Source organism: Acanthochromis polyacanthus, chromosome 6, assembly GCF_021347895.1.
Source record: "Acanthochromis polyacanthus isolate Apoly-LR-REF ecotype Palm Island chromosome 6, KAUST_Apoly_ChrSc, whole genome shotgun sequence".
In the NCBI taxonomy this organism is placed as follows: Eukaryota; Metazoa; Chordata; class Actinopteri; family Pomacentridae; genus Acanthochromis; species Acanthochromis polyacanthus.
In genome coordinates, this window is record NC_067118.1 from 37181964 (window position 1) to 37298026 (window position 116063).

At 41.6% G+C, this 116063-nt stretch overlaps 5 protein-coding genes across 9 annotated transcripts; 3 read left to right on the top strand and 2 right to left on the bottom strand.

Moving 5' to 3' along the window:
* The first annotated feature begins 9725 nt into the window (after positions 1-9725).
* tmem9 (transmembrane protein 9) lies at positions 9726-15480 on the top strand. Of its 2 annotated transcripts, none has more exons than XM_051949789.1 (6): positions 9726-9898; positions 10038-10173; positions 11468-11559; positions 11660-11768; positions 13240-13370; positions 13470-15480. In XM_051949789.1, exons 2-6 carry the CDS (start codon positions 10081-10083, stop codon positions 13615-13617), a joined length of 573 nt encoding a protein of 190 aa, XP_051805749.1. In that variant the 5' UTR covers positions 9726-9898; positions 10038-10080; the 3' UTR covers positions 13618-15480. The 2 variants fall into 2 exon arrangements, with proteins under 2 accessions (XP_051805749.1, XP_022054956.1); XM_022199264.2 differs by having other exon boundaries at positions 9728-9898; positions 13240-13371; positions 13477-15480.
* Positions 15481-17652: 2172 nt separating this feature from the next.
* On the top strand, positions 17653-50833 carry LOC110954644 (dihydropyridine-sensitive L-type skeletal muscle calcium channel subunit alpha-1). Of its 2 annotated transcripts, XM_051949787.1 has the most exons (45): positions 17653-19783; positions 21181-21286; positions 23702-23841; positions 24037-24170; positions 24673-24825; positions 24918-25123; positions 25241-25344; positions 25451-25596; positions 25674-25755; positions 25845-26005; positions 26109-26334; positions 26413-26620; positions 26713-26833; positions 26927-27041; positions 27130-27229; positions 27332-27401; positions 27738-27870; positions 27995-28124; positions 28217-28276; positions 29517-29623; positions 29742-29829; positions 30450-30557; positions 30695-30747; positions 30838-30984; positions 31195-31396; positions 31501-31659; positions 32299-32409; positions 32495-32578; positions 33175-33222; positions 33773-33799; positions 33893-34018; positions 34100-34165; positions 34295-34386; positions 35571-35730; positions 35845-35972; positions 36055-36151; positions 36260-36362; positions 37229-37330; positions 37429-37562; positions 37708-37833; positions 38143-38351; positions 38443-38507; positions 48771-48817; positions 48901-48975; positions 49285-50833. In XM_051949787.1, the coding sequence occupies exons 1-45, from the start codon at positions 19599-19601 to the stop codon at positions 49594-49596; spliced, it is 5556 nt and encodes a 1851-aa protein (XP_051805747.1). In that variant the 5' UTR covers positions 17653-19598; the 3' UTR covers positions 49597-50833. The 2 variants fall into 2 exon arrangements, with proteins under 2 accessions (XP_051805747.1, XP_051805748.1); XM_051949788.1 differs by lacking the exon at positions 33175-33222 and having other exon boundaries at positions 17654-19783.
* Positions 50834-51823: 990 nt separating this feature from the next.
* On the bottom strand, positions 51824-63475 carry smc1a (structural maintenance of chromosomes 1A). Its single transcript, XM_022199261.2, has 26 exons — positions 63082-63475; positions 62338-62526; positions 61534-61646; positions 60964-61167; positions 59654-59892; positions 59284-59542; positions 58834-58974; positions 58669-58751; positions 58460-58559; positions 58021-58128; positions 57722-57907; positions 57178-57357; positions 56928-57074; positions 56658-56795; positions 56452-56568; positions 56262-56368; positions 56023-56164; positions 55785-55930; positions 55527-55680; positions 55329-55436; positions 54176-54332; positions 53890-54044; positions 53523-53674; positions 53344-53413; positions 53134-53244; positions 51824-52737 (listed from the first exon to the last, which is right to left on the bottom strand). The coding sequence occupies exons 1-26, from the start codon at positions 63188-63190 to the stop codon at positions 52657-52659; spliced, it is 3696 nt and encodes a 1231-aa protein (XP_022054953.1). The 5' UTR covers positions 63191-63475; the 3' UTR covers positions 51824-52656.
* Positions 63476-63548: 73 nt separating this feature from the next.
* On the top strand, positions 63549-69395 carry ribc1 (RIB43A domain with coiled-coils 1). The gene is made up of 8 exons (XM_022199259.2): positions 63549-63802; positions 64733-64953; positions 66239-66456; positions 66580-66694; positions 67006-67124; positions 67735-67971; positions 68847-69013; positions 69146-69395. Exons 2-8 carry the CDS (start codon positions 64755-64757, stop codon positions 69225-69227), a joined length of 1137 nt encoding a protein of 378 aa, XP_022054951.2. The 5' UTR covers positions 63549-63802; positions 64733-64754; the 3' UTR covers positions 69228-69395.
* Positions 69396-69397: 2 nt separating this feature from the next.
* Positions 69398-112570, bottom strand: l1cama (L1 cell adhesion molecule, paralog a). 3 transcript variants are annotated; one of them, XM_022199258.2, is made up of 29 exons: positions 112377-112569; positions 91290-91648; positions 89799-89813; positions 88151-88253; positions 87457-87659; positions 85839-85961; positions 85217-85387; positions 83563-83677; positions 83138-83322; positions 81600-81731; positions 81375-81521; positions 81175-81286; positions 80723-80883; positions 80449-80608; positions 80085-80209; positions 79458-79559; positions 77661-77858; positions 77504-77574; positions 77189-77414; positions 76990-77105; positions 76389-76608; positions 75527-75649; positions 75076-75252; positions 74846-74959; positions 74577-74726; positions 74034-74165; positions 73062-73134; positions 72888-72899; positions 69398-72313 (listed from the first exon to the last, which is right to left on the bottom strand). In XM_022199258.2, exons 2-29 carry the CDS (start codon positions 91417-91419, stop codon positions 72052-72054), a joined length of 3858 nt encoding a protein of 1285 aa, XP_022054950.1. In that variant the 5' UTR covers positions 91420-91648; positions 112377-112569; the 3' UTR covers positions 69398-72051. The 3 variants fall into 3 exon arrangements, with proteins under 3 accessions (XP_022054950.1, XP_051804945.1, XP_051804944.1); XM_051948985.1 differs by lacking the exon at positions 89799-89813 and having other exon boundaries at positions 112377-112570; XM_051948984.1 differs by lacking the exon at positions 72888-72899.
* Positions 112571-116063: the final 3493 nt, after the last annotated feature.

Genomic DNA, 116063 nt, shown 5'->3' on the forward strand with positions numbered 1-116063 from the left:
CTTGTTATCGTAAATATAAAATGAAAATCAAGGCATTTTTAAAATTTCATTAGCAAGTTATGTTATACTGTGAATAACAAACTTTCAGTCAACAGTGCAGTAATTACTCTTTATTCATGAGGATTAGATATCTGTGAACACTAACTTGCTTGATATTTGATGTTGCAAAAAACGACATTGTGATGTTTAAAGAATAGTGTTGGAGATTAGCCCTGTAACTGATGTTCTCATATTTGTGAAATTTAAGTTGTGATGGAACTGTTTCCTTGTAGAGGAAAAAGAGATGATCGTGTTATTAGAAAGCACAGCACCTTTTATTTATTTATTTTTTTAAATGTAATATTTTTATTTCTTCTTTTATTTCATTTTTAAGGTTTGGATATCCTTGAACACTTATTTGAACAGAATATAGATTCTGATATTGTTGTAAAGAATAATGTTGGAGATGTGCACTCATGTTGGAATAAATCCTCAATGTGAAGCAACCCTTACTGCACTGAATTGGAAATATTTTAGAAAAACACACTGAATTACAAGACAGGGCTAGAATTGCATGATTTTAATAGTAATAGGTCGTGATCTAAAGTGGGCCAGTCTGAGGCATGAAAGTCCAGGGCTGAAAATGAGTCCCACTCCGGCCCTGAGTGGTGCTGCTGTATTTAGTCAATCCACAGGACTAACATCAGCAGATCTAGGTCACATTAAGCTAGCAGCTCGGCTAGCGAAAAGTATGGGGCAGCTGGCCCCCCTGCGTCAAGTCCGATAGCTCGTGCCAAAGCCGGTGTTTCGCGATTTAATGTGGAGGTTTTCGTTCACTTCTCATCTCTAGTATGTTGTGGGACACTCATTGAGACTATCTGAGCCGGTCAGTGTGGGGCAAAAGCACGTTAGGGTGGATTTTGACGCGGGGGGGCCATCTGCCCCATACTTTTCGCTAGCCGAGCTGCTAGCTGAGCTGCTAAGCTGCCTGCCTGGCTAAATACTGGAGCTATGTCGAAAATTCATTTCTCTATCACTCACATGTATGAAATGACATATGAAAACAGACCCCAGGTTGAAAAAAACCGAAGTTCCCCTTTAACACTTCAGCCTCCATCAAGAAGACATCTTAATGACGCTGCTTGTTTCATCACAGCGCCCTCCCTGGTCATCCGTACACTCAGGTCCAGTTTGAGAATGAACAGCCTGCACGCTAGACCCATTGATCTACATGTTAAAAGAAAAAAAAGAGGGAGGGAAGAGGAAAAGGGGATGTGCAGGGAGGATGTGTCCAGTTCAGGTCCCTGGTGGAGGTTTTCAAGTGGCTGGGCGCTCTGTCTGTCCTGTCAGCCCTGAGCAAACACCCCATCCTAAAAGGGAAGGAGGGGAAAAAAACTCCCAGATAGCATCACACACGGCTGGCCAGGGCCTCACTAGCAGTCCACTTGTCTGCTCTCCCCTCCGCAGAGCCTTCACAAGAGATGGGAGGAATACTAAGAGAGCAGGCATAGATTTTCTGCTGGGGGTGGAGGAAGCGAGGGAAGGCTGTTGGAGGGTGGTGGGCTTGACTGCCCACATCAAACTCCCCTCCTTTTCTCTCACCCCTCTCCCTTTCTCCTCCTCTCCTTCTCATCTGCCTGGCTCTGGAGGGACCCTCTGTTTGTCAGCCAGCCAGTGGAGCGTCTCCCTCTAACCCCACCTCCTCCTGGTTCTCTGTCTTTTCCCTTTTCTTTCTCAGCTTCTCTCTCTCTCTCTCTTAAACCTCCAGCCCTCTCTTGCTCTGATTCCTTATCTTTTCACAATCCCTGTTTTTTTGTTTTCTCCAGCTCTGTTTAACAGCTTCTCTACTCCTCTTTTAACAGAGAACCGACTGATAAAGCCAATAAAGAGTAGAGATGGAGCTATGACAGGGGCTGTTAAACAGGGTGGGGTAACTGTGATCTACCTATAGGTGCAAAGCAGAGAATGAGGTGATGGGAAATGATTTAGTGCAAAGAAATCCTGTCAGTAAAGGCGGTTAAAAAACATTCAATTACCGATAGCAAGTTGGAGATAACAAACAATAAGAGTAGCTACATAATAAAGCATTTTTAGGTCTATGTGGCAAGATTTAAATGTTCTTTGTTGCCTTACTAATATGCTGCACTGCCTGTCTCTGCAGGTGTGGTGCACTGGCTGCAAATTAAGTCCCACTTAAAGGGGAATGTCAACTATCAATTTCATATCTAATATTTGTTAACTCTGCTCTTTAAGTAGTAGATTAAGTAGAATTTAAAGCTTTTAATGCTTCCAACAAGACCCACGAAACTGGAAATCTTAGAAACCGCTTCAAGAGATGAGTCAGTTGGATGTGAAGGCTACAAGTTTGATAGTAAAAACAAAATAAAAAATGAAGACATAAGAAATGAGCCTAAAAAATATCTGTAACCCGTTTCTCACTCTATTTGAGGCAGGGTGCTCGAGGTAGCCACGACAAGAATAATCTACAAACAAAGGTTTTCTCAAAGAGGAAGAAGATGTAGAAGATGTGGTTCTAATGGGATACATTTGGTTTTATTTACTCTAGTTTTGAGACATTTGTCGGATTTTGTTTGTGATGCTCACAAAAAAAACAACAACACAAAAACCAGTGGTGTCTCTGTTGGTCTGGATCAGCCACAGACATCACTGTCAACAGGTTTTACTAGAACGGTTTCTTCAATACAAATTCTAGTGAAAAATGTTAACAGTGAGGATTGTGGTTCAATATGAAGAGCATTTCTTGAAGAACACATCACTAATCAGTTTTCTTAATGCTGTTTTTGAATGTGTCAAGCAGCTCAATCAACATTCAGTCAACCTTCACTGTACTTATGTGGAGGCAAAAATCTCTAAAACAAACATAAAATCTTGGACAAATTAATGAAAAACAAGAAATGACACTTTTAACATCACTCTGTAATTTCCTAATCTGAATTAGTCCCTCAGTTTCTCTCTTTCTTTCCTCCATCCTCACATCTTTTCCTCTCCACCAGCCTCATTTTCTCCTCTCTCTTTCCCCATCTCCATTTCAGGGTCGGTCAGAACAAGCTTTCTCCACATGTGTGCTGAGATTGGAGGGGGAACATGGTGTTCTATTGATTTCTGAAACTCAAAGTTAGTCCCAGATCTCCCTGTTTACATCTGATTTGTTGCAAGTCACAAGCAAATATGGACTCAGAGAGAAAATACAGACAGTTGCTCTGTCATGCTACACATGCAGGCATTTTTACTCCATATCATCTATGTCTTAAGAATAGTTTTGTTTAGGTCTGTGTTTGTGGAAATAACAAAATGCCAGGGGCAGTCCATCGTGGCGCACCGCTGAGCTGCCAGGTCAGATTCCAGCAAATGCCGAAACAGAGGAAGATGAGTCCCACTGGCATTCGGTGAAGGAGGCCCCCGCGGACGAAATCCATCACGCCTGCAGATGTGGCCTGCAGCTGGGGCAGGTGGATCACAGCCTGCCACAACAAGGGAATTGGATTGACTAGATCACAGCGACTGAACACCACCCCACAAAGAGAAAGCTCCCGTATCGCTTTAATAATAATAAAAAAAGCCCAACCCATCTCGCCATCAGACGATAGAAGGGGATCTGAAAGTGGGGTCTCCCTTCGGAAGGATTAAAGATGACAACGTTTTCTGATCTGTCACTGCTTTGTCAGACAAACCCCTGACGCTGTGTGACTTTTGCCCGCTCGGCCTGCTTATGCTTGGAGGCAGCTGACAAAGAATTGAGTGTCACATATGATTCCTATACGGGTCCGTTTTGCTGAGACACACTTGATAAATGTGTGTGATTCGTTTTGCTCACTGACTTGATCATCCAGGTGTCCAGCATTTTTATCCTAAAGGATTCTATTCATCACTGGATGTATAAATCAGTCCAAGGGGCTGGTGTCACTTTAAATGTGGACATTAATGGTTGACAGTCTATTGACCGGCCTGCCAAGCCTTGTTAAACCAACAGGCAGCTTATCCGAGACTGAAGCCTACATTGCATCCTTTTATACCAACAACAAACTTCCTTCCTCCCCTGCAGCTATTTATCTACCTTTCAATTTATGTCACCTTTCATTTCTTGATATTGTTTTCAGCTGTCTTCTTGTCTGACCCCCTGGTCTCCCTTGAAAGATGCATGTGGATTTCTGTCAGCTTGCTGTTATCGTTTTTTTTTTTCCTACCAATTTTATGATTGGCCTATGAAGCTCTCTTTTGAAGTTTCCCTGAAAACCTTTAAACATCCTGGGCAACATCAAAGATCACACATTACAAGGGGCCAGAGTTCAACCGAGAGCCGCTGCGATTCAAGCGGCATCTCTTCTTTTCCCTATTTCCTCTCTTCTTCGGGGGGTTTGTGTTTCTCTGCCGCTCTGCTGAAGGAGAGGAATAGCGGTGGAGAGGTGGGTGGGGGTGTGTGGTGGAGGAGGAGGGGTGGGGACAGCTCCTCTTCCTGCGTTTGTGTCCATCATGTGTCATGGCCGCTCTTGGCTTTCATGTTCTGTCTGGCTGAGTCTCCTGCTCCAGCAGTCTCTGTTTCCTCGCTGAAAATCGGTGTCCCTCAGAGGCAGGAGACGCTCTCTCCTCTGCATCCATTTCAGCTCAGCTCAGCGTAGCTCGGCTCTGCTCTCACCTTGCTGACACCAGCTCCTCAGCAGACACCTTCTCCCCCTGCATGGGCTCAGCTGGCTGACAGGCAGCTGTCCGTACAGATAAAGCAGAACAGGACACACACTGTACGCTCAGACACCATCGCTGCTTACTGTCCTAACACCTTCACTATTACCCTTTGGTTAAGACACTGTCACGCTACTTACAGAGAAGAAATTCAAACTAGTTTTAGCTGAGGCTGAAGGTTATATTTCCATGCATCGAGTAGTTTCATTCTTGCTTTCTCTCTTTCGTTTAGAACAAACACAAAATGCTCATTTCACAAGCTGAAGTTGCTGCTTGTTTTCTTGCAAAATGCAGATTAGTTTTACTTTTGGCGTTTTACTTGTGGCTAATTGCTGAGCCTAATATATAGAACTCAAACACTTGTGAAGTAGTCCTTGTTTGATTACCATGGGAAAGGAAAATCCAGTCGCAGGGGCCCAAAACAAGCCAGTGGCTGATGAAGACAAATGTGCAAACACATGTTGGCAGAATTGCTTTTTGGTTGAGCGTGATCGGCTACGCTCAGGAGGGCGGAACCAGGAGTTGTGATTTATAGTTTTGCGCTGTCCCTGGACCACCACTGTCTGCTGCCTCCCACTACTGTAATTACCATGTGTGTCTATTAGAATAGTCCTGCTGCCCACAATGCATCACCTCAGAGGAGAGGAGAGGAGAGGGAGAGGAGAGGAGAGGAGAGGAGAGGAGAGGAGAGGAGAGGAGAGGAGAGGAGAGGAGAGGGAGAGGAGAGGAGAGGAGAGGAGAGGAGAGGAGAGGAGAGGAGAGGAGAGGAGAGGAGAGGAGAGGAGAGGAGAGGAGAGGAGAGGAGAGGAGAGGAGAGGAGAGGAGAGGAGAGGAGAGGAGAGGAGAGGAGAGGAGAGGAGAGGAGAGGAGAGGAGGTCTTGTTATTCCAACAGTGTCCTCTCCAATAGCATGATACAGAGGATGAGTAGAGAGCAAAAAGACACTGCAGATGATGCGATAAAGGTCAAAAGAAACATGCTGAAAGGTTGAGAGGTGCATCGAAAATGGGAGATTAAGAACACACACCAGTATCATCCAACAGTAGGTCATGTAAGGTGAAGCGTGTGAGAGCAATAGCCCTCAGAAAAGTCTTTGAAACAGTTTATATCTATGGTCACATGAAGTCACAGACCTGCAATTATTGTAATTTAGCTCATCATTCACTGCATCAGTGTTTTATTTCTGTGCTTTTTAGAACATTTTACCACAATATATTCTTTTGTCCTTTATGACATGTTCTACGTCTTTTCTGCATCGCTCCTGACCACTCCAAAGTCTGCTTCGACCGCTGTCTGGTGCTCGGGATTCAGTTTGCTTTGCCTTGGGCCTTATAGCATCTCCTAGTGGGCGAACTGCCTGCTGCTCCCAGGTCCCTGGAAAATTAATACTTTGAATAATGCGATTCAGTCAATACCTTCAGGTACCTTGATAAATAAGAGAACTTGACACCTTCTGAAGTTGTTTATGAGGTGAATTTCTCTGCAGTGTTTCCATTATGGATAATTTTCCCTCGCTGTTTTGCAGTCAGAGCGCGTGCTCAGTCGACTGCCCACAGACTTTGTCAAAATATTTGTATCTGTCTGCATTCATTACGTTTTTCAGGCTTAGTGCTAATAGACTATTTTACATAAAATGACTAGAATTATTTTCTTTCTCAAATGAATGATTTTTGCCCAGAAATGGGACTGAACCACCTTTTTTCTTCCTCTTTGAGAGCTCTGAAGTGATAATGAGAGCTGGCACTGAGCTCTGGTCAGTGTCATTTATGCTGTAATTGGCCTAAGGGTGTAAAGGTCAGCCATGCATCAGAGAAGACAGAGAACTAAGTGGCTTACAATGACAGCAGAGGAAGAACAAAATTTATTGTAGGTGGAGAACTTGCACAAATCACCAAATGAGGAGAGTTCATGAGGCGAATTATGATCTTCAGCGACTGAGATTATCGCACAAATGAATAAATACACGCGCAAATGAATGGAGGTGATTAATTCATGTCATATCAAAATTCTGCTGTACAAGGGACACACTAAACTCTACGATACACCTTAAGCACTCACATTCCAAAGAAACACAATAAATTAATCACAATCAAGGCGATACTCGCAGAGAATATCAACTGCACACAATAACTGATAAATCAATCTATGCAGCATGTTTTTCTAATTAATGTTAATGTGAGTTTATTCTCTAAATAAACTGAAAGCAAAAGACAAAAATAATTGAAATCGCAAAGTTTTCTGCAAGCAATTAAGCGATCTGAACCTAATTTTTCTTACTGATATAAAAATTTCTTAACAAAGATCCAAAATATTACAATCAAATTCAAAATGCAACTAACTATGGAGTTTTTTTTATACCTTCTGTAAAATATGACTGAGATCTAATTCTAATTTGACTTTTAAAACGTTACCTTTAAAGAGTTAGAGATACAATTTGTTATTTTCCATATAAAATCTGGCATACTGCCAAAAAAGAAACATCTGTCATGATTATAAAACAATTTTTGAATAAGCTCATTTTATTATTGTTTAGCTAATTAGAAGGTGGCTGTTTTTACATTTGGACGGTTATTTGGTTGACACCTTAGTGATATCCAGTCATTTTTATTGATAAGAGATTGCTTCCATAATGAATAATTATAGAATTTGTAAAGACGTGATCAGAAAAAAGTTTATGATTGCATACGTTTAATAAAAATGTATGCAAGATATATACCCTAAACTCCAAAAGTCCCTCACAGTCATTTAGATCTGGTAAAATCAGTTAACAGTATAGAATGTGAATGTGGAGTGATTTGTGGTCCAGAATGTGTTTTACTTTATTGAGTACTGAAATTCTTCTTGATATTTTGTTTTGAATGCGCTTTATGTGAGATTTCCAGTTTATTTTATCATCAATTGTAACAAGAAACTTACTTTCATGAACTCTCTCAATTCCCACACATCTACCTCTATCTAAGCAAAAATACAAAAAAGCATAATTTTATTTCTTTAAATGCCCAGTTTATCAGAAAAAACAGATTTAAGATGTGACCGCAAAATCCTGAACTCAACATTAGCTATTTATTGATATTTTCTTTGAATATAATCTTTTCTCCACCGCTTTTCTTCTGATTATGAATATAATCTGGTTTAGACCTGCTTGTGTTTGTGTCCCACATGAGCAGCTTCTCACTCAGTCTCCCATCACTCATGTTCATTAATTTATTCCTCTGTGAACTCATACAAACAGCTAAACATGCCCGCTTCAAGCAACAGTCAACAACAAATATCTTACAGACGTAATGTGAATCTGTCCGCATCCTTTGTAAACCTGAAACCCCATGAAATAAATCCACGGAATAAACAGGCCTGTGGCAGCATTGCAGTTGTTTTAAATGGTTGAATCCGGGGTCACAGGAATGATTGAGCTGAGAGGGAGGATGGTGTTGTGTTGTTCACACTGATATCATAGCTCATTAGAGAAATAACCACGGTCTCAATTGATCTATGTGACCACAAGCTCAAGTGGTTCAGGCTGAATTTGTGAGTCATCGATTTCTATGGCTTATTAAAGGTACGAGTATCTTACCATACGGAGAGACGTGGAAGCAGGATTACCAGGAAATAGAAGTATTGATCGGGTCAAGAAGCTGAGGCTTACATTTCAAATTCCAACAGGGAGACAGGATTTGACATGAAGAACAGCGTTGACTGAAAAATATGGGAAAATATTCTGATGAGTCACAAATGCGTTGGCTGTGAAAAAAAATATGGTAATGTTGAAATCTATAAATTGTTACACAAGTTTTTGCAAAGTGTTTATGTTGTACTATTGAAATATTGGCAACATGTAGGCAGTATTTAATGTTGTAGTTAGTAGAAATTGAACTCCTAATGTTGGATTGTTTATGCTGCAACAAACTGAAGCTGAACTGTGTTTTACGTGTTTTAAATCTTTAATTCTAGACTTTTTTTTTTAACCAGCATTGTTGAAGATCTGGACTTATGCAGCCTCCTCTAAATACTTTCATTGTTCCGCCTGTACAAATAATTAAATCGTAACAACCTGTAGCGGTTAATATTATCAGTGTGAGTACCCTTTATGACACATTTAAGAAAGTCCGCTCAATGAATCAACATATTTAAACCCTCTTCATGGCATGATTAGCTCTTGGCATAAAACAAAGATACTGCCACTGAAATCTGGCACCTCCACTCTGTTAGAGACTCTTAGCCATCCTGATCAGATGTGAATAAACCAGCAGCAACATCACAGAAATCTAATAAGACAGACTGACTTATTATTCAGCATCACCAATCTACCAGTTTAGTGTGAGAATGACAGGAGCTTCTTATTCTGTGTCTTCAGGTTAACACTGGGGCTACGTTTTTGAAAATCTGTGGAGTGCAAATTTGTAAACTTTATTATGCTGCTTTTGTTCCCCTCTCTTGTTGGAAACTGATTTCTCTCAAATCTGCAAATGAATCACAATTCCCCTTAAAAAATATTGTTGTTTGTATGAAATTACTAACATTGTTTAGAAACAAATAATACCAATAGCAATAAAGTGCTTTACAAAACATTAAGATATGCAAAAATCTTAAATAGCAACAATAAGATTGCTTTTAAAAAGTAAATGAACTGTAGTAGTAAAGATAGAAAAACATTAAAAGGGACACAAATAAAACATTAGCAAAGATGAATTATTACACTAAGCTGGCTGCGCAGGTGGACTTTGTTGTACTGAGGTACTGACTGCACTTTTTTGATAGTAAAGAGGAGCTTATTCCAGGGTTTTTAATAAGCAAAGCATGATCTTTGCTTCAAGCTGAGACCTTATTAACAACGTAAAACATTAATTTATTAGCTTTACTACGAGACCAATAACAATGCATGATTTTTTCTTGATGCTCGTATGCAAAATATCTAAATAAATTTTTTAACTTTAGCTACTAAATGGTCAATAAAATGCCCAATGTTTAACTGAAAATCTACCAAGTGGAAGTAGAGAGCAAGTGGTATCTGATGTGTCCAGTAGGGGGCGCTGCCGCATCATTTTTCACCTTTCTCCGTGTGTACCGACAAACCGGAATAAGGAAGGACCAAACGGACTGAGCCATAGATATATACATACATATATCTATGGACTGAGCGATCTTTCCTCTAAATGCAAAGAAGCGCCCAGTTGCCGCATCCTGAATGAACCACACAGCCCAGATATTATATTTACTGTTAAAACGTAAGTATGGCTGCCTGTGTTTCAACATGAGGCCGTTTTATCTGCGATGTTTCCGGTCTGATGAGACGTTTGTGTCGCTGTTTATCCTGCTAGCTAGCTAACCGCTACTTCTGCTAACCTTCCTGTTGTGTCTCTGCAGAGCTCGTTAATCCTGCAGCCGTCACACAGACTGTTTTGCGGAGATGTTGTCCATCAGAGGAGGATCCTGGGTGTTTACTGCAGCTGCTGTAGTGACTCTGTTCCTGCTGGACGCTGTTGTTTTTACTCAGGCGAAGGTAAAAAGCTGCAGATGTTGTTCCAAAAAGTGAACATCTGACAAAAACTGAGCGATAATCTGTTTGTTCATCTGTTTTGTGTCCTACAGTGGAACTAATCTAGTTGTTTTTACTGATTAAATAGCTTTAAAGGAGCAGTTCAACTCATATAATGGACTTTTCCACTTGACAAAAAGAGTTTGGAGCCCCTACAATGTGATTAAAATGTTAATTGTGCATTAAAATAACTTGGGGTTATATTTAGAAGAGTGTAGCCCATAAAAGAATTGCAAAAGAAGTCATTTATGTATTGTAAATGTAAAGCTTATCTGTAAATGATGTTGATTCCTGAGTGTGGGAAACAGTATGTACGAGAATATTGCCTATAATTTAATTTAAGGCTGCAACTATTGATTATTTTTATTTTCGATTAATCTGTTGAATATTAACTGGAATAACTGATTCATTGTTTTGTCTATAAACTGTCAAAAGCTGGTGAAAAATGTTGATTTGAAGCTATTCAGTTTTCTACCATAGAATAAGAAAGAAAACAGAAAATATTATCAATTAACCTCTTAAGACCTGCTGTCCACAATGTGGACATGTTTTTGTTTTTTGATATATTTTTTTTTACCCCAAAAGGGCATATTGTTAATGCTAATAATAATACTAATATTACTACTTCTACTACTACTACAAATAATAATAATAATAACAATGTAAATCTAGTTATATATATACATACATATATATATATATATATATATATATATATATATATATAATGTAAATGAAATAAACATAATAATCAGATATTATCCAGTTATTATATTTATTGGTTACTCCTTATCCCAAGTAAGTAGAAAAAACTAAAATGGAAACCAAACCAAAGCTTGGGTCTTAGAAGGTTAAAAAGCTGTAATCAGAAAATTTAGACTCTTTTTCTCTTTAAAAATTAGTCAGGCTGATGAAATCTATTTTTTTTAGCAGTGACATGAGCAATATGTTTCTCTGAGGTTTGTAGAGATGGTGTTTCTTCTGATCAGTTGCTTTACTAAAGCAAAGTAAATGTGTCTTTACAACTGGGCACATTACTAGTCTATTGGGGAATGTAATGGAAATGTGTAATAAAGTATATTGGCATTGTATTATATATTAAACAGTGAACAAACGGGTCAAACTGGAATGACTGGAACTTTATGCATCTGCCAGGGGGCTAATGCTGTGTGCAATATAGACGGATGATCACTTACCTTAAGAAAAGAGTTGGCAAGAATTTGAAGCCACTTTTGCCTAATTTTCTTGCCTATTTCAGAGCTTTGAGGATGTTCGCTGCAAGTGTATCTGCCCTCCGTACAGAAACATCACCGGACACATCTATAACAGAAATGTCTCCCAGAAAGATTGGTGAGAGCAACCCTTTACCCTCATGTTCTTCTGCTTCACAGAGCAGTGATGCTTAAATGGTTTTTATTTCACCGTGCTGCTGTGTTGATGCGTTTCACAGTAACTGCCTCCATGTAGTGGAGCCCATGCCTGTTCCTGGCCATGATGTGGAAGCTTACTGTCTGCTGTGTGAGTGCAAGTATGAGGAACGGAGCAGCAACACCATCAAGGTATCGCTGGTTCTCTTTAGGCTTTGGCAGCATATCTCATTCAGTCTTTAATCTTAAATGCTAACGAGGTTAAGCAGGTTTAGTGTGATTGTTTATCAGACAGCTCAGGCTGACTGTTACTTTTATTTCAGTGATTCTGATTCAGTTTCTGGTTATTGATTCAGATGATTCTTGAGTCTTTGAAGGGTAAATGGTTTGAGATGGTTAGGGTTACTACGACAGTAAAATCCTCCTTTTACATTGATGCATGAGAGAACATAATCTAAGGACATAATATACTGTATTTTAACAGTAACAGGAGAAGTTTTGCTTTTAATACCAAAAAACATTCTCTTGATTCTGTTCACATCCCTTTACTTTAACATCTTCACGACTTCCACTGCCTGATATTAGTTATTTTACTTACTAAAGGATGTGAGTGCTTCAGGTAGACAAACTCTTTCAATAATATAGAAAATATGCTTTTACTAAGTGAGGTCCGCCCACCCACAGCCTGACTGCACATCCCATTTCATGAAGGTGCATCTCATTGGGGCTAGAAAAGATATTTAAGTCAGATGTAACATGCTTAGATAAACATAAAAATTACGTAATGTCTGTGAGTCGTGTTTGCTGTCTCAGAAAAGAAGTAAAGAGTTACTATGGTACTTCCTGCATTCTTCACCGCAGATTTTTGCCCTGCAAATGCATAATTGTTTGCAGCGGACCCACGGCGCTAGATAACATGATCATAACCATAGCGACGGTGACGTCCTTTCTGGTAATTAATGTGTTTACTGTGGCTACTTTGCTGTAACGAGAGCAGAGTCAGATCCCGTCTTTGCATAGCATTTGCTAAATTAGGAGGATTGTTGAGAGACAACTTCAGCTGTTCGTCTGCTCGTCAAGAAAGTGAGCAACAGCTTAGTAGACTAACAGAGTAATGCAGGACTGGTGATTTATTAAGACGAATGTTTTAGAAGAAGAGAAGGCTCACATGCATTCAACTCTGATGACTGATGCACAGACAGATAGCTGTAAATATACAATGTCTGTTTGCTAGTACACAACATTTGTTTAGGAGCCTTATACACAATGTCATTTAACACATTAGGAAGCCTCTTTGGTTTGTCTGCTTTATCAAAAGAACAATAAGTTGTGAGAAAAATGTGCAGTAGTGTCCACGTTTATAGAGAACTGATTTAAGATTCATTTCTACTGGCATCACCTAGGAAGAAATAAGACAGTATAAACATTTAAATACACGGTGGTTACGGTATTTGATTACCAATAAAGATGAATTTGATACATGTGTTCTAGGGTATCTGAAACATAAAAAAATATACATTATACATTTGGAAACTTATGGCCCACCCTGCAGATACTAAAATTAAATTGCAATGTTCAGCTGAAGCAAGCAGGAAGCTGTGCTGTTGGAAGTTGATTCTGGCACCGTAACTTCAAATTTTCTCACTTTTACCAAATATCACAGGTAACCATCATCATTTACTTGTCTGTGGTGGGTGCGCTGCTGCTCTACATGCTGTTTCTGCTCCTGGTTGATCCCCTCATCCGCAAACACGACCCCTACACCCAGCCACTGCACAACGAGGAGGACTCTGAGGTAACTATCCACACACGCCGAACACAGTTCATGTGTTTTATTTCATTTGAGTGGAATGTGAGGTTCTTGATTTTAACTCTTCCTGGTTTGTGTTTGTGGGTCCAGGAGATGCGTCCGCAGGCAGACAGCAGTCAGGCCCGAGGAAACACAGTGCTGGAGAGGGTGGAGGGAGCTCAGCAACGCTGGAAGAAGCAGGTTCAGGAGCAGCGCAAGACTGTTTTTGATCGCCACAAGATGCTGAGTTAAACCCTTCGTCGAACCGGGTTTAGAGGAGGTAACCTTCCTGGGCTCAGCGCTAAAACACCGTCACCAGCTGCACTGTTACAAACCTCTTTGTCTTTGCTGTGCACTGCACCTCCTCAGTTAGTATTTCCACCAAGAAACATTTAAACACCCTGATCTAACAAGCAGATACTTCATATTTATTCATTTACTATATGTAACAACTTAAGCTGAGTTGCAGTTGTAGAAAAAACTGCATGTTTTGCTTAAATGCTGAAGATCTTCTCTGTCATGTTCAGCAATTTGTAACATAATGAATCTGGAATGTCTTATTACTTATGAACTTTTCTAATGTATTTTGCAGTGGCTGTTAATAGCTTCTAAGCTTCCTCATGATCATTTTTCAGCTACTTGTTATCATAAAGTAATCTTTCTTGTAGAGTAATTTAGAACCACAGAAACAGTAAATTAGCGTAATGTTCCCTACGCTATTGCCAAGCATTGCGTACTTCCTAGTTCAGCAGCAGTAATTTGTTGCTTTGTTTAATCTGGTCATATTCAGTTTTGGGTAATTAGCATTTGTTTGTTGTTGTTTTTCAAACTTTGACATCACAGCGGTCCCTCGTCGTATTTTTTTATTATATATTTATATATTTTAAGGCTTTATAAACCCTCCCCACACTCTTATAAACACTTCCTATGCTCTTACACACTTTCTTCACCCTTAAACCTGCATAATTTTAACAACATATAAAATCCTATATGGGTACTCACCAGTGAATCTACTACAGCTTGAATGATGATGATGATGATGAATTAGCTGTGCAGCACTGATGAGCATGAGATGAACGTACTGCACGGTGAGTATGGACGAGGTGAGATGCTGAATGCTGCTGTACACGGGAGACAAAGGAGACTGATGCTACGGTCGCTGAGCCAATCAGAGCCCAGCGCTGTACGCTACGCATTTAAGTTTGATTTAATATTCTTTTAGTGTGTTTTAGTTAGTATTTTTTGTATTGTTTTAGCAAAAGCTTATTTTACCGCAATAATAATTAAAATAATAAATGTATTTAAAAAAAACCTATGCGATACCAAATACAATTTAGAAATCTGTGATAGAGTGAAAAGTGATCCGCGATATGGCGAGGGGCCACTGTACTACCTTCTAGATCGCCCCAAGCTGTGCCTTTTTCTGTCTCTCTCTTTGTGTGGGGAAAACGAGTTTCACCAAACTAAAATGGCAAATGTGTCTCTTACAGGACAGCTGCATGTAAAACGGAACAGATTATGAATTGAATTTGTGTTAACCGAGTCTTTCATTGTGAATTTACCAGTGAAAATTTTACGACAATTGAAACATGGAAATGTAGACATGAGGCCACATTTACTTCCTCGATTTTACTGCACGGTTTAATGTGACATACTTTCCATGCAAAGAGAGAAACGAGGAACGGGGGCATGCAACAGAGCTTCAAAAACCATCCTTGGATGAATTTAATCTCTGCCATAGGAGAATGTCCTGAATCAGTAAAGCTGCTCATAATGTGCTTCAGGAAGCCTCGTGGCTGTGAAGAGCATCACTGTCTGTCTGTGGATTCCCCTCGTATCCGACTACTGAAGCTCCCTGTCAGGGAAAGCGTAATAGAAAAAGAAAGGTACTCTGACTCTCATTACCTCATGCACTTTGTGAACTGCTGGATTTTGTTCATCTGGAATTTTTGTTTGTCTTTGAAGTATTTTTTTTTGATTGGTAATTTAAGTGTTGTTTCATATCACTGCTGTCAGTGTTTTGTATGTATATTTATCTCCAGCCCGACTGGAGCGTTGCACTGCTCATGTCAGTACGTTTAGCTTGATGTGAAATAAAAAAGAAAATACTCTCGAGTTCAAGATTTTTGTTCATTCCTCCCAAATCCCCTGTGCTTACAGCAGCTTTGTTCCTGTTTGATTCATTTCTCCCGTTTGTGGGCACTAGGGGGCGACAGAGAACGCAACATGTGGGTCCTCTGTGCGTACGGCGCTGTGACAAGTAGGGTTCTGCTTTATCTTCTAATGAAGCTTCACATTTGGGATAATGTCAGCGTTTGGGGGAATTTTCAACAGTCACCTTTTGACATGTTTAAGATTATGTGAAGGAAATTCTTAAGTGGAATACTGTTTACTCAAAAGAATGCAGTCATCTCTCAAGTCAAAGCAAATGTTTAAGCAACATGAACAGAGCTCAGTCTGAACAAGTAACTGACAATGTGTGGAAACAGTATAGCTTTTATGCAGGCACAAAAGTCAAGTCAAATTTATTTATAAAGCACTTTAAACCAACTGGAGTTGTCCGAGATGCTGTACAGAAGAGTAAAAACATGATCAGACGATAAAAAATAATAGAAATAAAAACAAAATACACAATAAAAAGAACTATAAATAGACAAACTGGACTGTCCATCCTAGATACAATATACAGCGCCCTCCATAATTATTGGCACCCCTGGTTAAGATGTGTTCTTTAGCTTCTAATGAATTCTCTTTTTTTCTAAATACACACGTGGACAAAATTGTTGGTACCCCTCAGTTAAAGAAGGAAAAACCCACGATTCTCACTGAAATCACTTGAAACTCACAAAAGTAACAATAAATAAAAATTTATTGAAAATTAAATAATCAAAATCAGCCATCACTTTTGAATTGTTGATTAACATAATTATTTTTTTTTAAAAAACTAATGAAATAGGGCTGGACAAAAATGATGGTACCCATAACTTAATATTTTGTTGCACAACCTTTTGAGGCAATCACTGCAATTAAACGATTTCTGTATTTGTCAATGAGCATTCTGCAGCTGTCAACAGGTATTTTGGCCCACTCCTCATGAGCAAACAGCTCCAGTTGTCTCAGGTTTGATGGGTGTCTTCTCCAAATGGCATGTTTCAGCTCCTTCCACATATGTTCAATGGGATTCAGATCTGGGCTCATAGAAGGCCACTTTAGAATAGTCCAACGCTTTTCTCTCAGCCATTCTTGGGTGTTTTTGGCTGTGTGTTTTGGATCGTTGTCCTGTTGGAAGACCCATGACCTGCGACTGAGACCAAGCTTTCTGACACTAGGCAGCACATTTCTCTCCAGAATGCCTTGATAGTCTTCAGATTTCATCGTACCTTGCACACTTTCAAGACACCCTGTGCCAGATGCAGCAAAGCAGCCCCAAAACATTACTGAGCCTCCTCCATGTTTCACCGTAGGGACAGTGTTCTTTTCTTCGTATGCTTGGTTTTTGAGTCTATGAACATAGAGTTGATGTGCCTTACCAAAAAGCTCCAGTTTGGTCTCATCTGTCCAAAGGACATTCTCCCAGAAGCTTTGTGGCTTGTCAACATGCATTTTTGCAAATTCCAGTCTGGCTTTTTTATGAGTTTTTTTCAGCAGTGGTGTCCTCCTTGGTCGTCTCCCATGAAGTCCACTTTGGCTCAAACAACGACGAATGGTGCGATCTGACACTGATGTACCTTGGCCTTGGAGTTCACCTTTAATTTCTTTGGAGGTTGCTCTGGGCTCTTTGGATACAATTCGAACGATCCGTCTCTTCAATTTGTCATCAATTTTCCTCTTGCGGCCACGTCCAGGGAGGTTGGCTACTGTCCCGTGGGTCTTGAACTTCTGAATAATATGAGCCACTGTTGTCACAGGAACTTCAAGCTGTTTAGAGATGGTCTTATAGCCTTTACCTTTAAGATGTTTGTCTATAATTTTTTTTCGGATGTCCTGGGACAATTCTCTCCTTCGCTTTCTGTTGTCCATGTTCAGTGTGGTACACACCTTTTCACCAAACAGCAGGGTGACTACTTGTCTCCCTTTAAATAGGCAGACTGACTGATTATGAGTTTGGAAACACCTGTGATGTCAATTAAATGACACACCTGAGTTAATCATGTCACTCTGGTCAAATAGTTTTCAATCTTTTATAGAGGTACCATCATTTTTGTCCAGCCCTATTTCATTAGTTTGTTTTTTTAAATAATTATGTTAATCAACAATTCAAAAGTAATGGCTGTTTTTGATTATTTAATTTTCAATACATTTTTATTTATTGTTACTTTTGTGAGTTTCAAGTGATTTCAGTGAGAATTGTGGGTTTTTCCTTCTTTAACTGAGGGGTACCAACAATTTTGTCCACATGTGTAATATAGGACCACAATGAAAAAAAAGAGGAAAATCCAACCTTTAATTCAAGTGCATTTATTCAGTGGGGGAAAAAAAATCGCGTTAAGAAATAATTTTTTTACATGTGCCACAATAATTAGCGCCACTGATGTTAATACTTTGTACAGCTGCCTTTTGCCAGCAAAACAGCACCTAATCCTCTCCTATAATACATTTTTCTATAATTTTCAGTGTGAGAGTTTGCTTCTGCAATGAAAATTGAATTTATTTTAATGCCTTTAACACATCTTAACCAGGGATGCCAATAATTGTGGAGGGCACTGTACATGCACACAGAAACAACAAACCTACTTGACTTGAAAAGCCAAAGAAAAGAAGCCATAAGCAAGTTACATTACCATGAGTTACAGGATGTTTTTTTCACAGTGGTGTCATCAGTTTCTGAGCAACCAAGTTCAACCGGCTGCTTGAAAAACCAACTTATTACATTTTCATGGTCAAAGTTAATCATGGAAATTTACTGAGTACGCTGGGTAATATGAGTTCACAGCCACACAGTTATACAGTAGTTTTGAAATCATAAAGAGCATTTAATTTATATCAGTTAAGTATAACTGATTGTTTTTTATCCAGCATTTGTAATTCTAATACCGCATGTGAAACTGCTTTTATGAATTTCTTTCGAGCTTTGGGATGAGCGATGAGCTGATTGGTTTTCAATTAACAAACATATGAGCACATTTTACAGTCATTTAGTAAATTCTGTGGTTGAAATGAATAATTTGGAGCAAATATGACAAAGTTTTTTAAAGATTTAAGGTTACATAAATAAAAATCTGAAATAATCTGATTTAAACAGCACAACAGTTTATATTGTTGAACATGTCATTAACACTTTATTTTAATGGCTTCTTTATCATTTGTACACCCATATAAACATTTATTAAATGAGTTACAGCACTAGAATGTGGTTGTACTTAAACATCTTCAGGTGTTAATTAATTTACAGTATTTGTCAACAATTACAACCTTTACCATGAAGACTTGAAAGCATTTTTTAAATTATATCATCTTTATTATGTTCACATTCCTGCCTCCACTTTATCGATCAATACCCTCAGGTGGACAGTGTTTATACATGCGTTATAAATCTTTTCTTAAATGTCTACATACTGATAATAACTTCTAAATTAGGGAGGATTGAACTACATGTTGCTGACTTCATCACTCAGCTCTAAGTTCTTTGCATGACATGAGCTCTTAATCGTTCCTTTCTCTGCTCACTCTTTTTTTCCCCGTTTTGTTTACAGTTTAGGGTTCAGCTCCATTGAGTCCAGCAGCTGTTTTGAAAGGCAGTGCAGGTTCAGGCTAGCGCTGATCTTCTGCTGCAGGACCCTCCCTCCCCAAACAGTGTCTCTCTCCTTCTCCATGCTTTCATCTCCCTCTGCTGCCCTGCCCCAACCCCCTCTTGATCACATCTACTCCCGTCTTCCACCTTACACCCCCCTTACACCCACCCTCATACCCATCCCCAAGCATGGCCTGCTGCTGGTTCACAATCTAAATTTAAACTTTAGCAGGGCCAACTGCTCCTCCAGCCACTCTGGGCTCCTGTTTTTCCCCCTGCCGAGGTGGACTTTTTCTGTCAGAGGCCCTCAGCCAGGAGCAGAGGCCTGTAGGGGACGGAGTCAGAGGGAGAAGAGGGGAGAGAACGGGCGGCGGGGGACCCCACGCTGGATAACCAAGAGGCCTTCACAAAGCGGAGTTCTACTGCACCCGAGTTTGGGATTTTACGGTGAAACGTCACATTTCTGTGGGATTGGGAGCTCGTCTCAGGTGGAGGCATCACGATGGCGGCCAACGCAGATGCGGCCAAGCCGGTCATCATGAACGAAGAGGAGCTGAAGAGGAAGCAGAGGGAGAAGCTGAAGAAGTTACAGGCCACGGGAGGAAACCCTCGACCCGCAAGATCCCTCTTCCTCTTCACCCTCAAAAACCCCTTCCGCAAGGCCTGCATCAACATTGTGGAGTGGAAGTATCCTTTAAATCTCATCTTCACACACACTCAGATTATTGTGTTTGTATTAGTCAGCAGGCTTAAGAATATGTACATTAAATAGGTTTTACTCTTGGATATTTAATATGTAAGATACCTCAGTTATTATACAGCTCTAGTTAACAACACTGACAGCTGGAATATACAGAAATTATGCATCTGCAGTGCAATGAATTATCAGTCATGTGGTCAACCTGTCGTAAGTATGCTCACGCTAAATCCCTTTTAAATCTGCGATAAGACGATCCCTGAAGTGTTAAGACTGTTGTTGTTTCTGGCTTGTGTCAAAGTCAAGTTTGTAGCTGTCAGATTTTCACCTGAAGCCAGTCTGAGATAATCCATTCACCTCTGGCAGACAGAAGCATTTCAAGATATTGCCTCTTTTTTATTTTATTTCTTTAAATGTGGAAATAGTTGCTCTGAGAAACAGGGAGTCCATGAGCACACAACACAGGCTGCTGAGTGAAGTTATGGCTCCTATAGGGGGTTTCCTGCTTTTAGCCTGATGTCCATTCCTGGATCCAACATATTTTCCATCCAGAATAGAATGAGTCGATCATATCTATGCAGTGACAACACCTCTACGCTTGCAGCACCACATATGTGGAATTTAAATTTTTACAATGACGCTGGTATTTTAAAACATGTGTGTAAATAGTACAGTTAAATGGCTTAATTGGCATTTATATTCATATGTTAAGGTGGGTCATGAGCCGTTTACTGCAGCAGTTTAACCACTTTGCTATGTGAGTTCACAACCCAGGTGTTGACTGCTGTAAAAAGAGCAGAATAGTAGAAATATACTAAAACTCCTTAAGTACTTTCACAAAACATAAAACTATCGACATGATCAGATTTCAGAATAAGTATACATGTAATAGAATGTCCAACCATTTTTTCCCCAGATGAATAGTTTGTGTTTAAATGGTTTGGTCATATTCTGGGGCTGTGCAGCTGTCCCACGGCATCACACACACAGACATGATGCTGACCTGGCAGGGGAATTCTCTTGCGGAGCCCCCTATGGACGAGAATGAAGCAGCGCAGCAGACAAGATTACATTAGCTGTGACCGTTTTGCTGGCTGTCCGATGGGCTGTTTTAGGGATGATGTTTCAGGCAGCATTTAGAGACACTGAGCAGTGTTCACAGGGTTGCAGAGCTGCTGGATTTGTTTGGTTACATGACATTATAAAATGCATAAAATGACTCTGAGATAAAGAAACTGACTATTTACTCTGTCCTAACAGTATTTATCTCCCTTCCATTGTCACTTACTTTAATTATGAATTATTTAAGGTAAATTATATGTTGTAAGACTCTTTTTTTTATTGGGTCTCCTGCTGTATTGTTTTGATCCTGAGCTTCTCCGTTCAGAACCTTTGAAATCATCATCTTATTAACCATCTTTGCAAACTGTGTGGCTTTGGCTGTGTTCCTGCCGATGCCTGAAGAAGACAGCAATAACACCAACGCGAGTTTGGTAAGAATGAGTGTAAACACAAGCCCTTTCTCAGATGTAGGACACAAGTCTCTGTGAGAAACCTGGTGGTCTGGTGGATGAAGATAATGCTGATATTTGTGTCTAGTTTATGAAGGTTCGACATTTCACTACAGCCAATAGATGAGTGCGTAGCTGGATTTAGAAAATTAATATAGTCGTATTAATTTACTGACACAGCTTCAGCTTTGAGCCAGTAAAGTCAGTAACTTCATGACTAAGAGTATCAGCTGCTCACAGGTATGAGCGCCAAGTCCCATTTAAATGCCTCCAGACACAACTCAGTGCTTTGTTTGGAGCCCCATGTGTGTCAGCAGAGGGATATGCCATTAGACAATTTGTTTGTCCTTCACCTGGGATCTTTTTAATCCTTCTCTAATCAGAAACTTAGCGACCACGACAGTGGTAGCTAATGGGGATCCGAATAAAGAATAAAGAATAAAGAAACTGGCTTTTAAAGAAGACAGTAGTTCAGAATCCCAATTATGGAATCATTTGATAAGTGTTGTGCCAGAAAATTTGAGTAGGAAATGGTTGCATGGCTGATTCAGTGTCTCATTTTAAAGTAGTGTAAACAAGTAGATGACAGACGTTTGAGCCCTGGTTGCTACTGATGCGTGTCCAAAAAATATTAGATTTCAACATCACAGTGCTGTGAGGCTGAGTAGATTATTACAAGTCAGAGGCTAAAAAGATGATCAAGGTGTGTCAGTGGATTGATAAAGTATCTATGTATCTAGCTAGCTAGCAAGCAAAAGATACTTTTTGGATCTTTGACGGTCCGTACGTCTTGTCAGTGCCCATATATTGGACTGTCTCTGAGAGGCTTGACATTCATCAAAATGTTAATATAAAGCACCTGTTATAGTCTTACATTCAGTAAATGAATGTTACACATCGCCAGGTTAAAGCTTATGTCAGTCTTGTTGATATACGCTCATTTTACCTCCACCTCAGCCAAGTTCATCAGATTCCCAACTCTGACCCTACATCTCTTCAGTTTCGTTGCTTTGGCCCTCTCCCCATCCTTGTCCCAAGTCCGTCTTACTTCTTACAGTGCCATTCCTCAGAGGTGAAAAATGTAAGAAGAGATGGTTCACCCTCTCGTTGCTGCTAGAAGTAGGTCGGCCTGGGCGGCGTCACTCTACTGACGCAGGTGGATTCAGGAGAGTCCACAAATGTTGCCTCATGAAACCACAACTAGAACATCTAATAAGTATCAACACACTACAACATACAAATGCAACCATCCCTGTTGCTGTAATTTATTGAAGTCAGGTAACTTTGATGTAGTGGCCTTTTATTGTGGGCAGTCTTAGGCACACCTGTGCACTAATCATGGTGTCTAATCAGCATCTTGATATGGCACAGCTGTGAGGTGGGATGGATTATCTCAGCAAAGGAGAAGTGCTCACTATCACAGATTTAGACACATTTGTGAACAATATTTGAGAGAAATGGTGATATTGTGTATGTGGAAAAAGTTTTAGATCTTTGAGTTCATGTCATAAAAAAATGGGAGCAAAAACAAAAGTGTTGCGTTTATATTTTTGTTGAGTGTATTAATGTATGTGTTCTTGTCAGTGGCTGCAACTTTGGCCTTGGAGGTTCTAATTGGTTAGGGGCTTTGTGACCGCTGCTGGGATGTTCAGCTAAATGTTATTGATCGGATCTGTTTAAAAGAATCAAAGCGAAAGAAATAGCGTTTACAGTATGCCTCAGATGAAGTCAATAGTTCTGGTTTTAGCTGGATTCCCTTGGAGCTCTGTCAGATTGTGATATATTAGCATGTTGTCCTGACAGCCTGATACATGCTCAGTTCTTGTTCATCAGCTGTGTGTTGGTGCTGGTGATTAAAGCTCAGACACAGGACAGATGCTTTTATTCAGCCTTCCTTCCATCTGTTTGATCCTTTAAATGTTAGGCTGACATCTCTCTGACTTACTACTTTGCGACTTAAATTGTCTCAACAATCACCTGAGCCACTTATATGCTCAAAGTTTGTTAGATTATGTCTAGTTAGCATCAAAATTAGCAAACAGGCTACAAAGATGACTAGTTTATGTAATACCAGGAGCTTTTTTGCTTAATATCTTATGTTATTCCCCTAAACAAGTGCTTCACAGAGTAACTTCACCTCTTAAAATCTTATCTTTGCTGACCTCCAGTGGTGTAACTTCCCTTCTTGTTGTACATACAGCATGTGCAAATGTCCTCCAAGACCCAAAACATCCCTGCTAGATGCTGCTCAGCCAGAGAGAGCAGCAAAGCAATGCCTTTCAACCTGGTGTTAAGTTACTCTCAGTTAGAATTTACTCAAATCATTGAGTATTTAATTAGGGCATTGAATGTGAGTGGTGTGAACTTTAAAAAACTCAATTTTCTTTTTTATTGCAGGAAAGTCTGGAGTATATTTTCCTGATCATCTTCACGTTGGAGTGCTTCTTGAAGATAGTAGCGTATGGTTTCGTGTTCCATGAAGGAGCCTATTTACGGAACTGCTGGAACATATTGGACTTTGTCATCGTCTTCATGGGGTAAGATGAGCTGTGAGGTGCAGGTGGATATCTCTGTTGCCAAACGCCACAGTTTCCATTTGAACAGACTCTGATACTTTATTTTTTATAGTTAAACATACTGTAGCAAAACTGGAATACATATGTTACTATTTTGTATTAAAGCCGTACGTTTCTAGGGGGAGACACTCATGGCTGTGTCATTCTTCCCTGCAGTCTGTTCACCTTTGCTTTGGATACCATAAACAAGATAGCAGGAGTGCCCTTGGAGAAGGGTGGAGGGTTTGACATGAAGGCGCTGAGAGCCTTCAGAGTCCTGCGACCCCTTCGTCTTGTTTCTGGAGTCCCCAGTAAGAGCTTTAATCCACACGTGCTGCAGAGAAACACCGTTTCTGTGTAATCATGTTGATCCACTGGATGTCCTTTACATTATATGTTGGGCGGCTGTGGCTCAGGTGGTAGAGCGGGTCGTCCAATGATCAAAGGGTTGGCGGTGTGATTCCCGCTCTGACCTAGTCGTGTGCTGTTGTGTCCTTGGGCAAGACACTTAACCCACCTTGCCTCCAGTGCGGCTACTCACACTGGTGTGTGAATGTTGGTGGTGGTCAGATGGGCAGTAGGCGCGGATTGGCAGCCACACTTCCGTTAGTCTGCCCCAGGGCAGCTGTGGCTACAAGTGTAGCTTACCACCACCAGAGTGAGAATGTGTGAGTGAATGAATAATGGATCCATGGTATGTGCCTTGAGTATGCCTTAATAGAAAAGTGCTATATAAATGTAATCCATTATTGTTATTAAGAAGGACAGCACTGAGATTTTGTGATTTTGTTTGGTTTTACTGCTGCTTTTCAGGTCTACAGGTGGTGATGAACTCCATCCTCAAAGCCATGCTGCCTCTGCTGCACATCGCCCTGCTGGTCTTCTTACTGGTCACTATCTATGCCATCATGGGTCTGGAGCTGTTTAAGTGCAAAATGCATAAGACCTGCTATTACACTGACACAAGTGCGTATAGAAGTACACAATCGGACTTTCATTCTTGCATTTGGGCTTTTATGTGAAGTTGCATTATTTACCTGTTTCCTGTGGCCTTGCAGACATCTATGCCACTGCAGAAGGTGAGCTGCCAGCTCCCTGCGCTCAGGCTGGTAACGGACGCCGCTGCATAATCAACGGCTCTGAGTGCCGGCCTGGATGGGAAGGTCCAAACAACGGCATCACCCACTTTGATAACATCGGCTTTGCCATGCTGACCGTCTACCAGTGTATCACCATGGAGGGATGGACCAAAGTGCTCTACTGGGTCGGTAGCTGCTTGAATATTACACCAATATCTCTACAGTAGTCTACAGTTTTGACCTTAATTGTTCACAGCATGATAGTGTAAAGAAGAATTCATTGTTTTCTTTCTGTCTGTCAGGTTAATGATGCCATAGGAAATGAATGGCCGTGGCTCTATTTTGTACCTCTCATTCTGTTGGGCTCCTTCTTTGTGCTCAATCTGGTTCTTGGTGTGCTCAGTGGGTAAGACTGCTGTTATTCCTTCTGCTCTGTATAAGGTTCGTGTTTCTTCTTCACATAAATGAGCATGAAGTCCGATAATCACACTTGTACATGTCATTCCACACAGAGAGTTCACCAAAGAGCGAGAGAAGGCCAGGTCACGTGGAGAATACCAGAAGCTGCGAGAGCGTCAGCAGCTGGATGAGGACCTTCATGGCTACATGGAGTGGATCACTCACGCTGAAGTCCTGGATGCTGACAGAGAAGGCAAAGGTCTGCTAGATTAACCTCCTCAGCTCCTCACTCCATGTAGAGACATTGTCAGCTTATAATTGGTGTTTCCTTCCCAGGTCTCCTGCCTTTGACCAGTGGAGATTCAGACACAGACAGTCTTTATGACCTGGAAGGCAAAAGTCGAATTATCTACTACTAGTGAGTTTGCAGTTCTGGAAATGTATAAATGCTGACATGTAATATCGACAGCAGTTTGGATGGTAAGCCTGGGTTGTCTTTGTGTTTAGCCGCCTGGGCCGCCGCTGGAACCGTTTCTTTAGGATGAAGTGCCTGGTGTATGTGAAAACCAAGACCTTCTACTGGGTGGTGATGTTCCTCGTCTTCCTCAACACTCTGACCATAGCCACAGAGCACCACCACCAGTCTGTCCAGCTGACCGCCCTGCAAGGTGGATGGAACCACACATTCAAACATGAAGAATTCATTTTTTTGCATAAATCCCATTCCTTACAGTTTTAGTCATTTGTCTGTCTCCTCTCTCACTTCGACAGATGTGGCCAGTCGTGTGCTGCTGGTGCTGTTTGTCATCGAGATGTTTGTGAAGATGTATGCCCTGGGACCGAGAGCATATTTCATGTCTCTGTTTAACCGTTTCGACTTCTTTGTGGTGCTCTGCGGCATCCTGGAGATGATCCTGCTGTCTGCGGGGGCTGTGACTCCTTTAGGTTTCTCTGTTCTCAGGTGTATCCGGCTGCTGAGGATTCTCAAAGTCACCAAGTAAGTCTAGTCCCCATAAATTGTCATGCTGCATCAGTTTTAAAGGATTGTAGTGTCATTTTGTTTACTGTTTTGCAGGTACTGGAAGTCTCTAAGCAATCTTGTGGCCTCCCTCCTCAACTCCGTTCGCTCCATCGCCTCCCTGCTCCTCCTCCTCTTCCTCTTCATCGTCATCTTCTCACTCCTGGGCATGCAAGTGTTTGGGGGGAAATTCAACTTCGACGACCACCGACCCAGACGTAGCAACTTTGACAACTTCCCTCAAGCCTTGATTAGCGTGTTTCAGGTGAGGCAACAGTATTATCAACAGACACTCTGTTTTAAACTCTTAACAATGACCGATCAACAGTTGCATTTTAACCCTCAACTGTCTCCCAGATCCTCACAGGAGAGGACTGGACCAGCATCATGTATAATGGCATCATGGCCTACGGAGGGCCTGTGATCCCCGGCATCCTCGTTTCCATCTACTTTATTGTCCTGTTTGTTTGTGGAAACTGTATCCTTCATGCATCTTGGATTTAAAAAATTGTACTGATGGCAATAATGTTCACAACAACGGTTCTTGTTTTCCTGAGCTCAATGCAACCAGATATCCTCCTCAACGTATTCTTGGCCATCGCCGTTGACAACCTGGCAGAAGCTGAGAGTCTGACTTCAGCTCAGAAAGAAAAGGCAGAAGAGAAGATGAGGAGGAAGCTACTGAGGTGGATAAAAAACACCAAACTTTAACCCCAGGTGAGAGGATCTACTCTGTATATGCGTTGATAAATTTTATCTTCTCTTGCCCTTCAGGTCCAAAATGCCTGAGAAGACTGATGAGGAGAGAGAGAGGATAGCTAAGAAACTGGCAGAGCAGAGAGCCAAGATGGAGGGCATGCCCACCACAGCCAAGGTTAGTGTTGTTGCTAGTATCATATCACATCGACTCTTCACAATGATTTATTCACAAGGAGGGTTTATAATTCCCATGTATCTTTTTTTTTTTTTTTTCCAGCTTAAAATCGATGAATTTGAGTCCAATGTCAATGAAGTGAAAGATCCCTTTCCACCTGCTGACTTCCCCGGTAAACAAAAAAAGTGTTCTTTCATGCATCTTGGACTGCCACATATCTCAGCGGTGTAGTTGTAGCAGAAGGAGGTCACTAATTCCAGGCGTCTGTATTCATTACACCGTCTTGGCTAAGTTACAGCACAAGGATAGAAACCCCTCTTCACTGTTAGACTCAGCTGATTCCCTGAGCTGTGATTATAGCGGTCTAAAGCTATTTTCACACCCCTCTGGTGGCAACCATATAAAGCCCAGCACATGATTCAGCACTGGGAGATTTTTCCTGGGTCTTAGGTTTTTATTTTAATACCCATGGACTTTAAAGTTCTGAGCCATTTTTTCTGCATCATAGGTGATGATGAGGAGGAAGAGCCTGAAATCCCCATCAGCCCTCGGCCCCGACCGATGGCCGACCTGCAGCTGAAGGAAGAGGCAGTTCCTTTGCCTGAAGCCAGCTCCTTTTTCATTTTTGGTCCTCAGAACAAGTAGGAATCTGACAGTTACTGTGCAAAAACACAACCTAGAAATATATATATATATCGTAAGAAATCATGCAAGTTAATACTCATGCCTGTGTGCGCTCACATTCGGCTGGTAACTTTTGTACAGGTTCCGTAAGCTGTGCTACAAGATCATCAATGCTTCGTCCTTCACCAACTTAATCCTCCTGTTCATCCTGCTGTCCTCCATCTCACTGGCAGCTGAGGATCCCATTGATCCAAAATCCTACAGAAACCAGGTGACCACCAGGTTCAGGCCAACATATTAGACTGTCCCTGTTGACATAAGGCCACAACTGATAGCAGCCTGTTCTGTCTGTGCTCTTCTTAGATCTTGGCCTACGCTGACATTGTCTTCACCACCGTGTTCACCATTGAGATTGTGCTGAAGGTAGGTTCAATGACATGTAATCCACTGCGTATTTCATGTAATGTTTTGTTTTGAGGGGCACTGATTTGGTTCTTTGAGACGGATACTGGCTAATACTAAGTACTAGCTTAGACTGATGACAGGTATATTTTAGCTTTTTATTTTTCAAAGGTGACATTTTTCTGCCATAAAAAACAAGCATGTCCTTTGTTTATCTGATGTTATTCTTCAACATTATGAAAATCACAGGCCTCTAAAATGTTCTACGTGAGAGAGAAGCATCTAGGATCACAATGAGAATGGTTTTTTTTCAGGGTGCACATGTTTTCCACTCAGATTGATGAACTGAGATTACATATTCAATTATGAGAGACAGCTGAATGAGTCAATGACCTAACTCACAATGACAGTAGTTATTGTCCTGCTGAATTGTAAATCCAATATTTATTGATCTGACTGTAAATACTGATAGAAACTAGAAAGACATTCAGAGAGCACATCCGTCATCATGGCAGTTCCATATCTCACAATTTTAAGCCCCACTCCGGTCTTTGAGTAAACCCCTAAAAATCCAAAATGTCCACATATGAAAATGGCACATTTGTTTTTTTCCATAAAGTTAAACATTTTCTGCCTCAAATATAAACCTACATTATAGCTTTCTTTAGAATGTGCAGATCTATGAAGTTCCTGCCACCTTTACGATCCACCGCTAACATCCTTCCACACCAAAATGTAACGGGTGCTAATACTCCACTTTCACCTTAACCAGCTATCATGAAATTTGCCCGTATAGTTTTTGTGTAACCTTGGTGATACCTCCACTTCGGCTTTCACCGTGGTGGAAGAGTAAGTTTCTGGTATTTTCAGCATGGGGCCTGTAGCTAACAGTTTTCATCGTGATCGGTTAAGCAATCAGATATTTTCTGAAATAACTGACTTAGAATTTGGAGTTCAAGGTGATGTCTTCAGATGTGCTGGTTTGTCCAACCAATATCCCAAAGCCCAGAGATATTCAATTCAAGATTTTTTGAGATTGAAAAGCAGCAAATGCTCACATTTGAGAAGCTCTAACAGGGTATTTTATTTGAGAAAAACTCTATTTAATGTTTTAAACCTAAGCACAGTTCCTTCTGATTCACCAAGCATATGGGTTCTGCAAAGCATCTTGAGACAATTTGACTTGTAATTGGCGCTATGTTAATAAAATTGAATTGAACTGAATTATTCTGTGTATGACTGTGCTAAATTTTATTGGCAGATGACCGTGTACGGAGCATTTATGCACGAAGGCTCTTTCTGCCGTAACTCTTTTAACATCCTGGATCTGATTGTGGTCACAGTGTCTCTCCTGTCTATGGGGATGGAGTGAGTTTATATTTTATATTTTCACAAAATTAGATGTAAAATATTAGCATTATCATTAATTGTGCTATTTGCTTAGAATTGCACATCAAGGTTACTTTTTGTCATGTGATGTCTGCAGGTCCAGTGCCATTTCTGTGGTGAAGATTCTCAGGGTGTTGAGGGTGCTGAGGCCTCTCAGAGCCATCAACAGAGCCAAAGGCCTGAAGGTACAACATATGCATTAGTCATTTCCCTAGGATGGAGGTTTAGTATGTGATCCAAATATCACTAAAGCGTCATAGTTTAGCATGTCGTCCAAAATGTGTGAAAAAAAGTCCTAGTTTAGTTTGTCTAAACTTTGACGTTTTAGTGAACTGAGCAGCCCTGGTGGAGTACTGCACTCTCTAAGTGCTTTTCTAGTTGTTGTTGTTTCGTTGTTTCATAAATGTAACGCTGTAAAAAGTATAATATTATCTCCTAAAATGTAGTGAAATAGAAGTACAGTTGTGCTCATAGGGTTATATGCCGTGGCAAAATTTGTGAAATATTGTCATTTTTTTAGAAAATATGTTTGATCAAGGAAAAACTCTTCTTTCATTCAGGGTTAGTGGTCAGGCAAAGTTATTTATTCTCACACAAATGTCTTTGCTCTGATCGTTCATGTTTTCATTAAAGAATTAAACATATTTTACAAATTCAGCCCGGGTATGTAAAGTTATGAGCGCAACTGCACAAAGTAGCAGACAGTGGCTTAAGTACCACAGATCTGTTTTAAATACAGAACTTGTTTGATTCCACAAATCTGCACCTTTACTCAGTATTAATTAGTCATTATTTATGTTGACAGCATGTAGTTCAGTGCGTGTTTGTGGCCATCAAAACAATCGGCAACATCGTCCTGGTCACCATGCTGCTGAACTTCTTGTTCGCCTGCATCGGAGTCCAGCTCTTTAAGGTAAGTTTGTTAACATATCGCTTTATAGCCGCATGTGGTGTGATACCGTGAAGGTCGTATTTCCAGACTAAGCTTCAGTGAGGATAGAAGCCTTGCTGCTGGTGTACTAGATGCGTCACTAATCCTTTCCCTCCCAGGGTAAATTCTACAGCTGCACAGACCCGTCCAAAATGACTGAGGAGGAATGCCAGTAAGCCAAAGAACATTTGCACATCATAGATTTCATTTAGTAAAACCGTATTGCTATTTTAGAGCGACTATTCACTGTGTCTGCTCTCAGGGGATTCTTCTGGAAGCACATGGAAAATTCCCTACAAGACACAGTGCTGGCGAAAAGAGAATGGCTCAACAGCGACTTCAACTTTGACAACGTGCTCTATGGGATGTTGGCTCTGTTCACTGTTTCCACGTTTGAGGGCTGGCCAAAGTAAGCGCGGAATAAATTTGGATTTGAGAAATTGTATCTTCTAATAGGATGTTATCTGTTTGATTGAGTTAGACCTCAGGATATCAGGTTAGGTGGTTATTGCATTGGAAGTAATTCCATCCCCTGGAGTCTGTCCAAATTAGCCTTATTGTATTTGTGAGCTCTAATCTTTGCTCTGCCGATTTTCTCTCATTTCTCATTCTTCTCCAGGCTCCTGTACAGGGCCATAGATTCAGACGAAGAAGATATGGGTCCGGTGTTCAACAACCGAGTCGACGTGTCGATCTTCTTCATCATCTACATCATCCTCATAGCCTTCTTCATGATGAACATCTTTGTGGGCTTCGTGATTGTCACCTTCCAGGAGCAGGGCGAAGAGGAGTATAAGAACTGTGAGCTGGACAAGAACCAGGTACACATACAAAACTGAAAGTGCAGTCAGTCTTGGCACAAATCAGATTGATACTGTTGGATAAATTAACTAATTCTCATTGTGTCTGTTCTGGGTCCCCTCAGCGTCAGTGTGTGCAGTACGCTCTAAAGGCTCGTCCTCTGAGGTGCTACATCCCCAAAAATCCCTACCAGTACAGGGTCTGGTACATTGTCACCTCCTGCTACTTTGAGTACCTAATGTTCTTCCTAATTATGCTCAACACCTTGTGTCTGGGGATGCAGGTATGTAAATTAAGGTCACGTTGCAACCTGAAAACACTGAGATTGTACAGAGGGTCCTGACAGATAATATCGAGTGTCTTTGTGCAGTATCTTTAGATGCTGCTGTGAGCTGATTCTGTGCCCTGAATTACAAGGGTTTAGCAGCATTTAATAAAGTACTTTACAGTTTGAAACAGTATTTTAATAATGGGACATAACAACTTTACAGGACAGTTTACAGTACATTTTAGTCTTCACTGGGTATTTTGTATTTTGGTATTTTTTTCTTATTTATTTGTTTTGTGGTAGTGAAGCCTTCCAATATTTCTATTCTATTCTACTGCAAATCCCAGAATAATGAATTATGGGCCAAATTAGGAGACCATAAATGCCAGATGCCCTATCAATTTCTGTACATAAATCTTGCGTACTTGTTAAATGTCAGAAAAGCAATGATTTTTCAAATTTGGTGCCTGTTTTCTCTGTAACTACGGTCAGTTTGTGTAGGTTTTCTTCCTGTTTTTGGATGCTTTTCAGTATGTTGCTCTAATTTTAGTACCTTTGTCAAGATATTCATAGTTATCTTCACCGCAACAACATTGTGTAATTTTTCTATGTCAAATCAGTAGTTCTAACATGTTAATACAAATCTATTTTCAGCACTGTAAACAGTCGGACCATGTTACCAAGCTGTCGGACACTCTCAACTTGATCTTCACCGTGCTCTTCACTGTGGAGATGATTCTCAAGCTCATGGCCTTCAAAGCGAGGGTAAACGCTCTAATGTTTGTTGTCTAATGGCGACCCACCAAGTCACAGCTCCTAATCTGTCGGGATGCTTTCTCTTTTCCTGAAGGGCTACTTCGGAGACCCTTGGAATGTGTTTGACTTCATCATCGTCATTGGTAGCGTCGTTGATGTCATCCTGAGTGAAGTCGATGTGAGTACTTAAGACAAGTCCTCAGATTTCAGGTTCTCATTGCAGGTGGTGTGAATGGAAGTCTCTTGTGCTGTCTTAATGACAAACTCCCAGAAGTGATGAAGTGATTCAGGTTGGAATGTATTTATTCAGTAATCTGATCCAGAAGCTTATAATTGTGACCCAACAGCTGTTTCATGCCAGGAGAGCTATCTGACAGGATGTGGTCAGTGCTGTTGTTGTATATTTCCACTTCACCTCCTCCACTTTCTCCCTCCTCTGCGGCTTGTGCAGTCCATCACAAAGCTACCTGTTATTCACACAATTACACGTTACACTGTTTTAAGCGATTTAATGCCTTATGTGTGTTGTGTGAACACTTAGAAAGAGCACAATAGGGATTTACTGTTATTTTTTGGTCATAATGCCGTTTTTTTCTGTCACCGTTGCACTGCGTTGTCATCAAATTTCCATGCACAAGCTTGTCACAGTTCCACTTTTCTCCATCCACACCCTTTGTCACATCTTTTTCCTGTTCCACTTCTCCTTTTTTTCTCATCCCCATCAATCCTTCTGTCCTCCATGCACCTCACTCCTCATCTGTCTATCCTCCACAGACTGCCCTGGCCTCCAGTGGAGGACTGTACTGTCTCCATGGCTGTGCTGTAAATATCTGATCTGCACTGCACTGCTGCATGAGCCTTGCTGTGTGAGCACTCCACTATGTTCTCTACTAAACCGTAGCGCTACTCTAATGGATCGTGTGTTGCCCAACCTGCTGGTGAAACATCAGCATTTCTACCGTCAATCTCATCTTACAGTGCAAATGTAAGATAAGACCTCAAGGGTTTTGCTATATTGTGTTACAGTATGGTTCATACTGTTAATATAAACAGGGCTACATGTCGGTTCTATGTAGAAATTCACAGCAGGTATTAGTGACGGCTTGTCTGACTGAAAACAGTTAATATTTTGACAGTGAAGCGTGTGTTTTTTGTCTAGTCCGCATGAGATACAAGTTGCAACCGTTTTAGCTGCTCAGACCAGGAAGCTGCAACTCATCCAAAGTAGAAAAATGACTTTAATATTAACCCTTAAATCCTGTCTAACAGTTGATCATAACATAGCAGTCTATGTTTAAGTCCCTACTATTCATGATATTATTCCATTAAGTACAACTCATGCAACCACCTGTAATCTCTTCGTTTTGTGCAGGAAACGAATCCGATGCAACTCATTGCGGTAAGCTTCTAAACACTCCCAACATTTGAACCTGACTTCTCTGTGTTTTATTTAATGCTGTGCTTTCATTTAATTCTGTCTTTTTGTCCACAGGCCTCTGAAAACGCCTCGGTTTCCATCACGTTCTTCCGACTCTTCCGTGTTATGCGTCTGGTCAAACTGCTGAACCGCTCAGAGGGCATCCGTAATCTCCTGTGGACCTTCATCAAGTCTTTCCAGGTCAATATTTATTTAATTTTCGTTCTCCACTGTACATCCTAGTTGTCCCTTTTTTATGACCTGAATGTCTTCTGTCCACAGGCCCTCCCTCACGTAGCTCTGCTCATTGTGATGCTCTTCTTCATCTACGCTGTCATTGGGATGCAGGTGCAGTCGTCAATATTTATTTTATGAAGTTAAATACTCGATTCCTCAATAGATTGTCCTTGTGTTTCTACGTAAACATTGTTGTTGGTGAATGATACTAATTTGGACTTGTACTGTAACAACCTTCAGATTTTTGGAAAGATAGCCTTAGTGGACGGCACCCAAATCAACCGCAACAACAACTTCCAGACATTCCCTCAGGCTGTTCTGATGTTATTCCGGTGAGTTTCTAGTCCACAATTTAACTCTCTGGACCCTAAAACACTCTACAGTTTTAAAAAGTATGTTATCATAAAACATCTCCAAAATGACACAATGTATCAGAGCTGGAAGCTGTAAAAAATGCCAGATTTTCAGTTTACCAATCGTCTTTGAATTTATCATGTGTGATTTTTATTTTCTTAATATTATTTTTTGGGCATTTTTGCCTTCATTACATAGGACAGTGAGAGAGAGACAGGAAACATGGGTAGAAGATTGGGGGAATGACATGCAGTAAATTGCCATGAGCTGGACTCAAACCCATGACCGCTGCGTCGGGGTCTGTAGCCCCTGTTCATGGGTCGCCTGCCTAGCCAGCTGAGCTATCTGGGCGCCTTGTGATGTTTATTTTCATGTGGAAAATTAATCAAGTCGAAGCTCAAAGTTGTGATGTTTCTTCAAAATCACTTTATTTTACACGTCTTTGTTTAGACTGACTCAGATGGAACCAATAGACATATGACAAAAATTCAAAGAGATTCTGGCACACAGACAGTTTGCACAGACCGTAGCACGTAAACAAATTTAAAATGAGCGTAGGAAAATATCTTGTATGTTAAGTCCCTACTTTTGTAGTATCCAGTAACACCTGTGGACACTTGGGAAAATGTTAAACATGTTAATTACTCCGCCAAGGAATGCAGCATGGCGCCTCTGTAGCTATGACAACAAGTGAACGCTACATCAGCTGCCTGCTGACGATCACGTTTGCAATCCTACTACAAATTCCCGCTGCAGTCTTATCGGGATTTAACAGTCGGAGATGATGCAACGAATGAGCACCCGTGGCAGAGTACTGCGCTCTCTGAGTGCTTTTCTTCTTTTAATTTTTGTAAAATAAAGAATCTAAGACATTCTACTTCTTTTTTAAAAATGATTTGTGCCATTATAACTGTGTTTAACTGCACAAAAGACATTTTATAAATTCCCTATGCTTCTACCTATGGTGTTAGTCTTTCCATAGAAGAGCCTTATGGACTTTTTATTGCAGTAAAATTGAGCCCATAGTGAGTACAAATGTGACAGGAGCCAAAAAAAGGGCCCCGAAGTTTCTTCAGTTCCAGATGGTTAAAAGTAATATTGTATTTTAGCTTTAAAAACCCGAGCCAAGATCTTATTATTTGGTGCATGTTTCTGTACCCAGATGTGCTACTGGAGAGGCCTGGCAGGAGGTCATGATGGCTTCAATGTATGGGAAGAAGTGTGACCCCAAGTCAGACTTCCTGCCAGGAGAAGAGTACACCTGCGGGTCCAACTTCGCTGTCTTCTACTTCCTCAGCTTTTACTGTCTCTGTGCCTTCCTGGTAAGAAGTAGCCTCATGTTCAATGGTTCATTTTTTTGAAAGAAATTCTATTTCTCCAGAAATGCTGAAACATTTTTTGTGTTAATAAGCATATTTTTGTCCTTCCTAACTCAGATCCTCAACCTGTTTGTCGCTGTTATCATGGACAACTTTGACTATCTGACCCGTGATTGGTCTCTTCTTGGTCCACATCATCTGGATGAGTTTAAGAAGATCTGGGCTGAATATGACCCTGAAGCCACGTGAGTGTTAACCTTGGAATAAAGCCACATTTTTTGTGATTGTCACTCAAAGTTCATGTGAAATGTTTCTCTGATCTAACAGGGGGAGAATCAAACATCTGGATGTGGTGACGCTGCTGCGACGCATTCAGCCTCCACTGGGTTTTGGCAAATTCTGTCCTCATCGTGCTGCATGCAAGGTACATACAGCCATGAATGGTGACGATAGCAAACTGTAAAAACTGTTCAGAAATCACAAACAAAAACGCACAAAAAAAGTTTTGTTGCTCTGCTCTTCCTGTCTGTAGCGTTTGGTTGGTATGAACATGCCTCTCAACAGTGATGGCACCGTCACCTTCAACGCCACCCTGTTCGCTCTGGTCAGGACTGCACTGAAAATCAAAACTGAAGGTGCATGAAGTGCATCAAAACCTCTTTTATACCGTCATAGCATATGGGCCAATATATAACTGAGGGACTTTTGAAGTCCATGGGATATATCCTGCATGCATTTTCATTAAAAGTAAAAAAACTAATGTTTTTTTGTGTTCATTATGATCATGTCTCTACAAATTCCATAATTATTTATTATGGAAACAATCACTTATTAATAAAAATTGACTGGATATCACTAAAATGTTAACGAAATAACCGTCCCAATTTAACAATCACCTTCTAATTTGATAAATAATAATAAAATGAACAAATTAAAAAATAGCTTTTATTGTGTTCTTATAATTAAGCTGAGATAATCATGACAGATATTTCTTTTTTGTCAATATATTAAATTTTATATGGAAAATAACTAATTGTTTCTGTGTCCAAGAAATCACTTTCAACTAAGTTCCCCATTACAAAAACACCTCTCAAGGAAGTGTGTTGATTCCAGATCACATGACCTGCTCCACATGATGTCATTTCCTCCTGAAGAAAAGACTCCAAGGCTTTCTGATTTATTTAATATAAAGTAGTGTGTGAGTCAAGTGTGGATTTATGGCATGTCAACAGGTTTACTACAATATCTTTATAAATAACTTTCAATTTCAATTTTACTCAATTGTAATATAATATTTAGAAGAATCTTTCTGTAAAAATGCCATGTGGTGTTTGGTTATAGGCCTGAAAACAGCAAAGATGTCAACTGTGATACCCGTCAACTGTTACAAAAAGTCCTGCTATTATATATTGACCCATATATTGTATATAGTATATGCATTTTCTTCAACTCAATGAACTTGCTGTTATTCAGTGAAATGCTCTTAAACTGCTCCTCGTAGGTAACTTTGAGCAGGCCAACGAGGAGCTGAGAGCCATTATCAAGCAAATCTGGAAGCGCACCAGTATGAAGCTGCTGGACCAGGTCATCCCTCCAATAGGAGGTGAGACTATAGACGCAAATAGCCTGAGCTACATTTCAGCCTTCACAGAATAATGCAGCTTTTTACACACATCGTCACAACATCACTGTGACTTACAGATGATGAGGTGACTGTGGGGAAATTCTATGCCACCTTCCTGCTCCAAGACCATTTCCGCAAGTTCTTGAAGCGTCAGGAGGAGTACTACGGCTACCGGCCCACAAAGAAGAGCGCCTCAGGCCCGGAGATCCAGGTGAGTATTAGATATTAAATAAGAGAAATCAACAAAATGTTAAATTTAGTTTTGATTTATATCTTATCTCTTGTTTTTCTTTTCAACATGGTGCCACACATGTGCGTCTGCTCTTCATTTCTGCTCGTCCTTCATGTTTTTCTAGGCGGGGCTGAGGAGTATAGATGAAGAAGCAGCTCCAGAGATGCACAGAGCCATTTCAGGAGACCTGCAGAATGAGGAAGAGATGGACAGAGCTATGGAGGAGGCTGGAGAAGAGGCCATTTTCCAGGTCTGTGTGCAACAAAGCACAGTTCATTTGTTCACACATGCTGCGTTATCATTGTTGTGTTGTGGTTATTTTAATTTTTGGCGAGATGTTCAGTAGGTGGAGGAGATTTTCTTGGCTTTTGATTCACTGAAAACCTTTCAAAAACCTGAAAAATGCCCAATGAAATGGAGGTGGTGTGACATCAGCTGATAAATGCAGAAATGCGCAACGTTTCTAAAATCTGCTTTGACATTTTATTACTTATCTTTATTTGATTATTAGAATGGGATTACACCTGCGTGCATTCTTGTCTCGCTTCTGTATTTCTAGCGTTCCCATGGTCTGTTTGGTAACCGAGGGGACTCATTCGCCGCTGAGCCTGAAAACGCTCAGGCCCAGCAGATGGCCAGCCAGCGACCCCTTAAGTTCTCCGAGAGCCAACCTGAGTCTCCGCCAAACTCCTCTGCCTTGGTACCCACCACCGAATTCTTCCCCACAACTGCACCAAAGAACAACACAAACAACAATGCCTTTGCAGAGTGAGTACCAACACATGCTCCAAAGCAGACTGATAGCATAAGCTCACGGTCTTATTACGTCTAATGAGAGGCAATTTTTATCATCTTTCAGCTTTTCATGTGAGAGAGAAGGCAGCCCAGAAGAGTTTTACAATCCTTGTGAGGATGAATTGCCAGGTAAGGCACAGGATTAATGTAACTGGTCTGTGAAGAGTTCTTTAGAGGCACTTGAAGATTGCTCAAAATTATAGCTAGCCTTTTTATTTATTATCTGAAGAGAAAAACGTTTTTCACAGCTTGTACATATTATATTGTACATATTGCATGAAGTTACGCAAATTTTAAAAAAAACAACGTTTGACATATACACTACCAGTCAAAAGTTTGGACACACCTTCTCTTCAGTGTTTTTAATTTAATAATTTTCTACATTGTAGATTAATACTGAAGACATCTAAGCTATGAAAGAATACATATGGGATTGTGTTATAAACAAAAAGTCTGAATCTTCAGTATTAATCTACAATGTAGAAAATAATAAAAATAAATGAAAAGCACTGAATGAAAAGGTGCGTCCAAACTTTTGACTGGTAGTGTACTTACCTGCAGTGTGTGAACTGCAGCAGCTGTCATATTTTGGACCTCATACTAAACTATGACGTTTTTGTCATATTTTGGACGACATACTAAACTATGACGTTTTTGTCCACATTTTGGACGACATACTAAACCATGACGCTTTTGTCCACATTTTGGACGACATACTAAACCATGACGTTTTTGTCCATATTTTGGACGACATACTAAACCATGACGTTTTTGTCCACATTTTGGACCTCATACTAAACTATGACGCTTTTGTCCACATTTTGGACGACATACTAAACCATGACGTTTTTGTCCATATTTTGGACCTCATACTAAACTATGACGTTTTTGTCCACATTTTGGACCTCATACTAAACCATGACGTTTTTGTCATATTTTGGACCTCATACTAAACTATGACGTTTTTGTCATATTTTGGACCTCATACTAAACCATGACGTTTTTGTCATATTTTGGACCTCATACTAAACTATGACGTTTTTGTCCATATTTTGGACCTCATACTAAACTATGACGTTTTTGTCCACATTTTGGACCTCATACTAAACCATGACGTTTTTGTCATATTTTGGACCTCATACTAAACTATGACGTTTTTGTCATATTTTGGACCTCATACTAAACTATGACGTTTTGTCCACATTTTGGACCTCATACTAAACCATGACGTTTTTGTCCACATTTTGGACCTCATACTAAACTATGACGTTTTTGTCCACATTTTGGACCTCATACTAAACTATGACGTTTTTGTCCACATTTTGGACCACATACTAAACTATGACGTTTTTGTCCACATTTTGGACCTCATACTAAACTATGACGCTTTTGTCATATTTTGGACCACATACTAAACTATGACGTTTTTGTCATATTTTGGACCTCATACTAAACTATGACGTTTTTGTCCACATTTTGGACCTCATACTAAACTATGACGTTTTGTCCACATTTTGGACCTCATACTAAACTATGACGCTTTTGTCATATTTTGGACCTCATACTAAACTATGACGTTTTTGTCATATTTTGGACCTCATACTAAACTATGACGTTTTTGTCCACATTTTGGACCACATACTAAACTATGACGTTTTTGTCATATTTTGGACCTCATACTAAACTATGACGTTTTTGTCATATTTTGGACCTCATACTAAACTATGACGTTTTTGTCCACATTTTGGACCACATACTAAACTATGACGTTTTTGTCCACATACAAAACTATGACATTTTTTGAAAGAGTGTTCTGTTTTTGCTATTTACAGCTTTTTGTTTGGATAGTTGTAGTGAAGGCAGACAGGAAATGGGATTGAAGAGTAGGGGGAATACATGCAGCGATTGGCCGCGAGCAGGAATCGAACCCCGGCTGCTGCATCAGAGACCAGCCTCTGTAAATAGGTCGCCCTCTTAACCTGTTGAGCTATATGGGCGCTGAGACAGTGAAATTTTTGTCCACATTTTGGACGACATACTAAACTATGACGTTTTTGTCATATTTTGGACCACATACTAATCTATGACGTTTTTGTCCACATACAAAACTATGACATTTTTTGAAAGAGTGTTCTGTTTTTGCTATTTACAGCTTTTTGTTTGGATAGTTGTAGTGAAGGCAGACAGGAAATGGGATTGAAGAGTAGGGGGAATACATGCAGCGATTGGCCGCGAGCAGGTATCGAACCCCGGCTGCTGCATCAGAGACCAGCCTCTGTAAATAGGTCGCCCTCTTAACCTGTTGAGCAATATGGGCGCTGAGACAGTGAAATTTTTGTCCACATTTTGGACGACATACTAAACTATGACGTTTTTGTCATATTTTGGACGACATACTAAACTATGACGCTTTTGTCCACCTTTTGGACCTCATACTAAACTATGACGTTTTTGTCCACATTTTGGACGACATACTAAACTATGACGCTTTTGTCCACCTTTTGGACCTCATACTAAACTATGACGTTTGTTGTCCACCTTTTGGACCTCATACTAAACTATGACGTTTTTGTCCACATTTTGGACCACATACTAAACTATGACGTTTTTGTCCACATTTTGGACCTCATACTAAACTATGACGTTTTTTGTCCACCTTTTGGACCTCATACTAAACTATGACGTTTTTGTCCACATTTTGGACCTCATACTAAACTATGACGTTTTTGTCATATTTTGGACCTCATACAAAACTAAGACATTTTTTGAAAGAGTGTTCTGTTTTTGCTATTTACAGCTTTTTGTTTGGATAGTTGTAGTGAAGGCAGACAGGAAATGGGATTGAAGAGTAGCGGGAATACATGCAGCGATTGGCCGCGAGCAGGAATCGAACCCCGGCTGCTGCATCAGAGACCAGCCTCTGTATATAGGTCGCCCTCTTAACCTGTTGAGCTATATGGGCGCTTAGACAGTGAAATTTTTGTCCACATTTTGGACGACATACTAAACTATGACGTTTTTTGTCCACCTTTTGGACGACATACTAAACTATGACGTTTTTGTCCACATTTTGGACCTCATACTAAACTATGACGTTTTTGTCATATTTTGGACCACATACTAATCTATGACGTTTTTGTCCACATACAAAACTATGACATTTTTTGAAAGAGTGTTCTGTTTTTGCTATTTACAGCTTTTTGTTTGGATAGTTGTAGTGAAGGCAGACAGGAAATGGGATTGAAGAGTAGGGGGAATACATGCAGCGATTGGCCGCGAGCAGGAATCGAACCCCGGCTGCTGCATCAGAGACCAGCCTCTGTAAATAGGTCGCCCTCTTAACCTGTTGAGCAATATGGGCGCTGAGACAGTGAAATTTTTGTCCACATTTTGGACGACATACTAAACTATGACGTTTTTGTCATATTTTGGACGACATACTAAACTATGACGCTTTTGTCCACCTTTTGGACCTCATACTAAACTATGACGTTTTTGTCCACATTTTGGACGACATACTAAACTATGACGTTTTTTGTCCACCTTTTGGACCTCATACTAAACTATGACGTTTTTGTCCACATTTTGGACCACATACTAAACTATGACGTTTTTTGTCCACCTTTTGGACCTCATACTAAACTATGACGTTTTTGTCCACATTTTGGACCTCATACTAAACTATGACGTTTTTTGTCCACCTTTTGGACCTCATACTAAACTATGACGTTTTTGTCCACATTTTGGACCTCATACTAAACTATGACGTTTTTGTCATATTTTGGACCTCATACTAAACTATGACGTTTTTGTCCACATTTTGGACCACATACTAAACTATGACGTTTTTGTCCACATTTTGGACCACATACTAAACTATGACGTTTTTGTCATATTTTGGACCTCATACTAAACTATGACGTTTTTGTCCACATTTTGGACGACATACAAAACTAAGACATTTTTTGAAAGAGTGTTCTGTTTTTGCTATTTACAGCTTTTTGTTTGGATAGTTGTAGTGAAGGCAGACAGGAAATGGGATTGAAGAGTAGCGGGAATACATGCAGTGATTGGCCGCGAGCAGGAATCGAACCCCGGCTGCTGCATCAGAGACCAGCCTCTGTATATAGGTCGCCCTCTTAACCTGTTGAGCTATATGGGCGCTTAGACAGTGAAATTTTTGTCCACATTTAGGACGACATACTAAACTATGACGTTTTTTGTCCACATTTTGGACGACATACTAAACTATGACGTTTTTGTCCACATTTTGGACCACATACTAAACTATGACGCTTTTGTCCACATTTTGGACGACATACAAAACTATGACATTTTTTGAAAGAGTGTTCTGTTTTTGCTATTTTTAGCTTTTTTTTTGGATAGTTGTAGTGAAGGCAGACAGGAAATGGGATTGAAGAGTAGGGGGAATACATGCAGCGATTGGCCGCGAGCAGGAATCGAACCCCGGCTGCTGTATCAGAGACGAGCCTCTGTAAATAGGTCACCCTCTTAACCTGTTGAGCTATATGGGCGCTTAGACAGCGAAATTTTTGTCCACATTTTGGAAGACATACTAAACTATGACGTTTTTTGTCCACCTTTTGGACGACATGCTAAACTACGATGTTTTTGTCCACATTTTGGACGACATGCTAAACTACGACGTTTTTGTCCACATTTTGGACCACATACTAAACTATGACGTTTTTGTCCACATTTTGGACGACATGCTAAACTATGACGTTTTTGTCCACATTTTGGACGACATACTAAACTATGATGTTTTTGTCCACATTTTGGACCTCATACTAAACTATGATGTTTTTGTCCACATTTTGGACCACATACTAAACTATGACGTTTTTGTCCACATTTTGGACGACAGACTAAACTATGACACTTTTGTCCACATTTTGGACCACATACTAAACTATGATGTTTTTGTCCACATTTTGGACCACTGACTAAACTATGACGTTTTTGTCCACATTTTGGACGACATACAAAACTATGACATTTTTTGAAAGAGTGTTCTGTTTTTGCTATTTTCAGCTTTTTGTTTGGATAGTTGTAGTGAAGGCAGACAGGAAATGGGATTGAAGAGTAAGGGGAATCCATACAGCGATTGGCTGCGAGCAGGAATCGAACCCCGGCTGCTGCATCAGAGACCAGCCTCTGTAAATAGGTCGCCCTCTTAACCTGTTGAGCTATATGGGCGCTTAGACAGCGAAATTTTTGTCCACATTTTGGACGACATACTAAACTATGACGTTTTTGTCCACATTTTGGACCTCATACTAACTATGACGTTTTTGTCCACCTTTTGGATGACATGCTAAACTACGATGTTTTTGTCCACATTTTGGACGACATGCTAAACTATGACGTTTTTTGTCCACATTTTGGACGACATGCTAAACTCCGATGTTTTTGTCCACATTTTGGACCACATACTAAACTATGACGTTGTTGTCCACATTTTGGACCTCATACTAAACTATGATGTTTTTGTCCACATTTTGGACGACATACTAAACTATGATGTTTTTGTCCACATTTTGGACGACAGACTAAACTATGACGTTTTTGTCCACATTTTGGACGACAGACTAAACTATGACGCTTTTGTCCACATTTTGGACCACATACTAAACTATGATGTTTTTGTCCACATTTTGGACCACATACTAAACTATGACGCTTTTGTCCACATTTTGGACGACATACAAAACTGTGACATTTTTTGAAAGAGTGTTCTGTTTTTGCTATTTTCAGCTTTTTGTTTGGATAGTTGTAGTGAAGGCAGACAGGAAATGGGTTTGAAGAGTAGGGGGAATACATGCAGCGATTGGCCGCGAGCAGGAATCGAACCCCGGCTGCTGCATCAGAGACCAGCCTCTGTAAATAGGTCGCCCTCTTAACCTGTTGAGCTATATGGGCGCTTAGACAGCGAAATTTTTGTCCACATTTTGGACGACATACTAAACTATGACGTTTTTGTCCACATTTTGGACCACATACTAACTATGACGTTTTTGTCCACCTTTTGGATGACATGCTAAACTACGATGTTTTTGTCCACATTTTGGACGACATGCTAAACTATGACGTTTTTTGTCCACATTTTGGACCTCATACTAACTATGACGTTTTTGTCCACCTTTTGGATGACATGCTAAACTACGATGTTTTTGTCCACATTTTGGACGACATGCTAAACTATGACGTTTTTTGTCCACATTTTGGACGACATGCTAAACTACGATGTTTTTGTCCACATTTTGGACCACATACTAAACTATGACGTTGTTGTCCACATTTTGGACCTCATACTAAACTATGATGTTTTTGTCCACATTTTGGACGACATACTAAACTATGATGTTTTTGTCCACATTTTGGACGACAGACTAAACTATGACGTTTTTGTCCACATTTTGGACGACAGACTAAACTATGACGCTTTTGTCCACATTTTGGACCACATACTAAACTATGATGTTTTTGTCCACATTTTGGACCACATACTAAACTATGACGCTTTTGTCCACATTTTGGACGACATACAAAACTGTGACATTTTTTGAAAGAGTGTTCTGTTTTTGCTATTTTCAGCTTTTTGTTTGGATAGTTGTAGTGAAGGCAGACAGGAAATGGGTTTGAAGAGTAGGGGGAATACATGCAGCGATTGGCCGCGAGCAGGAATCGAACCCCGGCTGCTGCATCAGAGACCAGCCTCTGTAAATAGGTCGCCCTCTTAACCTGTTGAGCTATATGGGCGCTTAGACAGCGAAATTTTTGTCCACATTTTGGACGACATACTAAACTATGACGTTTTTGTCCACATTTTGGACCACATACTAAACTATGATGTTTTTGTCCACATTTTGGACCTCATACTAAACTATGACATTTTTGTCCACATTTTTTGAAAGAGTGTTCTGTTTTTGCTATTTTCAGCTTTTTGTTTGGATAGTTGTAGTGAAGGCAGACAGGAAATGGGTTTGAAGAGTAGGGGGAATACATGCAGCGATTGGCCGCGAGCAGGAATCGAACCCCGGCTGCTGCATCAGAGACCAGCCTCTGTAAATAGGTCGCCCTCTTAACCTGTTGAGCTATATGGGCGCTTAGACAGCGAAATTTTTGTCCACATTTTGGACGACATACTAAACTATGACGTTTTTGTCCACATTTTGGACCTCATACTAAACTATGACGTTTTTGTCCACCTTTTGGATGACATGCTAAACTACGATGTTTTTGTCCACATTTTGGATGACATGCTAAACTATGACGTTTTTTGTCCACATTTTGGACGACATGCTAAACTATGACGCTTTTGTCCACATTTTGGACCACATACTAAACTATGATGTTTTTGTCCACATTTTGGACCACATACTAAACTATGACGCTTTTGTCCACATTTTGGACGACATACAAAACTGTGACATTTTTTGAAAGAGTGTTCTGTTTTTGCTATTTTCAGCTTTTTGTTTGGATAGTTGTAGTGAAGGCAGACAGGAAATGGGTTTGAAGAGTAGGGGGAATACATGCAGCGATTGGCCGCGAGCAGGAATCGAACCCCGGCTGCTGCATCAGAGACCAGCCTCTGTAAATAGGTCGCCCTCTTAACCTGTTGAGCTATATGGGCGCTTAGACAGCGAAATTTTTGTCCACATTTTGGACGACATACTAAACTATGACGTTTTTGTCCACATTTTGGACCTCATACTAAACTATGACGTTTTTGTCCACCTTTTGGATGACATGCTAAACTACGATGTTTTTGTCCACATTTTGGATGACATGCTAAACTATGACGTTTTTTGTCCACATTTTGGACGACATGCTAAACTACGATGTTTTTGTCCACATTTTGGATGACATGCTAAACTATGACGTTTTTTGTCCACATTTTGGATGACATGCTAAACTACGATGTTTTTGTCCACATTTTGGACCACATACTAAACTATGACATTGTTGTCCACATTTTGGACCTCATACTAAACTATGATGTTTTTGTCCACATTTTGGACGACATACTAAACTATGATGTTTTTGTCCACATTTTGGACGACAGACTAAACTATGACGTTTTTGTCCACATTTTGGACGACAGACTAAACTATGACGCTTTTGTCCACATTTTGGACCACATACTAAACTATGATGTTTTTGTCCACATTTTGGACCACATACTAAACTATGACGCTTTTGTCCACATTTTGGACGACATACAAAACTGTGACATTTTTTGAAAGAGTGTTCTGTTTTTGCTATTTTCAGCTTTTTGTTTGGATAGTTGTAGTGAAGGCAGACAGGAAATGGGTTTGAAGAGTAGGGGGAATACATGCAGCGATTGGCCGCGAGCAGGAATCGAATCCCGGCTGCTGCATCAGAGACCAGCCTCTGTAAATAGGTCGCCCTCTTAACCTGTTGAGCTATATGGGCGCTTAGACAGCGAAATTTTTGTCCACATTTTGGACGACATACTAAACTATGACGTTTTTGTCCACATTTTGGACCACATACTAAACTATGATGTTTTTGTCCACATTTTGGACCACATACTAAACTATGATGTTTTTGTCCACATTTTGGACCTCATACTAAACTATGACATTTTTGTCCACATTTTTTGAAAGAGTGTTCTGTTTTTGCTATTTTCAGCTTTTTGTTTGGATAGTTGTAGTGAAGGCAGACAGGAAATGGGATTGAAGAGTAGGGGGAATACATGCAGCGATTGGCCGCGAGCAGGAATCGAACCCCGGCTGCTGCATCAGAGACCAGCCTCTGTAAATAGGTCGCCCTCTTAACCTGTTGAGCTATATGGGCGCTTAGACAGCGAAATTTTTGTCCACATTTTGGACGACATACTAAACTATGACGTTTTTGTCCACATTTTGGACCTCATACTAAACTATGACGTTTTTGTCCACCTTTTGGATGACATGCTAAACTACGATGTTTTTGTCCACATTTTGGACGACATGCTAAACTATGACGTTTTTTGTCCACATTTTGGACGACATGCTAAACTACGATGTTTTTGTCCACATTTTGGACCACATACTAAACTATGACGTTGTTGTCCACATTTTGGACCTCATACTAAACTATGACGCTTTTGTCCATATTTTGGACGACATACAAAACTATGACGTTTTTGTCCATATTTTGGACCACATACTAAACTATGACGTTTTTGTCCACATTTTGGACGACAGACTAAACTATGACGCTTTTGTCCACATTTTGGACCACATACTAAACTATGATGTTTTTGTCCACATTTTGGACCACATACTAAACTATGACGTTTTTGTCCACATTTTGGACGACATACAAAACTATGACATTTTTTGAAAGAGTGTTCTGTTTTTGCTATTTTCAGCTTTTTGTTTGGATAGTTGTAGTGAAGGCAGACAGGAAATGGGATTGAAGAGTAGGGGGAATACATGCAGCGATTGGCCGCGAGCAAGAATCGAACCCCGGCTGCTGCATCAGAGACTTGCCTCTGTAAATAGGTCGCCCTCTTAACCTGTTGAGCTATATGGGCGCTTAGACAGCGAAATTTTTGTCCACATTTTGGACGACATACTAAACTATGACGTTTTTGTCCACATTTTGGACGACATACTAAACTATGACGTTTTTGTCCACATTTTGGACGACATGCTAAACTACAACGTTTTTGTCCACATTTTGGACGAGAGACTAAACTATGACGTTTTTGTCCACATACTAAACTATGACGCTTTTGTCCACATTTTGGACGACATACAAAACTATGACATTTTTTGAAAGAGTGTTCTGTTTTTGCTATTTTTAGCTTTTTTTTTTGGATAGTTGTAGTGAAGGCAGACAGGAAATGGGATTGAAGAGTAGGGAGAATACATGCAGCGAATGGCCGCAAGCAGGATTCGAACCCCGGCTGCTGCATCAGAGACCAGCCTCTGTAAATAGGTCGCCCTCTTAACCTGTTGAGCTATATGGGTGCTTAGACAGTGAAATTTTTGTCCACATTTTGGACGACATACTAAACTATGACGTTTTTTGTCCACATTTTGGACGACACACTAAACTATGATGTTTTCGAGATATTTTGGACGGCATATCCTGTTCTCAGTCGAGCTCCCTGCTTCCATGCATGTGTAATTAACCTCACATACAAAACATCTGTACATTGCACTTAAGGTCTTTTATTTAGGGCTGCTATGGCAGAAGATCTGAAACATGTACCAAAGCAAGCTCTCCTCTGCTTTAAAGTCCACTTTAAAGTGGCTCAGACAAAAACTAACTAAATGAGAGTGAAGACATAAAAACAGGGGTTTGTCTGTCCTTTCTCATTTTTCCTTGTGTATTTATTTTACTCTTTTTCAGACAGCAGACGCTCTTGGAGCTTCACAGTGAGAACCGACAAAACGCAGGTAATGTTTTATTGAAGGTTGACTCGTGCGGTGTCACAGATGATGAACAGATCATATAAGCGATGCATTTCTTTTCTGTTCAGTTCCCTTATGAACCCGACTATAGTGACAGTCAGAGTCAGATCTCTCGCACCGCAGCCGACCAGCTGGTTCAGGAGGTAAGAGTGGAAGTGACTGATCAACTCTCTTCTGACACACTAATTTAAGGTTAGGTCCTGCAAACAGAGATATACAAATCATGACAAGTCAGTTGAGACCGAGCAAGTTAATGAAGTAACGAGACTTTACAAGAACCAGATAGCCCAATTTTTTTCTTTACTTATACAATAAAAACAGTGCCATTGAAGACTTTTTTAATGCTAGAAGTTCCACATTACAACAAAAGTTAGCAAGGATGGTTTATGCATTTCCATTACTATACAAAATTGTTACCATATGTGAGGACCTTCCATGTCGTTTTTCTTCAGGCTCTGGTAAAAGGCGGTCTCGTCTCTCAGGCCAGAGATCCTGGCTTTGTGGCTGTAGCTAAGAGAGAGATGGCCGATGCCATGCGGATGCCCGTTGCTCACATGGAGGGGATGGCTCAGGGCATCCTCAGTGAACGCTCCAGCAGCAGTGCTTCTGTCAAAAAGAGACGCCCCATCCCTGTTCCTCCTGCTGCTCTCCCTGCTGCGGCAGTTCAGGAAACAGGCCGGCCAGATCCGGCTGCGAGGAGAAAGAGACGTCCAATTCCCAAGACTCCGTCCATACAGGAGTCGGAGGCCGACTCTGAAGTGTAGAGGCTGCCAGTTGAGTTGAAACAGTTTCATGTGTATTTTTTTTTAACAGTAGTAGGTGGCTCCATCTCACCTCACTTTGCCAAGCTTGTTGCCTCTTTGACAATCTGTATCTGTCAGCCTGGCTCAGGGCCTAAAGACAAGCTGGTTAAAAATATTGTGAAGTGTGATTATAAAGTTAACTGAGGAGAAACAATACATCTGATGATTAACATCTGATTCTTCAGATTTATTGAATAAAAACACTAACTTATGTCAGAGTAAACAGATTGACGCAGTTCTTTCTTTGTAGCGTTTGTTGAGGTTATCCATTCCACAGATTTATGGGAAACCCTGTGAGTGAGCAGAGAGTCTTATTGAGGCCTCACTGAGGAGGCAGAGGAGTGACCGGTGACTGAAATGTCTGAAGTGGCTCGATGGATACAGAAAGAAAGCAGCTGTCTTTGTTGTGCTGCACTTTACTAAGGACAGAGGGAAAGGAACCAATGAGTGTCTGCACTGGCCTGGAAAGGTTTAACTACAGTTTGAGGGTTCTGGTGCTGACTGTAAGTAGAAGGATTGTTTTGTTTTTAAAGCAGCGTCCTCTGATCGGTTAGGACTCGCTGTCTTTTAGACTTGTAATGATGAGGTTTACAAGGTTTTCTCCTCCTCACAATTGCTGTATGCAATTGGTATGAACAGATTTTTAAGAGGAAACCTTTTTTTTTTTAACATGAAGGTACATTAAACAATAATATTATTATCACGTGATCTAGCTGTAGTAAAGTATTTGTTAAATTTAAAGCCGTATTGTAGTCAAGCAGTGACTTTAAATGACTCTGTTGCTACAGGTTTTATGTGTTTTCCATTCATATTTATCTGTAATCTCTCTGCATCGCTTCAGTTTAGTACAGGGAAGGGTTCTTCAGCATACCTGGAGTATGGTTGATTTAGCTTAAAAGTGCACTGAGGCTTCTTCTTTTATTCATTATCGTGTAGGCATAATTATTGCACTTGTTTAAAGTTTTGTGCAAACACTGACAGGCCTTCCTGAGGACTGTTTTTCTTTTTTACATTATCCTCTGACGTGCCTGTGCTTCGCTGTCACACCTACAGTATGTATCAAGGTTTTTCAGATACTGCTAGTTTGAGTGGAGCGCACAAGTTCATTCTCCTTCACTTCTGAATCTGTGCCATTAAGGTTGATGTTACTTTGGTACTTTCACCATTGGCAAAAGAAATAAATTGTTCAAAACAACAACTTCTGTGTTGCTTTCCTTTTTACAAACAAACTGCGATGGACATCTGACAAGAAGTGACTGGGATTTTGGAGAAGAAAAGAAAAAAGTCAACAAAACGGGTCGATGTACTTAAATAATTATCCAAACTAATAATAGGTAGCCCTTAAAATGAGGTAGTTAGTGCAGATGGAGCCTTCATAGAGGATAGGAGTGTGCTTTGGCTGCTGCCCCCCAGGAACTAGTGTGAAAACAGAGACTCCATAAATAGTGTCACGAAGCAAAGCACATTCTCCCCCTTATGGAATGGAAACGAATGCGGCAAGACACTGCTGCATGGTAGGTACAAATGCATTAAAACCAAAGTCAGAAATAGATAAATCTTTAACCCTCGTGTTGTCCTGCAGGTCAAATTGACCCGGTTTAAAGTTTTAAAATATGGGAAAAAATCTATATTTTCATAGTGAAACTTCTGATGTCCACATTTTCAACATTTTTGGGAAATCTTTGAACATTTTTTGGTGGAAAAAAAGAAATGTTAAAAATGTTTCTTAAGAACATTCACACAAAAAAAATCAACCAAAATCCAGCAAATTTCGCTGGATTTTTTGCAAATGTTCTTGAAGAAAATATTAGAAGTTTTACTGATATATATGTAATCACTTTAAATATTTTTAGGATTTTTTTGAAGATTTTTACACATTTTTTTGAAAATATTTACAAGAATTTTCTTGCCAACTTTGGGTGATTTTTTAAAAAAATAAAACTTTTAAGGAATTATTGGAATTTTCTTCCTGAAGGTTTTGCAAATTTTCAAAAATTTGGGGAATTTTTTTGCTGAATTTTTGGATTTTTTTTAGACAAGAAAACAATATTTTTTTGGTGCCCGTAAATGAGGACAACATGTGGGTTAAAGCAAACAGCACAGCTACCAAAAGTAGCACCTGAAATTAGAAAACAGCGGGTGAGTTGCATGGTTGCACTACAAAGTGAACAAAATAAAGGAGATTAAATAATTCAAATGTTATTTATTGAAGCAAACCAATCAATAAAACAGACCTGGCAGCATAGATGCTGAGTTTAACATTTACCTAAAGCGGATTCAGAATATAACTCGGAGCATAAAAGACACGGTTGCTATTCACACAGCTGTAATAAGCTTACATTTCCTCTGAAACACTTTTCACAAAATCATCTCCTTATAGCACTGCCAGTAGAGCTAACTATGGGATGTATTTAGCCATCACACATGGGAATGTATCCATCATACTGTAACAACAGCTTCCTGATTGGACTTTTAAAAAAAACATAGCACATATGAAAATGCAAATACATCTTTTAGAACACACAACAGAGGACAGGCAAAGGCTTTAAAGCACACAATTGAAAAGGAGGCCATAAACAGTAGAAAAGTTCTGAAAACAAAAACCAGCTTCAGGCGTCTCCATCATATCTGACTACATAACATGATACAAATTCTGCAGTTTGTTATAAAGGTTTGCTTCTCACACATTTTCACTTGGTTATAATTATTTTTCATTAATAATTATAATGCATTACATATAATGTCCAAATTGAGATGGGGCTGATTTGTGTAAGGGTACATACATCCTGTTTGTCAACGTCACTGAAGAACAACCCCCCCCCCACAACTAAAAAAAACCCTCACTAATTCACTATTCTAGCATATCCCAAAAATAGATAACAAAACATAAAAAAGCAGTAGGAAATAACATGTGAGACCTAATGGATACGAGATCTGTGACTACAGAATACATGGGCAGTCTGGAGAAGTAGCAAATGAAACGTCCAACCTGCCAAAATGCCAGCGACAGGAGCGCTCGTCTTATTCGTTGGGATTGGGGTTGGCATCGGGATACTGCGAGAGGTCGAAGGTGAGCACTTTGCTGATGACACAGTCTCCTTGCTGCAGGCAGAAGAGAAAGAAATCAGTTTGTTGTAAGTTTACCAAAAAAGGAAAAAAAAAAAAGCTGTGTTCAATTCAAAAAAAAGAGGTTATTGTGCAAAGTTTGAAACTATACTTGCTGGACAGAATATAGCTTGTGAAAATAAAAATAAAACCAAAATAAAAATATTCTATATTGTTAGCTGTTGTTTTAGCTCCAAAAAGGAAGGAAATCACAAAAAAGTTGAATTGAAAGATGTTTGTTTTTTTTTCCCCCTTGGTTCTCAGGAGGAAATGCATGAGAACACATAGTAACACTATGAAACACACCAGGAAACAAGTTCACACTACAGATATCGATGTTGATCAACGCTCATGTAAACAAGATGTTTTACAGTCAGTAAAAGAGAAACACACCTCTGGGTAAACACCTATAAGTGAGTCTGCCTTGGTGTAGAATTCCTCTTTCAGAGAAATGACGATGGCCTGGAAGTTCTGCACTGACTGGTCTTTGATGTAGTTCGCCACCTGGAAGGTTAGGAGTGAAATTATGAGTTCATGAGGACCTTTAACAAAAAGCAGCACTGAAAGCTCGAGTCACTGAATCAGAGTTCTTTTCTTACAGACCTTGCCAATGTTAGTGTTGTCCAGAGCTGCGTCGATCTCATCCAGGACAAAGAAGGGGGCGGGTTTGTAGCTACAAAAACACAGGAAAGATGCGGTTAACAATTTTCCAATAGAGCAAAAATCTTACGAATGATCAACTCAGTCAAACGTGCATGTTCCATCTGCTTCCATTGTTTCACCTGTGAATAGCAAAGAGCAGAGCCAGAGCAGCAACAGTCTTCTCTCCTCCAGACAAGTTGTCCATTGGTCTGAACCTCTTTCCTGGAGCCACACAGTTATAGTTGATCCCATCCAGATATGGTTCCTCTGGGTTTTCTGGGCCCAGAAAAGCCTTTTAAAAAAAGGATACACACATTGTTAAAGGTTTTACTCTCAGTGCATAGCAAAGGAAAATCCACAGAGGGATCAGAAAGAGTTACTGTTTTCCCTGAATATATATATAAAATGCACCGAGTTTCAAAGTTCAAGTACACAATCTGTTGCCCCTGATGGTATAAAACACAGTGAACACCATCTATGCTGTAGCAAGCAACCGCCAAAACACACCTGAGCGCTGCTGTTGCGTGACAAGGCCTTGTAGATCTCATCAATGTTGGTGGCCACAGACTCAAAGCAGGTATTAAAACGATCAAACCGTTCCTTCTTGATCTGCTCAAAGGCTTGCTTGGCTTTCTTGGCTCTCTTGCGAGCAGCCTCAAACTCTGAAACAAGACAAAGTAAAACTATGAGATCACACAGAATTAACATTGAGAGATCTACAAAAGGTAGAGTCCACGTCCTTTCTCCTGCTCCGTTAACCCCATTATCCTCAAACATTATCCTGCCATCTTACCGTCGCTGGTCTCTTGGAACTTGTCCCTGACACTCTCCAGCTTCTCCATGGCCTTCATGTTGGGTGCGCTGATCCTCTGCAGGATGCTCTGCTGCTCATTCAGACGCTGCTGCAGCGTGTTCGTCTCTGCCTTTATCTCTTCCTCTGACAGTGCATCCTGCAGGGAGTCAAAAAGGACCAGATTCACACATACTGTCACCCTGTTAAAATAATGGCCCAAGTCATTTTTTCAGGTTTAGCAGAAATCACAAAAAACTGAACCTTGACACAGGCCACTATAGTACAGAGATAGAAATCACAGGATCTGTTCAACGAAGGATGTAAGCGATTTTAACAGAGGTGGCCAGTGTCATGAGGAGATGATTTAGGCAAAAAAAATTACTTTTTAGGAAGATGACTATGTATACAAAATAGAAGAGAATACATTTGTTGTCATTGCACCATGTACAATGAAATTTAAAAGCACAGTGAGAAATAAGCAAATATTTTATTTTTTTCAAAGTTCTTTAAAACTGCAGGTACATTTTCTTCGTCTGCTTTCTCCTCTATTTCTCATTGTTCATATAATTGTTTACCTTTCTATTTTTTAAGTTGTTGTTCCAAAAAAATTAAAACGTTCAAGGGAAGTACAATTTGGTGCAGCAAAAGAATTGTATAGACTTGGATTCTCATGATGCAGATAAGACGTTACACGACTCGTAGAAGTTTTTTTTTTCTAAATGTAAATGTAAACATATTAATGAAAAAATTTTTTAGGTACAACTGCAGTCTATAAACACACTGTTTTAACTTATTGCTGTACGGATAGGTTTTTTGCTGTGCTGAGAAGACTATAAAAACAGTAATGTTGCAATTCTGCAGAATGAAAATGTAATGGCCCTAAAGAAGTGCAGAAGTGCCTACAAAGTGAAGTTGTACGTAAACACACACAAAAACATAATTCAATAGTGTAACTTCAGTTTTGAATGAATATTTGCTGCTTATGACTTTGTATATTAATAAGCTCCCTGAAATTGTGCAGAGAAAAGTGGTGCCACTCAGTAAAACCAAGTAACTCAAATTCAAAGTGCTGATGTTGAGTATTTGAATCAAACTAGATACAGAGGACATACCAGACTGTCTAGAGGAGATGTAGGTGTGTTGCTTAAACTACCTTAAGGTCTTCGGACAGGTTGCTGTAGTCAATCTCTATGAGAGCCTCTTTAGCCAGAACGCTGCTGGACGTCCTCTGGCTGCTGGACTCGTCTGTCTGGGAGCTCCCCTGAAACGGCAAAACAAAAGAAAGACGTCATTTTCTGCTTCAGTTGCAGCACATTACCAGTTACGAGTATTTATGACTGTGTTTATCTACCTCTCCCTGGCTGATATCATCCATCGTTCCAGAACGTAGGGGCAACCTGATGTCCTGCATCTTACAGGCTTGCAGTAAGTTGTGGCGGTCGCTGCGCTTCTGCTCCAGTTTGGTCTCAATAGCGGTCACCTCCTTCTGCAGCTGGGTCAACTCCCTGGAAAAATAATGCAAATATTTGTACACCAGGCAAATTTGAAGGCGACATTTATGACAACATAAGAAATGTTAAAGAAAAGGTGTGTGTTTGCGACCACTGACTTGTTGGCGCCGCCCAGTTTTTTGCGGATTTCCTCCATCTCATGGTTTTTATCATTGACTTCAGACTTCTTGGTGAGGTGCTGGTTCTTCAGGTCTTGCAGCTGAGCCATTGTCTCATCAATGATCTTCATGTGTCGGTGCTCCTCCTATAAAAGGCACGAGTGACATTAAACTTGCTTTCAAACTTGAGGACAGAGTAAACAATAAGTTAAGTTTTCATCCTTCGTTCTGTTTTTACCTTCTTCAGTCGCTCTATTTCAGCCTCGTCCTTTTTTACAGTCTGCTCCCACATCATGACCTTCTCCTGATCCTCCTTCAGCTGGTTCTTCTCATAGTCCACTTGAATACCCAGGCGGGTCTTCTGGGTCTCAAACTCGAGACTGAAGCAAAATGACATGAGGTTAGACTTCACAGAAAACCTGGCACAGATTCAGGAACAACAAAGCACAGATCTGCAGTAGAATTGCCTAAACTCACCGCTTCTTTGCGATCTCATTCTGCCTCTTCACCTTCTCCTCCTCAAATTCTCTGATGTTCCTGACTCCAATCTCTTTACAGAATTCAACAAACACCTCATCCTCCACCTGGAAAACAAAAACACTGATGTTACTTTGAAGCCAGATATTCATAAACTGACTTCTGAATTGACCTTTCACATCAGCCTCACCAGGTTCATGCGGTCACGCAGGTCAGTGATTTCTCGCTCACGGGATTGGATGATCCTCTTGATGTCATTGATGCGAGGGCCAAAGTTTGCAAGTTCACTCTCTAGCTTGGACTTCTCCTGCATGACACAAATAAAACAAACGTTAATTCGGCTGTCATGATTTAGAAAATGATAAGAGGAAAGACTAAGCTGCAACTACGCTGCACCTGCATGTTGAGGGAAAGGTGGCGGGTTTTCGTCTGTTCCAGATCACTCTGAGAGTACTTGAGTCTCATCTGCAGACCGTGAGCTTGAGACTGCACCTGACGCAGCTCCGCCTCCTTCCTCTTGGCTTTCATTTGCTCCTACAAAGAAAAAGATCAAGCGGGGAACGTAGTGAGCTAACTTTAGGCCACAATGCATTAAAATGCAGTCAGTGAATACAAATCAGAGGAATTTGCAACCTCCTTAAAGTTAGTAACAATTATCAAAGTCACCTTGAGCTCTTCAGTGAGCTTCTCTTTCTTCTCCTTCAGCTTGTCCACTGCTTTCTCGTCCCAACGTCTGGCCTTGGCCTTGAGATCGCTGGCTCCTCCAGAGATGACTCCAGACTTCTGGAACAGAGTACCGTCCAGGGCTACCGTCTGGACACAGATGGACGAGGAGATAATTAGGCAGAAGAACAGACATTCTCTCGTCTACCAGAACATCAGCTTTCAATCCTTCTATCCATATTAACCAAAGTACCTTGTGCCTGTACGGCCCTCCAAAGGCAATCCTTCGTGCATCTTCTACATTCTCACAGACCAGAGCGTTGCCACAAGCGTACTGAAGGGCTTTCTTGATGTGGGGCGGCTCATAGCGAATCACATCAATCACCAGCTTGGCTCCTCGCAGTTCCCTCAGTTTCTCATCTGTTGGTTTCACCTTTGACAAGACAAAATTGAATTGAATGAGAAATTGTATCCAATAAATTCACCTGAAATTCCCTTTGAGGTGCTGTTTTGTAAGTAACACATTAATTAGTGAGACTGGCTAAGATTTAATAACCTAAGACAGCTGGTTGGTAGTATTTCGCATTCAAATGGAATTTTAAGAAGCTGAAAATTGTTTGAAGTGTCAAAGTGATTTAAGACACTTGAGACTTTTGTTTAGAGTCTAAATTAAAACATTCCCTCTTGATATTTTTTGCCAACAAAGGCATTCCCAACGGTATTAGACACATTGTTTTGTGCATCTGTATTCTAATTGCTCTTGGAGAGAACCATTATCTCTAGTGATTAATATTCACCTCCAGGTAGTCGAGAGGAAGGAAGGTCTCAGGCTCTCCTCTCTGCTCCTTGATGTACTGAATACAGTCTCTGCCAGTCTTCTCTGAGTCAACGATGATGGCATCCATGTTCTTGCCCAACACTTTGGTCACAGCAATCTGATACTTCTTCTGAGTGGGCTGACACAGGTCGATCAGACGGCCGTACTGAAAACAGAGAAGCAGAATTTCTATTCAACTGATTGCAGTCAATCCTTTCACTAAATCTAGTCACCAAAAGAGAATACAGCAGATTCTGTATATTATTATAAGTGCCTCACCACAGAGCCAGGATACAGTCTTTTGATGCTCTCCATGATCTCTGCCTTGCGCTGCTGGCGACTGTTTTCCTGCCTGTCGATTCTGGCATCTCCCAGCTGCTCCATTACCTACAGCAAAAGTCAATAATCATGCGATGAGTCATACAGCTCTTCACAGCTGACACTTTCACTACGCATGCTAGCAGCTAGCATGGATTTGTAGCCCACTGAGCAACCATCTATTTTACTCGCCACACTTGGGCTTTTTGAAATGTCTGCAGTGCAAAATGTCTATCGATCAACACGGAAGAATTATGATTCATCTTGCACGCTTTGAAAGAAGAAGATGTAGAAGAAGCCGGAGGTCTTAAGAACAGGGTGAACACACGCAGCAAAACCTCTGACCGTCAGCTAGCATGATCGTTCATCTGCTTTTCTTCCTTTGCTGTATATTGAGTACCTGGTTAAGCTCCATGTTGATCTCATCAATCCTCCTCTTGGCCATCTCCACTTCCTCAGTCAGCTCTTCCTCCATGCGTTTCTGCTCGTCTAGTGATTGCCTGAAGGGTAACAGAGTAAAAATGTGTGAATCAAACAGTACAGTTGAGAAATGCATGTAAAAGCAATAATTTGAACATGCAAAGCAACACAAAAACAAGGACGGCACACCTGCTGGTGGAAATATAGTCCTCTAGTTTCTCGATACGTTTCTGGTTTTCCTCAATTTCACGGATCTTCTGTTTGATTTTGGCCTAGAGAGAAAAAAAGATGTGGTTAAATCAAATAGCGCAAACTATTTGTTGTGGCACAAAGCTTCAGTTACTCTTTCGCTACCTCTGTCTCCACTTTCTTCCTCTCCTCCAAGTCGAGGCGGTCCTGGTCGGCCTTTTGGTCGCGGTTGAACTTCTCCAGCTCCTGTGCCAGGGTGGCAGCACGCTTACTAGCCTCTTCCTTCAGACGATGGTACTGCTTAACCTGGAAGACGACAGAAACAGGAGTCATTTATGTGTTAATGTCAGTCTGACTTCAGCACGCCATAACACTAATTTGAGATAAAAGTTGCACAAAGATGCACTTGATTTCAAATGACCATCATCACTAAATGACTTTTGAAAAGTCAAACATTATAGTTGCCAGTCAGGTCATTTACATGATAAAGTGTATTTACAGTAAGATGAGAGTGAATACTTTTCAATTTTGTCAACAAATAAAATCCTGTAACGTCTTTCTTTTTAAAATGAATTGTGGAAGTCTTAAATGTGAACAACAGTCTAAATGTCGGACCTGATTTTCCTCTAGGGTGAGATCCTGGCCTTGGCTCTGCGCCTCTTCCTCCATTCTCTCCTCAAAGTCTTGCTTGGCCAGCTCCACTGCCCTCATCTCTTTATCCAGCTCGTCCATGTCTGCTTTCCGCTTCTTGTACATCTTCTGGGCATTTTGCAGTGATTTTCGCGCCGCCTCAAGCTTCTTGATTTTGTGCGAGGTGTTCTCTTTGGCCTTGATGTACTGAGGCCTCTTCTGATTCAACTCAGAGTCCTTCTCTCTGTGGGGAGAGTCAAATGATTAACAACACACTGAGCATGAAATGGTGCAGGATCTATATATGCACATGAAGACAGCTGGTAGAGAAGGCTGCTCCAACATCTTCACTTACTTGATTTCTTTCTCAATGGTCTGCTGCTCCCTCATCAGTCTGCCCAGCTCCTTCTTCTTGTCCTTCAGCTCCTCCTCCACGTGGTCCATCTTCTTACGGTCTTTGTCAATCTCCTTGTTTCTCTGACCAAGCTCTTTGTTCAGCTTTTCAATCTCAGTCTCATTGTGGTAGAGTTTGAAGAGCTGCAGCTGTATACTGGCCCTGGCTACTTCGTCTTTAAGACGTTGGTAACGTTCAGCCTGGTAGATTGATTATAGGAGAGAGAAAGTGTGATTAGAGATGCACCAATACTGAATTTGAGAGCCAATAATGATGGACAATAACGACAAAACTTTTGTATCAGACACACATGTAATAACTTACATAATCGCACAAACTAATTAAAACATTACAGGCTACAAAAACCATTAGAATAACTTTACATACATACAGCTGGGCAAATTAATGGTCATTTAAATCCCTTGAACTTCACTGTTCAGAAAAATTAAGGTCTTTTCTAATAACTAGCCAACAGTTCTGCCGCATCATTCATCCTTCCCTATGTCCTCCCTTTGCTGTCGATATAAAGAGACAAACTGCTCTGTGGGTATTACTGGTTGAGATGAGGAGGGGCTGGCTGGTCTCAGAGTTAGAGCCTGCTGGAATTCAGCTACTTTTAAGATACATAGCTAATTAGGCTCATAGGGTGACTATGTGGGATTAGTCGAAGACATTGCATTTCTGCAAGTTTATAATCTGCTTGTTTAACAGGGGAGTTGTTAAATTGCTCATACTGTCTTTGGCACCGTCATCAACTGGAGTTAGATAAAACCTAAAGCCTGTTTCACTCTCTCAGCTGTTTTCTTTGCTCTATATATTTGTGTGTGGAAGGAGTCAGCTCTCCCGTGAATATCAGCAGCCCGCAAAACACAGAAGGAAAGAAGTAAGAGGCAAAAAATCACGACTCAACACCTGGGTATAAGTGCTCCACATTATTGGACGCAATTATTACTTTCTGTCCACCGAAATGCTGTACGTCCATAAGTGTGATGAAGAACATTTTGTGTGTTATGTATAATGTCACCATTTAGTAAATCAAGAGAGCTGCACTGAGAGTTAAAATATCTTTGTCAAGAATGACCTGGCTAAGACAGGCAATGGTGAGTTAAAAACAAATAACATCATGCAGGAAACCAAAATGTACCTCAAATGTTACCTACAGGAGAATCCACTTTAAAATCAAAGAGCAAATTCTTTCAGTTTGATCAAAACAAGAAGCAAGAAAAAGTAACTCCATTTAACTGTACTGCGACTTAACTCAAAGACTTTACCTCTTCTTTCTCTTGCTTGGCTTCTTTGCGCTCTGCAGCAATGTTTTTCTTGCGATGATAATTGAACTGCGTGTCCTCCTCTGCTTTCACCATCTCCTTCTTCCTCCGGTCATACTCCTGGGCCAGTTCTCCAGAACGTGAGATCTCCTCAAACAACGCTGTACGTTCTTTGGGGTTCTTCATGGCAATGGACTCAACAGCTCCCTGGGGGAATAAAAGGACAAAACTGTGGTTAGAATAGAAACTGCCAAGATCATATTACCAAATGTTAATTTAAAGACGCATTTGTTGATTTGATCCCTGAAAACTCATATGTGTGTATCAAAGTCACACATTAAGAAGTTTTCTCCATAAAAAATAATTTCTTCCCATCTTAAAATGGCTTATATACAACACTACACTTCTATTATGTAGTAAAATAAACCCAAGACTTTCACTGGGCGGGGTATTTAACACCTCTATAACAACCAAGATGCACAATAATGTCAGAGCAACTGGTCTCTCAGTACAGGAGCATTCAGAAGGAATGCCAGTGCACACAATTGTCTTGAAAAGATTTTTAAGTCTTACCTGGAAGACCAGGAAATTCCTAGCCTTGATCAGAATGCCAAGTTTTTCCAGCTCTTCACTGTATTCAGGCAGACCCACCACTTTATGGTTGATGCGGTACTCAGAGGAGGAACCTGATACATACATCAAAAACAGCATAAGCAGTAGCTCATCACAAAGACACAGAAAAAAGCTATGAGTGTTACTTTAATCTTGACCAAAGGATCACAATGAACTGATAAATAAAAAATCTCTACACGTCAATGTGGGATGCCACACAAATTCTTGTAAGGACAAAAACTACAGACTTTTAAGGCTGTAATTAAATTTGACTTCAATTACAAAAACAAAATGTCTTCCAATGCCACCTGCTTCACCAAATTTGTGGTTAGGTTTCATTCACAAAATGTCATACAAGGGTCTCACATTTTGGAGCTTCAATTTTTGCTCTTGTAAATCAGCAGGTGAAAAATATCACATTCAGATAATACTGAAGTACTACATAAGCACATGAAGTACAGACCATCTGTACACGACTCATAGAGCAGAACTGAATACCTTTTGGATTCTGCTTGTTGTGCAAGAAAACTGTTGACTGCTGTAGACATTTAATGATTTCCTAAATGCCAAACATTTTGTCTGTACAAATGGTTCATGCATGAGGACTAATGTCTCTAACCGAATAATTTGAAAATCTATTATTTTTTACACGCAAATACAGCTTGCAGGATATAAAGGCAATTTATTCATATTTCAAAAATATATAATACTTGATGAAGTAAATGAATTACACATTCCAAAATAACCGTAATTGCAGCTTCATACCAATAATGACCCTTGTGAAGGAGCGTTCTGATCCGTCATCTTCCTGGTATACCATACTGACAAAAGCTCTGTTGGCTGCTGGTTTTCCCACAGGCGCTCCATGGATTAGATCCTTCAGAGTCTTTACACGCAAGTTACTGGTCTTCTCTGCCAACACAAAGCTGATGGCATCCATAAGGTTGGACTTTCCTATAACAACAGCGTTGGAATTATTAGTAACATACACAAATCTGATATGGAAATTAAGATCTCAGTTGAGTGAAGCATATACTTTGTCACTCTGGCACAATCTGATGTAAGCAAAAACTGTCCTGCAGTAATATTTGTTTTCATGACTTTTAGGAAGCTCAGTCTACTTCACATCATGAGTTAAGAAACCACTGTTGTGTGATGCGGCATTGAATGAAATCATAAATCTATCTACAAAAATGTGATATCAAACGTTGAAACAGGCGAAAGCACAGTGATTTCTTTAACACCGTAACTACCGTAACAGAATAACAAACAAGATTTTACAAGTTGACAGTCATACAACATAACCGAAATAAGACAGCAGAAAATGTAAACATACAATAGACAAGATACATAGCATGAGTAGTACTGTCTAGTAAATCAAGGTGTATTTTCTATGCATTGACTACAAGTTGTGATTTCTAGAGAGAACAGAGCACTGTGTTTACCGCTAACCAACGCTAGCAAGCAGTTTGCATTAGCCGCAAGTTAACATTGGCTATCACAACATACCAGATCCATTAGGTCCGATGATTGCAGTGAACTTATGAAACGGTCCAATGATCTGTCGGCCCTTATACGACTTGAAGTTCTCAATCTCTATCAGTTTTAAGTAACCCATTTTCGTTCTGTCCGTGCAAAAAGCACTCTACAGTAAATATTAGCTTGCTAAAATGTTAGCTAGTTAGCTAATGCTAACAACCAATGCTTAACGAGCAAGGTGAAGGCGAAGCGAGCACGCAAATGAATGAACCTCACTGTTCAATCTATTGCTGTCGTGTGCATAAATTACATTATGAAATGCACGTTCAGTTTGCTAATCTAAACCGCGTCATAATCTTCTTCAAACACACTCCGAACGGTTGTAACAACAATGCGCCATTTTACAATCCAACAGGAAGACCCTCGAGCGCGCGAGACATGAAACCTCATGTTTTCTCGCGAGATGAAACGGAGTTTCTTGTTTAAGGTCGGTTATTGGCCTCAGGAATGCACCGTTTATACTGTTACATTATCTATCACTACAGAGTAAATCATTTTCGAAAAAAATCTGACAGCTTTTGCACTTCATACAGTTTAACTAGACTAATTTAATTTATTTTTAACATAGCAAAACATGTGCAGATGTTACCATGGTTACAAGGGTATCCAAACACAGCAAATTTCTTGAAGCAATGCACTTTCATTCATTAACATTGCCTGAAATAAATGACACACATCTGTAACGTCAGAGGTAAGTGTCGTTTTCGATCATTGACTGTTTTTTTGTTTATTAAAGAAAGGTAAAAGTGAACTGCAGAAATGAGCTAAAGAACTTGCTTTCAGTTCATATTCTCAGCACTGCTCCCAACATACTCACTCACTTAATGACAGTTAGCAGACTGTTATGTACAATAAAACAAAGTGCAATTCATTTGTGTATGTATTCATCAATTTTGTGTTGTTAGTATCCTTGCGTGTACTCTTCTGATTTATATTGTATATATATATAGTCTATATATCATGTGTCTTTAATTTATAGATGTGTTCTCTTGATTTTTCTTACTGTCACTTTGCTGTTGTCCATCCATCCATTCTCTATACACCGCTTTATCCTCACTAGGGTCGCGGGGGGGTCGGGGGGTGGGGGGGCTGGAGCCTATCCCAGCTGACTTGGGAGAAGGCAGGGGACACCCTGGACAGGTCACCAGTCTGTCACAGGGCTACATATACAGACAAACAAGCACACTCACATTCACACCTACAGGCAATTTAGAGTAACCAATTAACCTCAGCATATTTTTGGACTGTGGGAGGAAGCCGGAGTGCCCGGAGAAAACCCACGCATGCACAGGGAGAACATGCAAACTCCATGCAGAAAGATCCCAGGCCCACCCTGGATTTGAATAGGGATCTTCTTGCTGCAAGGCGAACCACTACTCCACTGTGCAGCCCACTTTGCCGTTATGATATTGCAAATTTCCCCTTGTGAAACTAATAAACAAAATTCTATTCTGTTCTGTATACAATCTTTAAAGCTTCTCCAGGTTTTGGTGTATGATCAGGTCATTACAATAGAAAATTTGTGTGAAGATGAGCTCCATCAGGGTGTCATGGCTCAATAGTCATAGTAATTTCTTTCCAGCAGAGTTAAGTGATCATTTCTGTAATGCTGTCTCCTTAGAAACTCTCTACAAACTGTGAACATGCACAAAGTGGATTTGCCTGTGGACCAGTCTGTAGAAAAGGCTGTGGAGAGGAGAAGAGCTGCAGAAACAGCACGCAAGGGCCGCATCTTCAACACCAGGCTACGCGTGTTGGGCATCGACGTGGACGCTCTGAACCAGCAAGTCCAGGAGAAAAGACATCAGCAAGACACAGAGAAACAACGAGACAAAGCTTTCGGTAGGATAGGAAATTTGGACATGTTCGGTATTACATGAGCTGACTCACAGCCATTATTCATCTGAGACTTAAGGAATATTGGGTTGCTCAGCAATATTGTCTTAGGCCCTCTTTTGTTTGAAAGATATAAGATACGGTAAGATACAACTTTATTAACCCCAAAAGGAAATTCTTGTACCAGATACTGCTCAGAAAAACAAAATTATATAATAAAAAAATGCAGTGCCTAGCCAAAAAGCAATAACATATAAGTATGATATATTACTGAAATAAAATAAGTAAGCTCAAATAAGATTGGAAAAAAGCAGCAATAAGTAATGTTGGCAATGATACTGACAAAATAACTAATATCACACATAAGACGTTGCATCAAAAATTAAAATGAAAAATGAAATATTGCACATTTCATTGACAATATTGTATGTGAAAGTGAAATATTGTGAATGAAAAGGAAATGTTAAACACAATAATGAAATATTACACATGGAAATGAAATATGGCATGCAAAAAATTAAATGAAAAATGCAGTATTGCACATTACATGATAATGTTGGACATTAAAGTGAAATAGTGCACATGTGATCCAAAAATTGCACTTTAAAGTGAAGTGTTGCACATGATAATGATGTTACACATGAAACTGAAGTGTTGCACTTGAGAAATGATGTGAAAAATGAAATATTGGACATTGCATTGACAGTCTTGTGTAGGAAAGTGAAATATTGCACATGTAATCAAACTATTACACATGAAAATTAAATGTTACACAGGGGTCAATATTATAATTAAGGGACTTTTGAAGTCCATGGGATATATCTTTCTTACATTTTTATTAAAAGTAAAGAAAAAAATGAAGGTTTTTTATGTTCATTATGATTGTATCTTTACAAATTCCTTTATTATTTGTTAAGGAAACAATCACTTGTTAATAAAAAAAATGTCTGGATATCACTTAAATCTCAACTAAATAACCATCCGAATTAAATAACCACCACCTTATAATTAGCAAAACTATTATAAAATGAGCTTATTCAAAAAGTCCCGCAATTATATATTGACCCTCCTGATGCTGAAACTGATACAGCACAAACTATTTAGAAAAGTAATATTGCAAATTTTATTGATATTATTATCCAGATCTAAGTGTCCAATATTTCAGTTGTTATTTCTGTGGAAAAGGGAGAAGTTCTACAATTTGATGGGTACTGGTGATAGAAAACATCTCCTGTTTCACTTTCCACTGCTAATGAGCATTGATCACCGGTGTGCTTTCAATGCACTGTAGATAAGCTGAGAAAATATCAAGATGAAGCACTGCTGCAGCAAGACATTGATGAAAAAGAGAAGCGAGAGGCTTTGCATATTGATCTGGCCCAGTATTGGGCCACTCATCAGCGAGCAGAGGACTCTCGTGATGCTGATCTAAAGTGTGGCCTGGAGGGGGCGTTCAAGAGCACCATTCCAGAGAGCGAGCTGGGGCCTGCCAGTATGCAAATATTTCAGGTAGGCTCACTGTGACAAGGAGATGCCTGTTGTGCTTCAAATACCAGTGGAGCAAAATCCAGTGAATGGCTGAATGAATAGTGTAGTAACCCTTGATGCACTGTGTCCTCGTCTCGTGTACAGGGAGAGGATATCGGAGAGGAGCAAAGGAAGAGAAAACAAATGAAAATGACAGAAAGAGATCTGCAAGTGCAGATGGATGACAATGAAAGAAGGCACATGGCAGCCAAGCACAGAGGTGAAAAGAGACAAATTTCAAGTGCTCACACGCAGGAACTCACACGCTGTGATTACTGATGAGCTTACATGCTGTACACTACAGCTTCTGTAAATCACATACATGCTTCATGCTTTCCTGCACAAACAATCACACACTCCCACGCACAGCCCTTACCACCAGGTGACATTGATGGATGCTCATCCCAGAGAGCTGTTATGTTATGTTATGTGTGTGTGAGTGTGTCGCTGAGGAGCTTTGCACAATGGATAATGGCTAACGCAGGTGCGAAAAACACACTTCAGATGATTTCCAACTCATGTGCTTTGCAGAGATGCTCCTGAGCAGAGAGCTGGTGCATCAAGACCTAAGGGGCGTTCAACAAGCTGCACTAGAGGAGGAGTGTAAGAAAGCTGCCTGCATCGCGCTCGACAGCTACAATCAGGCTCTGGTACAGTACATACATGTGCACACACAGATGGACACACAGATGCTCACACACCACCCACTGATGTGAATGCACAGAGCAGAATCTCATGGGGTTTGGAGCTGTGACATTGTGTTCTCAGGTGGGAATTTAAAATTAAAATTGCTTGCTGAAAATGTTAAGTGATGCATGTTCACACTTGGTGCAGGGAGACAGCTATCATGATATTTGGTACCAAGCAACATGGATGGTTAAACTGCTTTGTTGCATGCGTGGGCCCTGTCTGTTTTTAAAAGCCCCCATTTAGCACTTCACTCATTTGCCTGAATGCACTCAACTGAAACCTCCATTGGGAGGCATCATTGCAAATCCTTCAGGTCATGGTATTTTCCATGACAATTATGTGGTTTCTCTAATAACCACTCACATGCATGGTGCACAAATAAATTTAGCTGACTGAGTGGATGTCTCAGGAGGACGTTCACCATATGGTTGATTCTTGTGTCTGCGCTCAAAGTAACCACAATTTAGAGGCTCGATTTCGTACAGCTCCTGCTATATCAGTGATCAAGGGGGTGACCAATCAACTGTTCCCGGATCAGTGTTCAGGCCTGACTGTGCCCTGTTCCCACAGGCTGCAGAGCGAGCAGAGAAATTAAAGGAGAAACACAGGATAGAGGAAAGGGAGAATCTCGCTGAGATGTGGCACACAATGACATCTGACATGATGACAGAGTGTGCAGAGGCGGCAGAGAAGGAGGTGGGAGGAGGGAAGGCACCACAGGTTCTGCCAGACAGGTGGAAGGGGATGAGTCCTGAGCAGCTGAAAACCATCTACAGGGAGAGAGAAGAGCAGCGCCTTGAGAGACAGGTACTGACACCGTGTAGCTTCCATACATATATGAACAATTCATGGTCAGGTCACATCTTACTCTGCACTCTTCAGTTCCACCTTTATGCAAAAGTCTTTCAAAACAGTGTGTCCCAAACATTCTGACTAGCCACTTAAAAATGTATGGATTTGAATTCATTACGTTTCTCCAACAGTCTCCATCTATTCATCTATTTTTTTTGCTTTTTAAATTTATTTTTCAAGCCATTATGTATATATTTGTCAATACTTGTATTATTATTGTTACTATGTTTGTTTGCTAAATAGGTTTGCTGTAACAATGTGAATTTCCCCTGGCGTTGGGAGCAATAAAGGATTATTGTATCGTATCGTATCATATCATATCGTATCGTATAAATACCGCTTTATCCTGGACAGGGAGGCTGGAGCACATCCCAGGTGACATACACCCTGGACAAGTCGACAGACCACTTATGCGTGCTCACAGTCACACCTATGGCCCATTTAGAATCACTGGTTAACCTGTCATGCAAGTCTTTTTCTGTGGGAGAAAGCTAGAGTACCCAGTGAAAATGTGCAGAAGTGCAGGCAGATCACGCAAACTTCACATATAAAGACCCTTTGCCAAGATTCAGACCCAGGACACTTTAGCTGTGAGGCAGAAATGATAACCACTGTGGCTTTCCTGCTATTTTGACATCTCTGCCTGCTTCTCCACACAGGCTGCATACAGCATGTTTGAGGCTTGTAACCAGCTCAACCAAAGGGAGATTTTTCCATCTTAGACTTCTTGAAATACATTTCAGAGACACAAAGTGATCAAATTATGTTGTATCATCTCAACTCTAATGGAGGGAACTTAGACTCATCATCCCACTTTTGGCCTTCTTCAGAGACAACGTGATGCTGAAAAGCTTCAGGAGGCAGCTTGGGGCCTCCAGCAGCTGAAGCTGTCCAGAGAAGCAGAGGAGGAGGAGAGGAGGGCAGCCGAGCTGAGGAGAGAGCAGAGGATTCAGATGGACGAGTACAACAAGCAGCTGGCCAGAGAGCAGCAGGCACAGTGAGCACCGCACATATATATACTCTCACTCATCAGACACTAGTCAGCATATACAGTATGTTGTGGGTGTAGATGATGAAATACCTTAATATAGACATTATCTGACACTTACTGTTTGTGTTTCTGCTTCAGTCAGGAGTACTTGAACAAGAAGCTGTACACCAACAAACCTACCAAGGACTACTTTTATCAATTCAACACCAGCTCCCGATGACCACCACACCCGCTTTCCCTCCTGTGTCAGTGTGCTAATAAAATCAATTGATTGTTGCATTCATAATTAATGTGGAATGAATAAATGGTTAGTCAATACTTCATGTTTATTCAGTGAAATATATAGCATTGGCTGCAATACTGACAATAAAGGGACCCTTTTTTGTTACAGATTGTTCCAGGTACTTTATTTTTCAGTCATATATCCAGTTACAGTGGTAGATTCATAATGCAGTTACAGTTACATTGGCCCCAAATGCGGTACAACCCAACTCCCGTCGTTCACCCATGACACATGTAGGCAACATCATTGTGCTGATAGTGCACCCAACACACCACCTCACCCTGGCAGTGGCAAACACTCCCAACCTCCTCCTTTCCTCCCCTATTTTCTCTCCCTCCCACTCAGGCATTGTTATTTAATCTGTCTGCTTTTGAGTTCTGGAGAAGCTTATCGTAAACACACCAATTCATTTTTCATAGATTTTTTTAATCTTTTAACTATAAAAAAGGAAAAGAAAAAATAACAATAGCGGAAAAGCGAAGGCCAGCGTCCTCAGGTTTCCCCTCGAAACACGAAAAGCAAAGAGTGAGTAGCAGTCGAGTGAGTATCTGTGTGTGTACACTCATTCCTCATTCAAAGCTAACATTTGCCCCCAACACTGACAAACACAGATGTTTAGCAGCAGATAGTTGAGTTAGAATATTGGCATATTTTGTGTCATTCATTGCTCCTGTAGGAAAATAGATTTTCTTAAAAGTTTTATTTGTCCTGAGTGTGTCTGTTTAACCAACAACAGGGACCTGACATGCGCCTCCATCAGTGCCACCAGCCTCTTTAGACATCCCATGCACCGCCTCAGGGACTGTCAGCGGATGTTTGCCCAGTGGCAAGCTTTTATTTGAGTAGGGAGAGCATTGCATATAGGTACTCCCTGTGGTATGCACTAACTGGCTTGCTGCATTCCTGCCCCGCATAACTGCATCAGACGAAAACTCCACAGATATTCACTGCACTGCAACACATTGCTGGATGAATTATGGGCATGAACCTTAGCTTTCATTGAAATGCAACTACTTTCACTAATGACACTAATGTACAATTTTTTGATTTTCAGATTTTTTGATATGTTTGCAAACATTTATAGAACAAAGTGGATTTTTTTTCCTTTTTAATCTTTTTTTTTTGTTCTTCAACTATGAACTATTTTTGCTACACCCAAATCTCACTGCAGTCATTTGTCAAAAAAAAACAAAAGTCTGATTTCATAGCAAGAGTACAGAAGAAGAAATATTACAACTTGCAACATTTTAAAATTAGGTGGTTTGCAACCTGCACATTTTTCACATTTTTTATATCAAACATGGTTCTTTAAGGGTTGTATTTACATTCTGTGGGAGAAACAAAAAAGCTGTCCATCTAACTCTTATCTTATCAGTACCTTCTAATTCGGATGTTTAGTTTTCATCAGTAGCGTGTCGATACACTATCTGCCTAGCCCTGAAAAGAATACATTCTCTGCGTTTGATATAAATGCCAACTGTTTACCTTTATCATACATCAACTGGCAATCATTACGCATGTCTACAATATCCACTTGCATTGATGGGTCTGAAAATAAAACTTGAGAGAGTGTTTGCCCTCAAGACTTCACTCTCTAATCTGTAAATATACATAAATACTGCTCCTCAGTCAGTTTGTGTGGTATGAGATGGACAGGTATGAAAAGATTGTTAATTAGAGACAACAATGTTTTAATACAGTGTAGAAAGAGACAAAGACAGATACAGAAAGCTACACAGAAGTCTTGACACAAAAGAAATTACAATTTCATTTCCAATAATGACATTACACTTCTGGAGGGAAGGCGAGAGAGTAATGACATCAATCTGGTGCTTTATGCAGATCCAGCAGGCACAGGAACTTATAAGGAGCATGTACATATCTATAATACTGTATTATGGCTAAATAGATAGATGTAGATGCAGCTATATACACCAGATGCTACTCAGCATTTTCACAGCAAGTTCCCCTTGATGCATCCAATGTTATCTATAGTAAGAAACTTGGCTTCACTTAATTTCATTGAAAACATCTTGATCTATGAAATATGCCAATAAAAAGAAGTCAAATGTTTCATACAAAGAGTGTATAAAACAATATGTAAAAAATGATAGATAGAACAATGGCAGATAACAAAAAAGTATGTCTTATATTCAAACACAGTTGTTAAAAAATGTAAAAAAAAAATGTCACTGGTAAGTACAATCTGAGACATCAGTTGGCATTGGACATAGAAAATCATGTGTGAAATAATGTCAGACATGATAAATATGTAAGATTCAAGACTTGTTACAGCAACATGTGCTGTTTGTTTCCCTTCGCTGGGCTCCACTATCATCCTCCCACTTTAATGCACCACTCTGCATCTCTATCTGACCTCCCACCCCTGATATTTCTAAATGTACAACATTCTGACTATGTAGTTTTGTTTGCTGAGAGAAAGAAAGAGAGAAAGGGAGAGAAATGAATGTGTATCCGTTGAGATTCATTGTAAACTACACAGGTAAAGGAAGGAGAGGGGGGTCAAAGGGCAAGTTCACGTCAGTCAGACTTGTATCATATTTGTCCACTACTTTGGACACTCCTTTGGTCAAAATAGTCCAGTCGATCAGATGACTGCCAAATGGCATCTGAATAGTCAATAAATGATTGTGTATTAGTCGGTAACATACAGATCAGCAAGTCAGCAGGGAACAGGAGTGTATGGGCACATACGTGTTGACATATTTTGGTCTGATGATCCCCGGTGGATATGTGGGGGTTAATCGAGGATGGCGACTGAGTTGGGCATGCCATTGGTGGCTGGGGAGATGGTGGTGGGGTTGAGCAGGGAGTTGTCCGGCAGGCCGTGGAACCCCTCCGGACCCTCGCTGGGACGACTGATCTGGCTGACCAGGGACTCGTCCATGTTGAGCTCCGTGGTTATGGCACTGCTGCCATTGAAGTCCAGGTTGTCTTCGCTGCACAGCTTGCTCTCCTCGCACAGGGACGGCTGACTGGCTGTCCGCTTCTCCTCAAGATCACTGCAGTGCATGAGATTGGAGGAGAGGCCAGAAGCAAGAAATATCATCAAAAGGTATGCAAAAATTCAATGCAGTCTAATAACAACTTCAACAATGTCCAAAAAAAATCAGCCACTAAATGCCAACATGCAAGCTTATAAAACATAGAACTAGTTTTCTCAATCCATGTATTGGTTGACTGATCATTTTGAGCATTCAAGCAAAAATACTGAAAGAATGTATAGCTCCATGTTCAGAAACTTTAAAATTCCTTTTCTCGGTCTTATGCTATAACAAATTGAATTTATTGGGTATTGGACTGTTGCTCAAACACAACAAGACAGATGGAGTCACGTCAGGCTCCAAGATGTGCATTTTTTTCTTACATGTTTTCATTTATTTATACACCAAGCAATTAATGAAGAAGATAATCCGCAAATGAATCAGTAATGAAAATTAGCATTAGTTGCAGCCCTATGTGATATATTACACCATAACTGCACTAAATGTTAAAGGGAAGGCAGTAGGAAGGTAAGAAAGGAATCTGCAGGGGATGATAAGTGTTTCTGGGATGGTGAATCACATGACAGCATACCTTTCAAGAGATCTGCAAAGCAGGGGCAGGCATTAGGGAAAAGAGGGACAGTGAAAGGAACACAAAGGGTTAGGAAAACCAAACAGTGCTGCAGGAATCAGGGATGTGCCAGGAATTCATACAATCTATAGAAATGTAGCAATCAAGGAAAGAATGTGCAGTCAGAAGACAAACCTGTACTCTCCAAAAGTTTCGTCCTTCATCGGCCGAGCTTCCGAGTCCATTGGACCCTCCTCTTTATCTTTCACTGAGAGGGACACAGATGATTGGATTTCATTATCAGCAACATCGTAACCATGTTCGTCTCTGAGCTACTGTCTCAGACACTGATAATGACATTCTGTCTGACAGCAAGATAACATCAAGTTCGTGTATGTGGAGCAAAAAGATTTAGACCATCTGTGGACAGTATCTGTTTGTTCATCTGGATTACAGTTTGCATTTGATTTAGCTCCTCATCTGACTTTCAGTATTTAACTATTTTATAATTAATTGCTCATAATTATGATGCCAGTGGGTACAGTTGGATTTATTATTCAATTAGTCCTTGCTTTTAGCACAGGCAGAGCCAGCCACTTCTGTCTCCCCTGTGTGGAAAAGGCTGAAAGGCTGCTGTTTTTCTCCGTCCAGTCAGACAGGGGCCTGCAGGTTGTAGTTACTCTTGTGGTTTGTGATTATTATTTCACGGTTCATTTCAGGGCAGAGCCTCTTTCCTCACTGTCACAGCCAAAAAGTGAAGGCTTAGAGTTCTATTTCACTGTGTGTTCCATGTGAAAGCTGCAAGGTAGAAGGTACGCTGAGTGAAACCAGACAGTTATTTTGAGTTGTATCCGCTGTAAGGATTATAGAGTTACAGAAACTGCTTAGGGAGCATTTTAAAAATGGTGCAGTCTTATTTTAGTGTCTTTTTCCCGTCAGAACGATCATGTTAACTGTAGTGCATTCTTGTAAGTGCTTGGCTGCTTTTTCTGCTGCAGTATCAGTTAGCTTTATGACTTCAGAGAGCTTCTGGAGGCTTTGAAGGAGAAACAAATACAATGAATGCAACAAAAAAGTTGCTCAAACCTTCAATCATTTTGAACATTCTTCCAGTTTAACATCTCTGGTGACAGATGTTGTACAGTCATCGTTGTGGGCTACACTTACCTGAGTACTTCCCTCCTTTACTCCTCTTGATGAAGCAGAGGATTAGCAGTATCAACAGCAGGAGCACGAGGGCACTCACCACACCGATGAACCAGCCCTGAGTGGCAAAGCTGGGCTGCACCTCTGTCACTCCTTCAGAGACAGGTGTGAAAAAAGAGTGTTAGCTTTTTTTATAATGGGGAAATGGGATGAAAGTACAGCAGTAATGGAAAGTATGAAAAAGGCAGCATGAACAAGATAAAAGAAGGAGCAGAATCTGGAGCAAAAGAGGCAAAGCATTATGCATTCTGACAGGGTGGCATTTCACCAGGGAACCAGACAATACAGCAAAATGAACCAAACAAACACAAGTAATGGATCATTTCATATGGCTAACCAAGCTCTCTTTTCAGAGAAGTCTTTGAAAGCACTTCACAGGCTGAAAAAGAACTGCATGACACTCTCTGTAGGATCGGGCTTTATATTTACATGTGGGAAGCCCAGAGGAGAGAGTAGAGCAGATGAAAGAGAAGAGGATGAATGAAGGCAGAAAGCTCATGGTACCTGTTCCGTCTGTGTTGATCTCCCTCTCAAAGAAGGTGCTGTTGTGGTAGACGAAGCGAAGGCGATACTGAGAGCCAGGAGTCAAGCCCTGGAGCTCGTAGAAAGACTGAGAGGAATTCACCTTCTCTGTCTTCTTCCACTTACTGCCATCTGCAGAGACACAACATGAACCTCAGTTTCCTTCTCCGCTGTCGTTGTTCAGGATTGTGAAACTATTCCCTTTTTTTTTTTAAATTTGAATGCAAGGAACACGTCAGTATGAATCACACCATTCTTATTGAGGTAGTGGATTTGGAAGCTGATGTTTCTGTGTCTCTTCTTGGTGACCCAGCTGAGGTTAACTGACGTTTCCCCCTCCGACACACTGATGTTGACAGGAGGTTCTGCAATGCATTTAGACATTTAAAAAAAAAAATTAAAAGCAAATTTATGATCTAATACACTCTGATCATGAATGAGTAAAACGGGTGACTGTGAAGGACATGGATCAGCCTCATACCTCCATCCAGTGTGGTGGCTCCCTTCTTCATGATGGGCTCGCCATCCCCCATACTGGTGCGCCCCCTCAGGTAGAAGCGGTAGTGGCTGTGGCGGTCGAGGCCCTTCAAGGTGAGGTGGGAGACGCTGGCGTCGTCTATCGCCTCTACCTGCATGGGGCTGTCATCTGTCTCCTTAACTGACCACAGCAAAGCCAAAGGAAACATTTAATCACAGCTCGATCATCAACACATTGCTATGGGTGACGCATCGTTCTGTGTGACACGCGACTGACTGATGAGCATCGTTAGGACGCTACGCTTTCGACATTTTTCCAGTGCCATTGATTTAGGCGGAGATGCATTGTGTGGCATCGTTCACACTACTAATGTTGTATTTAGATGCAATTTGGAAGCACTTCTTGAACAAAAGATTTTACTGTGTGGCAAGAATGAAATACAACCAACGCTCACTCTGTTGGTACTGCAGCAGATATCCAACGAGGATTCCGTTGGGCTGGTCAGGAGGCGTCCAGTGGAGCGTCATCTCTGTCTCTGATGGGCTTTCTAGCGTCAGGGACTCAGGACGACCAGGACCTAGCAGCAACACAAATAGGCCTGATTAAAATGCACTTGGCTTAAATGGGATTATTACACTGTTCTGACCTACTGACATATTTTCCCCCAAAAGCCCAGCTGGCTGAATAAAATCTGTCCTTCCACCATTCTCTGGATATCAGTGTCATTTCCCATATGCCTCCCTCCATCCCATGTTGCTCCATCACTGTCTCACCCTGTCTGTAATTGAACCTCCTCACCTGCTTTATCCATCACCTCCTCCCCCCATGTCAACCCTGACACCGATCACTCTTCCACTCGTGGTTTCTCTCCCTTATTACCTCCGCCAAGGATGTTATGTGACACCCGGCATTTGTGTGTCTGTCTGTCTGTTAGCAAGATAACTCAAAAATGCCTGGGTAGATTCACATGAAATTTTGAGGGGATGTAGACTATGGTAAGAGGAAGAGCTGATTTAATTTTGGTGGCAATCCAGAAAGGATCCTGGATTCTGGATCACTTTGAATTTTTTAGTATGTTTTAGTATGTGGTCCAAAATAGGACAAAAACATCATAGGTTAGTATGTCGTCCAACAAATTGGAACAAGGTGTCCAGATAGCTCAACTGGTTAAGAAGGTGATTTATAAACAGAACTGTGTCAGTGATGCATGTTTGATTCCAGCTCATGATCCTTTACTGCATGGGTTTCCTGTTTTCCTCTCTATCCTTGGCGGAGGTCTGTGCTCTCTGAGTGCTTTTCTAGTTTCTCATCCTCACGTCCTTCAGGAGTCTCGAAGGACTCTGGATCAGATTGGGGTCCCTCTCCCTTATTGTTGTACACGGTCACGGCCAGGTCGTAGTGGGAGTACGGCCTGAGATCGCTGATCGTCTTCTTCTCCTCGGTGGGGCCGGTCTCCACCACCACGGTGCTTTGGGATTCCTTGGCTTTCCGGCCTCCGTGATGGCCCCCCCTGGAGCCTTTCCTGGTCAAGTATATCTGGAGCCACAAAATAAAAAATCAAATTACAGAGTCAGATTAGAGTTTCTGAGGTACATTTGGAAATTTTACCATCTCATCAATTTAAACTACTTAACTGAGTTCATATCGTGGTTGTACAGAGTGATGTAGCATGTTTGTGACAGTTTGTTTCTCTAAAGGACAAAGGATGGCCAGAGGAAAGATAGGACTAGCAGTGTTTCTAGGGTGTTATACATTTTGAAGGTGAGATCATCTAAAATAAGAAAAGCCTCTGCACTTCACAACCTTGAAACTAAAGAGAACTCTGAAGCCTCTGCTGAGCTAAGATCCGGCTGCCTCTGCTGTAAAAATTAAATTAGAGTTTTCCTGTGAAAACAAGAGGAGATGCTAGAGCAGTACCTTATATCCCATCAGGTGTCCTCTGACTGTCTGTTTGTCTATCGGTGCCCAAGTCACTTTGATTGCAGTGCTGTTAATCGATACAATCCCCACAGCCATCGGAGCTTCGAGTGGAACTGAGGGACGGGGAGGTGGTAGGTCAGAATGTCAAAGAGAAAAGTTCAAAATTTGATTAAAAACTGTTTTTAAAATATTTTACCATCCTCTCCTGAGTAGCCAATGACAGGGTCTGGTTCAGGTCCCTCCCCTTTCTCATTGATGGCCTGGACTTTGATCTCAAAGGCAGAGAAGCTGCCAATGTCACTGACAATGAATGGAGGTGCTGTTGTGTAGTTCATGTGCCAGTCAGGTCCGCTGCCCACCACTCGCCTCCACAGCACTCTGTACTTGAAGTCGGGTCCGTTGAAGTTGTGTTTGTCCATTTTCTGTAATGATGGAAACAGCAGCCAGTAAGACACAGACTCTTTTTCAAAGATGTGGAGCTGCTTCGGATAATGGGGCATTCAGGTGATACCTTCCAGGCGATGACCAGAGTGTCTGGATCACCGGACTCACTCCTAATATCTGACGGGTTGTTGTCTGGAGCTGCGATGGGAAAAAAGGACAGTCTAGACTTATTTGAGGTTTGATGTGATATAAAACGTCTTGCTACCAAAAAAAATGGCTTTTACCTTCAGCAACTGTGTTGTGGATTTCAGATGGCTTGCTTGGGTTGCTTTTGTTAACATCATTGATGGCAACGACCCGGAAACGGTAGGACATGTAGGGCCACAGGGTGAGGGCGACACTCTCCTGGTCTCCTGGCACTCTCTTCAGCTCTTCCCAATCCCTCTCCTTCGAGCTTTGGTCCTCAAACTCCACAACATACTCTGAAGAGACAGAGTTGAAATGTAATAACTCAAAAATATAAATAAACTCTCTGTAGAGATAAAGCCATACTGTGACACTCTGAGCTTTGTGTTATATTTATGTTGTGGGGACAAAAATCTGTTCATACAGTCACATTACAGGTCACGTCGCAAGACTTGACTGAACCCTGTAAAACCCAAAACCCACCGGTCGGCTTAACAGGTATGCTGTCTTCAAAAAAAATCTACAAAATGGCACAATTTATGAAAGCAAAAAACAAAACAATCTGAAAAAATTGCTGGGCTTTTAACTTTCTTTGGACTAATCATGCATGACAAATCAGAAACCTAACCAAATTTAAGCTTAAAATTTCAATGTTTTATCAAAATCACTTTAATCTACAAATCTGATTGAATAATTCCTTTGAAATTCATTCTTTGGTTTAGCCACATTCTGTAAAAAATGCAGTGAAAGGCCATGACTGAGTCCAACCACCAACATACAGGTGACAAAAATTCAGACAGTTTTAGGCTGAACTGCAGGCTGTGTTTGAACAGAGCAGATAGAAGACAAGTACAGAAACAAATAAAAAATCAAAGTAGTAGATTATCTATTGTACAGTGAACCCTCGCTATAACGCGGTTCACCTTTCACGGCTTCGCTGTTTCACGGATTTTTTTAGTGCAGTTTTTTAATGCTTTTTTTAAACAGTGCATTGTGTTCTGCATCCTGATTGGCTAAGGGACTGACCAACGTGAACAGTCTCCGCGCCTCGTCTCCTCTGCCATACAGGCCAGCGCTGCCTGCTGTGGAGCGCTGGATCATTTCTCTCCTTGGTCTCCATGTAGTGAGACACCCTGAAAGACGGAGCCGACGGAGCAGCCTTTTATTCTTTTCCCCCGCCGTCTCTGGCCACCGCAGCCGCACTCCCCAGGAGAAGAGCACTGGCGCGAGCCTTCCCCACCCCCAACTACTCCAATTGATTCAGCCGGCCCGCTCTCTGAGGCAAGAGTACCGCCGCGGCGTCCACCTGGCTGCAGCTGCAGCGCTCCCCCAAGTGCAGTATTGTATAATAACTGTAAAAAATAAAGCTGACTACTTCACGGATTTTGCCTATCGCGGGTTCTTTTTGGAACGTAACCCCCGTGATAAACGAGGGTTCACTGTATATAGAGTCACATATTTTATTCTCAGAATTGTGATCACCAGTTGGAATTTAGAAAATGATGTATTTTTTTGTAAAAATAAATAATCAAAGAAATCTAACAGTGGTTTTTTCTTCTTTTTTTTATGATTTGTGACATTGCAACGGCGTCAAACTGCACATTTTGGAGACATTTTAGAGTCTATTCTACCCTACTGTACCTAGAGATGCAGGACTACTGCAGTGAAAAATGAGCCCACAGTGAGGAAAAATTGTAACAGGAGCAAAAAACACCCAGAACCTGCTTGGCGCTCAGAGGGTTGAAGAGAGGGTAACTTTGCATCATAGACAAAACAACAGAATTAATACCTGTATAAAAGCAGCTTTGATATTAAACTGAAGAAACAGAAGAAGACAGGCACAAACGTGAATGCTTGTAAATGTGTGTGTTTGTGTGTGTTTGTCTGTACTAAACCTTGAACAGGGCTGTTGTGGTCGTCTCCAGGAGTCCAGCTGAGAGTGACGCCACGATGCTTCGGATCGCTGAGCTGGAGGAGGACAGGAGGGTCTGGACGATCTGAGGGGGACAACAGCATCATCATTACCCAAACTATCTGCACACTGTGATAACTAGCTAACCCTACTAACCCTAACCCTAACAATTATGTCTTTTTTATGTTATTTTTCAAATAATGTTGGTTCATGGTCATACACTACCATTCAAAAGTTTGGGGTCACTTAGAAATGTCTTTATTTTTTAAAGAAAAGCAGTTTTTTTTTTCAATGAAGATAGCATTAAATGAATGATAAATCCAGTCTGAACATTGTTAATGTGGTAAATGACTATTCTAGCTGTAAACGGCTGATTTTTAATCGAATATCTGCATAGGGGCACAGAGGAACATTTCCAGCAACCATCACTCCTGTGTTCTAATGCTGCATTGTGTTAGCTAATGGTGTTGAAAGGCTCATTGATGATTAGAAAACCTTTGTGCAATTATGTTAGCACACGAATAAAAGCGTGACTTTTAATGGAAAACATGAAATTGTGTGGGTGACCCCAAACCTTTGAGCAGTAGTGTATATGCCACAATGATCTTACCACATAAGGTGAGGGTGCCGCTGGCTTCAGCCATGTCCAGCTTAGTGATGACCTGACAGGTGTACACGCCCTCGTCGTCCTGTTCCACATTAGCTATTATGAGATCTTGTCCATCAAATGTGTATCTGTGGAAAAACATAGCTGTTATCGTCATCTTTCTCTTCCCTTTAAGCATTATTTTATTAACATCTGACCAACATGCAACATATTTAGCTGTTCATGCAACTAGGAAAATCTCATAAATATTAGTGGAAGAAATATAAAGTAGCTGCCATTCCTTGAAAAAATACCAAAAACCTCTCAGAAATTTCAAGCAGTATTCTCATTACTGTCAGGTTTCTGTTGTACAGGATTTAAGTCTCACTTTTCGTCACTGTGGGACTCAAACAGCTTCTGATCATTCTTCCTCCATTGAATCTGGGGATTGCTGAAACTGGCATCGCTGTGGTAAAGACAGGTGAAGATTGCTGTGTTTCCAGGCTGCACTTTTAGAGCCTGTGGAGGCGACAGGATCACGGTCCTGTCTGGAGGGGGAAGAAAGAAAGAGAGGCGAACGCTGAGACAAGCTGCAAAGAGGTGCAAATAACATCAGCTGCTAAGGGACAAAGTGTGGGTACGTATGTGCTAGTCTCACTCACTGAACACTTCCAGCTCGGCGGTGACTGACAAGTTGGTGTTCCGTACAGAGCAGGTGTAGAAGCCCGCATCTTCATGGGTGACATTAGAGATCTCGAGCCCACCGTTGGTGAGTGGGTTAACTCTGGGATCTGCCAGAAGAGAGGAGAGGCTGCCTTTCTCCCTGGAAAAGGCACTCACATCAGAAACTTGGCGAGCAGCGCACCAGATGAATGTTTTCAGCTACTGCAGTGGCTGATTAATTTACCGCTTTAAATGCCACTTTGCCCATTTTACTAAAAAGAACAAAGCCTGGTTTGGATTGCTGCCACACTGACAGAATTCACAGTCACAGCCCAGACGTAACAGCATTTGGGTGCTAATTTGTACACATAAAGAGCTACCTATGCAATAACATCCCCTTTGTAGAATAAAAGACCAAATAAAATTAAATAAAAACACTCATGCGCCTCACCATATGACTTTAGGTTTAGGAGAGCCAAAGGTGTCGCAGTCCAGTAAAGCCTTTTGGCCCTCTGTAAACGTGTAACCATTCCCATCTTCGGTAAGAATCTGAGGAGGCAGCTCTGAAACAACACAAACAGAAGTGAGATACATATCGCACACACACAAAGTCCAGCTAAATAAGCGACATTTATAAAAACAAACACTCACCAATGACAAAGACATTAGTGTTGGTGATGATGGTTCCATGTTTGTTGGAGGCCCAGCACTGGTAGATGGCAGTGTCTTCAAAGGTGACGTCCTCTAGGATAAGAGACCCGCTCGGTGTCAGAGTACGTCTGGGGTCCTTATCGGTTGCTGTAAAGGAGTTCACACTGTCAGTAAAGAGCCCAAGGGTGTGTGTTTGCGTACGTTCAGGTGGGTGTGTGCACCGACCTGACAGGGGGATCCCATTGATGGTCCAGCTGATGGAAGGAGAGGGGATGCCGTCTGCCTGACAGTCTAGTCTGACAGTCTCACCTGGGGCATAAAGCTGACTGACTGGCTCCTTGGTCCAGTAAGGAGCAGCTACAAGGGACACAATGCAACAGTAATACAACAATCAGGTACAGTACAAGTAAGATGTAAGATTTATAAGGTACGTTCTGCCAAAATAAGAGACTGGGGGGCTACAACCTACAAGTTGCAAAAAGCTAAAAAAAAAAATGAAGCAACAAATTATTTTTAATGCTTAACTCCTTGACATCTGAATTCATTTACAATTAAATCAAAAATGTTTTGAGTGTTTTTGCTTTCCAGCTGATGCTAAAATAAGTGGAGATTGCTAATTTGTTTATTACGCGTAGAGCAGATATATAATAATAATAACAGATATGTAATAATTTGTCCCAATTCAACCAGTCCTACGAGAATCCAGTGCTTGCAAAAGATTCTGAGGTACGTACTGAATAATTACAAACCGGCATTGGGGAAATGGATACGTATCTCGGCTGCAGTCTGAATCAAAGCGATATGATGCGAGTTTGTGACAATAGGTGTCAAGGGGTTAAAAGAGTTCTCAAGTTGTGTGTCCTTACTTCTTCCCTCTTCGGTAGTTGATTTAAACACCCAAAAAAGATTTCTGTCTATGAATCTATCAAATATTTATATGTTTTTTAGATGTAACTATACCCATTATCATCTTAAAATGGCTTAAATGTAACTTTGCACTGTTGTTTGCTCTAGAATGTGCAGATAAATGAAATCCCTGCCTCTCTATCCACCTCACACAGTGCAGGTCGAGCACACCAGCTTATCTGAGACTCTGCTCAAACAGTGTTACTGTAATGTTCTAATGATAAAGCGACTAATCGAATACATGTCCAAAGCCAGTGACTTATAACTACACACACACACAAAACATGTGCACAAATCTCAGTGAAAAGTTGATGAAAGGATCCAGCGTTTAGATTATAAAGCCAAGACTTCTCTGCCTCTGTGGCATCCCTTGTGACTAGTTGTTTTCATTAGGCTCTCAAAAGCACTTTATTGCAGCAGGTAAACTGAAATAAAAAGTTATTTTTAGCACTAAAAATATGAATCTGGATCATTGAAGGTACCATTATATTGTAAAATCCTAAAGCATTAGATCATACATTCAGTATAACGTGCACAACTTCTCCATAAAGTGCAGCTTAATGATTAATTAGACAAACTGTAAGAGTTTAAAATCATGTTTTTATATGGGCAATTTGCATTTTTCCAAAATACAAAATGTAGAGATTTGAGTAAATGTATGATTGAGTTTGGAACCGAAAGCTTCCATTCAGAATGTGTTTGTTTGGGAGCACCAGAACATTTTTTAGGAAGCACCAACTTCCCATATGTGATGGTAAATTAATAACGTGCTTTGCAGTCCTTCAGTATCTATCAAGGTGTGTTGTTACAGAATGTGTTTTTGCATGTTCATGAGTGTGTATGTGTGTGTGACATACCTTCTACAGTCAACATGTAAGTGTGTGTGACCTTTCCTTGAGCGTTCTCAGCGATACACTGGTATTCACCACTATCACTTTCTGAGATGTTAGTGAAATGCAGGCGACGGTCAGACATTTCTTTAACGGTCCGGGATTCCGACAGTTCGCCGTCCTTCCTCAGCCATGTCACTTCAGGAGTCGGACTGAAGAGGAGAGAGGAGGAAATGAAGGTGAACAGCGGGACGTTGAAGCATGAGTGTGGAGGGAAGCAAAGGATGAGACGAAACAGAGCAGGAGGCAGAGTTGGCAAGAGACGGTAAAAGATATATAATGGAATTAAGTGTAGGGAGGAAGCAGAGTGGATGAAAGGCAGGTAAGATTGAGTAAAAGGAACGTCCTATGTTTTCTGACTGATGGATGCAGACGCACACACAGACACTCACAAGCCTTGGACGATGCACTCCAGGTCTACGGCCTGGCCCCTGAGGGCGTGGTAGCTGCTGTGGCTTCCAGTCAGTATCATCATTTGGGGTCTCCTGCTCCGCGGCACTGAGTTGGCTGGACAAAGAGAGGCGGAAGCACAAAGACGAAGATTCATACATATGTATGGGCAATTTTCAGATTGCTGCACTGCTGACACAGCGGCCACTTTAGAGACTCAGACACACACACACACACATATCGTCACGCAGGGTGTGGACTCATGTGGAGAAGACTTTACCTTACTAACAAAATACCGTCATATAGACTCTCCCCCCACACACAGAGGTCTCATGTTAACATGTGCTCATCTTTCTGACCTCTAGTTGGGCCACAGATGCCAGCAGCCACAACTCAGTGTGAGCTGCATCTCATTACAGCTGGGCTGAGAAGGTGATGGACCCCCTGCTGGCTCTGGGATTTCTACTGGATTCGGTCACTGCTTCGGTCAGCACAACATGCCACCACACGGTCTTGGGTTACATTGGTGTAATAATGGGGCCTCAGTGGTTTTCAGCAAGTATCATACTGCAGGTGTCAATTTGATGCACAGATTTTTGTAGCATTTTACTATAACTGTGTTCTCGTAAACAAAACCAACAAGAAAGAAGACAGATTTTAAGGTGTATTTACTATCAATCTGTAAAAGCTAGTACTAAAAACATCTATATTTTATGGACAATGTAAAGGTATTTTTAAAGTCATGCCCAAATTATAAAGCACATATACACAGGCACATTGGTCTGTTAGTTATTCTAATGCACTTACAATTTTTATTTTGCTCATTTCTATCTATCTATCTATCTATCTATCTATCTATCTATCTATCTATCTATCTATCTATCTATCTATCTCTTGTGTGTTTTCATTCTTTATTCTTATTGTTTTGGTTTCACACAGGTCCACAATGCATTTCATTGCGCATTATACTTTGTATGACTGTGTTTGCGATAAATAAAGGTCTTGAAATCTTGAAATCTCGACAACTTTCTTTATCTCAATGGCTGAAGGTCGCATTGCTCTTAAGTCTGGTACACAAATCCTAATAACCTTCCTCCTTTCATATTTTATCTAGCAACACCATGAGGATCACATTTGTGGATTTGGGAGTAATGTTTCAACAACTATTGGATGGTGCACACATTAATTTTCTCCTCAGGGTCAATTGTTATTACTTTGCTGGTCCTCTGATTTTATTTTTTCCAATACTTTTCTGTAAGCAGCTAAAATTCCTTTCATTCTCATTATACCGATGTTGGAGAACAAATCTGAGAGGAAAAACAAAACTATCTGCTTGTCTGCTAATACTAGAAGTAATTGTAAGAAAATTTATTATTTTGGAATTCAAGCTCAATTGGCATAATTGAATGATCTATTAAGAAAACTTGAACTCTTCTTGTACGTCATTTTTGTACAGAATGCAATACTGGCAACTGAAACATTTTTTTATAAGAAGTTTAGTCAAGTCTTAGACCTTGACTTCTTTCAATCTTAATTTTATTGGCTTGAATTTTGCAAAAAAAAAAGAAAAAGTATTGCTAACCTAACATTTAAGGTATCCACTTCAGTTCAGGTTTAGATCAGTTACAGTCAGTCGAAGTTTAGTTTAAAACTCACAGGGTTGGACTGTTAGACTGATGGGTTCTTTTGCCAGAATGGTTCTTGTCGCCAGGTACTGGACGTTACAGGTGTAGTCGTCCCTGCTGTCCTTAGTGGTCAGATGGGCGAAGTACAGGTTGCCGTCCTTCCCCGCCATCACACGCTTACTAAGCTGGATGTGACGCAGACCTGAAGAGAAAAGGAGGAGAAAGTGACAGAAAATTATGACTGATGCAGGTGAAAAAATGAGAAATTGAGAAGAGAGAGAGAAAGAGGAGCCGAACAACAGAATAAATTAGAGTAAGAGTAAGGTGTTGAGATACAATAGGATGAGAGAAATAGTAAAATGGTGATAAAGAGACACAGTAAAGTAGGGGAAAGAATAGAGCCTGCTTAGACTACAAAGCAGGAGTTGGAGGGGGGAAAAAATCAAAAATGGAAAAGTGCAGGAAAGACTATTCTGGGTAGTAAAAAGAGGCAAATTTAGATAATGGTGCTTCAGAAATAAATGATCAGGTAGCTTTTCTTGATGTGATGAGAGTGGACAACTAAAGGATGGACTAGAAAGTCTAAGTGGCAGATTTATTGAAGAGACGGGAAGCATGTAATGGAAGAAGAGATGGAAAGATAATGTACTCACTCTGGTCCATCCAGTGAATGATCGGCTCCATGGAGCTCTGCGGGGGGTTACAGTTCAGAACCATACTCTTTCCCTCTTCAGCCTTCAGATGAATCTTTTTCTCCTTCTGCTGGGTGGGGGGCACTAAAGGGAGGCAGGTGAGGAGAAAACAGACACTGGTAAATCTGAGCGGAAAGACGCACGTGATAAACAAACACGTCAAGATTTCCTGAGGCAATTGACAACACGAGTGAACTTAACCCTCCTGTTGTCCTCATTTACAGGCACAAAAAAGTATTGTTTCTGTCTGAAAAAAATCCAAAAATTCAGCAAAAAAATCCCCCAAATTTCTGAAAAGTTGCAAAACCTTCAGGAAGAAAATTCTTATAATCCCTTAAGTTTCCCTTAAAACTTTTATTTTAAAAAAATCCCCCAAATTTGGCAACAAAATTCTTAGAAATAATTACAAAAGATGAGTAAAAGGCTTACAAAAAAATCCTAAAAATATCTAAAGTGATTTCATATATATCAGTAAAACTCCTTATATTTTCTTTAGGAACATTCACAAAAAAATCCAGCAAAATTCGCTGGATTTTGGTTGATTTTTATGTGAATATTCTTAAGAAACATTTTTAAAATTTGTTTTCCTCCACCAAAAAATGTTCAGAGATTTCCCAAAAATGTAGAAAATGTGGACATCAGAAGTTTCACTGTGAAAATATATTTTTTTTCCACATTTTCAAACTTTAAAATGGGTCAATTTTGACCTGCAGGACGACAGGAGGGTCAAGCCCCCGCTACTAGTGGATAAGGAGATTTAATAATAAATTTCCATTGAAGGAAGTCTTTGATTTTCAGATGAAGGATATTCGAGGAAGAGGTCGGGCTGCCTTGTGCCTTGCAGAAGTACAATGATGTGATCTGTGAGTCATATATGTGTGCTCTCCATCCTTCCTCTCCTCTGCCCATTGTTGATAACCCCACAGGAGCCACTGAAGAGTGCTTCACATGACATCAACTCAACAGCGTTTCTGGGGAAACCGTTGTCAGGGAAACTGTGAAGGAAGGAGGTTGCCCAGGAGAGAGCCAGTTGCACAGGTGGATGGATACACCGAGGTGCTCTTTACGTTTGCCCAGGGGTGAATATGTGAGTGTGTGTGAGTGTGAGTTTTCGCTGATTATCATGTTATTGCATGTAATTATGTTGTGGATGGCAGCAGTCAGAGCCTCCATCTGCTAGCAGATGAGCTCTCTATAAAGTAGGACAAGGAAAAGGTTTATACTCTGGCTCCATTCACTGCTTTGTAAATCAACTACATAAATCCACAACAGCACAGCTCGCTTCTAATCTGGACCTTGAAGGCATTTACAGGAGAACTAACGCTGAAACTGACATTTATGGAAGATATGTAGTTCCTCTGATATAACGCAGTGTGTTTGAAAACATATCAGAGGATGCTTGATTTGTTTGATACCATTTCAAAGCATCTGATTCTTTCTCGAGGCTGAAGCCAAATGATTAAAAAACAGCTAATACAGCACTGAATGTTTAGTTTAAGTCATAACTGTCTTCAGAATTTAATGACTGTGTTCAACAATTGGTCAGTGGCTCTTTCAGAAGTCATGACTGTGTTCTTACCGTCTATGCTGAGTCTGGCCTCATTAGATACGGCTGTCCCCAGCTCATTGGATGCGTAGCAGACGTATTTGCCTTGGTATTGCTTCAGGGTGTCCATAGTATTACTGAGCGTGAAGAATGCGAATCCGCCAGAGCGCTCCGAAACCTTCAGCTCCGGGTCACTGCCTGGGTCAAACTCCTTTCCGTCCTTAGTCCATCGGAAACTTGAACAAACAAAATAAGGTTCAGTGTTACTGATTGTCTACGCAGTTATCTCCAAGCCTTTGAGAACAGACTTTAACATCGTGTCCTTAGATGTCACTGAATTTGAGGGCATGACTGAATTGCTGCAAAATTTACAAGAGATACCCCCAGTGGGGCTCAAAATCTTGTGCTGTGTAATTGCAATATTCATCTTTTCCCTGGCAATCGGGGCAGTTTTCCATTTCAGAGCAGCTCCAACACTCTGAAAAGATTGCTCGAGGGCTTAATGACATTTATCCCTTGTTGAAACAAGGATTCTGACTGGGAGAAGCTGCGCTCTCATGTAGTGGTAATATGTAGACGTCAGCTGAACAAGGAGAGAGAAGGTCAGTTTTCTCAGTTGTCTAAAAAGATAACCGATGGCTGGACTCCTCTGTGACTAATAAAGCATCTTAGGACTTGGACAAACTCGGCTTATTCTGTTTGTGTGGATGTGTGTGTGCTGACTAACATGGGTGGAGGGTTGCCGGAGGCTTCGCAGCTCATGACGAGGTCTTCCACGCTGAAGACGGTGACAGAGCCCGGCTGTGTGGTGATCATTGGAGGCTCCTTGACTGCATGGACCAAAATCACACCACATGGCAATCAAAAAGCTGATACATACATGCACACCTATATGGCTCGGGTAGCTAAAGAGAGACATGCTCACACTCAAATGCTTTTACAGGCATCTTTCTCTGATGAATTCACATGGCCTGCTTTCACGATGCATGCTGCTATAACTCCAGCTATGACACACACACATTAATCATCCCACTTTATCACACACATCTCTACAGCCACTTTTAAAGTCTTCACAAACAGCACAGAGCAACCACTCATTTTCATAGTTCAACAGCCACTGATAAGTAAATTCAGTCAATATCACTTAAAACGACTCCCCGGAGAAAAAGATGAAATGTAGGCCGAGGAAAAGAGTAAGAGTAAGAGAGCCGGCAGAGAAAATGGGTTGAGATGAGAGGAAATTGATACAGCATAATGTAAGAGGGAGAGTTCATGTAAAAGAGATATATGGAACAGTGATCCCTGTGAGACTGAGAGACAGAGACGGGGAGGGAGAGAGTCTGCGGGGAAATGAAGCAGGGATTTCAAAGGGAAAAAAGTAATGACCACCAGAAGAGGTTTCTCTTCCTCTGTCATCAATGTCCGTAACAGCCATGAAGCAATGCTGCAATAAAAGACGCATAAAAAAACATCTTGCTGGGATGTGGTGTGATTATGTATTGCACCTGAATATTCCACAGTCCATGGTGCATTTGTGTCTTATTTATAGACTCCACAAGTAATGATACTTGTGGATAGGATTAAGAGAAGGAGACAGAGGCAGAGGTGGAGATGAATTTACATTATGTAGGTAAAGCAGGCCACAGGACAGAGGTGAGGATGGGAAAAAAAGGCGATGAAGATAGAGAGCTAAGCGGACAGGGGGACGGATGAAAGTGCAGTAATGAGAGAGAGCACGAAGAACAGAAAGCACAGAGCGAAGGGAGACAGAGAGGGAAGAAAACAAACAAGGGGTAAATTCACGGAGAGTCAGGAAGAGACAGATAGGGAAACTGAGCGAATGTAATGAAAGAAATCCCACTGATAGAGGAAATCAGCCCATTTCCTCAGCTGATCAAATTGAAGTTTGGGCTGCGGGCGCTGCTCCATTATTGGCACAGGAGGAGGAGAGGAGCTGGTGCTTAGCGCTTTAACTCCTCTTTACTTCCCCACATCTTTGATCTGACAGCCCTGCTGCCTCCTCACAGACAGCAGCTCCTCACACTTCCTCCTCCCTGCTCCAACGGGGAGCTCACCTATTGGGAGTCAATGAGGCTCAACACGCACCCACAAACTGAAACAGGCACACGTTCGCAACACGTTCTCACATGCAGCCACACATGCACAATGAAACACAGTCACACGCCTGGCAGCATAACACAACGAATGCACACTAATGTCAGATTCATTAAGGTGCAGCGCAGTGCAGCAAGGAGAAATTTTACTGTTTGCTGGACGGAAAATAACCTCTCTGGTATAATGAAAGTGTTTACAATAAGCTTTGCCAGCACCTGCATTAAGACAAGACAGACGTCAATAAAGTTAAAAGCACTTACGATCACTTATGTGGTCTGTTAGTCCACAGTGGTGGCCAGAGTGAAGGCAATGAGGGAAAAGATTTTAGTTACAGTCAACAAGAGGAAGATAGATAGATAGAAAGATAGAAAGATAGAAAGATAGATAGACAGACAGATAGACAGATAGATAGATAGATAGATAGATAGATAGATAGACAGATAGATAGACAGATAGACAGATAGACAGATAGATAGAGAGAGAGAGAGAGAGAGAGAGAGAGAGATAGATAGAGAGATAGAGAGATAGATAGATAGATAGATAGATAGATAGATAGATAGATAGATAGATAGATAGATAGATAGATAGATAGATAGATAGATAGATAGATAGATAGATAGATAGATAGATAGATAGATAGATAGATAGATAGATAGATAATTGCAAAACATTTATGATACATGGACAATAAAGCAGTGTAATGTTTTCTCTAATGGAGCGTAGCTTTTAACCCTCAGCTTCCTCGACACTGATTCCAACACATCTCCACTATCGATCCCAATCACTACCACAGTGATTCTCATTGACACAGCTGAAGCTCCCTGATTGAAAGGCAGGGGACACCTTGACCTTTCACATCTTTGACCTGCTCCTCCTTCCTCCTCCTCATCATCCTCCCTTCATCCTCCTTGGCCTCATCACCTCTGTGTCACCTCGGCCCTTCGAGAATTAGACGAGGAGATTTACTGCACGTCATCAACTTTACAGAGATATATATATGTGTGTGTGTGTGTGTGTGTGAGAGAGAGAGAGAGAGCAAACACATTGCTTGTTTTGCATACACACAGTTTTTTGAATTTTGTGTAGGTGGTGAAGGACTGTGACTCACTGAGAGCAGATAAAAAGCGCGCAACAAAAAGAAGCAGTGGAAACAAGTCTTTTCTCTATTTCTATTGGAGCTCTGTGGGCAGGCCGGCAGCAGCAGAGGAGATGAGGATCAATTTCCCTGCAGGGCCACAAGCTCAGCTGTATTTCTAATGCCCACATATTGCATCGGAGGAGGTGGAAGAAATGAGAGTGAGCGAGGAAAAACCTCACTGGATTTTTGTTGTATAATTCAATTGTTGATTAAATTACTCCCCAATCAGATTCTGCTTTGCACCAAGGAAACCAGATCAATACTGGGACTAATCAATGCAGTATGAGGGGATCAATTACAAAGAAATTAGGCACGCCACAGGCACAGATGAGGGCTAACCAAAAAAAAAAAAAAAACCTCAGATAGGAGTGTTTTGAGCAAAGGAACCCCTTTTTATCACCGCTTTGTGAGGTTGCTGAAAGAGAAACACATGTTCATTCTGTTCATTTGCACTAATTAATCGCGATCAAACATCATTATTAGAGTGCTTTGATGAATCAGCAAAGCAATTAACACAACAAATACGTCTTTGAACCTCATTGAAGTGCTCGGCTACCATTGTTGCTGTGGATGTAATGTTGCTGTGGATGTAATGATATGGATCAGTACTCACAGTTGGAGGGTATGTGTATGGCTGCTTGGCTGGGCCGGGCAGCGATAGAGAGGAGGGTGAGGACAAGGGGGAGGAGGCGGGAGGAGCGCTGCCCCCTACTGCCAACCTGCTGTCGCTGCGTGTCAGGCATTGCTCACTGTCCCATCCAGGTCCCACCTGCTTGCACACGTACTGTAAAGATGCACTCAGAGGGCAACCTCAGTCACAGTCACACACTGAGCAGCCGAGTGTTTCTCCTGAAAGAGGCCTCGGCTTTGCCTCATATGTCTTTGGTCCCTCTTGTCTTCTCCCTTTTTTTCCCCTCTGTCCTCTGGCTCTCCTCTTTAAATCAGGTCCACGCCCTCCTGCTGGTCTCCTCTCTGAAAGATAAAAGAAAGAGGGAGGTGGAGGAAAGGGGGGCAGGAGAAGCAGAGAGAGGGAGGGAGGGGAAGAGAGAGGCCATGTGTCAGAATGGGAGAAAAATTACCGAGCACCATGTGGTCAGACCAGGACATGGAGTTAACACGCCATTCAAGAGTCAACAATACACTAATAAAACCCCCCAGCAATCCCTGAACCTGTTCTAGCATTTAAAAAAAGTCCATTTGGTTTTAATTACATGACCAGTGGCCCATATGGAGAGGCCAGTCAGCGGGACAGATGGGCAGAATACCGCAACAAGAAGCCGAACAGAGCCTCCCAGCACCCAGATGGGCCTCGGACACACAAATGCAGACAGATGAAGTGTCAAATCAGATAACACGCAAGACAGACAAACAAATAGCTGATAATCAAGTTGACTGGTCAAGGCTGCACCGCATGGACTGAACAATTCATAGCGTACTCGGCTGATGCGATAAGTACGCGACAAAGATGCTATCGGTGGCGGTGAGTAAAGCGAGCCGCCCCTCCTAGGAGCCTATCCATTCTCCATCTGTACCCTTGGAGTCGGTCCTCGCCACAACATGCAGGCTGTCCTCCCCCGCGGCACCACGTGGCGCAGCCCGCTGACTGTTTACACTGTTCACTATCACACACAAAGAACTGTTATCGCACACCATGATTAAGACGTCCATGTGAGACAAAAGAAAACGGGCCATGAAAGAGGGAGAGGCCTATTTGGCAGCTCCGAGGCCTGACTGAAGGAGTTTTGGCTCGGCTCGCCCCTGTTTGTTGGCAGTGCCACAACACGGGAGATGGGCGACCTTGGGGAGGGAAGGAAGGTCAGACAGGACAGGAGATGAAGATGATGGAGGAGCGAGGAGGGCGGGAAGAGGATGGAGAGGGGTGATTATCCTTCGTTTTCTTCCATCGAGTGGGTAATGGCCAGCCAGTTAATTGCTTCTGAAATTTCAGATGTCACTCAGCTGACAGAGCGCATGGAACAATATCTTAGAAAGAGAAGCAGGAATGTGGGATTTGTCTACATCAAAAGATACAAATTAGATCAAATTAAAGACCAAACAAGAGCTAAGTCCTTAATAAGGCAGTTTAAACTAACAGCATTAGGATTAAATGAGCCATTACGCTCACTTACTTGCCTTGTCAGGAGAATGGCAAGCGTACAGAGAGGGAGGAGAAGGAGGGGTGAAGTGGGTGGAGGATTTCAGGAGAGATAAAAAGTGGAAAGTGGGGAAGAAGAGGAGGAGGAAGAGGTGAAGCTGAGGAAGGAGAGATGCAGGGTGAAAGAGGGAGGGTGAGGGGTGATGGGAGGAGAGGAGAGATGAGAGGGAGGGGATGACAAAGGGTGACAGCTGTGATGCTAATCCTACCCATCCACTCGCACACAGACACACACATGTGCAATCAGTGTGCATCATCCACTTTCTTCTCTTCCAGACACTCTATAGGAGTAAAGCCACTTCTAGCTGTTGTTGTTCTTTGGAAACAAGTAGGCCAATTACAGTGATCCGGTCTTAAACCAGCCTCTTCAAAAATGCCATTAAAAGGTGGACGACTGAAGCGGGGCTAGTCGGGGTATTAGTGCTGGTGTTAATGCGATCTAAGGCAGGATCTTGCCTGTCAGCTCTCCCTCACAAGAGCCGGTGAGGGAGCGCCGTGTGGAGCAAAGCAAGACGCTGATTAATGATGAGGCTCGCCATACACCTTGCCATGCCGCCAATCACAGTTCACCGAGGGAGTGTGCTGCTGCACGTTGTGTGTGGGGGGACACACACAAAGGAGGTTGAAATGCATGAACAGACAGACGGGGAAGGAAAGAGGACAGACAGACACACATACACACCTCGAGTGGCCTGACAGAAGAGATCAAACAGATAAAAAGAGCACGGTCCAGTGGGCTCCAGGCAGCCGGCAGACCCTGACAGGGAATATTCCAGTCAGGAGCAGCAAAGGGGAACACTATAATGGGTTGGGAAGGGTGAGGAAGTGACTGGAGAGGGAGGCTGAGAGGTTGCCACGTAACGAGGCCAACCCAGCCACCCAAACATGCTGAAATCCCAGACTGATGTGACCTGAGACACACTAACACACAAACACAAGGGCGGCCTCCAAGCTGTGTGCGCTGCGTGGAGCCCTGTTGCAGCTCCATTATCTCAGGAGTGAGAGATTGACTTTGAAGCAGATGCCTGACTTCATTTCTTCGGGGTGTCAGTGATCCAATCCCAGCCCTCTTACTTGCCTCATTGGACAGGGTCAGAGGTCACACATGTGGCGGCTGCTCACAGCTGGGCTGAGATGACCCGTCACTGTGTCAGGGTGCTTTAAAAAACTATTATCACCACCTAGATGTCAATGGGCACCATCAGGAGTCACTCAATCATGGGGAGATTGCAGAGTGTTTTGTTTTTTCCACAAAAAAAAAAACAAAAAACTGACTGCACAAAATTATAGACCGTGAATCAAACAAGCCAAAGTCAATTTTGCAGCTCCTTCAATTATTCATGAATTTCTGCTCTGAGGCGTTTTGCTTAGAAAAACAACAGATACCCCAAACATTTTGCATTGTGCCGGCCGTGTTGCTATCATTAGTTTAACTGCTATGCTATCGTGGTGTTGTACGCCCGTCTTGTCACCCGTTAGACAGAAAATTGCACCCTTCTTTCTTCTGCAAAAATGTCGTAATTAGCATTGAGTAGACACGTAGGGCGTTGCCGAACACTTCGAGCACTTAATAGGCTCCCTCGTCTGTGGAGAAGGTGGAGCAAAAACAGCGGATCAAACCTCGAGAGTCTAAACATGTCTGAGTTTCACGCACATTCTTCCCCCTGTCGTGCCAACCACCCACGCATACATGAGAGACTGCTGAGACTGTCATCCCGACATTTCCATCTGAGAAGCTACTATGTTGATGAGTGTAGCCTCGTATACGATGCGAGTCATGCAAACATTAAGTCTGAAAGTTTCTCCAATCAGACGCGCTTATCTGTTGGATTTGCGGGTGAGCATTTGTGTACGTTCAAACATGTGTGCAGGTCTTGTGTCCTGTCATGCCTTGCTTTTAAATATTAACTACCTCCAGCTGTGAAGATGTGTAGGAGGAGAGGAGGCAGGACAGAAGGAAGGGGGGAGAAAAATAAATGAATACATGCCCCCCCTTAACCCTCTCCTCTTCCCCCCAGGGTTCGTCTGTCTGAAGATACATCAGACAAAAAAGAGACGGATGGACGGACAGGGGAAAGAAGTGATTTAGACTTAAATGAAGGGAGTGCTCACGGAGAAATGGACGGATGGAGGCGTTGTAAAGGAAGGGCAGGGAGAAATTTCAAGGGTCAACGAGGAGGTAAAATTAGGAGGGATGCCTGAGAAACAAGGTGATGCTGGTGGGGGGTAGATGATCAGGCACCCTACTGAGTGAATTATTCATTGAAATCCCCTTCCTGTCGGCACAATTTGCCCTAAATTCACCCAAATTCATAATTCATTCGCTCGCCTTTGCCATACATTTGGTTTGGTCCCAGACTGATGCTGACCGCCCATACCTGCCGTCTCCGGCTGTCTGAGTCCTTCCTTCACGCCCTCCCCTCTTCCTCTCTCTGGCAGGGTCATACTTAATGCATGAGCCTGTTGCAGTGAGACAAGTCTCAGACCCACTTTGTCACTACAGCAGAAAAATACCACAAATCATGTGAGATAATACTCGCTACCTGTTTCTGCTCGTCTTCACAATTCACTTTTTAACAGTCGTTTGTCATTCATCATTCGCCACAGTGAAGACCGCCTTTTATTGCGAGTCTCTCTTGCATTTTATTTTTAAAAAAAGTGTTTCTGCTTGGGAGCTCATGGTTGGATCGGTGCAAGAATGATGAGTGCCCATTTTCCTGTCACCTTTTTATCAGGCTTCTCCTCTCTCATCCCCCTTGGTAGATGACACTAAAAGCTTTCTTCAATCGCTTTTCACAATACATTTCAGAATCCCTCTCCTCTCCTCTCTTCATTCCACCGCTTTTCTCTCTCCATCACTTTGACAAACTGCTGCGGTAGCACTCCGGCTTAGACAATAGGCAATGTGGCTGCTTAATTTGATATTTGCAACTTTAATGGAAAGGGGGCTTCATAGCACAGTGGGAAACCAATTTCTGCCTCACACTTTTGTTTAAAAGGCCAAGTAACTGTTTCACAACAGATGATCCATGGTCAACTGCAAATGGAAATCTACCAGCAGAAAAAAGAAAAGCTGCAGAGCCACATCTTATCAGGAATCAGGCTACACCGACAGCGCATTTGTCAATACCTTTATTAGCATAAGCCCGGCTGCTGGATACTTGGCTACTCCCACTGGTGTCAAATGCGGCGATACAATGCACGCCATCCAGTGTCTCCCCTCGTTCTCCAAAGCCTACGCCTCATTCAGAGGGCCAACGCCACACCGCAACCCCCTGTTGTTTTGACAAGGGTTAGGGGTTAATATCAGAGTGGCGCAAAGCTGGAGAAAATAAAGGTCGTCAGAGGAGCCGTGAGGGCAACCGCCCACTGCCTCTCCATCCTGGTTGCCATGACTACATGGTCTCCACGCAGCATCACCCCCTTTGTACATACAAATTCAGTTATTCACACACATGGACACGAACAGGTTTGCGGTATCGCTTACATATGCGCACGCACGTACACGCTCACTCAGTTGCTGGTGCAAACTGATCCAGCTTCACCTCAAACTGCAACATTCACACGCGTTCATGGTTAAGTACAAATGCTGAAATGTCTTCACTACTGAGCTGAAACTGACATGTGGCAGAAAGTTTTTCAGGGATTTTTAAACATACAAAATTTATGGACTCGTTCAACTGCGTGTTAAATACAAAACACAAGTACAAGATTCCCAAAGTCCTCTCCAATTCTCTCTTTCTTCATTGTACACCAAAAACAGCTAGTTGGCAAGACTGCATAAGAGGGTACCTCTGGCTTGATTTATTTATTTATGTTTTTCCCCTTAAGACACAATGGGGAAAAAAAGAACCGGTGAATAATTCAAGGAGGAGGGGAGTGGACTCATTAAGATATTAGTGAGGGCTGAAGAAAGACCGGAGAGACGGATGGAGGGATGGAGGAAGGCAACAAAGAGAAAGAAGGGCAACACCGGCAGAAGATCAGAGCTGGGGGTTAACAACATAGTCAACAACAAAAAGTCTGAAAAATTCATAGGAACTGAAAACAAAGAGAGGGAAAAGTAAGATAAAGAGGAGGGGGCGTAAATGACAGACGTGGAGACAGACCTGGGGTTATGGGATCACTGGCCAGTAAAAGCCCCGTAATGATCAAAACAGGGGTGTTACCCTGATGGTACAGTGTATCAGATTCCCTCTATGAGTGCGTGAGTTTGTGTGCATTTGAGTTCATGTGTGTTGCTGCCCGTATCAGTAAAGATCAGCCCGTGTGTCAGCAGGTCAGCTAATCTCTCTTGTCAGCTAATGGAGCCAGTCTTGCAGATGGAGTGCTGCCTTTAGCTCTCTCTGCTTCGAGCATGTTCGCTGCTGCTGCTCACTTAAGTCCATGACTGATAAGTTAATTTGCTTATGGTTTGCCTGTCAGTCACTTAGTTGCAGGAAATAAGGATGTATGGTATCGGTTTAAAAAAAAAAGAAAAGATAAATGTTTGTAAGGGAAATAGGTACATGTGGCCAACACTGTGGAGCTGATTGGCTGTTCTCAGTTCACCTGATGCTGTAAATCAGGGGTGTCAAACTCAGTTCCTGGAGGGCCACTATCCTGCATGTTTTAGATGTTTCCCTCTTCCAACACACCTGATTCAAATGATCAGCTTATCATCAAGCTCAGCAGAAGCCTGATAACGAGCCTGATCATTTGAATCAGGTGTGTTGGAAGAGTGACACATCTAAAACATGCAGGATAGTGGCCCTCCAGGAACGGAGTTTGACACCCCTGCTGTAAATGCTCCAAATACTGACACCCAATCATGAAGAAACAGCTCAGATCTCTTCTGTACACTCCAGTGCCTCAGTATGTTCTCGTGCATGCTCTTACACACTCAGAATTCACTCGTACACGAATGTAAACTCTCCTCACGCTGCTGCACTCTTGCTTGTGGGCGTCATTTGCTTCATTAGCAGCAGCATCAGTCAGATTCTGAGCCTGCAACACAAAGCGCGCTAATTGCAGACACACCCTTAGTGTCATGCAGAAGCTGTGATGCATGCAAACACCCCCACGCACACACCACACCGCACGCCCTCATAGATAAGATAGATGAGATACACAATAATGCAGCCGCACGCTACCAAATAATTCAACAGTAAAACACATCATATATTTCACAGGCATTTTCCTCGGTGTATAGACGCAGCATGCAGTGATGAATATAAAGCTCGTGAAGATTCTTCTTGAGTCAGGATGGTTTCGTGTCCATGTAGCAGATAGTTAATGGTGTTAGCTTCACTAAAGAGGGTCAATCATGACGTTATGAAATTACGTAGACGAGCTATTAGCAGTGACCTTCTCCCTTTCCCCTCCCTGCTTTCTTTTATGGCTCCTGCTACATCCTGCAGCCTTAGCTTCCTCTCCCTCTTTATCTCTCATAGTCAGCCTCTCCCCTTTTCTCCTCCTCCTCCAGTGTAAATAGCTGCCCTTGTATTTCTTCTTATTTGAATGCGCATTTTGACCTTCACTGCCACTTCTTTTTTATTTATTTACCTTCGTGACGACATATGCTGTTTGGGAAAGTGAGGATCAGTGGAGATACTTCAGTGAGCGTGTTTGTGCGCCGCTATTCATCCCTCAGAGAGAAAAATTAGAGGGCGATCAGACGGATGAAAAAGAGATTTTATGTGTGCGCGCTGGTAAAGCCTTTGGGGATCAAACTGGAGCCAGGCGGGCCAGTAAAAAGGAGCTGACATCAGTATAGTATCTGTCAGTGTTAGCCCTGAAACCACATGGAGCAGCTTAACACAGTTGGAGACGACAAACCAGCAACAACAACACAAACAGTAACAGCACCAGAGGGAAAACAGCCGCTGAAGCACATGCTCGCATTTCTATGCCACAGTATTTATATGGGCGCAAAATAGAAGCATTTACATGACTCTGTGGTGATTTTTCCTTACAGGTCACATTAGTATTCAAGTCAGCCACGCATAAATGCAGAATAAAGCCGCAGCTACGGTTATCTCATGAGCTTCAAGTGTGAATGGGAGCATATGTGTGCACTTGTGTGCATGTCTGGACTGCGTTGAGCAAAGAGTGCAGGCGGGGGGAGGTTTGGTTGTTGCAGGTAACCACGTCTGAGGCGGGGCCGTGCAGTTAGTCTTTCAGCAGACAGAGAGGAGGGACCGGTCCCTCGGGTCAGGTGATAAGTGGCCCATATTGCGCTGCAGGACACAGCTGCCAGCCACTCGTGTGACACGCAAGGACACGTGGCCGCCTCCACAGGGAAAACCAGCACGCCATAAACTGAACAGAGAGGCGGAGTGTGTGCGTGACCTCCGACCTCCATCACAACAGGAGAGGAAACTAAGACAGCTACACCTGAAACTAACATAACAAATACTGCATCTCATTTGCCTGATGTGAAATTGTGACATGTCTTTGTTTTGCCGTTTCTGCGTCTCAGTTTTCCAGGTTCTTAACCACAGGTGTGTTGTTTGTATTCTGTTTCTAAAAGGGTAATTTTTGCCTGTAAGCTTCCCTGCAGACAGCTTATTGCAAAGACTTCGACTCTGCCAGCAACATTTGTCAAGGTCTTCTTAGGTTGGATGTAATCCTGTCTTTTCCACCACTTCAGGGAAATGAGCTGCTGGCAGGGCAAGGTCACACATAGTGCTTTGCTAACACATTTGCATGGAAGGGCCCCAGTGGCTCAACGACTGTGGGAAAGCGGCGAGATTTTTTTTTTTTGAGCTTCCTATTGGGCTTGTGCAGACATGAAAGAGTCACACATGAAATGACAGAAATGAAAACATAACCGGTGATTGCATTCATGAGGAAGTACTACAAGCTCAATTTCATTGTCAGAGCTTTACAAAAGAGAGAGAAAATTGCAAATAATCAGTTTTCACGAATTAACTGACTACAGCGGAAGTGGAGAGGAAGCCGTATAAACAAAGCAGTTTATTAGACCTGGAGATTCTCATCTTTAAAATGACTAACCAGGTCAGACAACAGCTTCTTGGCAATTCCATTAACTTTGTTAAAAGTTGCAAAAGCAGCACTTTCCCTTAAGTGCTCCTCATCTAATCAAATACAAGGTCTTCTGGGGACGAGGAGGGAGATGTAACATCCCTAAACAGCCAGCGAACGTCTGCGGAGAGGAAAACGAATGGAAGTAGTGGGAGGTGATCGTGTGTCTGAGAAGAAATGACAGAGGGAAAACAAGAGAAAGTATTTAAAACAGTCGAGTATCTTAACTTCAGGATGAATTTTAAAAGCAGTAATAGATCCATCAGCTGCAGAACAACCTCTCTAACATTACTCCTTCCAGCATTCAACACACAACTGGAACCACATAAGTGCAAACATTCTGAATGAGAAATGGTATCGATCTGTTTGTTGTCCAATATGGAAATCATTTTTCTTCCTGCTGTGTTTGCACTTCGCTGTTTTTCTTCCGTGTTCTCCCCGGACTGGAATGGAGAGTCAAGCTTTGAGGTTTTTCTGCGTCAGTTCAAGAAATTTTCTGTCAAATTATCTGAATTTCTGATGATGGTAAATGTATTTGTATCTTCGTCTTTGAAGCTGTTATTTGCAATAAACAAGCTTTGTAGTTCATAAAACCTCAGAAAGCTCCTCTGCTAGATATTAAAAAACACTTTATTTTGCTTTTAGTCATGGATATAAAAATAATAAATCCAGATCCTCTAAAGCTGCTGTCTGTCTCTACATTATAGACTATAAAGCTCAGACATATAGACACACACACAGGGGGCTGGTTTGGCTAATTGCCAAGTCACACGAGTCAGTTTAAGTGGATTTGCCTGAAATTCAAATGGGGCTAAAGGATCAAAGACAGCTGAGTGACCTGGGGAACAGAGTTTGCATGGTGACAAAGCTGCTGGGCTTCACACACCGCCTCATCTTATTCTTCTGACCCCACCTGTGTGTGCATTCCTGTGACAGACTGTCAGTGTGTTTGTTCAGGATGTGACAGGTCAGTATTGTTATGCATGACTCATTGTGTTTGTTGTACTATGTGTCCATGAGTGTGTGTGTGTGTGTGTGTGTGTGTGTGTGTGTGTGTGTCTGAGTGTCAATACCACTGCCTCCCTTTTCTTTTCTCACCTCGCTATCACCATGACAACCTCCTGACTCCGGCTCAGCGGCACACAGCAAATATTTCTCTCCCCTTCCCCTCCCACCAGCTCGTCCTCCTCACCCCATCCCCCCCCTCTCTCTCTCTCTCTCTCTCTCTGTCATATATCTGTACTTTATACTCTCTTCCTTCATCTCCCGTCTCCTGTGTCTCCGTCTCTTGCTCTTTCCCTATCGCTGTCTTTCTCCGCTTGAAAGAGTTCCTCCTTCCCGGCTGTCGTTTTTGCAGAAAGTCTATCTTTTATTTGCACTCCCCGTCTCTCTTCCCCTTCTGTTCTCTCGCCTCTACTCCCCGCTGATTGCCTCTCACTCTTTATATTAGTATGAAACCCCACTTTTTTCTCTTCCTAAACTCCTTCACCCCCCCACCCTACATCTCCAGTCTTCTTCCCTATAGAAAATGTGGAGCACATCTGTCTTGCACTACATCTTCATTACAACCGTGCAGCTGGAGATCATACACAATGCAATTACAGGTAGCGTTCTATCAACCTCTGCCATCAGCTCCTATCAAGCCGAAGAGACACGGGGCAGTCTGAGGGGAAATTTGCAGGCTGGCAAAGCATCGATACAGTCCCCCGACCCTAAGTGGCCGACTAACTCCCATCGCATCTGTTATCATTATCATCGGCAAACCATTTCTGCTCTGTAACTAAATCCAATCATTACCAATGGAGTCAGCGGCGGAGATGAATCTGAGGCGGAGCGGCTTGTGCTCTCCAACAGAGGAGGGCCAAGCTCCATCAAAGGCTGCAGTGTTATCTGAAGCGTGCAGCCCTGTTTCTGCGGCAGACCCCCGTCTCTGTAAATCCCCCTCCCCACGTCTCTACACGGCTCCACCACAGTGCCTATGTGTGTGTGTGTGTGTGTGTGTGTGTGTGTGTGTGTGTGTGTGTGTGTGTGTGTGTGTGTGTGTGTGTGTGTGTGTAGCGGTGCAAAAGAGATCAAGGACGTGACATTTTCCGGAACGCGCACCAATTTTCAGCAAGGCGCAAAATGAAAGAGGGTAAACAGACAACCTGTTCATCCCGCCTGCGTTTGCGTCAGACTGTGTATCTCACGTCAGACGTTTAAAGCGAGTGACAAGAATATCTGGCTCTATATTATCTATTCCAGGAGGTAGGCAGAGTGAATAAGCAAAAAAGAAGAAAAAAAACTGAGGCTGCTGTTTCATCTTTTCTCTATTTATGCTGCTTTCTGGAGCTTCACTGCCCATCTCTTTCCTCGCTTCTCTCCTCCTGTATCATCTTTTCTGTCCCCTATCATCTTCCTCCTGGGGTATTGCCCCGTAGTCTCCACAATATCCCTCCCATTTTGCTTCAATTATGAGAGATGACAGAAAGAGTTGTCTCCGATTCCAGCGAGAGAGAAAAACAGATCCAGAGAGGGAGACCACAGGGATGCGAAGGAAGCCTTGGTGACCTTTGCCTGCGGCTAAACAACCAGATGAGATTTTCATAGAGTTACACCAACACGGTCTGACAATCCCACATCTGTACTGTACAAACACACAAAGCAAAGATGCTTATGCCCAACTGTTGATGCTCCCACAGTCAGCAACATAAGGCACAAAGACATACAACTTCCCGTGGAGAAAATAGACCAGCTGCAATATTCTCGTGCTCCGAATCCCCTGCTACAGTGGCAGATATCTAAATCATCTCCATCCCACGATAGCACAAGCTTAAAACATGCTGATTGTGCCGGTACCTATATAGGACGCCCACACAGCACATCAGCAACTCCTGCCAGCTACTGCCAGCCAGCCAGCCAAACAAACACAGGTTTTGCATGACAACATTTCTCAGAACACCTCAGAGACATTTTTCTATTATTCAAACTGAAAGGAGAAGCTGGATTTGCTGACACTTGTGGAGGCAGATGGGCCCTGTGGGCAGGCTGAGGGGCCGACACACAGGGGACAATGCGTACGACAGCTGCACGGCTGGTAACAACAATGTCACTTACATTTACTGTTCGTTTATCTGTCCCTTCCTGAACCAGAGGCTAGTCAAAACACACATAAATACAACACACACTGTCTAGGCTGGTGGGAGGGTAAAGGAAAAGACAGAAAGAAAGAGGAGATCGAAGGAAAGAGCAGCTACAAAGGTGTGAAAAGATATAAGATAAAGGGCACAGACTGAGAATTAAGTCACTGGGTGACTGAACTCACGTTGTGTGTTCATTCTGCAGGTGTGTGTGTGTGTGGGTGTGTGTCGACGTGTGCTTGGCAGGTGTGCATCTGACATTATAATCACTACAGGATCTCTGTCCTTTACCCTCCTATCTCTCTCTGCTCCCTCTTTATCTTCCCACATTGTCCTCCCATCTTCACCTGCACACTCTTCCTGCTCGTTGCTCTGAGCAGGATCAAACTTTACTGGTTCAGTCAACATTATTAAAGGGTAGCTGATAACAAACATCCTTTCTTTCACTCCTGGTGTTTCTCTCCTTGCATCCCCCTCCCCGCCCCGCCCAACCAGCCCAGAGGATGAGTTCTTTTACTTATGTGTATAATTACCTCGTTAGGCTTGTTAACACTGTCCAGGCCCTGTCTATTCTCTCTAGATTCTTTCTTTATCTCCGTGTGGTTTGTTTCTGCTCTTCATCTTCCCTCCCTTCCCCTCCCTGTGACATCTGCACCCCCTGAATAAATCTATTTTTCCTTCTTGTTGCTCCTGCGTTTTCTCTCGGGTATTTAGCCTTTTATCTTTTTTTCTCTCATATTAACAAGAAGCCTCGCCCTGCGCCTCCTTATCGCTTCCCGCTACATCAGTAAAGTCCCCTCTTCAAGCAAAAAGATTTCAACAAATCAGCCGCAAAAACTGCTACGAGCACCGAGCGCGCCCTGCAAGCTGGGCCACAGAAACTGTTCAATTCTCTCCCGCTGAGCAGCAGAGCATAATGGCTGATGTAAACAGACAGTTTTATAGCAAACTACAGACTCTCATTATTGCAGTTTGGACCCGTGTGAGGCTCTCTGTAGTGCCATGCCCAATTACCCCGAATCAATTCAGAGAGCAAACACAAACAATTCTAACACCAACCTGACAAAGAACATCCTCTCCAGGTAGACGGTGTGTGGAGCGAGCAGCAGGCAAGCGTGGCCTAATTTAATCTGGCTATGAGCAGATAAGGATGGATGATGAGAGGGATGTGGGTCATAAATGGCAAAGAAAACAGCAGAAGTTAGGTTATATAAACCCCGACTTCACCGTGTAACGTCTCTGCCACATGCAAATTATTTGCAACTTGGCCGAATAAATATGAGGCATCCCTAAAATACACTGGACAGAAGCCTCACTGGAAAAGCTGCCAAAGTGAAATATGTTTATGTTTTCAGCCGCACTTTAAGTACCCCCTGTTTAGCACTTCTAAGCAGTATGCTAACATTTAATGAATGGTTTCTAACACACTATAATGTATTCGTAAACAGATATGAGCATATTTTAAGTGTGAGCCATATCCTGAAAGACTTCCTACTTAGAGAGGAAAGAGGAATCTGACTGTTGCTACACACGGAAACAAACTTAAAGAGCCACTTTTTCAAAATCTCATCTCTCTCTCTGACATTTCTTTCCTCCTTGACATTTTCTGCTTCTTTCTCTGCACTTGAATAGCTCTCCTGCTGCACCTCATTTCTTACCATCCTCCCTCTTTTGTCTCCAAGCCTCTTGTCTGACATTACCCTGTTTTAACCTCGTGCGCCCCACCGTGCGCTCTCCTCCAGCCGGCGCCGCTGCATGCATGTGGTGGGTGTAGTGTGTAATAGGATGGCACAGTAGGTGAGATTAAATTAGGCCAGTGTATGGGGATTACAACCCACTCAAAACCTGATCCCCTCCCATTCTCTGTAATCCAACCCTAATGAATATATCATGGCTGACACAGCAGATAAAAACCGCCTGCAAGAAGCTACAGTCACAACATCACGGAGACGTGGAATGGAGACAAACACAGACAGCCTGTTTACTTGCATCACCTGCGGTACTCGAGGATGCCGTGTCAGTTCAAGTGTGTCGGGATGCTCGTGCTTCATGCCCCATCTATTTCACTTATGCTTGATTCAAATGAAGTGTAGGTGTAGAGTGGGAAACAGCCAAGTGGAACAAGATCAATACCCTTTAAATGTAAACACGGCAAATAAATAAGCCATTAGGTGGATTCAGAACACTCAAAGCGCACTGTGTTTGAGGAAAATGACGTGTGCCACTCAGTCTATGCAAAGCGGTGGCATTCGTTTCAACGCAGTTTAACCCGATGCCTTGTCTGCTTCCCTGACTCTTGGCTCTATCAAACTGAGCAATGCTTCCTATCTTATACTTTAACCCTCCTGTTGTCTTCATTTACAGGCACCAAAAAATGTTGTTTCTTCATCTGAAAAAATCCAAAATATCTGAAAAATCTTCCCCAAATTTCTGAAAATTTGCAAAACCTTCAGGAGGAAAATTCCAATAATTTCTTAAAAAATTCCCTTAAAAGATTTATTTTAAAAAATCCCTAAAATTGGCAGGAAAATTCTTGAAAATATTTTCAAAAAATGAGTAAAAATCTTTCAAAAAAAAATCCTAAAAAATATCTAAAGTGATGACACATATCAGTAAAACTTTTGATGTTTTCTTTAAGAATATTCACAAAAAATCAACCAAAATCCAGTGAATTTCACTGGATTTTGGTTGATTTTTATGTGAATATTCTTAAAGAAACATTTTAAACATTTTTCCACCAAAAAATGTTCAAAAGATTTCCCAAAAATGTTGAAAATGTGGACATCAGAAGCTTCACTGTGAAAATATATTTTTCTCCACATTTTCAAACTATAAAATGGGTCAATTTTGACCCGCAGAACGACACAAGGGTTAAGTAGACTGCTGGAAGATGTGAGCACCACTCCTCTTTCTTTCTCCATACATTTGTACCACCACTGCATGCCATTAACGTTGTGTCTTCCTTCATGCCGTAGTTTTGTCCTTTCTGCGGGTATCTCTTGCTGTGGAGCTACATATTTCTCATTTGCAATTCTTTTTTTTTCCTGCTTTCTCACTGCAATCCTTCTCTTTCTCCCCTTTACCCACATCCTAACCAGTCGAGGCAGATGACCACCCTTCCATAGCCTGGTTCTGCCAGGGGTTTCCTTCTGTTAAAGGGGAGTTTTTTCATCCCCCCGTTGCCAAAGAGCTGCTTAATCTTTGAATTTGTTGGGTTTCTATCTAAAATATCGCATTGTAAAGTCCTCACCTTGCTATGTGAAGTGCCTTGAGAAGACTGAAGTGGTGAATTGCCACACGATGCATACAACTGAATTCATGAGATTTAGCTTAAGATTTTATCAGTCAACGATTGAAGGACGAAGTTTAAAGTTTGAAAGCTGAAACTTTCTTCATCATTGTGCTTCAACAGGCTGCTGACGCTCTGGCACAAGCCTCGACAATGCAATCCGGTTCAGTCTTTCATGGAGCTAAAAGAATCATGTCAGCTACTTGCCTCAGTGCCAGAATGTAAATGCCCTTCAGGACAACTCTCTCAGCTCTGGAGAAAATTTACTTACAGCCTCTGCAACAACAAAAAAAAAACATTTAGTCATGACTATAACTCTGCGGCAAATGCATCTAAAAGTATGATGTATTGCCACTCGTATTCTATTGACAGTCTACTGACTATTAGGACAAAACTGAGTGAAGCCGTTTAATTTCCAAAGGGAAAAAGTCGTCTAGGAAGCAAAGTCATGCCAAGGACATTGAGAAACATTGTCCAGAGAGAAACTGACAAGAAAAACACAGAGCAGAGCTGAAGAATAAATTAAAAGTATTGGAGAAATCCCGAGAAAACCTCGGCAGAGCAGCATGATGCAACTTAAATCAGTGCGGCAGTAGCCTACAGAAATGAGATATACAACGCCCGAAGTTACATTAAAAATGCAGCTGGCCTTTCAGCAACAAATCAATAAATTAGCAAACCAATGCTGCTGTGTCCAATTAATAATAAACAGCCCGTGAAATGTAATGAAAGCAAGGAATGAATGACACGTGGATTCCCCAAAGTGTCACAATACGGTCAGACGGGTCACAGATAGCGTCAATATTATGAATTAAATATAAAATATAAGAGCTCGCGTGATATTGAGCTAAATTTGCGGGTTTGGAATTTCCACAAAAACAGTGATACAAAGGTTTGACTGTGCTGTTGACTTTACTTTTACATGTGTAGTCACAAAAACATCAGCTGCTTTTTCCACATTAAAAGATGTCAGAAAAATAAGGATCAGCTCCTGAGACATGGGAGTAGAAAGCACAAACTGTATATTTTCATCAGAAAGTAACGTTAAGGAAACTGACCATTCTGCATCAAGTATAATAGATTATCTTTATAATTATGGAAGAAATGTTTCCTCAGTCATTATTATTATTATACAATGCAACTAAAGGCTGTTTGCAAAAGGCTACTACTGCTACCATAATTAAGAATAACAATGATGATTGATTGCATTTAGTTTGGTGGTTAAACCCAGGGTTCACTTTAGTTTCTGGACTCTCAGCTTCTGTATTCTGAATATGACCAGAACCTTCTAGTGGAAAGAATCAGAGGCGAAATAAAAGCAATTTTCTGTGAATCACCAACTGTAACTCAATTTTAAAGCCATTCAGAGTCCATAAAACTCACAGACTTACTTATTGTGCCTCAGCGACGTCACTCGCAGACTCTTTAACAAATGAAAGGAGCTGGCATTTGATGCATAATTAATTCATTTGTCTCACTCTGGCCGCTGTTAATGGCGACTTATTCACGTTCACAAACATCTGGGCCGATCAACAGAAGACTCCATAGAGATGGACACATGCAGCGGGGAAACACACGAGACAGAGGGTCGCTTTAGTCTAATTATAGCCGCTGATGTGGACAATGAAGCCTCTGACGGAGCCGACAGAGGTTCAGGAGAAGTGACGCTATAAGGGGATTTCTCTGCGGCGCTGAGACAAAGATGTAGTTTTGAGAGACAGAAAAAAGATGAGACGACATCAGGGAGGCAAAGAGATGCAGTTTCGTATCTCCCCTAATTTATATTCAATGTGTTGCTTTATTGCTTTGCTGCTTTCCAGTGTGCTTCTTTACAGTACGCACTGAAGAAACTGATTTCACTGATTTCTTTTTGTTTTGCACAATAACAGTGAAATAAAGTGATAAAGAGTGGTTTTTTTTTTTTTTTTAAATTCTCTCATTTAAAGATATTATTTCGACAGAATCTGAGGCCTCCAGTTTGGTTATTGGTTTGGCAGTAATTAATTTCTCTGCCGGTTTCAAATAATATCCACTACGGGGTTCCAGCTTTGTAATTCAAACTGCCAATATCATATTTGTTTCCGCAGGGAATTCGACAATTTCTCTTCTCCCATACCATCACCTCTGAAAGCTGTAATAAGGTAATTCACTCTGCCAAATTAAATTCATTCCCATACATGACGCCTCTATTTGTGCCCCGGTCTCCGTTCAATTTTGTAACAGGGGTTGGATTTATGAGTCTTTGTCTGAGAGCCTCTTTCTGGGAAGGCTAATAGGAGCTTCAGTCGTTATTTTGATTAAGACCCCGATGTGGTTTTCTCCGTCCACTGCATGAATACTGATATGACAAGTAAAGTCAGACAAGAAACAAGAAGCACAGAGGAGGATGGAGGAAATGGAACTCATTTGTTGAAAGCCTCTGTCTGTCTGTCTGTCATGACACTGTGGCAGCTCTCTTCCACTTTGTCTCATCTTCCATAACAGCCTTCAGACGTATTTGCCACCTCAATACCATCCGGCTGCTTTTAAAATCAGTCCCCTCCATCGCTGGCTTTCCAACCCTTTGAACCTCGTCTCACCTCTACAAATTTCAATCTCCCCATATTCCCGGCTTCCTTCACTCCTCCTCAGTTCTCTATTATCATTTACCAGCGGCTGGCCTGTCAATCCGTGTGACCCTTAGCTCTGTAAATCACCACAATGTATTCGCCACCAAACCCTGACAGCATGTCTACAGGATCCCCTACTTGACACCCAGAGAGCTGACTCCCATCTGAACAGTCTAAATCAAACAGCCTCCGAGAAGCTGCAGCTGGAGGAGGGAGGGCCTCAAGTGTGTGTGTGTGTGTGTGTGTGTGTGTGTGTGTGTGTGTGTGTGTGTGTGTGTGTGTGTGTGTGTGTGTGTGTGTGTGTGTGTGTGTGTGTGTGTGTTGGGGTTGATTGGGACTCTCCATCTTGACATTATCCTGAAGGTGCACTTGGATCCGAACGCCTAACCGTGCACACTCGCGGGCACGGCGTGGAAAAGACACACACGAGCCGGAAGATAACTCAGGGGAGTTCGCTTACAAGCCTTTGAATCATGCGCCTGCGAGTTTGTAACTTCACAACTGCGATTCTCAAAGGAGGATAAAAAGGAAAGCAGACATGAAAGTGTTATTGTTGACACTTCTGTCTAAGAGATAGTTTTCCCTCTTAACCCTTATTTTACCCCCGCCGCTGCTTTAATGGCTGAATCCCTCAGAAAGTGATGAGCGCGGTCTTTGATCAGCAGCAGACGCTTAAGTAATCAGGCCAGGGAGGCAGCATTAGAGAATCTTTAATTTGGCGCACTGCAACAGGATCTTGGCGGTGCGTATTTGCCGGGCGTTTGTTTGTCCTACAGAACCTGTGCGTTACAGATGTGTTTATGTTTGTGTGCGCTCATGCGTTTGCGTTGGGCGTCCAGGACGGCTGACAAAGATGCCCTCCAGCTATAACAGGTGGCTGAGGCGTGAAAGGCCGGAGCTTCACTGCTCTATCCTGGAGTTGCTCCTAACCGGCAGACTGCGAGCAGATCACTCCTCTCCTCCTACACAACACCAGCTCTCTGCTTTAACTGGAGGACCAAAGGCGTTTGGAAATGGGCCAGTCTCTGACATTATCATCCCAAAATAATTATAGCTGAAGTAGAAATACATCTGAGCAGGGTTTTACCTTCACTTCTACCCATTATCTTTATAATCACACTGATTATCTCTGAATAGAACGTCTTGAAATCTTTGCTCTTCATTCATGTGATTCTTTGTGTTTTGCTTCAGCACATTCCTCTCTTGTGACCTTCTCCCTTTTCTGGATCCCGGTTGCTTCTCCCTCGCTGCTCCTTTCAATAGCTATAACAGTGAACATGCATCAAATGAAGCAAAGTGCTTTGCCTTTCAAAAGCAGGTCCACCTTTCTCTCTTTCACCTTCCCCTTATCTTTTTTTATGTTGCTTGCACCATCCTCCCAAGCCTTTCCATTGCAGATCCCTGTCTCTCTCTCCTCACATAAATCCCCGTTTCCATCCATCTCTTTGATGGAACAGCTCAATTAAGCAGCCGGCGTCAGAGGGGAGATTACATTCTGCACCACACTGTAGCGAGGGTAATCATAGCCTCTGAGTCCGGCTACTCTGACAACAACATCTCTGCAGCTCTGAGCACAGTGGAAAAGGTCCGGCCGGCCCCGCCATACAAAGCTGACTGCATTAAACAGTATGATAATGTGACCGGCAGTGGGTCTCTGGAGCATCGCTGCCACAGAGAGGATCCACACACACACACCCATTCACTCCAACATGCCCTCTTCTGCAGCAGCTGTATCGTGATCTATTGTGTGAATGTGTGCAGTGCAGTATGTTTATGGATGTTGTACAGATGGTAACAAGTCACTGTCAGGCACGCTGGCTTCCCTCCCCTCCAGTCCCTCGGCTGGGTTCATCTGGGACAAGCTGCAGGCTACTGAGGCATGGAGACGGAGGGAGCAGGTTCACTACATCACTACAACACTCATGCACCGCTATGATATGAGCAGATATTTTCAATTATTTACATCAAAACTTGCATTTCTGTGAGTCCAGTCTCATCCTTGTGCGTGATATGTAACCCACAAAACACCAGTCTTGCATTAACAGCCTCCAAACGGAAGAAGCTCGCCGCCTTCAGCAGCTGCTTCTGGCAATACAGCTTTTCTACATCATTAACACAACTGGGGGAACAAGCCATTTCCTCGGGTGTGGAAACTGATGTCTACCAGGCCGCAGTGGTTGACAGCAGGCATCTGTGTGGCATTCAGCCAGGTGAGTGCCTCCTTTTCATTGGCACACCTCCACAGTCTGCTGTGCTCGCTGCCCCACCCTTATTTTCATTCTGAAATCTCCCTCAGTGTAAATATCTCTCTCTCGCTGTCTGTCTCCTGTTGATATCTGAATCTCCCGTTCTTTCTTTCTTCCCCCCCTCCCAGTTCTTTTTCTGGCTTTCTGCTTCTTATTTTCTTCCTCCAAAGTTGAGATTACCCGGCTCTGTGTCACTGCCTTGGCAAAACAGACCCACTGCAGCTGCAGGAGATAAGATTGGTAGACTAGAAAATTGTTGTAGTCTGCTCCGCCGTGTTGTTGGCGGCCACAGCTGAGTCTCATCCTGCACATCAATGCAAATCACAGCAGCGCATTGCAATCACGGGCTGTACTTAACATTAAGCCACGGAGCTATTAGCTGGGGGAGGGGAACGTGGAGAGAAAATAAATATTCATATTAAAACAGCAAAGCAGGAAAAGAAGAAAACAGCAAAGCGGAAAAAAAATGACAAATTACTCCCAGTTTGCAGAACACGTACTGATCATTCCTGCAGCACACTTTAAATATATTTGCATTGTATGTTTGGCACATTAGGTGGGATGTTAAGAATGCATTGTGATTCAAAGTGTAGTTCAACACACTTAATACACATAAATGTCTCTGAATCATTATTGCAGCTTGTGTTCTACTGACACAAATCTCAACTTGAGGCATATCAGATCATAAAACAAAGTAAACATAATTATACTGACAGTGAGTTACAATCAGCACTGCTGTAGATTCAATATTAACGTCAGAGGAGACCCTGTTGCATGCACTGCACTGCATGCTCAAGCAGGAAAAACCGACAGAACCACAAGAAAAAAATATTTCTCTAGAAGTATTTTTGCACCAACAGGTTCCCCAAAACACCTGGCTTTAATTCTCCATTTTTCTTTAAGCATTTTAAAGCAATCCAGTGTCACAGTGTGGTGAAATTAACCACTATCACCTCATTTTTGACACATTAAGTGTGTTCAATTAACTGCCATTTTACAGTTTTCCTCAACACTAACAGACCTGATGGCAATTAGATTCATTTTCATTGAAAAGATCATTAAACAAGAAGCTGTTAAACTGATTTACATGAACCAGACCGTCGTCTTTTACCACCAGCGGAATACGAGGCAAAAGGTGCAATTCCAGAACAAGCCACCTCCACCTAACAGCCTAATTAATCCTCTCCCCAGCTCACTGCTGCTCTCTCTACCTCCAATGACAAGCTGTTCATCCCATCGCAGAAACATCCTCTTACCTCCACAGTGATGCTTCCTTTCCTCCGGCAACTCCTCGCGTCTCCCCCTTATTTTTTTTTCCCTCCACTCTCTTGTCCTTATCTACTTGTGCCTTTTCTTCCTCTTCTCTATGAAATTGATTGTGCCCCTCTCCTCTCTGCTGATGCTGCAGTGATAGAAAAACACACCCTCCTCCGGCCGCGCTCCCTCTCTCCCTCCCTGACTCTCATTGGCTGCCTGTTAGAGGTGACATCACCCTTCTCTGCTTGCCTCCCTCCCTCCTCCCTCCCTCACCTCACTCTCTATGGATTCTGACCATTCCTTTATTGTGCGCCCCCCTCCTCCCCCCCCCTCCATCCTCCTTCCTGTCCTCTATCTATTCCCTCTTCCTCCTCCCTGTATACAGTCAGGATTAGCGGGTCCAGGCAGCTCCTTTTACTGCCCGCATATTCATCCAAGCACTGCCAAGAATATTAATGCATATTGTGCATTAGCATAAAGCACATGGCCCTTCAGCACTTCTTCCCCTTTTCTCCTCCCGCACTATTCCAGGAGCTAATTGGCTGCAAAGGTGAAGTAGTGGTCGTGTGAGCGTTTTGTGTTGGTAATCTCAACGCTCCACTGGGCTCAACTTGCATTTATAAGCGCTTTTTAATTCATTGCGGCACTAAGGCTTGGACTGGGCATCAGTTCATTATAGTCTAATCACAGGCATGACTGGGATGAACGTTACATAACGCTGGTGAAGAAAAATGTGTCAGGAATCACTATCGTCTCCTATCAGAGTCTGGGGGTGGGCCAGAGATACGCAGAGATGCGCTGATTTTAGGGTAATAAAAGGCTGTAATCCACGGCTGTCTGGCTGTGTTTGTTGTTGTTGTGACAAGATGACACAACTGGTAAATGTCACTGGGTGAGTATAATTTAGGGGTTTTGTTTAACATGCTTTTTGTGTGCTTAGTATGAATATATCATTCAGTCAGTCGTCTTTGTTTCCCTCCAGCTCACCCAAAAATAACACGGAAACAGAAAATGCTCTTCTGTTTGCTTACAGAGCTCTGCATAAACTGCAGCTTTGTATTTTAAACCGTCCTCAGTCCCCGTTCTGTCTTCAAAGCCCCTTTAGATTCACTAAACAATTACTCCTCTCAATTTCACACTCAAAACTGACTGAAAGTTTTCATTTGTCGCCTGCAGAGCGGTTTACCCCTCGCTGCTTTACGATCACTCTCACCGCCACTGATATTTTATTCTGTTAGATTTAATTGTTAGTCTGCAGCCAGCAAGCAAGTGAGACTAAACGGTGTAAAACACAATAAATAGCAACTGCAGTGCTGTGAGTTCTAGCAGTCATTGTTGTGACTATATGGTTGCTTTTACACTGCAAAAACTCAAAATCTTACCAAGTCTTATTTTTAGTCTAAATGCCTCATCCCACTTGTTTTAAGACAAATTCACTTAACAAGTAACATTTCAGCAGAGGGAGGGACTTGTTTTAAGACAATGCATCTTAAATATTCTTTTAAGTCAATCAATCTTGAAATTATCTTGTTTTGAGCTGAATTTTACAAGAAAACACAAAATAAGTTTAATACATCTCAAATTAGGAGGTTACACGAAAGCAAAACTATATTTTTGAGTTTATTTTAAGATTGACAAACCTGGTAAAATAGAGTTTAAAATAAGTTTTCCCAGCTAATTTTAAGATCGCAATATTTTAAATATCACATCTTATTTCAAGAAATCTTACCAAACCAGTTTTCACTTGTTCTATTGGTAGATTTTTTCACTTATTTCAAGGTAAAAGTTCCTTGAAATATGCATTTGTTTTGTTTTGCTTTGAGAGGGGCATTTTTTTTTCCAGTGTATTGTGTGTTTCGGGGCACTTTGCACCTTGGGAACTGTTATTTTCAGAGTGGCTTAATGAATGATCAGTGACAGACTATCCAAAAACAGTTCACCATGTTGTTTACAATATATTTCTAAACAGAGAATCATGGTTCCCAGAGGATTAGGCCTGCTGACGCTGATAAATCACAATGCAGCCCAATGCCCCCATACACTTAGAGTGCATGTAGCCTCACAGAGCTGCTTGCTGTGAAAGCTTCTCAAATTATCTCACAATTTTAATCATCTAATTACACCTTTAACCTCACTGCAGAGCACAAAGACATACTTACTTCTGTTGTGCAGTAAGCAGTCCTGACCCTTCCGAAAATACACCGTCGCCTATATACAGGTGAATTTGGTTCGTGTTCCTGAAATAAGAGAAGACAAAAAACAGACTGGAGTTAGAAGCACACAGACGGGAGGACAGTTTCACACTCACTCCACGTTTGTTCCTAAAAATAAAGCTCAGGTAAATGGGGCAGCGCTGTGTCCAGTCAAAAAAAAAAAAAAACTCCTGTTCCCACTGAGCTGCTGTAGTTGTTCTTTGTGTCTCTCCATCCTAAAGGGTGCCAGCGTGCCCATCTGCCATTGGTGCCCGAGGATCTGCCAGACATTCGGACAAAAGCTGCTACAGCAGCAGACAGCATGGGAATAATGATTGATGACGCTAGTTAGGTGAGAACCTCTGCCATTATTCTCAGGAGGAGCCGAAGAAAAGGCTGGGAGGCCAAGGTCAAAACTGTGGCTGGTCGGATGCCAGGAGTGGAGACAAAAAGCTGAGCGAAAGACTGGAGAAGAACATGAGGTGGACATGGTGATGCTGGAAATAACCTGGAGTCAAACGCAGCTGATTTTTGCAGAGAAGAAGTGAGAAAACCACTGTAGTCTTTGAAGTGAAATGTCAACATGGATTTTACGAGGATGCCCGACACCGGTTCTTCTCATCTTTAAAGGAAGGAATTAGGATTTAATGTGATTCACAGTCTGATCCGCTGACTCATTTCATCTCTTCTCTCCAGACCGAGCTCTTAAAACAAAAGCAAACACTGGAATATTCCAAAGGCAGCTGCAAGAAGTAGATGTTGGAAAATTAGCAAGCAGCTCGTAGGAAGTCTCATTCAAGACAATCAATAGAGACAATGTCTTTCCTGTCTCTTTCTAATCGTTTCACCCACTCATAGGTAAAGTTTCATGTTAACCCTCCTGTTGTCTTCATTTACGGGCACCAAAGAAAATTGTTTCCTTGTCTTAAAAAAAAAATCAGAAATTCAGCAAAAAAAAGAATTCCTCAAATTTATGAAAATTTAGGAAGAATTCCAATAATTTCTTAAAAGCTCCCCTTAAAAGTTTTATTTAAAGAATCCCCCAAATTTGGAAAGAACATTCTTGATAATATTTTCAAAAAATGAGTAAAAAAAACTTCCAAAAAAAATCCTAAAAATATCTAAAGTGATTACATATATATCAGTAAAATTTATAATGTTTTCTTTAAGAACATTCACAAAAAATCAACCAAAATCCAGCGAAATTCGCTGGATTTTGGTTGATTTTTTGTGAATGTTCTTAAAGAAAGATTTTTTTTAACATTTCTTTTTTCCCACCAAAAAATGTTCACAAATTTCCCAAGAATGTTGAAAATGTGGACTTCAAAAGTTTCACTGTAAAATCCGATTATTTTTCTCACATTTTCAAACTGTAAAAAGGGTCAATTTGACCTGACGACACGAGGGTTAAAGATACTCGAGCAGGAGAAAGGATCCACCTCCTTGACCTTTGCGGTTTAAACTCATCTGCGAGGAGACTTTTTTTACCTCAGC

Bases quoted from the DNA above. Each gene is read 5' to 3' on its own strand.
- l1cama (XM_022199258.2), bottom strand. From the start codon at position 91,419: ATGCCTGACACGCAGCGACAGCAGGTTGGCAGTAGGGGGCAGCGCTCC. The intron at 77,415-77,503 runs GTATCACCTGAA...CCATCATTACAG, and splicing joins CTCTGGTCATCGCCTGGAAG to AAAATGGACAAACACAACTT. The intron at 73,135-74,033 runs GTAAGTGTAGCC...TGTCCCTCTCAG, and splicing joins TAAAGGAGGGAAGTACTCAG to TGAAAGATAAAGAGGAGGGT.
- LOC110954644 (XM_051949787.1), top strand. From the start codon at position 19,599: ATGGCGGCCAACGCAGATGCGGCCAAGCCGGTCATCATGAACGAAGAG. The intron at 24,826-24,917 runs GTGCGTATAGAA...GTGGCCTTGCAG, and splicing joins CTGCTATTACACTGACACAA to ACATCTATGCCACTGCAGAA. The intron at 30,748-30,837 runs GTAAGCCAAAGA...GTCTGCTCTCAG, and splicing joins ATGACTGAGGAGGAATGCCA to GGGATTCTTCTGGAAGCACA.
- ribc1 (XM_022199259.2), top strand. From the start codon at position 64,755: ATGCACAAAGTGGATTTGCCTGTGGACCAGTCTGTAGAAAAGGCTGTG. The intron at 67,972-68,846 runs GTACTGACACCG...GGCCTTCTTCAG, and splicing joins AGCAGCGCCTTGAGAGACAG to AGACAACGTGATGCTGAAAA. The intron at 69,014-69,145 runs GTGAGCACCGCA...TTTCTGCTTCAG, and splicing joins GCCAGAGAGCAGCAGGCACA to TCAGGAGTACTTGAACAAGA.
- smc1a (XM_022199261.2), bottom strand. From the start codon at position 63,190: ATGGGTTACTTAAAACTGATAGAGATTGAGAACTTCAAGTCGTATAAG. The intron at 61,647-62,337 runs GTATGAAGCTGC...TGTATGTATCAG, and splicing joins CTTCACAAGGGTCATTATTG to GTTCCTCCTCTGAGTACCGC. The intron at 56,165-56,261 runs GTGAGTTTAGGC...ATTTTGCTTCAG, and splicing joins AATGAGATCGCAAAGAAGCG to TCTCGAGTTTGAGACCCAGA.
- tmem9 (XM_051949789.1), top strand. From the start codon at position 10,081: ATGTTGTCCATCAGAGGAGGATCCTGGGTGTTTACTGCAGCTGCTGTA. The intron at 11,560-11,659 runs GTGAGAGCAACC...TGCGTTTCACAG, and splicing joins AATGTCTCCCAGAAAGATTG to TAACTGCCTCCATGTAGTGG. The intron at 11,769-13,239 runs GTATCGCTGGTT...CAAATATCACAG, and splicing joins GGAGCAGCAACACCATCAAG to GTAACCATCATCATTTACTT.